Source organism: Lissotriton vulgaris, chromosome 3_1 (assembly GCF_964263255.1).
Source record: "Lissotriton vulgaris chromosome 3_1, aLisVul1.2, whole genome shotgun sequence".
Taxonomy (NCBI): domain Eukaryota; kingdom Metazoa; phylum Chordata; class Amphibia; order Caudata; family Salamandridae; genus Lissotriton; species Lissotriton vulgaris.
Genome location: NC_141689.1, coordinates 1,843,591,757 through 1,843,735,935, shown reverse-complemented (window position 1 = coordinate 1,843,735,935; position 144,179 = coordinate 1,843,591,757).

Sequence of the window (144,179 nt, the reverse complement as noted above, 5' to 3'; positions counted from 1 at the left end):
AACACAAAATCAATCTTTTTCTGGATGCCCTTCCAAAATCTTGGAACTATCTTACTGTTGATCTAAGATTAGTGCCATACTTTTTATATTTTAGGAAAGAACTCAAAGAACTTATGTTAGACCTGGCAGCCTTAGTGTGGTTTTCCCTGACTTTTTGGCTCTCTAACCTCCTGTTTTCCTGACTTCATTTTTACTGGCTTTTAGATTCTGGGCGTTTTATCACTGCCGACTGCTGACCACTGCTAAAGTGCAGGTGTTCTTTCCATAACACAAGGTAGCATTGGCTTATTCACAAATGTCATATTTAATTTACTTAAAAGTCCCTAGCAAAGTGCACTACATGTGCCCAAGGCCCGCGAATTAAATGATACTAGTGGGCCTGCAGCACTGATTGTGCCACGCACTTCAGAAGCCCTTTAAAACATGTCTCAGGCCTGCCATTGCATCACCTGTGGGTGCAGATCAGACTGCCATGTCAACCTGGCAAGGTAACCCATTTGCCATGCCCAATACTTACATATTTACATACTCGACCCATTCTAATCTTCTGAAATTAATCATTCTAGAAAGAGGGGTTTTACTTCAATCTGAACCAGACTTTAAATGAATGTTTGCAGACCCGCCATTGTTTGCCTACAAGAGATCATGTAATATAAAAGAGATTTTGAACAAATCCAAAAATAAGGTCACAGCATCGTTTAAAGGAATGTCCAAATGCATGAATTGCTCACATTGTAACAACGTCATCACAGGGAACAGTCTATCTCATGGTCAGGGAAAAAGATCTTCCTGAATTTAAATGCCAACTGTAATAGTCACCATGTGATTTATGCAATCAAATGTCCTTGTGACTTATATTATGTTGGAAAAACAGAGAGAAATCTCCGCACCCACGGAACTGAACACAAGAGTCGCATCAGGACAAGAATGCTCAGTTCCCCTCTAGCACAACATTGGCTTTCAGAAAAACACACTATACCACAGTTAAGATTTGGGGTTCTAGAGATGGTAGAAACTCTCCCAGACAGAGACATGCCCAAATTTTTATCACAGCGTGAATCTCACTGGATTTGGTTCATGCAAACACCGTCTCCAACTGGGTTGAATGATAAATTTGAATTGTCCTGTTTTTTGTAATGATTGAAATGCTTCTGTATATACCCTTTAAATACATTGTTTGACCTTGAATAGGCTGTACTGTTCATTTTTTATCATAATATTGTAATGATCTTTTCATATTCTGCTGCTTCAAATTAATATGTAACAACACACTTGCAATTGTCTCTGTGTTTGTTCTCTACACACATTTATCGATTTGTATTTGTTAGTACATATAGTTTGCATCATGATTCTGTAATTGAATGATTCTCATACACTATGCCTCATCATCTTTATATGGTTGGTTCTTCTATTCTACATGGAATTTTATTCTGGTCACCTTGGCAGCGCCTCGCTCTTTCTCGCGCATGAGCACCATCAGCATATTCTAATTTTTCATTCTTCGTGTAGTTTTTGTGCTCTTTCATAGTTACTTTTTTCATACACCTCACCACTTTCAAGTTTTTCTTTTTCATTCCTCCACTCTAAATAGTCACGATCTAACATACTAAGCCTTTAAACTGTCAATAATGGCCACCGTAGATTCCGCAGATGGTCCTATTTCTATATCAATGATTTTGCCCCTCGCTATGTAAATAACGCGAGACGACGTCCGGACTTCCATGCTGGAGCCGGCGTCTTCGTTACTGACTTCCATGGCTTAGCATCTGACATTCTGGGTGAGTTAACTCAATAGTTATCGATATTCGGTCTGAAATGTCCTCATACATGGACTTCGATGTTTAATACTAGCTTCTCTTCATAGGTTGTGTAACCGAGTTTTGATAATTCATGATAGGTTTGCAACTAACTGCAACACATTGAGGAAAGCGTTGAGGCATTCTCTCACGAGGTAATAGGTGGCGAGATTTCATTATTGGAATCACTTAGTTACGGTGTTTATCTTCCCATTTTATAAATTAATGACATATCGCCAGCTGGTCTCTACATTCAGAGGCGCTCCTCTAAAACTATTGAGGTACGACGAGACTTTAATTAATGGGCATGAATGGGTGATAGTCACGTGGTTCAGCACAAGACTATTAACAACACTCTCGAGCACTTTTCGGTTTCTCACTTTTTCACTTTCTTGATTAACATCACGCGTTGGCACTGCTACATCAATTTTTTTTAATAATGTTCTATTTTGCACCGCATATTGGCATGATGACACTGAATGTCGTTTAGTCCTTACTCTGGCATATGCCATTAACTTTGATTTCACTCTATAGCAATTTATGTCACTTACTGTATTTATCATCATCTTTCAGATTCCCCTGATGAAGGACTCTGTTTAATAGCCCGAAATGCATTGGGACTTTTAATCCACTGTTTATGCTGATTAAAAGCAATATCATTTGTTATTTTGTGAATATCATCTGCAATCATCAAGAATAAAAGCATATTAACAGCAAATTTATGATTTAAAGACTGGATAATCACTTTTTGACTCTTGGAAAATTTGACTGAGAACTGTTGTTATATAATTTGCAGTCATTACATGTTTTGTTAAAATTGCTTGTATATATTGTGTACACTATAACGTGATGCCCCTTGTAGTGCACTGGGCACTGCCAGATAGAGATCTGGGTATTTCTCTTCATCAACTTTTTAGAAAGTTGTCATGTTCTTACTTTAACTATTCTCTGCCTGTCTCTGAATACACATCTGGGGTGGGTGACAGCTGGGCTTGGTGAATTTCCTCAAGACAATCACACAAAGGGAGTTGAGATGTGTCTTTCAAATTCTGATGGCCCATCACCAGGCTTATGGTCCTTCCTGTGCTGGATGGGAGGAAGGAGCTGACACTTGTACCTATATAGGCATGTGCCTATCCCCACACAAAGAGCTGCATTACCACCACCCCCGTAGTGAGTCTTGAGCCAAGGTAGGAAGGACAGGGAACTTGTGTACTTCAAAGGCCTCTATTTGAAGTGCCCTCCAATTCAAAGGTACAACTGGACCCCTGAACCACCAACTCAGTACACTCTGGACCTGTGGAAACTCTGCCAGGAAGAAGGACTGCTATGCTGCTAAAAGACTGGCACTCTTCTGGAATGTGCTGAATTTGCTGGACTCCTGCTATACTGTGCCTTCCTTGCTGCCTGCTGCCCCTTGCCTGGTGGTGAGAAGCACTGGACCTGAATCTCTACATCCCCAGAACGAAGTGACTCCAAGGGCTTGACTCCTGTTCTGAAGTCTCAGGAACATCAAAGACTTCCTTCAACTATGCTTCAGGTGCTCAACTCAGCCAACTGTGAGTCCTGCCCTGACAATACAGTCCTGTGCTGTGAAAGGGGATTTTGCAGCAGTTTTCTTCAAAAACCCATGCATCACCTGCTTCACGCCAGTCGGAACCAACGCATTTGCTTTCAACGTCAAAACAGCACCGATTCGAGGACATACCTGAATGGCTCAATGATGACGCAGGACCCGACTGTGAGGTCCGACGCATTGCCTTCATCGTAAGGGGTTCGCCAATGACGCGGGACCTAACTGCAAGGCTCAACAATGACACATCAGTTACATCACAAAGGGGTTCAATGATAACGCAGGACCTGTCTGCAAGGCCCGACGAGAAAACATCTCCCGACTGTGTGACTCAGAATTGACGCATCTTGCTCTCACCGTCGACAAACCTTCTGAAATGTACTGTTTTCAGTGGGTCTGCCTGGCTCCTGTATCCGACCCGCGCTTCATCACGGTTAGCTTGACTTTTCAATTTCGAGCCGGTCTAGCGCGACCAGATATCCCCAGTTGGCACTTTATGAGTTTAAACACTTTATTTAAAGATATTCTTTAAAAATTCAGAACTTCAGTGCTACTTATTGGATTTTTGTCCTTTTGGTCTTGTTTTGTTCATTGAATTAAGCTCTATCTTTCTTAACTGCTGTTGATTATTTTTGTATGGTGTTTTTGACTGTTTACTGTGTTAAGTGTTGTACGAATACACATTGCCTTTTCAGTTAAGCCTGACTGCTCTATGCCAAGCTCACAGACTGTAAGCAGAGGTTAATTTAGGGTGTGTATCTGACTTACCCTGACTAGAGTGGTGGTCCCCACCTGGACAGAGTGTATACCTCTGCCAACTAGATACCCAATCTCTAATTGTGGCTGGGCACTGTCACAGGAAAAAGTAAAGTGGATCTGTGTCGTCATTGGCTCTGTTGTTTCCTTGTCTCAGTGAGTCCGTGGGGTCTGGTCGAGTGGACCTCACCACAATAACTGACGAAAATACGACAATGATGAACTTCTAGGGCCTCATTTACAAAGATTTGTCGTAGGGCAGCACTGCTAGTCTTTTGGCTGCGCTGCTGTATGCCACAGTAAAAGGATTATTTACAACAAGGGGTGGTGAGGGACAGAGTCTCTGAATTAAACAGAATACTCTCACCCAGTCAAGAGATCAGGGCTAGATCCAACACCGTTTTTTAGCTCATCCCAGTTTCAGAACCTGGCTGTATGCAAATTAGTCTGTTCCTGTCCCAGTGCATGATGGGAACAGGGCAAACCAAACTACAAAAGCCAATTCTTACACTGGGAAGGAAACAAGCTACCGGGGACCGGTTTCTGGCATTTCAGCCTCTTCGGCCCAGCTTGCTTGAATCCTGATGGTGCAATGAGCAAGGGACTCACATCTGAGTATACCCTTCCACGCTTAGGGTGGACAAAAATATTTACAACAAGGGGTGGTGAGGGACAGAGTCTCTGAATTAAACAGAATACTCTCACCCAGTCAAGAGATCAGGGCTAGATCCAACACCGTTTTTTAGCTCACTGCACCATCCCAGTTTCAGAACCTGGCTGTATGCAAATTAGTCTGTTCCTGTCCCAGTGCATGATGGGAACAGGGCAAACCAAACTACAAAAGCCAATTCTTACACTGGGAAGGAAACAAGCTACCGGGGACCGGTTTCTGGCATTTCAGCCTCTTCGGCCCAGCTTGCTTGAATCCTGATGGTGCAATGAGCAAGGGACTCACATCTGAGTATACCCTTCCACGCTTAGGGTGGACAAAAATATTTACAACAAGGGGTGGTGAGGGACAGAGTCTCTGAATTAAACAGAATACTCTCACCCAGTCAAGAGATCAGGGCTAGATCCAACACCGTTTTTTAGCTCACTGCACCATCCCAGTTTCAGAACCTGGCTGTATGCAAATTAGTCTGTTCCTGTCCCAGTGCATGATGGGAACAGGGCAAACCAAACTACAAAAGCCAATTCTTACACTGGGAAGGAAACAAGCTACCGGGGACCGGTTTCTGGCATTTCAGCCTCTTCGGCCCAGCTTGCTTGAATCCTGATGGTGCAATGAGCAAGGGACTCACATCTGAGTATACCCTTCCACGCTTAGGGTGGACAAAAATATTTACAACAAGGGGTGGTGAGGGACAGAGTCTCTGAATTAAACAGAATACTCTCACCCAGTCAAGAGATCAGGGCTAGATCCAACACCGTTTTTTAGCTCACTGCACCATCCCAGTTTCAGAACCTGGCTGTATGCAAATTAGTCTGTTCCTGTCCCAGTGCATGATGGGAACAGGGCAAACCAAACTACAAAAGCCAATTCTTACACTGGGAAGGAAACAAGCTACCGGGGACCGGTTTCTGGCATTTCAGCCTCTTCGGCCCAGCTTGCTTGAATCCTGATGGTGCAATGAGCAAGGGACTCACATCTGAGTATACCCTTCCACGCTTAGGGTGGACAAAAATATTTACAACAAGGGGTGGTGAGGGACAGAGTCTCTGAATTAAACAGAATACTCTCACCCAGTCAAGAGATCAGGGCTAGATCCAACACCGTTTTTTAGCTCACTGCACCATCCCAGTTTCAGAACCTGGCTGTATGCAAATTAGTCTGTTCCTGTCCCAGTGCATGATGGGAACAGGGCAAACCAAACTACAAAAGCCAATTCTTACACTGGGAAGGAAACAAGCTACCGGGGACCGGTTTCTGGCATTTCAGCCTCTTCGGCCCAGCTTGCTTGAATCCTGATGGTGCAATGAGCAAGGGACTCACATCTGAGTATACCCTTCCACGCTTAGGGTGGACAAAAATATTTACAACAAGGGGTGGTGAGGGACAGAGTCTCTGAATTAAACAGAATACTCTCACCCAGTCAAGAGATCAGGGCTAGATCCAACACCGTTTTTTAGCTCACTGCACCATCCCAGTTTCAGAACCTGTCTGTATGCAAATTAGTCTGTTCCTGTCCCAGTGCATGATGGGAACAGGGCAAACCAAACTACAAAAGCCAATTCTTACACTGGGAAGGAAACAAGCTACCGGGGACCGGTTTCTGGCATTTCAGCCTCTTCGGCCCAGCTTGCTTGAATCCTGATGGTGCAATGAGCAAGGGACTCACATCTGAGTATACCCTTCCACGCTTAGGGTGGACAAAAATATAGTAAAAGGGACGCCCATTCCCACACTTCTTTACGCCGATGACGCGGCAATTCTTTCCCAGACTAAGGTTGGCCTACAAAAAGTGGTGCAGAATTCTTGGAATTTATGACAAATAGGAGTCTCCACGTAAATGTATCAAAGAGGTATACTATGTCTTGCGGACCCAAGAAACGCAGAACACCCTGTTTGATCTCTTTGGATGGTGGGCGGTAGATTCTGTTATCTGGGTGTACACTTTGAGAGAAAGGGCTCATGGAAACCCGCGGCAACTGCCAGGGCTCTGGCGTTTACCAGACCTTTGGTGCCCTGGTAAATTTTGCCAAAAAACTAGGTGGCAGACCAGTAAGGGAGTTGCTGCAGATTTTTAAGGCCAAATGTGTCTCTACCGGGACATATGGGGCGGGTCTCTGGTGGATTGAGCCAGTAGATGTTATACAACGTATTGAGAATCGATTCTTACGGTACCTACTGGCCGCCCCAAAGAGCATGGCAACCTATGTGATTCACACGGAAGTGGCCCTCCGGTATGTTACGGACATCATTAAATCTGCCCTGGTCTTATTATGGCATAATGTGTGGGTTAATCCATGTACCAGTCTGAATAGAGAGAAAATAAAAGACTGTTTGGCATGTGATGGAGCTACTAACATCAAATGGTTCACTTATGTTAAAAATTTGTTGCATGAAATTGGACATCTGGAATATTTTTCCAACTCAGACAGTATGGAGAGTGTGTCTAGAACTGCCTTAAAAAAGTCCCTTCTACAACACCTTGAGAGTAAAAGATGGCGGGAAGTAAGATCTAAGAAGACGGTCATGGAGCATGACTCGATAACAGTTCATGAGGGCATACAGTTGTACCTTTTGGTTGAACAACCACCTTACCATCGTATGCTCCTGACCTATTTTCATTTGGATACTTTTTACAGACTTGTTACCTTCCCACAGTGCAATGACTGGTCAAGGGAAAAAAGAACTTGTCCTTGCGATGATGTGTCATTTCAGTCAAATATACATTGTATTCTTTTTTGCACTTTTTATAGACATCCAAGGAGGAAATTGCTGAAACCTCTGCTTGTTTCATGGGGCTCGAGGTCATGTAGAGCGGCATATGATATATTGAGAATTTTAGATAATAAGTACACCATTAGTACTGTATCCTCCTTCCTGAGAGCAGTCGTGAGGTATAGAAATATGATGTACATTGAATTCTGTTCTTTTATGTCCCCAGTAGTTGGAATGTTCGCAACTCAATATGAATTTCTATATTAGCTATGGGTATTCTATTATCCTTTTATCTTTTTAAAGCTCTTAACAGACTTTTTACTTTTTTTTTAAATGTGTATGTAATATGAAGTTATTTAAGCTTTATTAGACTTGTTGTTTTTAAATGTGATTTTTATCTGTATGCTTTTATGAATTTGTCTGTGCAATTCGAATAAAGCTTTTGAAATAAAAAAAAGTATGCCAAATTTAAATGTGTCATATTAATGAAGTACAGCACATTCCTGTCCTTTCTGCCTTCACAGGTGCACAAAATGGTGCCTAGCGCCAATGCAGGCACCCTTGCATTATGGTGCAAGGGTGTCTACGTTGTTGTCACGATTGTTTTTTGCAGGAAGGGGCACCTTCCTGCATAAAAACACTTGTTACTCCTCCTGAGGGATAAAAGGCTGATTTCCCTTATGTTAGTGGTATGGGTCGTACATATATATTGTGTTAGCATGATGTATCTATATATTCCTAGTATAGAGGTATGCATAGTGCTTAATCTATAACTTATTTTGCTAGTTAGTAAGGGTATATACTGTTTGTGTGTTCTGTTTGCATCGAGTAGGCCGAAACTGTACAGATGCCGTCTTTCTTGTCAGCGTTAGACACAAACAGTGATCATGTGTTACCTTCCAATGGTTGTCAGGCCTTAGCTTAGTTGATCTGCTGGAGACAGCTGAATACACGCTATTCTCTCCCTGTGCTTGGACTCAAGGTCGCATCTGGCTTTGGGTGCGATAAGTGCATTCCTGAAAGCGCCGTGCTTGCACTCCTAGGCACCGAGACGAAAGGGAGTCACCATCTTCCCAATAATAACTAAAGCAGAGCTTTGTACTAATCATGTGTGCCATATATGGTCCTTTCCGAGGACCAAGAGCCAAGTAGTGTTTTTCCATGTACAGTGACTTCATGTACCAGCCTAAAGTATATATGTATCGTTTTGAGTGTCAGCCAGCAGTCTTCTCCAGGCACTGTTCGGGGTGTGGATGGGAGAGGCTCCTCTATAGAGTATTTTTGTATAATAAACGATTGAACTTTCTACACTGCCAATTGACTGGTTATTCGGTAATTGGTATTAGGCTATTGGTAAGTATAGCCCTTATGTTATTTTATGGCACGACAGTTGGCGACTCTGGTGGGATTCCGCGTTGGGGTCGTCCTCCCGGAATCGGATGGAAAGGACAAAGAAAGGGGAGCTCTGGTCGAGTGGGTGGACTGACCAGAGAATCTGATTTACTCCGCTGTCGTGATCAGGGAGCCTCAGCTGCTAGTGACCTTTCGCCGGAGTCCTACGGGCCTAACCCTTGAGCTGACCGTGTTGGTCTTCAGGAGTTGGCAGTGGAGAATACGCAATCATACCTGTGTACACCAGCTCAGTGAATTGTTTTTGGTGTCTCTTAGAACGCGCTGTTGAGCAGTGCCTTTGGAAACAGTTAACTGGATTTGATTTGGTGGTCGGTGACCCACGGGGAACTTAGGGGTCTGACGGAGCAGCGTTGTGGCTGCACGGGTAGACGCTCCACAGACTTGTTTGGTGAATAGAGATACCGATCAGATGCCTTGGTATGACACGTGTGGTGTGCACCCGGCCGGACTGCTCTCGGAAAAGCCTGTGGTTGTACCTGGGGAGGGGCACAATCCCTGAATCCCAAGTATCCTTGGTGAAAAATATGTTCCCATCAGATACCCATCCTGTACCGCCCTACATCACTTGGGATCCTTCACCCGAAGGAAGTGGAAAGAACCACTTAGGATTAGGTAGAGTGTGGCCTAATCAAAGTGTGAAGGAATGTGAAGTGTGTGGGTTTAGACTTTATGAAGGTATCAGGGGGCACAAAGAGTTAACAAAAAGCAGTGCATGAAGTGCTCAATGTGGCAAGTGAAAGTGAAGGAATTAATATTGGGTTGTGGGAGTGGAAATAGAATTTAATGGGGTCCTACCCACACCCAAGGTTAAAAAACAGTGCAAGTAGTGGTAACAAATAACTACTCAGATTTTAACTAGGTCGACATGTTTCTGCAGTATAGGTTGGTTCAGAAGATACCAGTCTGCTTCATCAGGACCTTCTTATTACTAAAGTGCAACTGCTGTTATCAAAATGTGAAATGTGTGAAAAAAAGAATCATATCACCCAAGTTCTGGGGAATGCACTCTCCACCTCACCCGGCAACAGCTCAGGTACAAATGGAGCACCGCTCTGTCCGTCGGTACTCCTTGCCTTCCTCTAGGCTGACTCCCACTAGTCAGCAGAAACATGTCGACCTAGTTAAAATCTGAGTAGTTATTTGTTACCACTACTTGCACTGTTTTTTAACCTTGGGTGTGGGTAGGACCCCATTAAATTCTATTTCCACTCCCACAACCCAATATTAATTCCTTCACTTTCACTTGCCACATTGAGCACTTCATGCACTGCTTTTTGTTAACTCTTTGTGCCCCCTGATACCTTCATAAAGTCTAAACCCACACACTTCACATTCCTTCACACTTTGATTAGGCCACACTCTACCTAATTCTAAGTGGTTCTTTCCACTTCCTTCGGGTGAAGGATCCCAAGTGATGTAGGGCGGTACAGGACGGGTATCTGATGGGAACATATTTTTCACCAAGGATACTTGGGATTCAGGGATTGTGCCCCTCTCTTACACACAGTCACGTAGTTAGCTGCATTTTTCTGTTGACCCATTGTTGCACATTGTTTGTTATATTGTTATAGGGACTGTAACAATGCAAGGTCATTAAATATTTTCCCACCCATGCCCCCCTTAGTGTATTATTGTACCTGGGGAGCCATCTGGACACTTCTGGAGCGACGATAAGGCAGCGGGCTTAGTCAGAATAGTCCAGAGGGTAGTCCAGAGGGTAAATCGGGAAGATTGAAGAATGGTCTGTAGGTCGGTCTGTGGTTAATCCCTGTCTGACGGTCTCTTGGTAGTCTCCGGACTGCCTGATTTTGGTATTTGTTGGTCTGAAATCTGCATTGATTGGTTCTCCATGAACGGGAGTCGACGGGCTCCGTTCCTTTGGTACTGAAAAAGAGATGTCGCTTTGAAATTTTCCCTTTGAATATGTTTTTGTTTGTATTGTCTTGTTTGAGGTTTTATTGGGGAATGGGATGTGATAATATATGAACATGGCCATGTTTGAAAGATCGTTTCTTTAAATAGGATTGGATTGTTAGTGAATAAGTATGTTGTGTTTTAGTAAACTGTGTTTTGGATGCTGTTGTCTCCGAAAGAGCGCACGATTGGATCAAAGTCAACCTGCCCCGCCTGAGGGTAGCCCGAGTTATGATATGTATGTTAAACATGGTCTTTCGCCTATTTTGTTTAATACATTATGGCACAAGTATACTAAAGATAATGTAGAATTACAGTGGCCTTTAACCGGGTCTTTCGATGAGAAAAAAATAAATTAGCTGCAGAATCGATTATTTTCTAAACCTAGTCGACAAACGATGTTTGATTCTTTGAATATGTGGCAGAAGGAAGCAAAACGAAGGTGTATTAGGGAGGAGAAGTTATGCAAAATAAAAGGAGGTCAGACGATTACACAAAAAGCCATTACATATGATAAAGAACTGACTTAGAAACATATTGAGTGTGCCGATAGACAACACAGGTTGCAGGTGGATAAAAGTTATATAACTAGGGCCGGACCAAAGGATGAGATAGAGGATTCATTAGTCGCACGCCCACCTCCCTCTTATGCCCCACAACGCCCCACAACGCATATACCCTGCAGTCCCTTTAACTCCAGCTTCGGCTCCAGTGTCCTCAGCCTCCGTTGTGGCTCCCGTCTCTGCCCCTCTCAGAATTTCTGTTTTGTCCCCTCCGAGACTAGGATCAGCTACTCTATTACCGAACACCTCGTCTCCTCCTCCCATGCCTATCGTAGCTTTGGCTTCCCCTTCTCCAATTTGGACTTCCCACTCTTCGAGCATGACCCCCACCCTAGCCGATCAGACACCCTCTCGTGGTCAAGGGGGTCTTGATGTATGGCGATTGTATACGGCGATTGTATACTTGATCAGCGGTAGGATTAGAAGAGAAACAGATGATTGCGAATCAGGCATCCCAATGGATGCAGAACCCTGTGTATACTTTTCCCGATATATGGAGTACTCTTCGCGATTATGAGCCTGTTATGCAACAATTCGCTCTGGAGCATATGGCTACATGTCTTATTTCCTTGTGGGAACAGTGCTTACCGTATGGAAGAGCCCCACAAGTAATGTATGATATTTTGGATCGGACTCATAAATTTGAATTGGGTTTGAAAGATGTGTACAGGAATGTGGAGATTCTGGTAAAATATGGAGAGCGGTTACATCTGAAATGTCCTACTTTGGATTACCAGTAGACTATGAGGGAAATTCATCCTATTTATCATCCCGAAATACCAGAGTTACGGGATAATCAAAATCAGGTAACTAGAGCTCGTGTGGAGGCACGATTTCAGGAGCAATGGGTCTACACCCGGTGGAAAAGGAGTGAGGTCCTTTCCCTGAAAGCGCAACTCCCCGATCCTCGTAAAAACCCTACTGTGTACTGTAAGGAACTCACATAGGCTGCTTCTTCAGCTGTCATGACCTTAGCTGACATTGAGTTATTTTTTGGCCTACTGGTCCCCGTTGACGTATGGCATCAGGTGAACGACCAGGACCACTTGACAGAACTAGGAGGGACTTGGGACCAGTTTAAGGATTGGGGTAAGGAACGAAAACCTGGTGATAAACCTAGACCTGAAGTATTGGCTTTGCCAGGCCGAATTATTACTTATACGCACACCTTCATTCTGCCTCGTAAGGTAGATTTGGATAAATTGACAGCATGAAAAACGAAAAAGAAAGAGAGTGTTTTGGATTTCTTTACCAGATTTGAGGGGGTATTTATTGACTTTAGTGGACAGGATTTGTCTGTGGAAGGTGGTGTGCGATTATTTGTTAATTGTTTTGTGACCAATTTGCTACAAGAGATTTCTGCAGGGCTACAAGCCACTGAGAGTTCTTGGACCACTTCCACCCCCTCGATCATATTGATCATGGCTCAGTATTACGAGCATCCGGAAAATGAGAGCAAGGTTAAATTAGGTAAAGAAAGCAAAGGATCATAAGACACGTGTATTGCTACAACAAGTTATGAGAGGACGAGGCGGAGATCGGGCGGGAGAGGGTTTGATTTGAGGGGGCAGGATCTGGACGAGGAGAAGGTCCAGCTGTTGCTTTGGGAATAAAACAGTGCTCTTATTGTAAAAAGGAAGGGCATTGGCGAGCTCAGTGTCCATTGCTGTTGGCTCGAAATGGGGCAGTAAGAGGAAGAGGTCGAGGTGGTGTGAATCGAGGGGATATGCGAAGAGAAGAAGCATTGCATGGTGAGTCAGAAAAGAACTACTTTGATAACTCGAGAGGATGGCAGTACTATAACGAATACTGTGTGTTCGAGGGGGCTGATGGGTATGGTTATACATAGGAAACCCATGGACAGAGTAGGGGCCATGTGTCAGTACCCATCAATCAGCAAGAGCCCGATGTAAAAGGGCGGTTGATGGGGACTTCGGAAAGCTTCCTAGTTGATACGGGTGCAATGAATAGTTCGATTTCCCGTTCACTGGTCCCGGGGGCTGCTCTGTCTGGGCAAAACAACATTTCAGTGGGATTTTCTGCAATCCCGGTAGTAAGCCCCATCTCTAAACCTGTTCCGTTTACAATTGGCCCGGTCACTGTGTACTCTCCATTTTTGTTAACTTCACATTGTGGGGAAAATGTGTTGGGATTAGATTTGCTGAAGAAATTACATGCAAAAATTAATTGTTCCCCTGACGGTGTTTATTTGACTATACAATCACCGGGTAAACATACCCGACAATGTTTCACTAAGAATGAACTCCTTCCTCCAGAGTTCCCTGCTATACCATCGACTCTGTGGGCAACGGGGGATACTGATGTCGGTTTATTAAAAATTCCGCCTGTTTCTATCACATTAAATACACACACAAGAAATCCCTGTACCCGGGACCTTAGTTAGCAATCATCTAACAGGCATGAGAACATCCTATGTTAGAATCCTCTATCGTAAGATTCAAGATTAAACCCCCTTTCAATTCTATGGTTGGGTATATATTCTCTAATGCCCTACTATCCATGCCAAATCACTGTTTGTGACTACTAATAGGAAGTTCCAGTGTGTATTCAACTCGACATAACCTTTGATGTCTGCCCTACTGGGACAATACATCCATCCACACAAAAACAGTCAAACCAAACAAAAAAATGTGTGGCGGAGAGGAAGGCACCACACGGGCGAACACCCTCGGGGAAATTGGCAGATGTTACCAATACTTTGCCCCTTTCTCATCATTGGTTGCCATTCCTTTTCCAGAAGACAATGGTGTCACAACACAAAATAAATTGTGAAACAAATAATGTGAGACAAAAGGTGCTGAACATGGAGCTCAGAGCATAGCTCCCTGACGTGACAAACACTAAAGAGTGAGGGTAAAATCAACAGTCACACCAACCATACCACTTTATTAATGAATAAGGTATGCACTGCTGAGTTAAAAAGGCTGGTAGCTTATTGCCGCATACCACTACCTGTAACCAACATGTTTCACTGCCCACTAAATTTTATGGCAGATTCATCAGGGTTATCACTCTGTCACTGCACCAGCGTTGGACATCTTTTAATCAAGAAACTGTCGAGTTGAAAACACACATTTAAAACAAATTAGGACCAATTCTGAACCATGCATCTCTCCACATATTTTACATAAACTACGAAGGAAATTTAAGGGGAACATTATCCTCAACCAACCATGTCCACTCGTACCAGCTGGTCAGGCAATTCTCCACCCTACTGTAGATTGTGGTATCAATCTGCAAATAATTCAAATGTAGTTAGTGAGGGAATGCCCCACCCAGACACTACCACTATCATGATGTATATTTTACCCTCATAGATTTCATCCAGTTTATACCCCTGAGAAAAATGCAAATTCATTTCAAAGCGGGTTTTTTTACACACTTCAAGTTCTGTTAAAAGCTATGGATTTTGTACTGCTAGGCAAGAGAAACAGTTATGCTCACATCAAGTTCTGTTAAAAGCTATGGATTTTGTACTGCTGGGTAGGAAAAACAGTTATGCCAAGAGTATTCACAGAGCGATTTCCGACATACCCTTTCTCCGCCAGTGTTCGGTTACATACCATACCCCTTTGTATCACGTTGCATAGGGAGGTTAAGTAAACATAATTGAGTGCGCTTTTAATAAACACATCACTCGCCAAAGAAGTAAAAGCCAAAAGTCCTTCCCACTAAAGTAGAAATCTTTTTATATATTTTATCTCAGCACGTGGGGAGCCTAGCGCATCCATACTCTCACCCACTCCTTACCGTACAGATTTCGTAACGGAACCTTACATCATCCCAGGAACGCCTTCATACCACTATTCGCGCCTTTTAAAGTCTGCACGCAGTATACAGACTCACGGACCCGGCTGGGCACGTGATCGGGAGAGCGGTCACATGATCCTGTGCTAGGAAGGGCGCGTAACCATGGCGACGCGCCGATGCTGTTCTAATCCCGTATGAACTAGTGTGGGCGCCATATTAAAGTGGACGTGTATTAAGTGTCAACCTACTCCCTCGTAGTTCTAACTGCGGAGCCTCAAGATTTAATGGTAAAACCTTAAAAGACATCAAAGTCCGGGCATGACAATTAGTTCGAACATCACGCTCCGGGCACGCAACCAATATTCCCGTTCGCTGTAAGTTGGTGTCACAACATCCTACACGGCACAGCCAATATGGAAATGCCAAATACTATGCTATATTTGTCTCATAGTCCTGCAATAGGGCGGGCGCGTTACCATGGCGCCAAGCCGATTCAGTTCAACTCCAGTACGAACTCATGCGGGCGCCATATTAGAGTGGTCGTGCCTTAAGTGTCACGTAGTTAAATCTGGGATCCCCATGCTTGATTGGTAAGCCATCAGAATCCAAGTACGAAAATTAATTAGAACCATCACTCAGTGTCAATTTCTCATTGGGTACAAAACTATTGAACCACGCAGCAATTAATCTGGTTGAACAGTAAGCAAATTATTGAACCACGCATCAATTAATCTGGTTGGACAGTAAGAGCACCAGTCAGAGAAAGACTTGTTAACAAAGCAGGGCGGAACTACTTAACGTTGTTCCATTCAATAATTTCATTCAAGCCCCGCCTGTCACTACCCTCTCTGAAAATCCATCTCGCTTCCTTCGGGATCAGGACCGACTCGATGTTATTCGGATTGCCCTTCACTGTCTCCAAAACTGTCCATGTGAAATTATGTTTTTCTTGGTGGCAGTGTTGCACCAATTTGGTAGTCAGTTTCCCTGCCCTGACTGTACTGAGATGTTCCTGTATGCGGACCTTTATTTTCCTTGTGGTAAGTCCAATATATTGTAGACCGCAGCGACATAGTAACCTGTAAACCACATTAGTGGTGTTACAGTTACTGAATTGGTGCAGAAACCATTTCTTTCCTGTAGACAACATGACTTTAGTACATTTCTGGGTCAACGGACACACCGAGCACATTCCACATGGATAGTGTCCATTGGGTATGGTTGTAGATTCATTTCTTACTGGCACCCGGTCCCGGGTGTAGACAAGCCTATCCTTAAGATTGCCTGACCGTTTAAAGGCAAATCTAGGTGGGGGCATAGATAAATCTTTATTAATTAGTAAATTCCAATGCTTTCTGATTGACTGCCTGATCTTGGTGGCCATGGGCTCATAAGTCATCACTACTGGTAAGCAGTCCTTCTTTTCACATTAAAACCAAACACTTGTTTACCCCGCATACCACAGTACAAGATTTTACCGGCTGGTGAAAAGGCTCTGCTTGCTATCATTCAGGACCTGACTTTTCCCACAGCTAGTATTGTTAGGAGCCTAATGGGACACAGGTGTTCCTGTGTTTCCTTTGTTGTACCTGTGTGAAGATGTTTCCTAACCCTCAGCCAGATTCATGAAGCAAAATTGTGATCGCAATAGCTGTAGCTGTTGCTGTGGTGTCGCAGGGTTGAGGTATGGGGTGAGGAGGTATTCACGGAGGGCGTAGCCACTGTCACCTGAATGAGAGGAGCAGAGGGTCAGTGCCTGTGCAGCGCAGCTACTTCATCACAGTGTAACATTGTGGGCCAAGTGTACTTACCAAGTAGGTGTCCTTCACCAAAGTCTCCCCTGGCCAGTCGTGTGTAGAGGCCGCAGTGCCGGAATATGAAGGGGTCATGTGTGCTCCCCGGGTACTGTGCCACTATGTCCGTGATGTATGTCTTAGCATTGCACACCATCTGGATGTTGAGGAAGTGGTAGGACTTGCGGTTGCGGTACATGTACTCTGTTTCAGCTGGTGGGCAGATGTGGATGTGGGTACAGTCAATGCATCCTATCACATGTGGGAATAGCGCAACATTGTAGAATTGATGCTTGGTCTCATCCAAGTCCTGTTGGCTGGTGGGAAATTTGATGTGGTGGTGTAGCTGGGTCAGCATTGCATCTAGGAAACTCCTTAGGCAGCGGGACATGGCTGGCTGGGATATCCCCCCAGCAGCGGCAACTATCCCCTGGAAGCTCCCGGAGGCCAGAAGGTGCAGGCTGCACAATACCTGGACATGTGTGGGCACGGCATTGGTCCGCCTTGTTGGGTGCTGCATCAGGGGGTCAAGGTCCTGAATTAGCTTGATGATCATTGGCCCATTCAGGCGGTACTTTGCGCATATTTGCTCTCTGGTTTGGCCCAGCAGGGCGACCCGCTGGCGGAATATCCTCTCCTGGATCCTACGTCTGATCCGTGCTGCTCGCTGTAGCCTTCGCCGCCTGACCACCATGTAGAGTCCTGGCATTGTGAGACTCCTAATGCTGCTGCTGCATCTCCTTAAGTGTGTTTGGTCAGGCCAGCACCTGTTACTGATTGGGAAACGTTTTTTCGAATCTTTTTTTGCTTTGCTTTGATGGTTACCACCTGCTTTGGGTTGTCCTTAAATTGCGCCTCGCAAAAAGCGATTTTCGGGTTTTTCGCTAATTGCGATTTTTCTTGAATAGCGATTGCAATTGTATTGCGATTTCACAATTTTATTCGCAGAATCCGTGGTTTCTCGCAATTTCCGATTCGCTATTGGGCTACTGCCGGGATTCTGCGAATAATTTTGTGATTTCGCAATTCTGTGTTTTCAAATTCGCTTTTTTCATCAAGAATACCGTTTTTGACAATTGCGCTCGCAATAGCTTTTTCGCAGCTATTGCGATCGCAATTTTGCTTCATGAATCTGGCTGATTATGATGAATGCCGTTCTGCGAATTCTAAATTGCGATTCACTGTCAATCGCAATTTATAATTCACAGAATTCGGATTTCATGAATCAGGCTGATAGTTCTTTGTTTTAAAGTTTCAGTAGAGCTAAATAACAATGCCCGACAATGTTCCACTCAATTGATTTTATCGCATAATATGCAACACAACTTGCCTTTTGTTACTGCATAACTCAATCAACCTTGCCGCCCAAATTCCCATCCTTTGCCATACTCTTCCGTTGATTTTGCATACAATGCGCGATATGTCGCATACCTGCATTTTGTATAGGTGATTTTAACAATGGATTCCTCAATTTTTCATTACCATCAAAAGATACGTTTTAAAGGTAAAACTAAAAGCCTGTAAAATGTTAACCTGTGTTAAATTACCACGGAGATTTCTGTAACGCATCGTATGAGTATTTGAAAATAGGCATCTGATAGAATATACAGTGTTCACCGTACAGCTATCTGAAAATGGTTCTGAAATAATCAGGCAGACTCAACATTTCAAAAAAAAATGTAAATGAATATGGTGGTCATGCTCTTGAAGTAATCAGGCATCGTTCTTAAACCACTGAGAATAAATTAATCCTGTTAAATACATAAAGGGTGGTGCTTGAAAAGTAATCACATACTCATTTCCAAATCACCGGACACAATTTTTTAATATTGCTGATGACTATAAGAGCTTGATAATGTCTGATGAGTTGAAAATTACTTCAAAGGTAATTGGATAGTCGGATGTCTCTGTGAGAGCCTATAAAGTAAATCAGTATCAAATGGATAACTGCAGGTGGAAGGATGAGGTGAAAAAGTTGCACCTTTTTCCTGGATTGTGTAGTGAGACCCATTGGTTGTAGAAGATTCATGACATATATGGTTATTTACAACATGTGTTAACAGAGTTCTCTAGTGCAATAGTTTTGCCTAGTAGTGCTGCTTTTGTCAATTTCCGTGCCATTCTACACCGCTATTGTGCTATGAAACCCAAAACAAAGGCCTTTTCTGTGGGGGTAGGAGATGGTTTAAGATGAGAGACTGTTTAGGATTTAGTTAAAAATAATACCCAGACTGTACAAATGGCTATTATATATGGGTTCCTTGCTCCTTCAACTATCATGAGCAGACTTTTCTAAAGACTGCTATTTACTGCAATCATGTCACAGAAGTTCAAAAACAGAGCTTATTTCCTACTTCTGGGACTTGACAAGGTCACTATCTGTTCAATATCATTCTACAAATGTATTTCCATTGGATGGTTATGGGACCAATATACAGCACAAAATACTATAGCTTTAATTTGGTACAAAGGGAAAGTTCTTCCCCTTTGGGTTCTCCTTGATAGCATAAATAACACACGCTTTGCTCTCATTGTCTACTTATGTCACTGAGGACCCATCAGTGAAAAACTTCCCTGGTGATCACAGTTACCCATCTATAATTCTATATGTTATGTATGACTTTCTCTCATAGACAGTAGAATAAACATCAGATTCTAAAGCTGTTTGTTCACCGCTATGATGCAGAAACATAGAAAACAAAAGTTGATTCCCACTGTTACTACTTCATACAGGAATTCCAGGTTACTCTGGCAGGGTTCTCGGAGAGCATGACGGTATATAGCTGGCTCTCTCATCTGATGAAGAGCAGAGAGCACGGTATGGCAGCAGCGGGAGGTAAGGCACAAAGTGTGGTGTGGCCCGTGATAGGGGACCAGATATTACTGGGCAGGAAAGGAATGGATTGATGAGAGGGTTCTCAGACACCCTATCAGTGCTGTGGTGGCATACATCAGCTCTCTTTTAAATTTTTATGAGAAGTGGGAAAGGCAAAAAATGTTTGGGGTAAGGTAATGCTGAGGGTGATGATGAGCCTGGCATGATGACATCCATTTTTAGAGGAGGTAGGGTTATGATGAAGATGAGATTGTCTGTGGGAGTAACAGGACCAAAGATGTAATAAGGGTAAGGCGCTGAGGCAGATTAGGTCATGCTGTTTTATGGGTCCTCTTAGGCTCCTCTACCACTGATTAGAAGTTAAAAGCAGGGGCTAAATATGCAGCATAATCCATCATTTATGTGAATTTTCAAGGTATGAGACTTTGATGTTTGTAAAAAAACGTTTCCCAAACAATAGACTTAATACTGTACTAACCACTAATTCTACGTGCAGTATTTAAAGATTTACTACCTAGCATTGAAGATATACAATACAATGAGTGCTGTTCACACTTAGCAGCAATGCTGAGTAGTAACCTCAGCTTGGTCTGAGAAATAAACATATCAGAGAGTCACTAAGAATGAGAGTGTCAGGATCATTCAATCTGAAACACAGCCTGATATCATTGATAGCTAGTTGGGAGAGAGGGACGAATGATTATAGATGATGGCAATTATTTATCAGGTCACATCTCGGCCCAACATTTCTGATGTATATGTTACACTAATGGACTATAGTCAGGCAGAACACACAATTGGGTGAACATGAAGAAGTAAAGAGTATGAACTGCATAATTCTTATGTTACAGTGGCATGTGTTATTTGATTCTAAGTATTTTCCAGCATACTTCATCATTTATGTGACTTTTCTCACCCAGGAGTAGATTTTTATCCAGGCACCTAGCCATCGCCTTGGCCACCCTAAAACATGAAAGGTAATAGACTGTTGTTTTTTTTAAAGTCAGTAGGTTCTCCTTGTGAAGGACAGAAATATGTCAGGAGTCAAATATTTCAATCAATCAATCCATTTATACAGCGCGCTACTCACCTGAGAGGGTCTCAAGGCGCTGAGGGGGGGGAAATAGCCAGGTTTTGAGGTGTTTCCTGAAGGTGAGGTGGTCCTGGGTCAGTCGTAGGTGTGCAGGGAGGGAGTTCCATGTTGTGGCTGCCAGGTAAGAGAACGATCTTCCTCCGGTGGTAGTTCTGCGAATCCGTGGGACGGTGGCGAGGTCAAGGCTGGTGGAGCCGAGCTGGCGGGTGGGAGTGTAGAACGAGAGGCGGTTGTTGAGGTATTCGGGGCCCATGTCGTGGGGTGATTTATGTGCATGGGTGAGGAGCAGAACGTCTTCCTCTTGCTGACGGGGAGCCAGTGCAGGTTTCTCAGGTGGGCGGATATGTGGCTGTGGCGAGGGATGCCGAGGATGAGTCGTGCGGAGGCGTTCTGTCTGCGTTGTAGTCGTTTCTGGAGTTTGGCGGTGGTTCCTGCGTACAGTGCGTTTCCATAGACCAGTCGGCTGGTGACGAGGGCCTGGGTGACGGTCTTTCTGGTTTCGGTGGGGATCCACTTGAAGATTTTTCGGAGCATGCGCAGGGTGTTAAAGCAAGAGGACGATACGGCGTTGATTTGCTTGGTCATTGAGAGGGAGGAGTCCAGGATGAATCCCAGGTTGCGAGCGTGGTCCGAGGATGTCAGCACGGAGCCCAGCGCCTTGGGCCACCAGAAGTCGTCCCAGGTGGATGGGGATTGTCCGAGGATGAGGACTTCCGTCTTGTCTGAGTTCAGCGTCAGGCGGCTGACCTTCATCCATTCTGCAACGTCTTTCATTCCTTCCTGGAGGTTGTTTTTGGCGGTGGCTGGGTCTTTGGTGAGAGAGAGTATCAGCTGGGTGTCGTCGGCGTAGGAGATGATGTTGATGTTGTGTTTGCATGCGATGGCGGCGAGGGGGGTCATGTAGATATTGAAGAGGGTTGGGCTGAGCGAGGAGCCTTGGGGGATGCCGCAGATGATCTCGGTGGCCGCTGAGCGGAAGGGAGGGAGGCGGACTCTCTGGGTTCTGCCGGAGAGGAACGAGGTTATCCAGTCCAGGGCCTTTCCTTGGATCCCAGTGTTGAAGAGGCCAGTTATTAGGGTGCGGTGGCATACGGTATCAAAGGCTGCCGAGAGGTCCAGGAGGATGAGAGCAGTTGTTTCTCCGTTGTCCATCATGGTCCTGATGTCGTCGGTGGCTGCTATGAGGGCGGTCTCGGTGCTGTGGTTGGCTCGAAATCCGGACTGGGACGGGTCGAGCGAGTTGTTTGCCTCGAGGAATGCCGTCAGCTGTTTATTGACAGTCTTCTCGATGACTTTCGCCGAGAAGGGAAGAAGAGAAATGGGGCGGATGTTTTTGAGGTCTTTGGGGTCTGCTGTGGGTTTCTTCATAAGGGGGTTGATTTCTGAGTGCTTCCAGCTTTCAGGGAAGGTGGCTGACGTGAAGGAGATGTTAATGACGTTCCGGAGGTGGGGTGCGATAATGATGTCAGCTTTGTTGAAGATATGATGGGGGCATGGGTCCGAGGGGGAGCCGGAGTAGATGGTGTTCATGATGTGGGTGGTGTCTTCAGTGCTGATGGAGGTCCAGGTGCTGGACTGGAGGCGGAGTCTGGGGTCCGAAGCTGTCGTGTATATCTGTGTCTTGCGGTGGAAGAATGTGCAGAGGGAGTTGCAGAGGTCTTGTGATGTTGTGATGTCGCTGTTGCTGGCGCTGGGGTTGGAGAGCTCTTTGACGATGCTGAAGAGTTCCTTGCTGTTGTGGGTGTTGTTGTCTAGCCGCTCTTTGAACGATGCCCTTTTGGTTGTGCGGATCAGCTGGTGGTGTTCGCCAGTGGCGTTCTTGAGGGCTGTCAGGTTTTCTGTTGTCCGTTCGTGGCGCCAAGTTTTTTCGAGGGTTTGACAGGATTTCTTTTATTCTTTGAGGGCGTCTGTGAACCATGATGTTTTCCTGTTGCCGGTCTTGTTTGGGGGTTCTTCAGTGGGGCGAGGTTGTCGGCGCAGTAGGTGATCCACTGTGCGAGGTTGTGGGCTGCTTCGTTGGTGTTCGTGGTGTCGGCTGGCGGGTTCTGGTTTAGTGATGAGAGGAGCTAGTCTGTGGTGATTTTGCTCCAGCATTTGAGGGGGATTTGTCGTGTGCAGTGGTGCGATGTATTCTTTTCGAAGGTGAAGTGGATGCATCTGTGGTCGGTCCAGTGTAGTACGGTGGAGTGGCTGAAGGAGACGTGGTTGCTGGCGGAGAAGATGGGGTCGAGTGTGTGGCCGGCGAGGTGGGTGGGGGTGTTCACCAGTTGTTTGAGCCGAGGTTGGCGAGCACGGTGGAGGTGCTGTTGTCGTTGTTTTTCTCCAGGTGGAAGTTCAGGTCCCCTAGGAGGATGTACTCCTCCTTTGAACCACCACTTGAGTTTGCACAAGGCCTGGTGAGTAGAAGAATCATAATGGAATGATGGAATGGAAGGAATGAGAACTTGGAAGACAAAACAACTGTGTTTCTTTCTTAGCTATTTATTTTAAAGTGTCAACCCCACTTCACTAAAAACAAATATAACGCAAATGTCCATCACAGGTTATTCCATGAACATCAGGTACAGTATATACAATCTACAGATATGTGGCCCGTATTCTGAGAGATAATAATGCATTATGTGAATTTTGAACAAATGATTCTTCGCTGGCAGTAGATAGATGGTTGAGTCAGGAGCAATTTTATTACACCGCACCAATCTTAGGCTCCTCACAACTGCCACCAACCCTTGAATCCCAAAATTCTCTCCAGAATCATGCAGAGTGTTCTAATATAGAACCTTGCCATCCCACACTTCTCTCTTTACAAATAGTTAATCATCAAACCAGCAGCTAACAACTCTCCATTGGCATTGATGGTTTTAAATGAACTAGCTCTTTTTCTTACTTATGCTGCAACAAGATCATGGTCACCAAATATCACACAGTCCAGGACCAAAGTGTCGCAGGCAATTGGCTCACTATATAATCTACCCCAACCATCGGGTGAGGGAGACCATATCCCAGTGCTGCAAATTTTTTAAACACAATGTATTCCCATTGCAACATATTGGGCTGAGGTATGGGGGATCTCGAAATGCGAAGCCATTCAAACTGAAGAAAACAGGTTTTGCAGGAAGGCGCTTCCGGCCCCCATACGGATGTATGATGTTACAACGCATACATTAACATCGCGGTACATTACATCAGGGTTTTTCCAATGCAAGTCGTTACAACGACTTGTGTTGGAGGGCGCTGGACTTAGGAGTAGTATCATTTACAATTCCAACTCCAGTCTACGTACAGTAGGGAAGGTGTTTGGATAGTAAATTATCCTATTCCTTGCCCTAGAGCCCCATCCAGCACAAGTCGTTGTTACGACGAACAGGGATATCATCAAGGATTGCTCGAGTGAGAAAGGGAACTCTCAATTCCATGGCTAGCAATTGTGGAGTTAATCTTTCAAAAGATCAGTCTGTATTTTAGTGTTCAATCATATTCTTTTTTTTCCCTTTTTTTTAATATAAATGTGTTTATTGTTTCAAATTGCAGCCATACATACATAGTTAGACAACACTTTTCAAATTAAGCAAGACATTATCTGGATAAACATAAAAATAAATTGTACATCATACATTGTTAGTATTTTCTGTGCGTCTATTTATTTATTTATTTCACTTATAGAGCGCGCTATCACCTCGAGAGGCATCCTGGCGCTGGCAGACTCGAAAGAAAAAGGAGGGGCAACAAATCACAGGCTAAGGATTAGGGAAAGAGGGGAAAAAGCCAGGTTTTTAACTGCCTTCTAAAAGGAAGAAGGCTTGTGACCTGCCTAAGTTCAGTGGGCAGAGAGTTCCAGAGCTTGGCCACAGCCATACTGAACAATCTACCGCCTGCTCTGGATCTCCTAAACCTCGGTACGGTCACCAACCTGGCCAAGGAGGAGCGTAGATTGCGGGCCGGCACATGCCATGAAAACTTCTACGCATCTCCAGTTCCACCATAGGGGACACACAAAGAGCTCCACGATACTTATTCCACATTGACCACTTTCGATCCATTTTTTTGGGGCACCCCCCAGCTACAAAGACTTCGGTCTCTGCCACTATGCATCAATCTAGTTCTTTTGCCTACCCAGAAATGGGTGGTGGGTTTGTTCCCCCCCACCCTCTCGCCAGTTCCCGTTTCACTAATGTGTACCCCAGTGTGGCCCAGTATTGTGAATTGCTGTTTAACTTCAGTGAGGTCAGTTGCCTCCCATATATTCAGTAGTCCCAGTTGTGGCGTCAGCACTACTTCTTTCCTCAAGGCCGTTTGCATACGTTCTGTAGCTCCCTCCCAGAGGATACGTATCTTTGGGCAGCTCCACAAAATATGGTAAAAGGTGGCCTGTTGCCCGCATCCCTCAGACATAGATCGTCAGGTCTGGAACCTATTTTTGCCAAGGTCGTCCCTGACATGTATGATCGGTGAAGTTTCCTGAGCAGTATCAGTCTGAATCTAAGAGTAATGGCCGCCTCTCTAGGGGACATAAGAGCTGCTTGCCAGTCCTCGTCGCTTATCGGGCCTAAGTCATCCTGCCATCTCTCCCTAAGCTTCAGAAAGGTGACTGGTATGTTATTGCACAGCTCTTTATATGTGAGAGATATCGCTTTTGAACTTAAAGGCCCATCTAGCAGACGTTCCTCCAATGGTGACGATTCCGGTATGTCGTTAAGGGATGGAAACGCCGCCAGAATCGCATGTCTAATTTGCAAATATCTGTATATTTCTCCCTGGGCTAGGTGATATTGGCTCTGAAGCTCCCTGAATGTAAGTACAGCACCCTTCCTGACAAGGTCCTTTACTGCCGAGATACCTATGAGATCCCACTTGTCAAACCCAGGCTGATAGCACAGCCTATTTTCTGTGTATACCACAGCGACGCCACCTTCAGGAGAACGCCCGCCCAACCCAAATGCGAGTGCACCATACGCCTAATTTCTAGCATATGCTTGGTAGGTCCGAAGAATTTCTGTTACTTTTTCCTGTCACTAGTATACAGGGCCCCCAGGTATCCAGAGCGATCAGTTTGGTAACGGTTGAGAGAATATGGGGGGTTGTCAGGGGGTGATATTTCCAGTGGTTAACAGTCACCAGTTGCGCCGCCCAGTAGTAGAGTTGCAGGTCAGGCAACGCAATGCCACCATCGTTGGCCCTCCCATCCCACAGAAGTGTACGGATTTATCCTTCAAGCGCTCTAAAATATGAGCCTGGGACTCTGTGTGGGCAATTGTGAAGAATATACAGGAAGCGGGGTAGGGCCAACATCTTAATGAGTGCAGCGCGTCCCAACAGTGAGAGAGGCAGGGACCTCCAAGGTTTCACATCCGCGCATAGTCTAGCCAATGGGGGGGGGCTAAATTAGATCTATAAAAAAGAGCTGGATCTGAAGTGATAAAAATCCTCAAGTATCGAAACCCGTCCTCTGCCACCGTTATGGTGCAGCCAGCTGGAAGTTGGGGGACCTGGCCCCGCAACATAAACAATATGGACTTATGCCAGTTGATCCTGTAGCCGGAGTACTGCCGTCGCCCTTGAACCCGTGGTGTAGTCTGCAAGGACCAAATGTTTGCATCCCCACCTAGTTAGGGGCCTAGTCTTCTGTCCCACAAGGTGTGTTTCTTGCAGCAAAACCACATCAGGTGAGTGCCGCTTCAAATACTGTTGCACTATCCCTCTCTTGATCTTATCGCCCACCCCGTTGACATCCCAAGTTAGTACAGAAAGAATCCGATCTCTATCCCCCGCAAAGCTGTTACTGACACCCCCCTCAAGTATACGGATAAATGTCCCACTCATCTTTGTTCGTCTAAGCTTTGGTATGGCCACCTTGCGCATTAAAATCACCCAACCACAAATTATTCCAATAAAACATTGAACAATTCAACACCCCCCTCCTCCCAACTTCCCATCCCTGCCCCCCTGCCTGTAGATTTAGAACTACCCACTCCCGAACCTGGCAGAGTTTCTCTCTCCCCCCTGAAATGCTAAAGATGCACGGGGTTAGTCAACTCCCATCCCCGCGTGTACACATTACAAATGACCTTAATTGTGGCCCTCCACTATTCGCACTTTTCTAGTCCCGTTCAAATCACAACCGTTAATCCCATCAGTCCAGGTCCATTCACTAGGCCCCATTTTTTTACATACCTCAACATTTTGGGTATCACAAACCGTATCCCCCTCCATACTTGCGCGTTCAGCGGGGCATCATCCATCCACAGACTGTCCCCACGGGTCGTCACTCCCGCTCCTTCGACTGGCTGTCGTCCTGTGTTGAGCCAGTGTTTGTGCGTTCTGTACGGTTACCTCTGTGTTGGCTCATTCTACCAGAGCATTCTCTTCTGTGTCCTCCCACACTGCTCCAGCCTTCCATCCAGTCCCAGACCGCCACCAGTGACTCAAAAAAACACGATTTACCATCCAATTCCACTCTCAACTTTGCAGGAAAGAGCATTACGTACTTCACCTCCTGGTCCCTCAGTTCCCTCTTCACCACCTGAAATCTGCGATGCTGGGCCTGGACATTGGCCGTAAAGTCAGGAAAGAAGGCCACCTTGTAGTTATCTATTTTCAATGGGAATTAGATCTCACATTTTTCAGGATAATGTCTCTATCCCGATAATTGAACACTCTGACTATAAGGGTGTGCTCCTGGTTTGGGTCTTCCTCCTGGCACTCTGTGGGCCCTTTCAATGTAGAAATAATGGACAGGGTCTTAGGCTTGCGATGTTTGGTAATGAGGTCCTCTACATAAAGGTCCGCTGCCGGTCCCTCAGCCCGCTCCGGAACCCCTAAGATGCGGATATTGTTATGGCGTGCCCGTCCTTCTTAGTCGTTGAGCTGTTGTGACATCCGCTCCTGCTTCTTTTGCAATTCGAGCATTGGCGTTTGAAGTTCTGATGTATCCATCTGTAGGGCACTGGTGACTATCTTAAGCTCTTTGACTTTCTCATCCATCTTCCAGAAGTCCGTCCTGAAAAGAGAGACCTCCACGGTGACTGAATCCAGCGAAGCTCGCACCCCAATTAATAGCCACCATAACATCATGTAGGGTTGGCTCCGTTCCTTGCTTGGAAGCCGCAGCCCCTCCGTCTTTCTCCATCTGCAGCGCTTCGCTTTTATCTCCCGCGTTGGACCAGGCAAATTTGGCTAGCTGCTTTTGAGCATTGGCCTTAGGACCTCTACCACCCGTTGCCATGTATGCAGCCCGACAGATGTTCTGCCCGGCGAGGATACGGGGCACCACTGGGGGTTACCAGCTAATCGCTGATAGTAGTACAAGACTCCTACGTGTCCCCCCTTGAAATGTTCCTGTTTGCTACAGCCCTGGGCTCAGGTTCATCAGGCTTGGCTCCTCCACTAGTCGCACCTCTCGGCTGTGTTGGTGTGACTCCAATGTCAACCCCCTTCAGATGGTGCCCGCGCACTCCGTTTCTGCCACTAGGGCATATTACCTCCTCCTGGATTGGATTCCGCTGCCTCGCCGCCATCTCGGTGTAGCTCCTATATCAACCCCCTTCAGATGGTGCCTGCGCACTCCGTTTGTGCCACTAGGGTGTATTGCCTCCTCCTGGATTGGATTCTGCTGCACCTCCCTTGCACGGGTCAACCCAGGTCCGTGACGCTTTGCAGGCCCCGATTATAGCGCCCAGAGCATAGGCCAGATCGTGTCCTATAGTGAAGAGCACAAGACTCACGAAGCCCCAATCTGCACTCACTATGTAGATTCCAGGGAACCAGAGCTGCGACCATGTGAAATACAGTGGTGACCCGCCCAGCCACTCTCAGGCAGGTGTAGAATGCCTTTGGGGTGAGACAACTTGAGCCCAGATGTCCTTCGCTTCCCCGTTAGCTTTACTTCACTGGAGGGCCTGGTCGCAATGAACTCACCGGGCTAGCCCACTCACAGCACTTTCGGCCAGTTCTGGACCCCAAACCACCTCTGTGGGGCCACTCTAAAGATGCTTGTCAGTCCCAGAACAGCCGTGCAGGGCCCAGCCAGTCACTCAGTCCCTGAGCTCAATCATGGAGGCTTCTCTCAGAGGTTTATGGTCAGATCTTACCCAGAAAGTGATACCCCCAAATCAGATTCCAAACCTTCCCTATTACCCAACAAATCGCAAGAGCCTCCTTCTCAATAACTGAGTATTTCAACTCAGCGCCTTTCAAACACTGCGAGGCATATGCAATCAGTTGTTTAGTGCCATGTCTCATTTGAACATAGATATGGAGTAAGGCAAGGCAGTGCAAATCGCTGTGTTGCCTTACTCTGCGCCAGGGAGACAATCCATGGGCATTATGGTGGGTGTTCCCACGGAACACCCGTGAATTTTGATGCTTCCCCAGGTTTACAAGACCATATAAACCTGGGAATGTGTCATAACCTTACGGCTCTCAAGGTGAAATGTAACGAGGAGAAATAACTTTATTTCTTGTTGTTTATTCCTCTTTCTATGTCTGGTTAATTTTGCTGCACACATAAAAAGAGGAGCACACCTCAATTGCTTGTTTCTGTGCAGGAAGGTGCCCCTTCCTGCACTTAAACAATCCTGCCTACAACACAGGCACCCTTACACCATGGTGAAAGGGGGCCTACGTTAGCACTAAGCTGCTGAATCTGCGTAAGAGCAGGGGAGAAGGACAGCAATGCACCATATTGGAAAAATACAGGGCATTCCTGCCCTTTCACTTTGACGTAGGGCAGCACAGCAAGGTAACTTGCTGCTTGTGCTTTTTATTTTTGTTTTATTTTAAGAGAATCCACAAGGGCATAATATCCTCCAGCTGTCCTGTGTGGTGGCACCGACACCCTACTTCCTCCGGACCACAGGAGAGCCTAATAGCCTGAGCATTTAGGCTGACACAACACCCACTTGGCACACTCATTTGTCTTGCTGTCGGAAGAGCCATTTACTTTCACTTTCTCCTGCCTATCTTCTTCACTTCTTTTTGCCAGGGAAAGAAGCTCAGAGTCCTTGCTGCTTCCACTGTCCCATTTCAGCTCTCCTACCCGAGACATGGACAAAAGGTGTGGAGGCAAGAGCATGGTGGTGCTTGTGGATGCAGGGATGGAGCTGTGAGCTCAAGGGCACTCGGACTGAGGAACACCCCTTTCCTATACGGCCACCACATTCAGGCCCAAGGGGATCCCGGGGTCAATGAAGATTCCCCTGCAGTGCAACCCACCTCAGATGGAGTAGGGCACAACACTGCTTCCACTTGTGCTAGTCCCCCAGGGAGAAACAATGCCGCAATCTCCCCAGGAGCAGTTAAAAGATCCCATTTGGGATTTCCTTTAACGTGGCCGTGCCCTGGATATTCACAGCACTGCTGCAGAGAGGCACAGTGCTGTACGTGTGCAAGGACCAAAATTATATGTTTTCTGCCTGATGAGCTTTTTGCAAGTGGCTTTCTTTCGGTCACTTCTGGCAGTTTGCTCCAGCCACCAGGGTTGCCTTTGGGTGGCCTTTTGCCATCCCCTAATTTCATATACCTTTCTTGTTGTTTTTTAACAATGCTGTTTACAGTTCCCGGACAATGCTGCTTTCTTCTGCTCAGCAGCACTGCTGTTATGAGCCTGAAATGTCCTTCCATTCCTGCTCTTGGTTAGTCTCTTGGCCTAGGATCTTCCTACCGCATCACCTCACTACCCTCTGGTCAACCTCACCTTCTTGTCTGCTTTCCCCAGACCTCCTGGGCACTTGCAGGGAGCATGTGTGTCCAGTAGCTGAACTCTGGCATGCCCATTCCCAAGGCACAAGCAGGCAGATCTAATCCACAGAGTTCCAACGAGGCCCTCTTTCTTCAGGGTCTCCAAGTCCACCCTCTATTGTCTAACAAAGGTGGAGGAGACGTCAGTGCCACCAACTCTGGAGAAAGGGTTCACAAGTGTACAAGGATACAATTCAAGAGTGAGACCCTCCACTCCTGACATGGGTTCATCCACCTAGATGGTTGCATTACCTTCTTCTTCTGTGCTTCAACACTTCTTTTTAGCTCTTTCCTTGAGCAGGGGATTAAAATGGAGGTGGAGAGCATGGCTGTGTAAAATTCACATAATTTGCTTTGGTGTAATTATGTGAAATGTTGGTAAAATTTAGAGAAAGAACGCATAATAGGAACGAAATGTGCCCTTGCGGCAATTTTTTATGCTATCCCGCATTTCGCACTGAAAAATAGTGCAAAAAACTAAAGTACAGCATACAACAGCCACTCATGTTCTGTTGTTCCCGTGTGTTAGCAGTACATTTTTACAGCTAATGGACAGTACATTTTTACAGTGAATGCCACCTAATTAGATGAAGTGGCATAGTGATATCATTACGGAAATTTTGCATAACAAGTGCAATGTGAAATTCACTAAATTATGTTAATTACACCAGTATCGTTAGTATTTTGCCCCAGACCTAGGAGAGTGTTCTAGCAGATGGTGGGAATGCTTGCCCAATCCAGAGATACCACATCACCACTCCACTCTTAACATTTTTTGGGAGCAGACCATTGGCTTGTCATCCCACTGCACAACCTTCTGGGAGTTTCCAGAAAGGTGATTTCAAACAAGGTTCAGATAGAACCCACCTGTGAGTATAACTTCTCCCAGCACAACTAGTTGCAGCCTTAGAGACTTCAAGGTGAGCCCCTGGGGTGACTGGTATCAGATATTTAGCATGCCCTCTATGTCTATTTTCTGAGAAACATGTCCAGACTTGCTAAAGAAAAGTAGCTAATCACCTTATGCAGAGTTCTCCCACAAACCCTTCCTTTCAACAGAGAAGACTAATCCTTCTCAATGGACCTATTTTTTAGTGGGGGGCTTTGTATTGCCAGCTGGCCAGCAGAGTATTTACCTTGGCCTAGCAGCATAGTTCAATCACAACCACAAACGTATTGAGGCTGACTCAGGGAAGTATTTCAATTTTTTTAAATCCATGAAGGATCACATGTATGTCAATTCGGATACTGCATTTGCATTTCAGACCTCCAGTAAATATGGAAAAACTCATGTCCATGGCTTTCCTTTGTTGAGCCAATAGAAAGTTACAATTTAAACATTTTTACTGAAAGTATAACAAAACAGTTAAATGCCATATATAAACACATCAGCCAAATAGAAAGGGGGCCTTTCTTTGTGAATACCCAATTTAAGGCTAAAATCAATGTATTTGGGTTCATATCTTGGACAGGGCTACCAGTGTGGAGGGACCCGCCTGTCCGAAACGTCTTCCTCCCTCAGCCTGCACATGTGGGAACCCATATTCACAGGCACCTTTCTGCACCCCTGTTCAGGTGCAGTGCTTAATTAGAAAATATTTCAGTGCCAGGGCCTGAGGTATTTCTCAGTAGGCACTGTTGTTGGCACTACCCACTGTGCCTGCCAGCAGTTAGAAATACTAATCATCACACATTAAAAGTGTGACATACTGGACTATTTCAGGTCACTATTAGCTGTAATTGCCCGGATGCACTAATTTAAGTGTCTCCACCCAGTCCATCGTTAGCTACCAGTTGCGCACAGAGACCTTCAGAGAAGCTTGCAGCCTTGAGTTCAATTTTAAATAAGCATACGGTCACATTTTCCTTTTAAAGTGTATTGTGTATTTTACATTATTATCATCAGGATGCAAATAGCAGGGCCTGATAATGAGTAGTGCTGGAGTCAGATTTATGACCCATGGTCAGGGACAGAGGACTGAGGTATTTAACTCTTAAATAAAAGTCCTTATCTACTCAATATCGGAGTGCGAGAACAAAATTATGCTTTTGAATGCTTTTAAATGGGAGAAAATTAAAATGAAGTGTTAACTTAATGAAGTAGTTAACTCTTCATTTTAATATTCTCCCATTTCAAAGCGTTACATTTACAAATAGCAGGCCTCCTGCTCCCAGTGGCTAGTAGACACTGCACCATATTTATAACTGACCAATCCATTCTTTCACTCATCCATCCATCATTTTATTCATTCTTCCATCTACCCCCTTTTACTCATCCATCCATTCTTTCACTCATCCATCCTTTCTCTCATCCATACATCCTTTCACTCATCCAGCTTTTCTCTCATCCACACATCCTTTCACTTATCCATCAACGTATCCAGCCATCCCTCTTCTCGACCACCCTTTCTCTCATCCATCATCCTTTCACTCCTCCATCCATTCTTTCTCTCAACTACCCTTTCACTCTATTCATCCATCCATCCTCCCTTTCACTCATCCCCTACATCCTTCTACACACTCAAATCCATCCTTTCTCTCATCCATCCATCTACCCTCCCTTTCACTTATCCGTCCATTCTTTCTCATCCATTCATACGCCTTTCGATCCATCAATCCATCCACCCTACCTTTTACTCATCCATCCAATCTTTTTCTCTCATCCATCCACCCTTACACACATCTATCCATTCTTTCACTCATCCATCCTTACATCCATCCTTTCACCCAATAATCCATCTATCTATCCATCCTTTCACTTACCCATCCATTCACCTCTCACTCACATCCACCAATCTTATGACTCACTCACTCCCCTTTGTCTACCAGGTTGCAGAGAGAAGAGGACCATCAAGAACTTCACTCCCACTGTAGCTACTAAAGTTGGTGGTTCATGACACCCCAGCATCCATTATTTTACTCATCCATCCAGCTATCCATCCTTTCGCTCATCCATCTAGCCACCTTGTTATTCCCTTCATCCATTCATCCACCCTTTCACTCAGCCTTCTATGATTTCACTCATCCATACTTTCTCTCATCATCCATTCATCCATTCACTCACCCGTCCACCCTTTCATCCATCCATCCACACTCTCTTAACTTTCATCCATCCATTCTTTCACGTATCCATCCATCCATCTAACCATTCATCGACCCTCTCTTTAACTCATCCATCCATTCTTTCACTCATCCATCCTTCCTTTCACTCATTCATCCATCCATCTACCCTTCTACCCTTTTACTCACCCATCATCCACCCTTTCACTCACACCACCATCCATCGATCCATACTGTCACTCACTCTCGCAACCATTCACCCTTTCACGTTATTTATGAGCCTTCGTTTGGCATTTGCAGACAAAAGGGGCCCATCAAGAAGTCCAACCCCGCTGTAGCTGCTAAAGCCTTAGTTTCACTATGCCCCTGGTGGCAATATGGTGATTGCAGAAAAGTGGTACAAAGAGAAAACTAATCAGTGGAAGGAGGTGGCAACAGCTTTAAAACTCCAAAGTTAGAAACCAATCAGTAGGAGAAAGAGGTATACTTCTCAGCCAGGCAGCTGAAATTAGAAGTGCCCCCTTCACTAAAAGGTGATTTCTCAGAGGATGTGAATAAACCAGCAGAGTTTCTGGTGGTCAATAAAGACGAGCTCATTGAAACTTTCTATTAGTTTGGAAGTGTACTCAAGAAATGCCCTTCCAGGATGGGCCAGGGTACAAAGAGATTGGGACTCCCTCTTTTTACATTGGGGGTGCAGTACAGCAGCCACAGAATGGTTTCAGAAGAAATGGGGTGGCAGAAGTCCAAATGCTATAGTTAAATACATTTACCCAGTCTCATGAAGTACTACTAAGGCTATAGTGAGAACATTCCTGTGATACATCTTTTGAGCCTTGGGGAGATGATCACCTTCAGGAGACACTAAAGAAGCTCCCACTATGCTTTTACCTGGCAAGAGGCTATGAGTAGGGCACTTTGCCCCAGCAGTGCTACATTATAGATGCAGTGTAACACCACCAGATGCAGGAAGGGCCTAAATATAACATTACAATCACTTGCTATTTGCAGTAGGATGTTTACACTTAATAATACAAAATAGTTGTGGAGCTTGGTCTCATTTGCTCCACAATATGAAAGAATGAGTTTAAAGAGTAGTCCGAAGGAAGTGAAGCAGCTAGTAAAGCTCCTTATCAACGGTGTGGATTTATAGAAGTGTGGACTGCAGGGGAACGCTTGTGTATGGTAGGAAATTGTTGGCTAAGCAGGGATGGTAGAGAGGGCAAGGTACAAGCATAAAGACAAAATCTAATATAGGACCAGATGATTTACCAGGTTATGCCTGCTTAAGCATGTTAATATGGAGCTTGTCATAGGCTATTCCGCAGAGAAACAGGCAGCACAATAAACTTATAAGTACTTGGGGATTAGTGTGGTTTTACCACATTCAGAGTGTCAGGTTAGCTGAAAGTTGTGGCTGTGGGTAGATACCAGCTGGGGTGGCAGTGCCTTTGGGTCATAATCATTTGTCAATTGCAGTGCCCTTTTACAGCCACAGAATGATTGTGCCCATTGGTGGCCCTGACAGGTTACCACCTACAGTCAGAGGATAGAGTGGCTCCAAGCCCTTCACCCTTCCACAGAGGAGTGGTGAGGCTAGACTATAGACCCAGTGTATTTCCTTTCAGTAGTTCAGGACATGGTATAGTTCTGATCAGTTCGACCAAAGGGCAGCTAAATGTATAAGAGAAAAGAGGAGAAAGACCAATGCATGGCGAATCTTACTGGAAATCAGCTCTCTTTCCGAGTTCACTTCTCACATTTTAAAAAGTTGACTGCACAGTTTTTATTTTGTGAACCTAATCTTACAAAAATCCCAACTATTTTGCCTATTTCATAACATTTCTGGGGCTTATTTACAAGCCCCTTGCGCTGCCGGTGCCTCACTTTCCCTATGTTAAAAGTGATTCACTGGCGGTGCATGTGGCTTGTAAATAAGCGTGGCTTGTAAGTAAACCCCTCAGTTTTTCTTACGATAGCACAGTTTTCATAATTTTCGTTCGCTGAAAACTTGGTTCAATCCGAAATTGTCTCACAATTTGGGGCTTATTTACAAATCCCTTGCACCGCGGGTGTGTCACTTTTAATATGGGAACATTTTACATACGGGCGGGGCTTGTAAATAAGCCACAAGAAACTGGAAGTGTGATCTATGCCGCAGCACCAGTGTTGTGTTCTTCACTTTAGTTATGTTCTTTATTTTGTATATGTTCTACAGAGCGTGCCTTTCAGTGATGTAACACTGATGACACTTGGAACCTCCAAGTGTCAACGGTGATCAGTTGGCCTGCTCTTTCGTACTGTGAAGTTGTGCGGAGCTCTGTTGGCCTTATTACTGGAAACCTGAATAAAGACCTGCATAGTTTCCAAGACCCCTGGATTATTTAGATGCAACAATGTTGGCGACGAGGATGGGATTTAGTACGTGTTAAATTACCATTCAAAGTGAGAAAAGGTCAAAGCTAATTTTCTAATCTGCATAGAGTTGTTGAAATTTATAAAAATTCTGTCAGGTTGTCTGATGCTAAAGCTTGGCACCTTGGTAGAATTGTTAAATTCAATGGAAAATTGAACAAGCAGGTAAATAAATAAATAAATAAATAAATAGAAGAGGTAAGGAATTTTCATTGGCTGGATTCTGAATGTGCGCAAGCTAGAAATTCTCATTCTTCTGGTTTTGTACAAGTTGAGAGTTTTCCAAATTCTTTGCAAATTGAGAATGAGAATTCTTCAGATTCTGTGCAAGTTGAGAATTCATCTGATTCTGTTCAGGAGGATACTTCTGAGAAATTACCTGATTCTGTTCATGAGTATGTTTCTGCTTTTGTTTCTTTAGACCATGTTGCGCAAGAAACAGATGCTGCATCTAGTTCTGCACCAACAGGTAAAGAGATTTTAGTCAAAAAGTTTGGTAGAATTATAAAACCACTTAGTGATTATGTTACTGAACATTAGTTTTTTTCTTTTGTGTCATTCATAACATTGTTAAGGGAGATGTTGTTCATATTTGCTTATTGTTTTTTTGCTTTTATTAGTTGTATTGTTAAAGGGAGAAGATGTGTTGTGTTCTTTACTTTAGTTATGTTCTTTATTTTGTATATGTTCTATAGAGCGTGCCTTTCAGTGATGTAACACTGATATAGGTGATCAGTTCTCCTGCTCTTTCGTACTGTGAAGTTGTGCAGAGCTGTGTTGGCCTTATTACTGGAAACTTGAGTAAAGACCTGCATACTTTCCAAGACTCCTGGATTATTTAGATGCAACAACCAGTTACTGCATGCCTTTTTAAGCTGTACGGTACAAAAGGGGGTGGTGATGGACGGAGCATCTGAATCAATCAAACACTCACACCCAGTCAAAAGATCTGGGTTTAATCCATCACCGTTCTTTAGCCCACTCTGCCACCCAGTTCAGACTTGGCTATATGCAAATCAGTCTGACCCTGTGCCTCATGGGAACAGTCCAGCCCGAACTGCCAAGCCATGCCTTCCCTGGACCGGAAACAAGCTTCCGAGGACCGGTTTCTGGCATTCCAGCCGTCTTCAGCCCGGCTTGCTTGAATCCAGTGGCAAAGTGAGCAAGGGACTCACGTCTGAGCATACCCTGCCACACTTATGGTGGCCAAAAGCGGTACAAAAGGGGGTGGTGATGGACGGAGCATCTGAATCAATCAAACACTCACACCCAGTCAAAAGATCTGGGTTTAATCCATCACCGTTCTTTAGCCCACTCTGCCACCCAGTTCAGACATGGCTATATGCAAATCAGTCTGACCCTGTGCCTCATGGGAACAGTCCAGCCCGAACTGCCAAGCCATGTCTTCCCTGGACCGGAAACAAGCTTCCGAGGACCAGTTTCTGGCATTCCAGCCGTCTTCAGCCCGGCTTGCTTGAATCCAGTGGCAGTTCGGGCTGGACTGTTCCCATGAGGCACAGGGTCAGACTGATTTGCATATAGCCATGTCTGAACTGGGTTGGCAGAGTGGGCTAAAGAACGGTGATGGATTAAACCCAGATCCTTTGACTGGGTGTGAGTGTTTGATTGATTCAGATGCTCCGTCCATCACCACCCCCTTTTGTACCGCTTTTGGCTGCCATAAGTGTGGCAGGGTATGCTCAGACGTGAGTCCCTTGCTCACTTTGCCACTGGATTCAAGCAAGCCGGGCTGAAGACGGCTGGAATGCCAGAAACCGGTCCTCGGAAGCTTGTTTCCGGTCCAGGGAAGACATGACTTGGCAGTTTGGGCTGGACTGTTTCCATGAGGCACAGGGTCAGACTGATTTGCATATAGCCATGTCTGAACTGGGGTGGCAGAGTGGGCTAAAGAACGGGGATGGATTAAACCCAGATCCTTTGACTGGGTGTGAGTGTTTGATTGATTCAAATACTCCGTCCATCACCACCCCCTTTTGTACCGCTTTTGGCCGCCATAAGTGTGGCAGGGTATGCTCAGACGAGGGTCCCTTCCTCACTTTGCCACTGGATTCAAGCAAGCCGGGCTGAAGACGGCTGGAATGCCAGAAACCGGTCCTCGGAAGCTTGTTTCCGGTCCAGGGAAGACATGGCTTGGCAGTTCGGGCTGGACTGTTCCCATGAGGCACAGGGTCAGACTGATTTGCATATAGCCATGTCTGAACTGGGGTGGCAGAGTGGGCTAAAGAACGGTGATGGATTAAACCCAGATCCTTTGACTGGGTCTGAGTGTTTGATTGATTCAGATGCTCCATCCATCACCACCCCCTTTTGTACCGCTTTTGGCCGCCATAAGTGTGGCAGGGTATGCTCAGACGTGAGTCCATTGCTCACTTTGCCACTGGATTCAAGCAAGCCGGGCTGAAGACGGCTGGAATGCCAGAAACCGGTCCTCGAAGCTTGTTTCCGGTCCAGGGAAGACATGGCTTGGCAGTTCGGGCTGGACTGTTCCCATGAGGCACAGGGTCAGACTGATTTGCATATAGCCATGTCTGAACTAGGGAGGCAGAGTGGGCTAAAGAACGGTGATGGATTAAACCCAGATCCTTTGACTGGGTGTGAGTGTTTGATTGATTCAGACGCTCCGTCCATCACCACCCCCTCTTGTACTGCTTTTGGCCGCCATAAGTGTGGCAGGGTATGCTCAGACATGAGTCTCTTGCTCACTTTGCCACTGGATTCAAGCAAGCCGGGCTGAAGACGGCTGTAATGCCAGAAACTGGTCCTCGGAAGCTTGTTTCCGGTCCAGGGAAGACATGGCTTGGCAGTTCAGGCTGGACTGTTCCCAGGAGGCACAGGGTCAGACTGATTTGCTTATAGCCATGTCTGAACTGGGGTGGTAGAGTGGGCTAAAGAACGGGGATGGATTAAACCCAGATCCTTTGACTGGGTGTGAGTGTTTGATTGATTCAGATGCTCCGTCCATCACCACCCCCTTTTGTACCGCTTTTGGCCTCCATAAGTGTGGCAGGGCATGCTCCGACGTGAGTCCCTTGCTCACTTTGCCACTGGATTCAAGCAAGCCGGGCTGAAGACGGCTAGAATGCCAGAAACCGGTCCTCGGAAGCTTGTTTCCGGTCCAGGGAAGACATGGCTTGGCAGTTCGGGCTGGACTGTTCCCATGAGGCACAGGGTCAGACTGATTTGCATATAGCCATGTCTGAACTGGGGTGGCAGAGTGGGCTAAAGAACGGTGATGGATTAAACCCAGATCCTTTGACTGGGTCTGAGTGTTTGATTGATTCAGATGCTCCGTCCATCACCACCCCCTTTTGTACCGCTTTGGCCGCCATAAGAGTGGCAGGGTATGCTCAGACGTGAGTCCCTTGCTCACTTTGCCACTGGATTCAAGCAAGCCGGGCTGAAGATGGCTGGAATGCCAGAAAACGGTCCTCGGAAGCTTGTTTCCGGTCCAGGGAAGACATGGCTTGGCAGTTCGGGCTGGACTGTTCCCATGAGGCCCAGGGTCAGAATGATTTGCATATAGCCATGTCTGAACTGGGGTGGCAGAGTGGGCTAAAGAACGGTGATGGATTAAACCCAGATCCTTTGACTGGGTGTGAGTGTTTGATTGATTCAGATGCTCCGTCCATCACCACCCCCTTTTGTACCGCTTTTGGCCGCCATAAGTGTGGCAGGGTATGCTCAGACGTGAGTCTCTTGCTCACTTTGCCACTGGATTCAAGCAAGCCGGGCTGAAGACGGCTGGAATGCCAGAAACTGGTCCTCGGAAGCTTGTTTTCGGTCCAGGGAAGACAGGGCTTGGCAGTTCGGGCTGGACTGTTCCCATGAGGCACAGGGTCAGACTGACTTGCATATAGCCATGTCTGAACTGGGGTGGCAGAGTGGGCTAAAGAACGGTGATGGATTAAACCCAGATCCTTTGACTGGGTGTGAGTGTTTGATTGATTCAGATGCTCCGTCCATCACCACCCCCTTTTGTACCGTTTTTAAGCTGTACGAACATTACATTCAGCTGGTATCTAGTCTTGCACGCTTTTCTGCTCGAGAGGAGTGCTCATGTCCAATTCATGCAGATGTCAGCCCACCCCAGTGACTAACACTACCCCTATTCGAGACTGCAGGCAGTCAGGCAGAATACCGTGGTCTACAGCATGGGTGCTGATGCTCACTGAAAATTCTCGAGAACCGTGGCAAGTCAGGTTTATGGAACCATCAGCAACAAATATGCAAATGCCCCAATTCAGATTCATTATATGCATATATACTTCATAAATATTCTTAGGGAACAGCCTGAGTACCAGACTAGATTCGGCCCTCCAGGACTGTCAGAGAATTTCTGGTGGCTAAAGTTGCATATGCTGCAGAGAAACCCAAAACCAGCAAAAGCATCGGGGGTGCGTCAGAGTAAATCAAAGTCCCAGAGGTTATTGTGTAACAAGGAGGAAATCTTTGTTGCATTATGAAACTTTGCATACAATTTGCTCAAAGATATTTCACTAGGGGCTGTTGTTGCTCCCTCGATGATATGTATGCTTCTGCTAGCTCACGGAGCGGCGCATCCATGGCAAACAACCGTCTCTAGAAAAGTTTGGAGGGCTCTTCCAAAATAAAAAAAATTGTAGGTCTCAGCTATAGACAACCCTGGCAGACCTATTGTGTCCAATAGATAACATATACTTAGAAAGGAATTTAGGCTCAGCCCTAGCTCACGCTATGATGGTGTTTTTTTGTCTCAGGTGTCTGCTTTAATTTCAATGTGTTTTATCCTATTCTTGTGCTTGTCCCACTTATATGACTGGATGAGTTGTAGCATTTTAATTTGACTTAATGGTACTCCTTTTTAGGTCGAAGCCTTTCAGACAGCGTTGATGTCTGGTTTGTTAAAGACATCTTGGGGGCATTTAAAAAGCTCCCTGGGAATGCATTCATTCCACTACTTACCAATGGCTTTGTGGTTCATAATTCACATTTGCTTACTTTCTATTTGCTGGCCCACTTGTTTCGACTGGCCAGCTTGAGATCAACTCTTTAATGGAGCAAAGCCGCTTTACAAGGGTCCCTACTATTCCAAAACCAGTGCTCCTTTCTGTAAACAGGCTTCTAAATGTTCTTCTTATCTTGTCACGTTTGCTGCGCATTCAGAGACATAGGTCAAATGTAAGTCTGTGTTTCCCAGGGAGCTTTGCGTCTACTTTTCTTTCCCTGATTTCAAACTGAGAGGATTTATGTGACAATCATGTTGGGTACAGAGGTGTGCGAGAAAAAGATTGTACATTGTTATTTGTTTTTTTTTAGCACACCTCAAAAATGTTTGTAAATGAACTGTGCAGAAATTCCAGAATATATTAGAATTGGGAAAGCACAAATAAAGCACATTTTTGGGTAATTCTGAAGTGCAGTGGAAAAAAATATTTTAATAAAATCAAAGCAAATCAATACACATTGTTGTTTGTGCACCACTCCACTCTACATCATTCCATCCCACTGCACTCTACTCTGCACAACTCCACTCTATGCGACTATACTCTATGCCAATTCAGTCCATGCCACTCTACTCTCCTCTGCACCCCTCCACTCTAAGCCACTCCACTCTAAGCCACTCTACTCTGCAACTCTAAGCCAATGTACTTTACTCTGTACCACTCTACTCTACGCCACTCTAATCTACTTTGGAGCACTGCACTCTATACCACTTCACTCTATGCCACTTCACTTCACTTCACTCTATGCAACTTGCTCTATGCCACTCCAGTCTGCCCTGCACCATTCCACTCTTCCCTGCACCATTCCACTCCAGGCCACTTCACTCTTCACTCTACTCCACTGCACTCTACGCCACTGCACTCTAAGCCACTCTACTGCCCTCTGCAGCACTCCACTCTACGTCACTATAATCTACAAAACTGAGCTTTGTGCCGCTGCAATCTACGGTGCACCACTCTAATCTATGCCACTCTACTCTACTGTGCACCACTCTACATCACTGCGCTCTATGCCGCTGTACAGTAACCACTGTGCTCTATGCCGTTGCACTCTACACAAATGTACTCATCCCCACTTTATAGAAAATCAATGCACTGTCTGCCACTGAACACTACGCCAAACTATCCTGGACCACTGCACTCTACGCCACTATACTGTACTCTGAAACACTCTAATTTATGTCACTGCACTCTACGCTACTCTGTTCTACTCTGTAAATGTAAGGTGGATTTGTAGAGCGCTGCTTGTCACCCATGAGGGTATCCAGGCACTGAGTAGGCGAAAGTAGGCGTGTAGTGTGACTAGGCTAAGAAACGCACTGAACAACGATTATTGCCAAATTTTACTACTAAACAAGCAGTCACAGGGGCAGTTACCTTGCAGGCCCTAGGGTGATGATTTTAATGGTGCAGGAGTGCAGTGCCTTACGGGCCAAATGGTCAAGGAAACCCATTGAACACTGATTATTGCTACATTTTACTACTAAACAAGCAGTCACAAGTGCAGTTACTTTGCAGGCATTAGGGCCATGATTTAATTGACGCAGCAGATGCAGTGGTACAGGGGCCAAACGCTCTAGGAAACCCGCTGAACACTGATTATTGTTATATTTCACTACTAAATAAGCAGTCATAGGTGCAGTTACCTTGCATGCCCTAGTTTGGTGATTTCAATGGAGTAGCAGGTGCAGTGGCCAAAAGGTCTAGGACACCCACTGAACACGTGATTATTGCTATATTTTACAACTACATAAGCAGTCACGCACAATTACATTGCAGGTAGTAGGGTAATGATTTGAATGGTGCAGCAGGTGCAGTGGCACAGGGGTCAAACGGTCTAGGAAACCTACTGAACACCGACTATTGCTATATTTTACTACTAAACAAGTAGTCACAAGAGAAACTGACTCTCAGGCACTAGGGTGATGATTTGGATGGTGCAGCAGGTACAGTGGGCTTTTAAACCCACTGAACCCCTTTTATTGGTATTTACTGCTAAACAAGCAGTGAAGTGCAATTAACTTGCAGATACTAGGGTCATGATGTGAATGGTGCAGCAGATGCAGTGGCACAGGGGCCAAAATGTCTAGGATACAGAACACCGGCTATTGCTATATTTTTTTTTTTCAAAACCGTGTTTATTAAGAGTTCAATCAAGATTCAGGACAGCCCTCCACAGTCAGGAGGAGACTGTCAACAACACAGACAGAGAAAGGCATGGTAGTGAACTCAGAGTTTTATGGAAACAAAAGGGGCACGCCCCTAAACCCCCCAGCCCACCCATCCCCAACAGCATCCCCCAACACCCCTTCCGACTACCCACCCCTTATCCCACCCTAACCCAGTGCACGTGATCGCTAGTCAGCAACAGGAGACGGAAGCAATGTCAGAGTTGGCTAATAGCCTAGGGCCCGGGGTCCACATCAAGGGCCAGCACATCATCAATGTCAGCTGGGGGATCGAGGTCCAGACCCCTGTAGTCTGCCCACCGCTTCCAGATCTTATAGTGTTTCCGGGGGCACCCCCTGGCCTCAAACACGGGTAATTCTAAACCCATCAGATAGTCTAAACCTGCCTTCCACGCACTCAGGGGGGGGGCACGTTCGCACTTCCATGCTTGGGCCAGGTCACGCTTAGCCACCACTAGTCCCAACAGCAGTAGGTGGCGCTTGTAAATGTTACCCCCAACATTTTCCAGAATATGAAGGAGACCCAGCCTAGGGGTACGGGGAACATCCCACCCCAGCACTTCCGACAGGCAGTCCCACACACCCGCCCAGAATCGGGTCAGCCTCTCACAGGACCACACGGTATGGAAAAGTGTCCCCCTCTCAGCACCACACCTCAGACATTCAGGGGCAGCTATGAGGCCCGCACGCCACAGCCGCTCCCTAGTATAATAGGCCCTATGGAGGTATTTAAATTGAATGAACCGAAGACGGACGGCTATAGCTGCATTCCGAGGGGATTCGAGGGCCTCCCGCCAATCGTCATCATCCAAGGGGCCAACATCACTCTCCCAGGAGGCCTTCAAAGTCGAAAGGGAGGGGGAGCAGTTGACGACCAGGGAGCGGTATATCTGAGAGACTTTCTTGTCGCCCAGGTCGCCCATAAACAATTTAGCCTCAATAGGACTAAAGTCGGGGAGCTGTTCCAACCCCACTAGGCTGGGGCCAAGGGCATGTCGGAACTGAAGATAGCGATAGAATTGGGACCTGGACAAATTATACTCGGAGCTAAGGTCCTGAAAGGACTTAAGCGTGGTTCCGTTGAGAACATTACCGAGGGACGAAATCCCGATCGCGTCCCAGCCGCCGAACCCGGACAAGGAGGCCAGCTCTGGTAGTAGACCGTTATGCCACAGCGGCGTCTCGGCCGTCAGCCTGCCCCACCACCCCATGCGGCGCAGAGCCTGCCGCCAGATCGCGAAGACCACCTGGGTGACCCTTGGCAAGGCCCTCCTCCGCCTGGCCGAGTACAGCAGAGTGTGGAGAGTGGCACCGCCCATCAAGGAGTGTTCCAGTGCATAGGCTGGATCGCTACGATCCCCATACCACCACTCGTTGAGCACTAGAAGGTGGGAGGCCTGGTAATACGATAGCAGGTCCGCGGACGCCAAGCCGCCACAGTAGGCAGAGAGGAAGCAGGTACGCAGCGCCACCCTAGAGGCACCCCCGGCCCACAGAAATCTGCCCAGCACCGAGTTGACACCACGGAACCACTGCGGGTCTATTTTATACGGGTGATTCTGTAGTTGGTAGAGGAGCCGAGGCAGGGCCACCATTTTGAAAATAGCCGACCGGCCATAGATATTGAGGGGCATACGCGTCCAGGTCTTAACGTCAACCTGGACCCTGTCCCACACCGGCTGGATGTTACGATCCCATGCCACAGCAGGCGAGGCCGAGAGGTGAACGCCCAGGTACTTCATGCCGTCGACCGCCACCTGAAGAGACGCAGCCCACTGGCAACTCACCGAGGCACCCCCCAGAATCCACAGGGTTGACTTGCGAGTGTTAAGAAAGAGCCCCGACGTCTGGCCGAACTCCCGCATTATGTCGAGAACACGAGGTCCAGTACGGTGTAAATCGGTCATGAAGAAGAGCACGTCGTCCGCATATAGGGCAATGCGGTCCGAGTGGCCCGACCCCCACACAAAGCCCCGATAGAGCGCGTCCTGGCGCACTCGGGCGGCCATAGGTTCCATGGCCAGCGCGAAGAGGTACGGGGAGAGGGGGCACCCCTGACGAGTGCCCCTGGCCACGGGGAATCGCGCGGAAATCGCCCCAGAGACGCGCACAGAAGCGGTGATATCGGTATAGAGCAGCTTTACATAGGAGACAAAAACCGGACCCAGGTTCAGTAGTGGCAGGAGGGTAAGGAGGTAGGCCCAGCTGACCGAGTCAAAGGCACTATCTATGTCAGCCAACAACAGCGCCGCCTGGTCTCCAGTCGTCCCGATCGCGTCAATCGCCGCCTGCGCCCGCCGAATGTTGTGTCGCGTCGCCCGGTGCGGCATGAATCCCGCCTGATCCGGGTGGACAAGGGCCGATATGTGGGGAAGCAGGCGATTCGCAAGCGCCTTGGCCAGGAGTTTGGCTTCAAAATTAATAAGGGAGATGGGTCGGTAGGACTCGTGGCGCTCGGGGGGTCTGCCCGGCTTTTGAAACACCACAATCTCGGCGTGACGCCAGTCCGGGGGGAGGCTACCCCGCTCCCGAGCCAGTTCCAGTGCCCGCCTGTAATGCGGCCCAAGCTGCAGGTGGAATTTCCGGTAAAATTCACTGGGGAACCCACTAGGCCCAGGTGCTTTACCCGTATTGAGTTGACCCAGCGCGTCACCCAATTCCTCAGCTGTCAGGGGGAGATCCAGGGCATCGCGGACCTCGTCAGGTACCGCTTGCGGGCGAACCGCCGCGAGGTAAGCCTCAATGCCATCGGGGGAGAGGCTCTCACGAGGGGCATACTGACGCTCGTAGTAGCGCGCGAAGCTCGCAGCAAGGATCGAAGGGTCTGTTATTGCCACCCCCGCGCCGTCGACCAGCCCCGGTAAAGTGATCGGCTGAAAAGTCTGCTGACACAGCCGGTGGAGCATGGTGCAGGACTTGTCGCCCCACTGGTACACCCTACTACGCGTAGCCAGCCACGCCTGGCGGGCCTCATCCAACAAGACCGAGGAGTAAGACTGTTGTGCTTGTAACAGCAGCCGCAACGTCATATCATCGGCCGCCTCCCTGTGTCGTGCCTCCCGCCTTTCCACACTCTCCGCCGCAGCGGCAATACTTTCTTGTCGGGTCCGGCGAGCAGAAGCGCACCAGGCAATATCGACAGCCCTCATGGCGGGTTTCATGGCTTCCCACACTGTCACTGCATCGACCTCATCCGTCAGGTTGTCCCGCCAATAGTGGGCGATCGCACTGCGCAGATGCCGAGAATAGCCCGGTTGCTGCAGGTGCCATGTAGACATCCGCCACCTGAATGGTTGGCGCGCCTTGCAAAGGTCAATTTGAACCGCCACAGGGGAGTGGTCGGACAGCCCGCGAGGCCGGATCGCCGCCCCCTTTACTCTATCAAGGAAAGTCCCCGGTACAAATACACAGTCTAAGCGTGAAAGGGAGCCATGCACAGCAGACACATAGGTGTATTCTCGTCTCTCTGCATGAAGGTGTCTCCACACATCCACCCATCCAAGGCCATCAATCATTGCACTCAGCTTCGTAGGCGAGGCCGCAGCCGCGACCCCCTGCCTCCTCTGCCTGTCCAGAGCCACATCCAACACATCGTTCCAGTCGCCACCAATTACCGCCAGAGAACGGGGAAGTTCGGCCCACAGGGTAAACAGTCGCTCCGCAAGGGCCCACTGCAGCGGGGGAGGGGCATACACACTACCAAGGATTACGGGCTCCACACCAATCTTCCCTTGCACAAACACAAACCGGCCCTGCGGATCGAGCCACTGACGCTCATGGGTATAAGCTAGTCGTTTATGAACCAGGATGGCCACCCCCCTCGAGCCCCTGGCAAACCCTGCATGAAACACCTGGTGGAAGCCAAACCTCTGTAGGCTCAGAGCCTTCGTACCCAGCATGTGCGTTTCCTGGAGGAGGAGCACGTCAGCCAGGTCCCTTTTTGCCCAGCGGAGCACAGCCCCCCGTTTGATCTTGTCCAGGAGCCCCCGGACATTCCAACTCAGTACACGCATGAGAGCAGTAGATGGCACAAGTCGTGGGGCGTCTGCCATTGTCCCAATGGGTCCGTGTCCACAATCCCCGCAACCCAACCCAAACTCCCAGCCCACCAGCCGCCGACAGCATACGAAACACGTGCATCCCACAGAACACATTCCCAACCCCCGCTACCCCACTAGTCCCAACCCGACCCCCCAACGACCAAACACCCCAGAACCCCCCTCCCCCACCCCAATACCTCAATAAACAATGAAGCATCTGTCGCGGTATACGGTACTTCAGACCCAAAACACAGCGTCTAAAGCCAGTCATACCAATGGATCCCAACTAGACCCCCCTTAAAACCAACCAGGCACACTCCCAGAACCACCCCCCAACCCCATCCGGAGGAGGCAGCCCATAAAGTGCACCCCGAACCCACTCCAGGGAAACAGCAACATCAGTAGTAAGGCACCACAAACCAAGGGGTGTCGGACCGCAAGCGTCCACACCCCCACCAGGAAAGGAGTCAATACTGCACCAGTCAACGGCTGCTCCATCGGCCAGAGTTCAGCAGCCACGGGGTAGGGACATCGACGAGAGGCCGCCAGTAGGTAGCCCCGGCCTGCGACAATCCTGAGTCTTCGCCAGGCTATTCTGTGTCAGGTTGTGTGTCCCCCAGCAAGGGATCCCGGGACAGGGACCTCCGTCGGGAGCGGGATTTGCGATGGCGTTTCCCCTTGGCAGGCGGGTCGCTCCGGTCCGGCGAGGAGCCACGTGGCGACCCGGAGTGCAACCCCGGCTGGACGTGCGGGCGAATCCTGACAGTTTCATCAGTCCAATTGAAGACGGCCTCTGGTGTATCGAAGAAGAGAGTCTTTGAGTTGAAGACCACCCGGAGGCGAGCCGGGTATAGCAGCGAATACTGGATCTTGAGACCTCGCAACTTGGCCTTTGCCTCCAGAAAGGAATGCCTCTGCTGGTGAACCAGTTTGGTGTAATCAGGGAATATCATAATCTTGTGGTTGTCATAGAGCAGCGTGTCCTTGAGCCGCGCTTCCCGGAGAATAACATCCCTGTCGTGAAAGTTAAGGAGCCTTGCGATGATCGGGCGAGGTCGCTCCCCAACCGGCGGTTTCTGCGTCAAGGTGCGATGCGCGCGCTCCACCACAAAGCAGCTCGACAGGGCGTCCGGGGGCAGCCAGCTCACCAGCCACCGAGACAGGAAGACATCCATGGGCCCTTTCTCACAGTCCTCCGGAAAGCCAACAAAGCGCAGGTTGTTCCGTCGCGCCCGCCCCTCGGCATCTTCCACCCGCAGTGCCAGGCCTCGTTGAGTCTGTTCCATGTCGGCAATCTTCTTCTTAAGGACGCCAACATCACCCTCTACTGTCGTGACCCTGGTCTCCGTCTCCGTTATGCGAGCGACTGCGTTGCGGAGGTCCTGGCGCAGAAGCATCACATCGGCTCCCACCGCTCCAATTTTCGCATCTAACATATCACGGGACTGGTTGATGGCCGTCAGCAGCGCCGCGTTGTCCGGTCCAGCACTCTGGCCCCCACCAGCCGCTCCAGCACTTCCACCGGGGCCAGTAAATTTGTCGATTGGCCCAGTCTTTGTGGCGGCCGTGCCCCTAGTCATGGCGGCGGCGGCAAAGGCGATCCACCAGTAGCACGCACCAGTAGGGGGGTCGCACCGCTCGAGGGTCCCCCACTCAGGCCCCAGCCGGGGCGGCCGAAGCACACCAGTCCACTCAGGATCTCGCCGTCGCCGAGCCGTCGGTCACAGGGAGAGACTCAGGTCGTGCAGCCCCGCCAGATCCCAGCGCATGGAAGCCTCTCCCCAGGTGTCCGACTCCTTCGATCTATGCCAGTGGAACCAGCGAGCCCCAATGTACGCAGGGGCACAATGTCCTGCACCTGCTCCTGCGCAGTTCGGCGGTCCCCACAGCGGGCCGGCGCCCGGGCCACACCGGTCTCACCGGCCCCCCCGGCTCGTCACGGGCACTGGCCGCCCCCGCCCGACTCGCCTCGGTCCACGAGGGCGGAGGGTGCAGCGCGCACCGACGGCCTGGCACCGCGGGTGGCCGCAGTGAAGAGCGCCGTGCCCGCCGGCAGCAGAATGCGCCAAAGGATGCAGGGCGCTGCAGGCGCCAACAGCGGAGGGTCCCAGGATCAAAGGGTCCACGATGTGCGGGGGCCGCCAAACTCGAGGCCCCGGCTCCGCCGAGGTCAGGAAGGCCGCAGCTCCACCAAGGCTCCCACAGAGGCACGGGCCCCCACCGCTGGCAATGTGGGGAGAGATAAGGCACTCCTCGATGGGCCGCTGGTAGTGGGTAGCCCTGGAGCGCCGTCCGGGAGCGGCGCCGTCTGCCCTGGGTCCGGCCCGGCACGCCAAAATTGAGGCCCCGGCCTGTCCGACGGGCACCAGGCCGCTCGCTTCACTCACTCGCCTCTTCGCGCCAGATGGTCTCCGCGCTCCGTGTCGGGCACCGGACGGCTCCCAGCGACGTCCGCTCGGGTCTCCCCGGTCGTGGTACACTCCGTAGGGTTCAGGGACCAGGATAATGCCAGGATAAGTGTCGGGCCGGCGGGAGCTCTAGCAAGCCACGTCCGCCATGATCGCCCGCTAAGCCACGCCCCGGCTATTGCTATATTTTAGTACTAAACAAACATTCACAAGTGCAGTTAGCTTGCAGACACCAGGGTAATGATTTGAATGGTGCAGCAGGTTATTGCTATACCTTTACTACTAAACAAGGAGTCACAAGTGCTTTTTGAGTTCTTCTGTAACCATTGCACCCAAGAAAGACATAGTATAAAGTATCACAGTAATAAAAGCCCTAATATTTTGGACTTTTCTGTCTACCTACAACTTATGTTAAATTCAGCGCATTTATATGGCATATTTTCAACGTTTTTATGTGGGCCTATTCGAGGTCTAGGGGCTTTGTTAATGTTTTTTTGCCATACTATACAGCATTGTTAGCTTCAGTGCAGCAGAACTGAAAATAAAAACAATCATTTACAATGCAGTGTGTCTCGCATTTTTAGAGTTAGAGCTATTGGCGTTGCAATGTAAATTTTTTGTACTTAAGTGTTTTGGAGTGAAGTGGATGTATCTGATGGCTATTGTGTGTGTTACAATGCATCTAAAATACAGAATTCTGGGAAATTGAATAGGTGAGATGTGCCAGGATCAGATTGCTGCTCTCAGAGGCACAGTTGATAAACATCTTTTGTCTTTTAGAGGACCTTTCCGGGGGAAACAAAAAATGAATTCCAAAAGGGATGTCAGCTGTAAAAGACTGGTTTACAGTACCACTTTCATTTTATTATTTAAGACGACAGAGCTATGGGTTTTACAGTGCAGTAATATACAGATCCGTGCACCAAAATATAAGTTGATCACATCTAAAGATGGAACAGTGATAGCTTTTAAAATGCATTAGCATGACTTAAACAGTACCAAAATACTACACAGTTCAATGTGACTTTTAAGAAGAACCTGTGTATTTGTAAAAAAAAAACATGTTCACCCAATGGGGCCTCTTAGCACAATATAACAGCTGGTGGTAGTTATCTAATTCAATGGTACCCATTTTACTGAAAGGTGAAGGGACACGCCAAGATTTAAACTCGTGCCCTCAGGGTAAAACACAGATGACGGATGCAGATGCATTCATCTGATTCAGCGGCTAAGCCCAACAAAAGTGCAATTTCATGTAGATAAAAAACACAAATAAAGTGAAACACGTATGCATATGCACACAGACGCCGGCATGTATGTACAAATAGGAAGTAAGAAACACACAAAGCTCCATTTCCCTTTTCTTCATAGACCATTTTGTGAACAATATGAGTGAGGAGGGTGGTAAAACCATCAGATGGTGGTGGGGGTGTACAGTTAACTTACGAGGAATGGGAGGAGAATGCAACCGGTGCTAAGAAAAGTTAGTTCTGAAATTCCAAGGATTCAGGGGTATATTCACAAGAACGTGCGATAACTATCGCCAAAGTAATTTATCGGCAGAAAAGTTAGCACTGCCTAACCCCGATTTTTTTGCCGTGATAGCATGGTATTCACAAGTTTGAGCTACAGGGGATAATTACAGTGAACGGCGGAGAAAACAGGCGACAACAACATCGCAATGGCTATAGTTATTTCTGCGTTAGCAGGCGATAGCTGTGGATTGGCACATCAGCGCAAGATAACTCACCTTTCTCCACCCAGGCGATATCGAATTGCGAACATGGCCCTACAAATATTAGGATGTGAGAGTTAAGATGTCAAGTGAATATCAAATGCAGGAGACATTGTCTGGTCCCCCAGCCGGGGGGGGGGGGGGGGATCTAAATCTTTTGTGGCCAATATATCAGCAATCAAGCCATTGAGGAAGAGAGAAAAAAGTGTGGGGGTCAGAACACAGCCCTGCCTGACCCCCTTTTCCACCGTGAAGGTGCTGTTAGTTCCACCTTTTTTCCCAAAGCGTACCCTTGCGTATGTTTCCTTGTGCAGGCGTTCGATCTGGTCACATAAATATGGTGGCACACCCATGGCTCTCATTATGGCCCAGAGCTTTTCACGCCGGACCATGTCGAACGCCGATCTTAGATCAACAAAAGTAAGGTACAAACTACCCCCTTCCAAAATAACAGTCTCCAGTGTATCATTTGCAGTCTGAATACCTGGTCAATGGTAGAAACCTTTGACCGGAATCCAGCTTGTAGTGGTGTAAGGATCTGATGTTTCTCCATCCAAAACTGCAATCTCGCTAATAAAAAGCATGCATACAGTTTCTGGGGGATGTCTATTAGGCTGATTGGGCGATAATTCGCTGGATCTAAGGGAGAACCCTTTTTAAATATAGGCGCAATTTCCGCTGCCAGCCAGGTAGGAGGTAACTTCATGCCTTGAAGAAGGGCATTGAAGAAAACACATAGATAGGCAGCCCAAACCTGACGTTCGCTACGATACAGGTCACCAGGGATTTTATTGAGACCCGGGGCCTTCGCTGGCAGTAAAGAGTCCAGAGCCACCCCCACTTCTTGCATAGTGCAAGAAGGGATACTATTGTTAGTACTGCTAGGAGCGGATGGAGCACTGGGGTTCGCAGAAGCGACTAGAGAGTCTGAAGACGCGTCTTCGATGCCTATGGAATATAGTTTTTTTTAATGGAGGCTCCAGACAACATCGCTAACATTAGGTTCGATTGCTGGTGCTCCATCAGTGTTGCCAGATTTGACAAGGTTCCAAAAGGTCCTTAAGTCGCGATTGTCAAGGGCAGATTTAATGTTCTCCCATCTGTCCGCCTCCCATTCCTGCTACGCCTCAGCAGTAATGGTCTTATAGTGAGCCGTAGCAGCTCTTATACTTGGGGGTGTTCCCTTTTTAATTTCCGCGAGTAGGGCACGTTTGGCTAATCCCCATGATTTATTATGCCATGGATTATTACTGTGAGTTTGGACCTTGAGATCAGCGATAGTGTAAAAGAAACCCGCTAATTTACCACATAATTCTTGGTGGATGTTGTGAAAGAAGGAAAGTAGACCTGGCTAAGACAGTCATTTGGTAGGCTAAAAGCATTCTCTAAAAAAGGAATAGCAAGGTGGTATAGTGCAGCAACCTTAGCCTGTACAAATTTAGTCCATCTTACTCTTCTCCCGCCATCAACAGCTGTTAAGTTAGAGAGGGGGGCAGGCTCCTCAGAAAGATGTTTTTTACTGTGTCCCATGAGAGATATCAATTCCAAGACCAGTGAATTATGATCACTGTCGGGTCTAAAGCTTACCCTGAAGTTTTTTATGCAGCTCCAGAATTCAACACTAACCATAATGTAATCTATGGTGGAGCTGCTTCCCGTCTTGTTGTAAGTGAAATTACCAGGAATATCCAGTGGAAATCTGCCATTGCATGCTCTAAGTGAATGGGAGACTGTAAGCTTATAGAGCTGCACCCCTATGGGGGTCCAGCCATGAACAGGATACATGTTGCATTCTGGGATGGACCATACCGAAACTTCATCGTGGGTAATAGAGTCAATGCCAGACATAATGGCAATTGAAGTCTCCCCCTATAACTTTATATACAGAGTTAGGAAGGGAAGAGAGCAGGGTATCAAGCAGAGTCAGAGTATGTGATGTCTGCGTGTTTGATGTAGGGCGAGAGTAAACGTTGATAAGGGCTACCTTGGGACCATCGACAAAGGATAAAAGAATACACAAAATATCTGGAGATTGGGTGTCAATCAGTTTTGCAAAACAGCCTAAATGGGTGCCCACCCAAATGCAGAGACCTCCATACAGTCTCCCCCTGGCGCCCTAGAAAGTGGGGTTTGCAAATGTAGCGAATCCCACTCTGTGGGGGGCTGTCAAGACCCAAGTTTCCTGGAATAGGCATAGGTCAAACGTGTCTATATAGTCCCCCTAATCAGGAATATCCAAGTTTGAATGAATTCCTGCAATGTTCCAGGATATAATCCTGATGTTGGGACACTCGACTACTGAGGTGTCAAGGGCAGTGGTGGGGCTGCTTACTAGCTCAGCTTGATTAGAGAAATAGCCCGCAATTTCTATATTTTCAGGGAGTAATTGCAGAGCAGTAGGAGCACTCAGTACCTCCCTCCCATTGTGTCTATCATCATTATTGGTCGCCTCCGGGCGGGTACCATCAGAGTGTGATTGCGTCTTTGTTTGAATTAGTGGCGCAATTTCCAGTCAATCCACTAGTTCAAGGCAACTAAATCTATTATTGACAGGGACATTGAAATTCCCAACATTCGCTCCAGATAGAAATTGGTGGTCCCTGTGGCCCCTGGACGTACAAGTTTCCCTTGTTGTGTATTCAAGTCTTCCCATAAAGGTCGTCACATCAGGTTGGTAAAAATAGCCTAGTGGGAGCGACTGTATAGTAGCCGCTGTGTTCCCACACCCCCACTGAAGTATATGGGAGACCACCCCTCGATCCCTAAAGTTAATCACTATACAATCCCCCGAGATACCTTTGCACCTCGACCCGACCCAGCTAACCCTGCAAGCAAACAGTATTTCTCCCTGGTCTGGGCCATTAAGTGGTCTGTTCTTATTCAGCCAGAAAGTTATCTTGTTTTTTAGTTCACAGTAGGATTCTGGCTGGTCTGGTTTTAATGTCGGGACCCCGGCTAGAACAACTAAATAGGGGGTTGCCGCTGGTGGCAAATTCAAACAGGGTAGATGGCTGTTGGTATCGTTAAGGTGTGATTTTGTTTTAGCACCAGTAGGTGCTAATGTTGGTTGTTCATGCCTTTGTCTTACACCCTGGATGTTAGTTGGTGGGGTTAGGGTATTAGCCTCATTTGTGCATTCATTATGGATACTAGCCGTTGTTTTGGGCTTTGAGGTAAAGGGCAATTCAAGGGGAAACCTCACTGCAGAAAAGCTTTTAGAAGGTGCGTGGGCTACTGGGGGTAAACTGTTCTCTTGGTTAGCAGTGTCTGTGGTAGTGATATTCTTCTCCATTACAGCTTCACAGATATTCCTGCCCACACAACGTCCCTTAGTGTTTAACAGGGTGACAACTTTGTCAATCCGATTTAGCACAGTTTTTAGCTGGGATTTAATACATTTCTCTAGGTTCGTTTGTAGATCCGCCAACAGGTGACACGCCCATTCAGGAGGGGTTTGTGAGTGCTGAACTATGTCAGTACCCTCCTGGGCTCCCACACTTTCCTCATTTGCAACTTTTTGCGGTTTCTTAATTATCTTACCTCTCCTCACTTTCACTTGTCTCAAACTAATTTTTTGGTGTTTTTGGGGCCCTTGGCGTGTGCAGGCGTGGGGTTTCCAAGAGTAGAGGTTGTGCACATGATATTTCTGCGATAGAAATTTCGATCGCAGCAATACGGGTATTAGAACTGTGAGAAACCTCTAGTTCTTGGTCCACTGAATCAGATACAATCAAGGGGTAAGCGAGAGGCGCCTCTCTGTGCTTTCGATGGTGCTGGATACGGCACCGATGGCTTGTTGGAGCATTTTATCAAACGCAGTGGGATGGGTAACCAGGCCGGGTAATTTAGATTTCTGCCTTGTCATGGGTCGAATGTTTGAGGGTGAGGTATTAGGGGGGTGGGAGCGCGCCAGACGCGCCCCAACGTAATTACCTCTTGCATGATGGTTCATGTAGTTCATGTTTCTCGCTCAATACTCAAGTCAAAGTATTCATAGCCAGTGCTGTATTATTTAGTTCCAATTCGAATCCCTAGACACGTGTTTCATGATTCCTCAATCGTCAGTAGGGGAAAAAAAGGCAAAGTTCATAGGTTGTAGGGCGTGCTACCTCATCTCTCAGGACCAGTTCCACTCACAGCATGAAGGCGCAATCCCCCTGAGCTCGTCAGCTCGGCGGCTCGTGGGAGCCATTTTTAAACTATTAGGGGGGTGGGAGCGCGCCACACACGCACCAACGTAATTACTTCTTGCATGATGGTTTACATAGTTCATGTTTCTCGCTCAATACTCAAGTCAAAGTGTTCATAGCCAGTATTTATTTCCAATTCGTATCCCTAGACACGTGTTTCATGATTCCTCAATCGTCAGTAGGGAAAAAAAGGCAAAGTTCATAGGTTGCAGGGCGTGCTGCCTCATCTCTCAGGACCAGTTCCACTCACAGTATGAAGGCGTAAGCCCCCTGAGCTCGTCAGCTTGGCAGCTCGTGGGAGCCATTTTTAAACTATTAGGGGGGTGGGAGCGCGACAGACACGCCCCAACGTAATTACCTCTTGCATGATGGTTCACGTAGTTCATGTTTCTCGCTCAATACTCAAGTCAAAGTGTTCATAGCCAGTGCTGTATTATTTATTTCCAATTCGTATCCCTAGACACGTGTTTCATGATTCCTCAATCGTCAGTAGGGGAAAAAAGGCAAAGTTCATAGGTTGAAGGGCGTGCTGCCTCATCTCTCAGGACCAGTTCCACTCACAGCATGAAGGCGCACGCCCCCTGAGCTCCTCAGCTCGGCGGCTCGTGGGAGCCATTTTTAAACTATTAGGGGGGTGGGAGCGCGCCAGACACGCCCCAACGGAATTACTTCTTGCATGATGGTTCACATAGTTCATGTTTCTCGCTCAATACTCAAGTCAAAGTGTTCATAGCCAGTGCTGTATTATTTATTTCCAATTCGTATCCCTAGACACGTGTTTCATGATTCCTCAATCGTCAGTAGAGAAAAAAAGGCAAAGTTTATAGGTTGCAGGGCGTGCTGCCTCATCTCTCAGGACCAGTTCCACTCACAGTATGAAGGCGCAAGCCCCCTGAGCTCGTCAGCTTGGAGGCTCGTGGGAGCCATTTTTAAACTATTAAGGGGGTTGGAGCGCGCCAGACACGCCCCAACGTAATTACCTCTTGCATGATGGTTCACGTAGTTCATGTTTCTCGCTCAATACTCAAGTCAAAGTGTTCATAGCCAGTTCTGTATTATTTATTTCCAAAGCGTATCCCTAGACACGTGTTTCATGATTCCTCAATCGTCAGTAGGGGAAAAAAAGGCAAAGTTCATAGGTTGTAGGGCGTGCTACCTCATCTCTCAGGACCAGTTCCACTCACAGCATGAAGGCGCAATCCCCCTGAGCTCGTCAGCTCGGCGGCTCGTGGGAGCCATTTTTAAACTATTAGGGGGGTGGGAGCGCGCCACACACGCCCCAACGTAATTACTTCTTGCATGATGGTTTACATAGTTCATGTTTCTCGCTCAATACTCAAGTCAAAGTGTTCATAGCCAGTATTTATTTCCAATTCGTATCCCTAGACACGTGTTTCATGATTCCTCAATCGTCAGTAGAGAAAAAAAGGCAAAGTTTATAGGTTGCAGGGCGTGCTGCCTCATCTCTCAGGACCAGTTCCACTCACAGTATGAAGGCGCAAGCCCCCTGAGCTCGTCAGCTTGGCGGCTCGTGGGAGCCATTTTTAAACTATTAAGGGGGTTGGAGCGCGCCAGACACGCCCCAACGTAATTACCTCTTGCATGATGGTTCACGTAGTTCATGTTTCTCGCTCAATACTCAAGTCAAAGTGTTCATAGCCAGTTCTGTATTATTTATTTCCAAAGCGTATCCCTAGACACGTGTTTCATGATTCCTCAATCGTCAGTAGGGGAAAAAAAGGCAAAGTTCATAGGTTGTAGGGCGTGCTACCTCATCTCTCAGGACCAGTTCCACTCACAGCATGAAGGCGCAATCCCCCTGAGCTCGTCAGCTCGGCGGCTCGTGGGAGCCATTTTTAAACTATTAGGGGGGTGGGAGCGCGCCAGACACACCCCAACGTAATTACCTCTTGCATGATGGTTCACGTAGTTCATGTTTCTCGCTCAATACTCAAGTCAAAGTGTTCATAGCCAGTGCTGTATTATTTATTTCCAAAGCGTATCCCTAGACACGTGTTTCATGATTCCTCAATCGTCAGTAGGGAGAACAAAAGGCAAAGTTCATAGGTTGCAGGGCGTGCTGCCTCATCTCTCAGGACCAGTTCCACTCACAGCATGAAGGCGCAAGCCCCCTGAGCTCCTCAGCTCGGCGGCTCGTGGGAGCCATTTTTAAACTATTAGGGGGGTGGGAGCGCGCCAGACACGCCCCAACATAATTACCTCTTGCATGATGGTTCACGTAGTTCATGTTTCTCACTCAATACTCAAGTCAAAGTGTTCATAGCCAGTGCTGTATTATTTATTTCCAATTCGTATCCCTAGACACGTGTTTCATGATTCCTCAATCGTCAGTAGGGGAAAAAAGGCAAAGTTCATAGGTTGAAGGGCGTGCTGCCTCATCTCTCAGGACCAGTTCCACTCACAGCATGAAGGCGCACGCCCCCTGAGCTCGTCAGCTCGGCGGCTCGTGGGAGCCATTTTTAAACTATTAGGGGGGTGGGAGCGCGCCAGACACGCCCCAACGTAATTACTTCTTGCATGATGGTTCACATAGTTCATGTTTCTCGCTCAATACTCAAGTCAAAGTGTTCATAGCCAGTGCTGTATTATTTATTTCCAATTCGTATCCCTAGACACGTGTTTCATGATTCCTCAATCGTCAGTAGGGAGAAAAAAAAGGCAAAGTTCATAGGTTGCAGGGCGTGCTGCCTCATCTCTCAGGACCAGTTCCACTCACAGCTTGAAGGCGCAAGCCCCCTGAGCTCGTCAGCTCGGCGGCTCGTGGGAGCCATTTTTAAACTATTAGGGGGGTGGGAGCGCGCCAGACACGCCCCAACATAATTACCTCTTGCATGAGGGTTCACGTAGTTCATGTTTCTCGCTCAATACTCAAGTCAAAGTGTTCATAGCCAGTGCTGTATTATTTATTTCCAATTCGTATCCCTAGACACGTGTTTCATGATTCCTCAATCGTCAGTAGGGGAAAAAAGGCAAAGTTCATAGGTTGAAGGGCGTGCTGCCTCATCTCTCAGGACCAGTTCCACTCACAGCATGAAGGCGCAAGCCCCCTGAGCTCGTCAGCTCGGCGGCTCGTGGGAGCCATTTTTAAACTATTAGGGGGGTGGGAGCGCGCCAGACACGCCCCAACGTAATTACTTCTTGCATGATGGTCTACATAGTTCATGTTTCTCACTCAATACTCAAGTCAAAGTGTTCATAGACAGTATTTATTTCCAATTCGTATCCCTAGACACGTGTTTCATGATTCCTCAATCGTCAGTAGGGAAAAAAAGGCAAAGTTCATAGGTTGCAGGGCGTGCTGCCTCATCTCTCAGGACCAGTTCCACTCACAGTATGAAGGCGCAAGCCCCCTGAGCTCGTCAGCTTGGCGGCTCGTGGGAGCCATTTTTAAACTATTAGGGGGGTGGGAGCGCGCCAGACACGCCCCAACGTAATTACCTCTTGCATGATGGTTCACGTAGTTCATGTTTCTCGCTCAATACTCAAGTCAAAGTGTTCATAGCCAGTGCTGTATTATTTATTTCCAAAGCGTATCGCTAGACACGTGTTTCATGATTCCTCAATCGTCAGTAGGGAGAACAAAAGGCAAAGTTCATAGGTTGCAGGGCGTGCTGCCTCATCTCTCCGGACCAGTTCCACTCACAGCATGAAGGCGCAAGCCCCCTGAGCTCCTCAGCTCGGCGGCTCGTGGGAGCCATTTTTAAATTATTAGGGGGGTGGGAGCGCGCCAGACACGCCCCAACATAATTACCTCTTGCATGATGGTTCACGTAGTTCATGTTTCTTGCTCAATACTCAAGTCAAAGTGTTCATAGCCAGTGCTGTATTATTTATTTCCAATTCGTATCCCTAGACACGTGTTTCATGATTCCTCAATCGTCAGTAGGGGAAAAAAGGCAAAGTTCATAGGTTGAAGGGCGTGCTGCCTCATCTCTCAGGACCAGTTCCACTCACAGCATGAAGGCGCAAGCCCCCTGAGCTCGTCAGCTCGGCGGCTCGTGGGAGCCATTTTTAAACTATTAGGGGGGTGGGAGCGCGCCAGACATGCCCCAACGTAATTACTTCTTGCATGATGATTCACATAGTTCATGTTTCTCGCTCAATACTCAAGTCAAAATGTTCATAGCCAGTGCTGTATTATTTATTTCCAATTCGTATCCCTAGACACGTGTTTCATGATTCCTCAATCGTCAGTAGGGAAAAAAAGGCAAAGTTTATAGGTTGCAGGGCGTGCTGCCTCATCTCTCAGGACCAGTTCTACTCACAGTATGAAGGCGCAAGCCCCCTGAGCTCGTCAGCTTGGCGGCTCGTGGGAGCCATTTTTAAACTATTAGGGGGGTGGGAGCGCGCCAGACACGCCCCAACGCAATTACCTCTTGCATGATGGTTCACGTAGTTCATGTTTCTCGCTCAATACTCAAGTCAAAGAGTTCATAGCCAGTGCTGTATTATTTATTTCCAATTCGTATCCCTAGACACGTGTTTCATGATTCCTCAATCGTCAGTAGGGAGAAAAAAAGGCAAAGTTCATAGGTTGCAGGGCGTGCTGCCTCATCTCTCACGACCAGTTCTACTCACAGCATGAAGGAGCTCGTCAGTTCGGCGGCTCGTGGGAGCCATTTTTAAACTATTAGGGGGGTGGGAGCGCGCCAGACACACCCCAACGTAATTACCTCTTGCATTGCTGTGAGTGGAACTGGTCCTGAGAGATGAGGCAGCACGCCCTGCAACCTATGAACTTTGCCTTTTTTTCCCTACTGACGATTGAGGAATGATGAAACATGTGTCTAGGGATACGAATTGGAAATAAATAATACAGCACTGGCTATGAACACTTTGACTTGAGTATTGAGCGAGAAACATGAACTACGTGAACTAACATGCAGGAGGTAATTACGTTGGGGCGTGTCTGGGCCGCTCCCACCCCCCTAATTATTTGAGGGTGAGGATTTGCCCATTGTTAACTAGAGACTGTGCTACTGTTATTTATTTATTTATTTGAAAGTTTTATATAGCGCGAACAAGATCTTTGCAGATATCAGAGCGCTTTACAGAGGAGGGGAGCATATATAAACAGATACATCAATAGTGTTGAAAGTACAGTTAAGTAATATCATAAACAGCCAAGTAATTCAATTTCAAAGTCAAACAAAAATTGTAAAGGGTTCGAACAAGTAGTACAGATCAGTATCGAGACTTTGAGTTAATCCCCAGTAGTAGATCAAGTGTACTTAGCCATGAGGATCGCTTTTACTTCTTTCTTAAAAAGTATGGTAGAAGGGATGAGCCTAGTTTCAGGGGGGAGTGAGTTCCAAATCCTGGGAGCCATTCCTGAGAAAGAGCGTTTATACGTTTTTTCCTTGCGGAATCTTTTAGGCTTTAGCAAAAGATTGTTTGTGCCTCTAGTGTTTCTGGATCCTCCAGATATCGTCAGGTTCTGAGCGAGGTATCTAGGTGAGCTCAGGTGGACAGCCTTGTGCGTCAAGCAAGCGATTTTCAGGTGTATTCTGGCTTCAAAAGGCAGCCGGTTCAGGGATTTGAAGTCAGGGGAGATGTGAGAGTGCTTTTTTGATCCAGTGATGAGTCTCGCTGCGGCGTTTAAAGAGGCTCTTATAGGTGCCGTAGTAGCTAGGGGGAGCCCGCAGAGGGCGGTGCTGCTGTATTCTATTCGAGGTATGACTAGTGATTGTACCGCAGTTTGGAAGTCTTTGGCTGGAAGGAAGGGTTTAAGTTTCCTAAGGGTGTTGATTTTGCTCCCTTAGTTGCTTTGTTGATGTGTTCCTGCATGCTGAGATTGGTGTCAAGTGTTATGCCTAAAGATTTTGCTGAGTCACGATGGTGGGTTGAACATTGAGTGCCGTAAGGTGTTTAAGCCACAGTTGTGCGGTAGTGCTCTTCGCAAGAGGTGAGATCAGAAGGAACTCTGTTTTAAGGGCATTGAGTTTGAGATGATTAGCGGCCAGCCAGGATTGGGTGCTTCTGATCGTTGAATTCAAGAGCGTGATGTCTTTGGGTGATTGTAGTTTGAGATAAAGTTGGGTGTCATCGGCATACATGTGGAAGTGTACATTGGATTCTTGTAGCAAGGTCGTGAGAGGTTCCATAACTAGGTTGAACAAAGTTGGGGATAGGGAGGATCCTTGTGGTACGCCTAGCATTACAGGTCTTGGCGAGGACATCAAGTTGTTGCTCTTGAATTTCTGCGACCTGTTATGCAGAAAGGACGTAAACCATTTGAGCACAGTTCCAGATAGACCCATTCTTGTGTTTAATAGTTCAAGTAAATTCTCATGTTTGACAGTGTCAAATGCCGAGGAGAGATCAAGGAGGATGAGGAGGCAGGTATCGTTATTTATTTATTTATTTATTTATGATATTTGTAGAGCGCAAACAATGGCCCAAGGGCGTCTCGGCGCTAAGTGTCTGAGTGTTTACCCTAGGAAATGATGGATGGTTTACTGATTAAAGAGCCAGGTCTTAAGTTGTTATGATCTAGGATTTGAAGGGCGTCGTCAATTATGTGAGTCATAGCAGTTTCAGTACTGTGATTTGCTCGGAAGCCTGATTGATGAGAGTTGAGGAGATCAAACTGAGTAATGTGTTTAGTCAATTGTATTTGTGCGCATTTTTCCAACAGTTTGGCAAGAGTCGGAATATTGGTAATGGGACGGTAGTTGTTTAGGTCAGAGGGGTCTGCTGTAGGTTTCTTTAGCAAAGGAGTGACTTGTCCAACTTTGAGGGAGTCGGGAATGGTCCCTTGTTGAAGTGAGCTGTTAATGATTTTAGTCCAGAGTGGAAGGAGCAACGGGGTAAGGACTTTGACAGCGTTAGCAGGAAGGGGGTCCGTGAGGTGATTGGATGGTTTCAGAGTGCTGAGCAGTCTGCCAATTTCTTCTTCCGTGTAGGTGACAAAGGATGACCAAGTGGCATCGTTTTTTGGTTTAGTGGGTGCTATGCAGTGGGGTATGGAATAGAGGCTTGCGTCAATGAGGAGGTCATTCTTTATGTTGTCAGTTTTTTGGATAAAGAAAGAGGCGAAGTCTTTGCAGGAGGGAGCTTCGCAGATAGTGCTGAGAGGTTGGAGTTGTTCTTTGGATTGTGTTCCGATAAGCTCAAACAGCTTTCTCGGACGATTTTTGGCTTGGTCGAGCTGACGGCTGAAGAAGTCTGATTTTGAGCGTTTCATTTTCCTGAAGTAGGCATTTCTCTTTTTCTTCAGGGTTGTTAGGTTCAATGCAGAGGGCGCTGATCTCCAGGTGCGCTCTGCCAATCGCATGGAGCGCCTATCGTCATTGAGACTCCCGTCGTACCAGGGCTTGGAAATTTTTGCAGAGGCTTTTTTTAGCTGCAAGGGTGCGACTTCATTAATTATTGAGGTCATAGTGTTGAGATAGTGATCAGTCAAGGTTTGGACGTCCTTAACTCCAGTAGGAGGAAGTAGTAAGTTGCAGCTGTTGGGGGGCAGAGAGTTTGAGTTTAGTTTGTTCATGTCTCTTTTCCAGACTCTTGGCCTGGAAGATTGAACAGGGTTGAATTTAAATTTTTCATTAATGAAGAATGTGATAATATGATGGTCTGACCAGTCACAGGGTTGGATAGATTCGAGTTGGGTAGAGGCCTCTTTGGAGATGATAACATCGAGGATAGAGCCTTTCTCGTGAGTCGGACTGTTGCAAATTTGAGTGAGGTCTAGCTAGTGTACTCTAGCGTATGTAATGAACAGCCTTGAAGGAGGTACCACTTAGCTGAAATGTTGCAAACCCCACCACTGTGTCCCACAGCAAATGGCAATACATGCAGAAGTATAATCTGTTACCAAAGTCAAATGAGGGGGCCCAGTCCAGTCTCTCCCAGTCACTGACAGGCACAGACAGGCCGGCCCTTTGTCCGGGCTTTGTCCTGGTCGTCGTCCCGTGCCGCATCCCGCTCCGCGGAGGCGGAGGCAGCGCTTTTGAGCGCGATGGCAACGCCTCCCCCACAATCGCGGCAGGTGAGTTGGTCTGGGTGCAGCCTGGATACTGAAGTCCTTCGGCCTGTCTTCTTGTTCAATGGGACCCGCGTTTTCACTCTACAAACAGGAAAGACACCCGCAGCACGGGAACAGTAGCAGCGCTTTTGAGTGAAATGTTGACGCCTCCCCCACACTCGCGGCAGGTGAGTTGGTCCCGATGCAGCCTGAATACTGGAGTCCTTCGGCCGATCTTCTTGCTCAATGGGACCCGCGTTTCCTCTCGTTAATGTGCAGGGTCCCTGGCGTCGTCAAGGCGTGGACGGGCTTAACTTTGGTGCTCTGGATGCGTGCGTCCACGCTGGGAGGCATTTTAAGTAGCCTTCAGGCTGCCAATTCAGGAGTCAATAAATAACTTCCTGGAACGCGCTTCCAGGACTCAATAAGTAGCACTCCAAAAGAAAGCGGTTTTCAGGCCACTGCCCATATATTACATATATTAAGAATCGCTTTCATCATAGTCCATCAATGAAGGCTGCAGCGCCCAATTTATAATCCCCCCCCTCCCAAGAGTATGAGATTGAGACAAACTATATAGTGTGACACCATGTTTTCGGGATATTTATTAGCATATTTAGTGGCATGCCCGTCATACAGCGCTTCAATGCCTTGTCAAGGGTGGTAAGCGCTATATAAACATAATTAAAATTATAGTTCTGTAAAAAAAACTGAATTTACACATATTCCTTACAACTGCCTAATACAAAGAAGGCTTGCAGGGAACACTTAATCAAATAATTAGTTTTTGATTGGTTTTGGAACGAAACAGTGTCAAATCTTCTCCATAGTAAAACGAGAGGAAAGTCCTTTGTGCTGACATCTACGTTAGCCTTCACACACAACACACAGAGGAGGTGGATCTTGCAAGCGCAACATACATAGCTACCGACTTTAGAAAATGGAGACGCGGTTTCAAAGCTCAGCATCAGCCCTCCCTGATCATACCAAATTAAATACCAATTAAAATTAAACAATATCACAACAACATAGGAAATAAATGCCAGAGTAAATGATTGCACTTGCTGTAGCATACTGAACAAGTTGAGGATCATGGCGTGTAATGTGGAAGTGTTGCATTTGATGGGATGGCCAGCCAAAGGATAGGCTGCATGCCCAGAGGATAGGAGGGGCCATTGCGCACCTGAAGGAGCATGACCACATTGAAATGACCTGCAGACGACCAAAATAAACAATTTGTGAACAGACACAGAAAGGAGGGACAAACGCCAATTAAAAGCCAGCATTTCAGAATACCACAGGTAACAACCAATGGCAAATGATGGGCAGACCAAAAGCCCACAGAATAGAAACGACATGTCTTGCAGACAGCGCAAGCGATGTAAGCTCGCCCTAAAACCTATCTGATTTGGAGTCTGTGGTTGCGCTGGGACGCCTCGTCGCTGGGGCAGCTTTGCGCATTACAAATTTGACAAATAAATAAACAAATAAATAAAAAGTATTGTAACGCGGAAAAAGCTGGCTGTCATACAGTTTTTTTTTACATTACTTTGAACCATTTGCAACACAGCTAAAAAACATTATCAAAGCCAATAATTTTCACATATGAAAGACCCATTGGGTTTGCCAATGCTTGTTGTATTAGCTGTCATCTTTGAATGGGTTTTCTTTACTAGAACACCACTACAAACGTGCTGTATATGCCAGTGGATGCATCTTGATGCATGTCTTCGCATGTGGCCAATAAAAAAAAACATTGGCAAAGCTAATAGTTCAACCTTTCAGAGTTGAGACCTGGTGACTTTGCCAGTGATTGTTAAAAAATTGTGCTAAATATTTTGTTTTGCAGCACAATTTTAAAAAAATTGCGAACATCCAGTGCATAATTTAGGCCTGTGGTTACTGGTGGGGACCACCGGCACTTATTTGTGGGGATTGACACTTATTTCCTGCATCAACATAGTGCAAGACACACAGATCAGAAAGGCGGAGGACGAGAAAAACAGCAAAACCATCGCAAAAGGAGAAAAGGGGCAGGGAGTGTCTCGTAATGAATTAAAAGACTACCAACCTTGGTATTTGGATCACCAGTTGTCAGTTTCTGAGCAGAGCTTCGGGCAACGTCTCTCTCACAAATTAAGCACTGCGAACACTAGAAAGTCAAATACATGCCAGTAGAAAAGTTTGATACTGATATCTTATGGCTCCTTTCAATATCATACCCTGAGCCCAGTCTTCTATACTAATATAATAAAGAGAGCCCAAACCTTTGAGGCGGGTAATCTCAGGAACCACAGCACCAATCACAACACCCAATACAGCGCTGGAAAAGGCAGTTGCAGCAGAAGGACATAGGCTATGCAGACGCCCACCATATACATTTAAAAGGTAAAAGAACCATGCCAGCAAAGTAGTCCCTTGTGGGTGTTTCTGCGTTGTGCTGTGGGCATGTGCTGGGGGCGTGACAAACGCTGGGGGTGTGTGGTACGTTCCGCCCTTCATGCCATGTTTCATATCGTGTGCTGTGGGCGTGTGCTGGGGGCGTGTGCAGCGCGCGAGATTACGGAAAAAAAAGGTGAGCGTTGTGCCCAATATTTCATTGTTTTTTCTTCCCAGGTTCTGTACTTTCCAGCTCCGGGTGTCCACCCTGCTCCCTTTAAATACCCCTGCACCCCATAATCATAACCCACCCTTACTCCTTAAAATACCCCAACACCCTTAAACACTAACCCATCTTAACCCTGTAAATATACCCTGTACCCCAAAACCCAAACCTATCCCTAAACCCTAAAAATGCCCCTGTACCCCAAAACCCAAACCTAGCCCTGAACCCTATAAATACCCCTGTACCTCAAAACCCAAACCTACCCCTGAACTCTAAAAATACCCCAGTACCCCAAAACCCCAAACTAGCCCTGAATCCTAAAAATACCCATGTACCCCACAACCCAAACCTACCCCTGAACCCTAAAATACCCCTGTACCCCAAAACCCAAACCGAGTCCTGAGCCGTTAAAATACCCCTGTACCCCAAAACCCAAACCTACCCTGAACCCTAAAAATACCCCTGCACCCCAAAACCCAAACCTACCCACTGAACCCTAAAATAACCATGTACCCCGAAACCCAAACCTAGCCCTGAACCCTAAAAATAGCCCTGTACCCCAAAACCCAAAACTACCCCTGAACCCTTAAAATACCCCTGTACCCCAAAACCCAAACCTACCCCATAACCCTAAAAATACCCCTATACCCCAAAACCCAAGCCTAGCCCTGAACCCTAAAAATACCCCTGTACCGCAAAACCCATACCTATCCCTAAACCCTAAAACTACCCCTGTGCCCCATGACCCAAAACTATATCTGAACCCTTAAAATACCCAAACACCCCATAACATATACCTCAGTACCCCAAAACATATACCCCAATACAAATACTTACCTTATCCAAACATTAAAAAAAACCTGCTTTTACCATTCATGCATTTACAACGAATTTCGTTGTAAATGTATACGTTGTAAAAGCATACAAAATGTAATGCCATGCGTTATAATGGCATTGCGGAGTCATGGTACTTTCGTAATGAAAGTATGCAGAGTGATGGTATGCGGAAAGAATGTTGCGGAATAATGGGTGTTTACCCTCCCCCAGTAAGTACATTGGTGGCACAGCGGCTCACATCTTCAGCAACATACTCATATTTTTTCACCACCGATTTGAAATATGCACAGGTCTCTCTCATTGATGGCCAGCACCGACATACACTTTTGAACACACCTCCCGCCACAAGTTCTAGAATTGCGAACTTTAGAGCTGGGGAGCTACGTTTTAATCTCGGCATCAGCTCAACATCCTGTGATTCCAGGCAAATCGCTTTGTTTCCCCGTGCCTTCCACAAATGAATGCGTTCTTCTGTAATGTAAATTGTACTCATGCCATGTTGTCGAGTTCGCGCTACATAATATTGCAAGGAAAGATAAAGTAGGGAAACTCGAGTTCACACACTACTGAGCGTGCACTCTTAAGTGCATCAGCAGTGCACTGTGAATCGGAGCATTTCACAGGGCTGTCACAGATAAGAAATGCTATCAAAACGAAATCCTACAAAACAATATACTACTGGCTGGCAGCAATTCATACCCGGACAACGTCGGGACGGGCTGCTAGTGATAAAGCATTGACTAGCATAGATTTTCATTAGCCTGGTCTAGATCTGGTCAGGATAATGCATTAGTTTGACAGAAAGCCTAGGTTTAGGATTTTAATTATGTTGTTCATTACTCTTTCTATTATTCAACATTAGGGTCTTTTCATTAAGGCGTGTTGTCGCACATTACAGGAGACAACTGTGCACCAGCTTCTAGCCAATTGCACTTCCTAATGCACATACATTACCTTTGAATTTTCTCTGAGTACGTTCATGTGCAGCTGACAGCGCAGAACAGAAACAGTAAAGCAGTGATTGATTCTCTCTGTTCAAAGTTGTGTTGTCTCAACGCATACATTAACTCAGAGAAATGCTGGTGGCCACATAGTTGTGCCCTGTATATACGCACACTGCCATGACATGGTGCTATTTTTGACATAAGAGGTGTGTATTAATAAATATAATTCAGCACAGAAATTATTAAGAAAAAACTGAAATAAATACAGTCTTTTCCCAGCAGTAATTCCCAAAATGATTAGCAGTTTATATCTAAATAACACCAGTGAGGATGCAAAGTCAGGTTACCTCCAAGAATGTATATTATACAGATTGTATCTTACTCTCCCGCTCCAGGAGGTCGCTTATTGAAAATGTTCAAATATTTTGCATGAGTTCATGAAGGGGCAAGGACAGGTTACTTTTAACACTGCTCTTTTGCACATGATACTTGCACTTTACGATACCCTTTTAAGAGGCAGAATTTCGAAATATCATATAAATCCAGGCTTAAGGTGTATATCTGTCTTTTGTAATCCCGCTTTATGAACCTGTTTAAAGAGGTTGACTCTTTTTGCCTGGACCTTTTGCTGGAATATGATGGTGGAAGGACAGGTTAACTTAAATTGAGCTTCTTTGCACATTATATTTGTACTTCATAACCTGGTTAAAGGAGTCCTCATCTGCACTAACAATTAGCACTTTACTGGTTGGAAACAAGGGGCACACATAAAGATAAAGGGGCATATTACCACGCAATAGCGATAATTATCGCTATTGCTTGGTTAGAGACAAAAATTTACCGCTGAGCTGCGGCGATTTGTATCGCAGATAAACCTTGGTATTACCAAGGTTTATCGCAAATGCGATAAAAAACGGCCGCAATGCATGAATATCGCTGAAAAGTCCGCTATATTCATGCATTACCGAGCTAATGCTCTTAGCCATGTTATCCAACTCCCATTGGATAACATGGCTAAGAACTGCTCAGGGCAGGTGTTAGCTTTTGGAGATATTCGCGCTTAGCGCGAATATCTCCAAAAGTTGGTAATAGGAGATAGCGATGTTAGCGACTGTTTCCAGTCGCTAACATCTTGGCACGCCCACTTTGCATCTCATTAGTGATAAATATCACTGACATGCAAAGTGGGGCCCAAGATGGTCGCTATCTCCTACTAGCTGTTGCTAACTGGTGTTAGCGACAGCTAGGTTATAGGGAGATAATTTTATCTCCGCTTTCTTGGCTTTTAAAGCCAAAAAAGCGGGGATAAACCCCCTTGATAATATGCCCCAAAGTTTCCCTAGTAAAACACAGGGAAAAAACGCATAAAGAGCCAATAGAGCTATTTTAGAAACAACAAGCCCAACCTGCAGGATTTATCAGCCACTGCTTTTATTATCTGAAAACGATGTCAACGTGTTTTGTTTCATACTCTAGGCGAGTGTGTAAGAAAGGTTTTTAACATCGACTAAGTTATGGGGATTTTCGAACTGATGTCTCCTTGTTTTAATGAATTTAGCATGTAGTTTTTATGGTTCTTTTAGAACTGTAATGCAATGGTTTTTATTAACTATGCAAATAAACCTGACTTGACTAGTACTTCGAATAACATCTGTTCTTTATTTTTTTAATAGTTGTCGAATATACATTTATGTTTGCCATGGGATAGACATTGCACAGAGGGTCTGCGTCAAAACATGAGAATCCCGTGGTTTCCATATGCTTCCTTTCTTGCGACTATGGCTAGCAAATAGATACTGTGGCCCTTATTTATGAACAGCTTGCGCCGAAGATGCGTCAAAAATAATGACGCATCTTCGGCGCACCGCATGCGCCATATTAATGAAATGACGCATCTCCAGCGATGCGTCACTTTTACCTCACTGCGCCACAAACCCCACTGCGTCACAATGCCCTGCGACGCGCAAAAAATAATGTATGCAATGTGGGCGTAACCGCGGAAAAGCTTGCGCAAAAGTGACGCATCCGCATTTACTAACTTTCCCGCTTATGGCGCATCCGCGACGGAAATGGCGCAGCGTTGCGGGTGCGTCGGAATTGGTGCGCCTACAAAACGGACGCGCAGGAAATGACGCAACGGCACATAGCGAGAGGAGAGGAGAGAGGAGAGGAGGCCATTGAACTTTGCTGCAACCATACCCACACCATGGAGGTCGTTATGCTGAGAGTAGCTGCCAGACGGAGACAACTAGCTGCAGGAATACCACCACAACCCCCTGCACCACAAAATCCACCCCCAAGGCAACGCCGCAGAAAGGAGCGGTTATTCCGTCCAAGGAGCGTCCTGAGAGGCATCAGGGATGAGGAGGTCATTACTCTATTCCGCCTGAAGAAGGAGACCATTGAGCATCTACTGGGACTCATTGGACCAAGGCTAGAGGTAGGAAGCAACAGGCCTACAAACATACCGCCACAGGCAAAGCTCCTGGCTGTGTTGCACATGCTGGCGTCGGGCTCCTTTCAGACAACAGTCGCCAAACTGGCAGGAATATCCCAGCCAGCTTTTTCATCATTCCTACCAACTGTCCTGGATGCCATCATCCATCTCACACCCCGCTACCTCCATTTTCCCAACAATGCACAAGAGCAGATGGAGATAAAACAAGGATTTTATGCCATAGCAGGCTTACCCCATGTGCTGGGTGCCATGGACTGTACGCATGTGCAATTTGTTCCCCCAGCAGCAACTGCACATTTGTACATCAATCGGAAACACACCTATTCAATTAATGTACAGGCCATCGTGGATCACCGTGGACTATTTACGAATGTGCTGGCAAAATACCCTGGCAGTGTCCATGATGCGTTCATCTTCAGGAACTGCATCATAAATGATCGTTTCAAGAATGGCCAGTATGGAAATGGACTACTTGTAGGTAAGCAAAAGACTATGATACAATGCACCATCCATGCTACCATGCTGCTAATATTGCTGTAATGATGCATAAATGAGGTTCAGGATGTAAAAATGTTGTACTAGCACACAGGTACCCATAGTACGGCCGGTGGGCCGTCAGCAGCCCAGCAAGCCTTTCACTGCGGTCCGGCAAGCCTTCCTGTGCGGCCCGCGGACCTTGCAGACATGTACCTCTGTTAAATTTAAATTCATTCAAAAGTGTCTGCAAACACCACCGGTTGTTGATTTATGGGGGCCGGGTGATTTCAGGCATAGGGTGGAGATGCAGGGGCGCTAAGAAGAGATCAAAATCAACAAGGCCTCATTAACAATTAAATGGTCTTGCAAAGAGCCCTGAAATACTCCGCTGACTGGCGCCAAGGGGGCGTTGGCCTCACTGCTGGGGGTGCCATGATGTGACAAGTGGTGGGACACAGACCCTACAAAGCAGCAAATTCTGAAAGAAAACTAGCTGGCTTGTACATTACAGGGGGGGAGGCTGTCTCTGGGCTGGTGACGGGGACGTGTACACACAGTATGTGTGCACTACCCGAGAGACAGAAGGGGCAGAGACAGACAGGGGCAGAGGCAGACAGGGGCAGGGGCAGACAGGGGCAGGGGCAGACAGGGGCAGATAGGGGCAGAGTGTCAGAGACAGATAGAGGCAGAGGCAGATAGAGGGAGGGGCAGATAGGGGCAGAGTGTCAGAGACAGATAGTGTGAGAGACAGATAAGGGCAGGGCTAGAGAAAGGCAGAGACAGGGACAGACTGACAGAGGCAGAGACAGATAGGGGCAGAGACAGATAGGGGCAGAGACACATGGGGGCAGATACATGGGTGCAGAGACATATTGGGGCAGAGACAGAAGGGGGCAGAGACAGAAGGGGGCAGAGACAGAAGGGGGCAGAGACAGATGGGGCAGAGACAGATGGGGGAAGAAACAGACATACATAGACAGATAGCGGCAGAGACAGACAGAGATAGACACAAGGACAGAGAGACAGAGGGAGGGGGAGGAGGGCCAGACAGAGACAGGCCCAGACACAGACAGGGACAGACAGAGAGAAGGAGACAGAGAGGATGAGACAGAGAGAGACATAGAGGGAGGGAGACAGAAAGGGAAGGAGACAGAGAGAGACAGAGAGGGAGAGTGACAGAGAGGGAGGCAGACAGAGGGAGAGACACAGAGGTCGAGAGAGGGAGGGAGAGAGACAGACAGTGAGACAGATGGAGAGAGAGGAGGGAGGGAGACAGACAGACAGACAGACAGAGTGGGAGAGAGTGAGTGTGACAGATGTGTATGCCAGGTCTGGTCACTCAGTAGACAAAGGCGTCTGTCGCTGCGGCCTGTGTCCAACCTCATGGTCAGTTTGTATTTGTGGCTCTAGCCCCGGCCACTCCCCCACTGACCCCGGCCCCACCACTGCGGCCCTCGGCCACAAGCCACACTGTAAATTTGGCCCCGATATAAAGTTTGTGAGTACCCATGTAATAGCATATACATAGACATTAATAGAAGGGCCATAATTAATGACGGTCATGCACTGCTGGTGCCTCAAAACCAAAATGGCAAAAGATCACGCACCAGTGGTGCAAGTCCCTCATAAATGAGGCCCACGGTCATGTAGAGGCAAATAGGGAGTCAATGCATGTCCTTCCAAATTTGAGAAAATACAAAAGGATGTGGGTGGTGCACAGCGGTAGTAAAAGAAGTATGTAGAATCTTGTTCAGCTGAGGGTGCTCCCAAGGGTGGTGCTTCCGTCAAAGCAACAAAAGTGCAAGACAGGCAGTGTACACAAACCACTGCAAATACATTCCCTTGGCGAGGCACTCCGTACATGATCATGAAAAAGAATCAAAGAAGTTGTAATACAAGTTCTGTTTTAATTCACAAGTATTCAAGTGAGTGGGTTATCGATGATATCAACAGCATATCAATCCATAGCAAAAATACTTTTCTACAAGCCCCTTTGTCAAGGAGCGTTCATAGCAACGCGTAGCAAGGACTGCTACTTGGCTGTTCCAAGACCAGCATAACAGAACACCGGTCTCAGAACAGCCGCGTAACGGTCCTTGCAATGCGTGGATATGAACGCTCCATGACAAAGGGCCTCCTGGCCAAAATGCATAGGAGGACTACATACTCATCTACTTCAATAAATAAATATATGTTATGGAATGATATGCAGTTAAAATCAGTGGTTTGCCTACACTACCTGTCAATTCCAAATACGTGTCCATTGCACAGCAGAACTATGTTGCAAAGGTGTCTTGCATGTGAGTCCCTGGGTGTGTTATCTGCAACATCCATGCCCAATGGACACTGACAAATGAAATATTACCCACAACATATGGCCTCTACTTTACCCCAACCATATCAAACTTTTCATTGTACCTTCTCATTTATTCTATTACAGCTGACCAGGGGTATGGCATTCAGCCGTGGGTGATGACACCGTATGGAAATCCGCAGACACCACAGGAAGTTGCATACAATCAAGCACATAGCCGGACCAGGAACATTGTGGAAAGAACATTTGGCCTGCTCAAGGCCAGGTTTCGGCGCCTGGACAAGTCTGGTGGACGCATGCTCTATTCACCAGAGACAGTGTGCAAAATTATTTTGGCCTGTGCAATACTGCACAATATTTGTGTACTCACACGTGTTCCCTGGGACGATGATCCAGATTTGAATGCAGAAATGCCACAGGGTGACCAGGAGGATGGCCATGCTCCTGTAAATACAAGCACAGCAGCAGGCATCCGGAGACGTGCTCAGATAGTGCGCAATTTTTTCTAAGAATGTCACTAATAACATCCGCATCATGCATCTACATTTGTGTTTGCACAAATAAAAATACTTCACACAACCTTATGTACCTTGTGCATGATTAATTGACAATAATTCACACTGCAATTTGCATGACAATCTCATATGTGGAGTTCATACATTACACTAACTCTCATGTCTGGAGGCTGACATCAGACATACATCAGCCCACACATCCATTTACATTGTACTGGCTTGCAATTTCACCTGCAATGCGGACACTCACCAGTGTCTGGCTCACACAGGTACCCTGGCACCATAGTGCATGTGTCTCGGTGTGCAGGGTATGAATGCACATGTGTATGAAGGTGACCCTTCCTGTACAAAAGTATTCCTCCATGCAACACAGCAAACATACTGCAGGTATGCAGGCCGCCCATTGCGCGTCAGCACACATCAAAAGCACATGAATCTCCCATATATCATAGACACACCACCTTCACACCCTATTTGCTTGCTGTAGGGAAGTGCCGCAGGAATGCATGCAGTAATATTATACGCTAATACGTCATAAATTAGGTTGTACATTCACAATTGTCAAAAAGCAACATTTAGCATCCATATGTTGTGGTGCAGACATTTAATAAAGCACTGGTGAAGAGGAGTCCACATAATGAAATCACACAGCAGGAAAAATAACAACAAAGTACTTGTATGTTGCAAAGTCATGATGAAAGTAAATAAGTAATATGTTAAAAATTTCTATCAACATGTTACACAGTGGGTGTGCGTCACAATCTGACCATCCATCAAAAAGTAGCCTTCAGTGCTCACACCAGTTTGCACAAATAAACAAATGTGGTAGGCACATAAATGAAGTTAGTGTATCATACTTCAGAACCTCATTCATGATTCAACACACAAAAGTGACGTTGGGTCTGCCTACCTCAGTATCTGACCCATGCATTCCTGACTCCACGCACATAAGTGACGATAGGTCTGACAACGTCAGAATCTGAGACATGCATTCCTGACTCAAAGCAGAAAAGCAACGTTATGTGATGTAACCTTCTCATAGGTGAAATTCATAGAGTGCACAGAGACCATAGGCTTGCTGCCGCCATAAGACAGAGTGAGTGAGGAAGGAAGCGTGAGTGGCCGAGAGTTAGCACATGGAAGGGAAAATGTGTGTTGGAAGCGATTACCACAAGTCCAGAAGGGAAGGGGAGGATTTGAAGGAGAGAGAAAGGAGATCCCAAAGCCCAGGAGGCAGATGACAAAATGTGCAACCACCAAAATTCTGGGTTTTGGTATTGGGCGTGACTACCAGATGACGGTGAGCTGATATGAGTGTTTGTGTTGTGCGGTGAGGGCAGATAAGATAATTGAGAAACGTGGAGCGGGACCACTGGAGGGCTTAGAATGTGAGACACGTCACCTTAAAAGATGCCCTCTGATCTATTGTGAGCCAGTGAAGACTGGAGTAGAGGTTTGGCTGATTGCCATCTGGGTGTAATGTGAATTAGACGGCCTGCTTGAATCTGGACAACTTGGAGGCGGTGTGGCAGGGATCGTGGGAGACCGTACATGATGGACTCACAGAAGTCCAGGCGTGAGAGCACGAGTGAGAACACCACTTGGGTAAGTGCGGTGGGAGGGAGTAAGTGACTGACTGTAACGATCTGCCGGACCTGGTACATAGAGGAAGAAAGTAGAGCACCCACTTGTGGCCTGAGGGAGAGTTCAGCCTCAATGATGACTCCCAGACCCTTGACTGATTTTACCAGGGCTGGGGGGGAACCTAGCTCTGAGGTCAGAACTGAGGGCCACAGTGGCCCTGACTGAGTCCACGGAGGAGGAGCTCTGTCTTAACGGGGTCAAGCTGCAATAGGTACTGGTACATCCATAATTGGATGTGGATCATGACAGCGTGGAACGTCTTGATGGCAGGAGGTGAATTGAGCGGGAGGATGATCTGTAAGTCGTCAGCGTAGTAATACACAATAAGGTCCCATTTCTGTACAGAATGGATCAGCGCCCAAAGGTATAGATTGAACTGGAGTGTTGAATGGGAGGAGCCCTGTGGGACTCCACAGGACGTGGGGGTATTTGTTACACTATAGGGTCCCAGGCGGACCATTTCAGTCCTTCCAGTTAGGAAGGACTCGACACACTCAAGAGTGGGTCCCTGGATGCCTGCATGTCTTCCAAGGTGGAGAAGGATGTAATGGTCCACCGTGTTGAATGCGGACGACAGGTCCAGGAGTAAGAGGGCTTGGGGGGACCCTGCGTCTGCGTTGCCCCTGAGTGTGTACAAGAGTGGCAAGATAACTGCTTCTGTTGAGTGGGCAGGTCTGAAGCCGCATTGATTGGGCTCCATGTGACAGGAGGATTCGATGTAGTGTGATAGACATCCGGTAACATGATCCTACATTAATGTTGAGAAAGGAGGGAGATGGGAGACGTTAGGTCTGCATAAGTCTGAAACTGACCCATGCTTTGCTGACTCTAGGCACAAAAGTGACATAACACAAGGCCCAAAAGTGACTATGGTCAACATATGTCTTAGTCTGACTCAGCTGAATATTGAAACACACATTTTCTGCAGGCTAACATGGTTTGTCCCTGTTGAGACACTTCCATGCTAAGCGTAAACATGCATCTTTTGCACAACATCAAAAAAACAGCAGCTAATATATGCAACAACATTGACAGATTAAAAAATTCAATGCCCCATTACTGAAGATTGTGACACATTACAATAATGTTGCATCTAGTCAAAGTGGTCACACCTTGAGGAGAAAATATATCATCACTCAGCCATGCTTCAAATTTACAATGCCACGTAATAATGATTTGGTCTCATGACAATAATGCGGCTTTGACGATAACAGGTCGCACCGTAATGGAAAATATGTCATCAGTGTACCCGGCGTCTAATCAGCGATGCGACATAAATAGGTTTCAGTCGCATGCCAATAGTGACGCTTCTACTGCAACTGGTCGCACCTTCATGGAAAAATATGGCATCAGTCACCCATGCTTCAAATACCGATGCGACACAATAATGATTTGGTCGCATCACAATAATGACGCTCCCACGATAACAGGTCGCACCGTAAGGGAAATATATGGCATCAGTCACCCATGCTTCAAATAACGATGCGACACAATAATGATTTGGTCGCATCACAATAATGACGCTCCCACGATAACAGGTCGCACCGTAATGGAAAATATGTCATCAGTGTACCCGGCATCTAATCAGCGATGCGACATAAATAGGTTTCAGTCGCATGCCAATAGTGACGCTTCTACTGCAACTGGTCGCACCTTCATGGAAATATATGGCATCAGTCACCCATGCTTCAAATACCGATGCGACACAATAATGATGTGGTCGCATCACAATAATGACGCTCCCACGATAACAGGTCGCACCTTCATGGAAATATATGGCATCAGTCACCCATGCTTCAAATAACGATGCGACACAATAATGATTTGGTCGCATCACAATAATGACGCTCCCACGATAACAGGTCGCACCGTAATGGAAAATATGTCATCAGTGTACCCGGCGTCTAATCAGCGATGCGACATAAATAGGTTTCAGTCGCATGCCAATAGTGACGCTTCTACTGCAACTGGTCGCACCTTCATGGAAAAATATGGCATCAGTCACCCATGCTTCAAATACCGATGCGACACAATAATGATTTGGTCGCATCACAATAATGACGCTCCCACGATAACAGGTCGCACCGTAAGGGAAATATATGGCATCAGTCACCCATGCTTCAAATAACGATGCGACACAATAATGATTTGGTCGCATCACAATAATGACGCTCCCACGATAACAGGTCGCACCGTAATGGAAAATATGTCATCAGTGTACCCGGCGTCTAATCAGCGATGCGACATAAATAGGTTTCAGTCGCATGCCAAAATAGTGACGCTTCTACTGCAACTGGTCGCACCTTCATGGAAATATATGGCATCAGTCACCCATGCTTCAAATACCGATGCGACACAATAATGATTTGGTCGCATCACAATAATGACGCTCCCACGATAACAGGTCGCACCGTAATGGAAAATGTATTATCAGTGTACCATGCTTAAAATAACGATGCGACAGAAATCGGTAATGTTCGCATGTCAAAAAATGTCGCATTTGCGGAAACGAGTCGCATCGCAACAGGAAATGATGTACCTAGCCTCCCAGCCTGCCCTGCTCACAAACAGGAAGTTATATGATACTTTCACTTTCTATTTCACTCCTTTGTAGTCTCTGAGAGGTGTAGGAGTGTGTTTGGAAAGTGCTTGAGAGTTTTGTCCTGTCCTGCAGTTGTTTTACAGTGTGTGTCTTGGTAAGTGTGTCCAAATAGTGGCTGTAGTGTTGTGTATTGTCTAACTGTGTCTTGTGTGTCAAGGGGTGTCTGTCTGTTTAGGGGTTTTTAAAACTTTTTTCATAGGGGGATTACTGTTCTGTTTAGGGGTTGTTACATAGTTAGGAATAGGGGGAGTAGTGTACTGTTAAGTGGAGAAATTGTGTACTTTTTGTATTTCTGTGCCAGCAAAATTTTATTTGTGGCATTTACACAGCGTGGCTTGTGCTTTGTCACAATGCCACCCAGGTCTCGGAACCTCAGTGAGAAGGAGTATGGGGGGCTACTGTGGCTGATACTCCACTACCTCCCAAATATGATTGGGAGTGGAGGCAGGGTAGTGCAGGGTTACCCAACCCAAGAAAGGAAGCTCAGGTGGGAGAGGGTCCGGTACCAGATGTTGCGAATGTTTGGAGTGGACCGGACTCTCAGACAGTACAAACACCGGTGGGCAGACCTCATTAACCGTGAGCAGGATCTCCTGGACCACCTTGGCATTGAGGTTGATGGAACAATTGGTAAGTCAATATTTATTTATTTTATGTATTCACAACGGTATCCTAAGGTAAAGCAAACCAAATGTCAAACCACAGGGGCCTCACTGATGATCCCCTTGTGCCCCTGTAAAGTCAGACATAGGGCCATATCTATCAACAAACCCTTTCTAAACAAATAAATGTAGGTTCTAATGTAATTGCTTTTTTTTCTTAGCAAAATGGTATGTATAAAGAAAAATCACTACTTTGTAGGAATACGATAATCTCCCATAGTTGCTACTTTGCATTTTCTAATATGTAAGTAAGGGATCAATCAAAATTCATTCCCATGGCCCAGGAGGGACATAGGAATCACTTTTCAATAAATACTGTAATAGCAAATCAGCCATTGTGATTTCTCCAAAGGGTGCAGGTGTTTCTCAAAAAAACCCTGCTGGACCCATCATAATGATGTGTGTGCATATGGTGCACATACATGCACTATGGCCATGTGTGTGCATCACCTGGCACCTTCAAAAATGTGCAATGGAGCATATTTACCTAAAATAGCTACTTACCATCAAATACAGGTTGTTGTCAATTAGCGACATCTGAAACATGATTTGATACACAAAAATAACACATACATAGGCCATCATTAACGCGGCCCCTTGCGCCATCGAAAAATCACTTTTCATGATGTTCTGTGGCGCAGAAGCCTGCGTGGTATATATCAGGCAGCAGTACGCCAGTCTTGGTGGCGTACTGCTGCCTGATAAATATCAGTCCCTGTAACGCAGTGTTCTGCGTTAAAGGGGCGTGCAATGGGTGTTGCTGGGGGCGTTCCCAGCAACAACCATGCCCTTTTGACACTGCCCCACATGTACCAGAAATCGTACCTCTGAAGCAGTGCCAAAAGCTTGCGCCTCCCCAGGGGAGGCGTAAGGGATGCGCAACTGGGAGAAATGTCATTATTTCTCCTCGTATTTCCTTTTTCCATGTGTGCTGCATTCTGCAGCACACATAGAAAGAGGAAAAGGCTCTTGTGCTTATTTTTGTACTGAAAGGTTTACCTTCCTGTACAAAAATGATCTTCCCTGCAACGCAGCCACCCTTGCACCATTGTGCAAGGGTGCCTGTGCTGGCGCAGGCAGCACATTGTGCACCAGCGCAGGGGAAAAGGACAGGAATGCGCCGTATCTAATAGATATGGCGCATTTCTGCCCTTTTCTTTTGCCATAGGGAAGCGCAGCTGGAAGGCCTGCTACGCTTCCCTACGGCAAAAAGTCATAAATGAGGCCCATAGCACTTAACTAATAGCAAATTTGCAAGTACCAACATGCTATGGCAAATTGTTGTTCACAAAAATGTTCAAATTCCGTAAATGCAAAATGTGTCATACATCCTAAGCCATGGACGTAGTCAGTTTGAAATGCTCCAACGGCAAAATCCTGCAATTGTCAGACTTAGCAATTCACAAAAGGCATGATACACATGGCCTCTACTGACGTAGTGGTAACGCACAAGCAAAATTGATCTTCACCATGCTGGACTATGCCGCTCATTGAGGCATAATGATGCATGATAAAGGTCAGCACTTTCAATGCATTGTTATGTGTCAAAAGGGCGTGCAATGTGTGTTCTTTGCCATCTTCACACCAACATCCATGGACCTTAGTCAATGCACCAGGGCCCTCTGTAATGAAGGCCTTCTGGCGCCGCAGCAACACTCATTAACATGTGTCAAAGTAACGCTCTGGCGGCGCAAGACCTATGAAGATAAGGCCAGAGATGTACGAGTGTGAGGCAGCGCAAAAAGCACATGCCTGCCCTGGGGAGGTGTAAGTGAGGCGCCACAGGGAGTGAAGTATAAATGTATCCATGTATGTCATATTTACCTGTGTGCAGCTGCATTGTGCAGCACACAACAACACATGTGTATGCAGTTTGACCATTGATGTACAGGAAGGTATCCCATACGGTTTAAATACATTCTTCAAAGCACAATCACATACATCGACATGACAATGACATATTTTCTCAATGGACCTAGTGTGCAGATTTTTAGCAAATGCCATCTCAATGTGACAACACAAACAAGGGATCACATGTGTGTAATACATGCAGTGCAAGAGTGTGCTTCACATGTGAAGCAGTTAGCCATAGACTTTTGTCTGATGTACGTTGACTCATGGGACGCACGTAAACCAATCTTGAGGATACAACTGACTCTCATGTAATGTCTGTACTGTGTGGAAATATGCTGCATATGCTGACATTCTGGTATATTGTCTTTCACTTGTAGGTGGGCCACCACCATACACAAGGGAAGAGGTGGAGTCCTTCAAGGATCCTAAGGCCACTGGTGAGTGTGAAATCATTACTATCTTTGTCTGTATGCTTACAATGTCTCCTCATGCATGACATGTATGCAGACAGTCGAAATGCATCATTCTTGCATGCATCCTGTTTACACATCACATGTGCATGGAAGTGTCAATGACTCAATGGCACCATGTGGAAATGCATGAACACAAATATTAGGGTCACATGTATGAGGTGTTACAGTGTGCATGGTACACAGTAACACTAATTGTGCTGCTGTAAGTATACATCACACAAAAATATACCACATTCAAAAAATACATCTAGCCCTCCATAGAGCACCATACTCAGGTGTGAGGGTCTCAAGTCACTGAAGGGAGGGGGTGTGCTGCTACTCATGAAATAGTTAGGTCTTCAGTTATTAAATGAAGGTAAGATGGTCCTGGTCTGTCGTAGTTGTGCCCCAAGGGTGTTTCATGTCTTTGTGGCCAGGTAGGAGGGTGATCTACCTCCAGTGGTGGAGCAGTCAATCCTTGGTATGGTGGCTAGTGGGAGGCTGGTGGAGCAGAGGTGGCCGGTAGGATCAGAGAACAAGAGCCCCTTGAGGAGTCATTCTGGGCCCATGTCATGTGTGTGTGCGTGTGTGTGTGTGTGAGGAGCCTCAACGTGATCCTTGTGTTGACGGTGATCCAGTGTTGGTCATTTTGGCCTGTAGAAATGCTGCAGTGATGAAGGATGTCGTAGAAGAGTTGTGCCGATGCTTTCACTATGGGTAGTAGTTCTAAGTGAAGTCTGGCATTGATTCCTGTGTATGGGGCATTCCCCTTGTACAGTTGGGTGTCGATGATGGCCTGGCTGACCGTCTCACACGTTCCCATGGTGATCCACCTGAATATCTATTGGACCATGCGCAGGGTGAAAATTCAGAAGGATGACATGATGTCCACTTGTTTGTTAGTTGTGAGTGAATAGACCTGGAAAAATCCCAAGTGGGGTGTATGGTCCGTGGGTGTTGTTGCAGTCACCATTGTTGTTGACCAATAGGCGGCGTCCCTGGCGCTAGTTGATTAGCCAAGGCTGAGAACCTCTGTATTGTGTGTCTACAGTATCTGCTGACTGACCTTCTTCCATTCTGCAGTGGCTATCTTTCCTTCATGTTGGTTGTGTTTGGTTGTGGCTGGGTCTTGGGTGAGGCACAGTACCAGATGGGTGTTATTGGCATTGGATATTATGTTGTGGTGGTGTGTGTATGCAATGGTGGCAAGTGTGCTCATGGAGATGTCGAAGACTGTTGTGCTGAGCAAGGACCCTTGGGGTACGTGACAGTCAGTGTATTCATACCATGGCTACATGAGACATGCTCATTGTAGTAGTACATAGATATTCCTCCTACAAGTTCAACTTGCTTGTGCCCCACGTGTGTCAGTACTTGCCATTGTAATAGGGATGGAACAGTGCTGCAAGTCCATCATTAATTAGCACAACAGTCATGCACTTACCTATGCTACTGAAAGGGTCACCGGCACAATTCCCTATTGACATCAGTAGTTGATATGGTATGATGTACATGTGCTTAAATGTGCATTGCATCAATGATCATGCATAGTCAATCCACATACCAGCCCTTGATGCTGTCTATATGTTGTCCCCTGTCAAGAAGCGTCTACCATGGAAGTGTTGTGCAGTGTGTGTTGCCTTGTGTGAAAACACACCACATATTTACTACCAAGCAGCACCCCATGTAGAAGAGTCACATGATAGGAGTCAGTCCCCAAATCTATTGCAGTGCACACCTGTGTTTCTCCTTCCAATACAATGCTAATGTGCCCATGTTTTGTTTACATGGTGCTTTTCACATGTGTGTTGCCTTGTGCAGCATACAGTGCTGATGGTCCCTATACCTTGCTTTGTATCTGCGTATGAAGTGTCAAATTACAATGCCGAGAGATAACTTGCCTGCACACAGATGCTCTTGTATCATGTTGAGAAGGAGCTTGCATATGTGAATGGGGGGCATTGGGTTCATGCCCAGGACAAATGTATTTGAATGTACCATCTCATATGTATTGATGCCTTACATGTCATCTACAGTGATTATCATCTTAGGTATTACGCAACATCACTTAGCATCCCTGTGTATGACAATCGATGATGATGACCCCATGCTTTGAAATAGATGCCCTGTTAACGATAGGCCCTTGCCAAAATGTTCTGAAGATCGCATAATGTGCATGTGTACAGGTGTCAATGTGTAAGTGCAGACTGATGTGGATGTCATTGCTCCATTACAGACAACATGTCACAAGATGAGGAGAGGCAGTATCGCATCCGTCTGGAAAGATACAGACACATTCGCAATGTTGGTCGTGCATTCCGACAGATGGGACGCCGACATGATGCTTCACGTGCTGAAGGGGCCTGGAGATCACCAACTCCCACTTCCCCATGCAAAATGCGGAGCAGGAATCTAAAGGGGAAAAGGTCACACATTGAGTCTGGACCAGCAACTGGCTCACATGCAGATGTAGACCCCCAAATGGATAGTCAATCTGCAGGTTGTTCCACATCTGGACATGCCTCTAATCTGAGCCCAGTGACAAGCACTCATCCTAAATCAGGAACCAACATTGCACAGGCCCTTGGGACAATGACAGGTGGAGCTGCAGTAGCCCCACCTAAACAGGCTTGTGCGCAGGCTGATATTGACGGTGTGCTCCTGATGGCCAAGATAGACAAAATAGAGGCCAAGATGGACACTTTTGAAAAGGGCCAAAAGGAGTTGACTTTGCAGGTTGCGGGCATGCAGCTGCAGCTGGCCACCCTGTTGTCCATGGTTGCTGACCTGAAGGCCACCATTGCTGCAATGGACGAGCAGGAATAACGACATTGCAGAACTGTGGTTGTTGATGACATGGTGTACCACCTGTCAAGTTACGGACCTTGTTCTTGTTTAAATGTTAAAGTAGTCAGATATTTATTAGGATAGTTTTAGTACTTAGGAATAGTGTTAGGATAACTGTTAAGTTATTAGGAGTGGGTGGGGGGTTGATGTATAGTGTATGTTAAATGTTTAAAAAAAATTAAAAAATCACAAAAAATATATACTTGTTTAGTTAGGTTAATTAGTATGTGTTTAGATTAAGTGTATGTGTGCCTGATGTGTGATTGTTGAATAGGGGGTGGGGGGTCATCTGTGTGCTGTGTAGTATGTGTGAGGTAGGTATAGGATAAGTTAGACAAGATAAGTGTAGATGTTAGCGCCTTAGATTAGCTTAGTTTAGGATGTGATTTATAGTTTTGATAAGTGTAGTGTAGTTTAGCATAGATTTTATTTAGTGTGAACTATTTTTGCAAATAAATCATATTTATCTTTCACAATGACTCTGACTTGTAGGCATATGAAGTTGTGAAATAAGTTCTGGGTGAGCGTTATCCTTGCTGGACAAGGAATGTCAACAATGATCTCATATCTGAGATTACCATTACGTGTTGGCTATTCTAAGCCAGTTGTTCTTACACTATCACTAATTCATACAGGCCAATACTCACCCTTGAGGGACTTTAGCTAATGCGTCTCAGGTGAGCCCATGTGAACAACAATCATGTGTAAAGATTGTGGGACGTCTTTCATTACGTTTCTCCATAGTGGAGCACAGCAGCCCTTCCAGTTGCGCTACCCTTTTGCAGGAGGGAGGGCAGGACTGTGCCATGTCTGCAAGATACAGCGCAGTCCTGTTGTTCTCACCATCACTGTTGTACAATGTCCTGTTCTTCGCTAACACAGTCACCTTTGCACAATGGGGCAAGTGTGTCTGCCTTGCGGGGACCATCAGACTTGTACATGAACGGACACCTCTCAGTTAATCAATCATCACAACGGGCTCCTCCTCTTACAATATGTACTGCATTGTGTGATAAAGGTGAGACAAGTAGACTTCTTCATAATTCTCAACATTGAGCCTTCGTCAAGCCTGCCTTGGGTCAGTGTATTTCTGGACAAAGCTTACCATTTCATGTTCCTATTACATCTGGGCCAGTGTGAACAGCAAATGGATGTTGTTGGCAAGGCACCCAGCAACACCCATTGCACGTGCCTGTAACGCAGAACAAGGCGTGTAAGGGTCAGATTTGATGCATGCTGCATTATCGCATGACCATGTGCCTTGGTGATGGATGATGACTATTAGGCAGGGTTAGGCGTCACACAACGTCACAACAAGTGAGGGTCAGATGGCACAATGGCCGTCATTAATTGGGCCACCTGGTATTGAGACTGTAGCTCAATGTTTGCAGTGTTTCACAATGCTGAGGGCCAGTATGACCCACGTCTTTCCTGCAAGTGGAAAAGAAAGCTGGTTAACAAGCTGGCTATGTAAATGCAGGGAAATGTGACCATGGCTAGGTCTGTATTGCAGACGTATGTCTTGTGGGCCTAGAAGCAGATTCATTGGTAGAGGTTTGCTTGCCCAGGGTTGTGGCTGACTGTGTAGGCGTGTGTGAACTCCTTTAGTGTCAGTATATCTGTATGGGTGTGGATGCAGTAGTGCTCCTGTATGTGCTGGCGGTAGTGGTATAATCATGTGAGCCACTGGGAACGTCTACCTACGGTTGTCTGGACGTTAATCAATTTTGTCCGGAGGGTATTTTTGATACTGATATTGAGGCCATTAACATAGAACCGGATGATGAAGATGGATGTGTGGCAGGTCTAATCAATGCATCAGTTGACAATAATTTTGATGCTCTTGCACAGTTTGCAGAGGGTGAAGTACTATGGTGAGGATACTACTAGTATCCATACTGACAGGGTGAGGGATGTGTTCTGTACAATGTATAGTTTGTGTTAGACATATGAGTGGTGAACTGTTTATCCAGCCCAGGGTACCCCCAGGTATAGTCCCATGTGGTAGTGGTTGTTGTGAGGGTGATGTCCTCTTTTGACAACAAATGGAGATTTGTCCAGCTGAGGCACATACTTGTTGGCACATCTTGCATCCATTGTGGTTGTGTCCTGTGATGTTGTGTACCTTGGTGAGGGAGAGGCAGAGCTGGGTGTATTAGGCGTAGGGTAATATGCAGAGTCCATGTCCACTGATGTTATCAGCAAGTGGGGCCATGTACACATAGTAGACAAAGGTACTGATGGACAGTCACTGAGGGACTCAGCATCAGTACTCTGTGTGTTGTACAGTGAAATGTGTTATGCAGAATCATCTGCTCTGCAAGGGAGGAGACAATCCAGTGTGGTGTATTACCTTGCCGCATGCCATAGTGGAGTGTGGCAGCTAGTGTGTTGTGGAACATTGTTTCTGGAAATGAAGCAATGTATATTGTCTATGGATTGGCAGTGTGACCGACTTTGAGGATTGTGTGGATTTTGCTGTGGCGTCTAGGAGGGACCTCTTGATGCTGTTTGTCATGGAGCAGGAGAGAGGACCAAGACAAGGAAACACAAGGAACACGCACTCCCAAGGATGAACCTCCTACTCCACCTACGGGTCAGGTACAAAATTAATCCTACGTCTTTCTCCGTAGGTTCCACCCTTATGTACTCCACCCAGATCACAGGGTTTGTGGAACATGTAGTTTGTGATGACAACAATTGCTCGTGAAGGAAAATCCGACTCCTGACTGTAATGACTTGAAGTACAGTGGATTGTAGAAGAAAATGTAGTTTATTCAAAGTAACAACCACAGGGAGATCCAAGGACCAACTCTCACAGTAACTGTTTATCTGTGTACTGCCCCCTGGATTCCACACTCTGGAATCCTGTGAGCACAGAGACCATAGAACATTACATCATTACAAAGATATAACACTGACAATATGTGCTTCTAACGCATTGTTCTGCGGAGGACTGGGAAATCTTCTGATTCATCTTCATCAGATGGGTTTGTCACAGCTGATGGTGTGACCAGTGGGGCAGTCGACACAGTAGGCATAGCCACTTCATGGACTGCAGATGTCGATGGTGTTTGACCTGGAACATGTTCAATGCCCATCAGGTACCGCATAAATGCATTCAGCATTATTTGCTGGCTCTCAAGCACAGCTGTCACATCTCGTTGATAGTCAGCCAATTTAGTGAGGTATTCATCCTGTTTGGCTGTCATTTGCTTGAGGGTGTCCTGTATTTCTTTCAGAGTGTTGGCCACCTCAGAGCTGGCACTTGTGGTGGGCATTAGTCTGTGTCTCTGCTGCATGACTTCTGAAATTTCTGTCATGGCGTCAAACAAAGTGCGTGGTGGTGCTTCAGTGGTGCTACCAGTTTCTGCACTGGCAGGATTTGAGGTTAGGCACCGGAGCACTCCCTCTAGGGTCCCTGCCATGCTCTCAATGCCCTTACGCACCTCCTGTGCCAACTGACTCTGCACATCCACTACACGCTGTTCAAATGTATTTAGTGTGTTTGGCGACTGGTGAGGCACAGATGTTGTGGGAGATGGCATAGGAGTGCTTCCCTGTTGGCCAACCGGAGATCCCACTGGGCTGCTTTGCCTTCTTGTGGGTGGAGGGGGAGTTTGTAGTGATTGGATTATGTCCTGGATGATTTCTGGGCCCATACTGGTTACACTTTCACCACCCTCATTGTCCGTTTCAAACATGGCTTCCAGCTCCAGATTAGGTGTACCATGGCCTGAAATCAAAAATAGATGTAGGTTTATGATCATGTCTGACATGTGGTGTACAAATGCACAATTTAGAGTCATCTACCATTTTTGACTTTGCTGTGTTTCAACATGTCAAAGCTCAAGCGACACATCATCACTCATGTGTACAAAAAGTGACATGGCATTAATCATTTGATGGATACAAACTTTACAAAAAAACATGGCACATGGGCAGACAGTGCTTGCACACTTGCAACATTCTACTTGAGTGCATGTCCTGATGTCTGTTTAGTTGGTGTGTATTGGGGACACATTCCAGCACAGTAGGAAGTGCATGTGGCATTTTGCACTCCATCACCAGGGACCCACACACACCATGAACAAACCTCCACGTGGAAATGAAGTCCCTCACCAACTGGATGAGGAGCAGCAGTGTGAAACTGTACTTGGAGATGACACAGGTCATCATCCTCGGACCCACACCCTGAGCCTGGGACTACTCCTGTCGCGCAACCACACTGGGAACAGCAACAACACTCACTGACCATACACGCAACTTACAATACTTCCAGTACTCCTCCCTCTCCATGTCTGAGCAGGTCAACGCCATCTTCCCCTCATGCTACAACTGCCTCCACATGCTATGCAGGATCCACAAGTGGATCCCCACCCCAGACAAAAATAACTGTGACACAGGCCCTGAGCACCAGCAGACTGGACTACTGCAATGCACTGTAGGCAGGATTCCCTGAAATAGACCTACTACTACTGCAACACATCCAATGCACTTACGGCTCATTGATTGTCAACGTCCCCCACCGCAGCAACATCATCCCCCAAATGTGAGACCTACACTGGTTCCCCATCAGCAAGTGGATCAGCTTGAAGCTCCACAACCAGACACACAATGCACTCCATTAGGCCGGGCAACCCTACATGTGCAGCAGACTCACCTTCTACACCCCCACACGCCACGTCCACTCCACCAGCCTACCCCTCACCGCTGTCCACCGCATCTGATGACCAACCTCCAGCAGCAGTTCCCTGTCCTACCTCACCGCCAAGACCTTGCACTCCCAGGCCATCTACGGCACACCCAGGACCTACTCCCATTCAGAGGACTCATCAAGACGTATCTCTTTGAGCGTTAGTGGCAGCCCCTTCCCATCAGAGTGGTAGATGCAACATGTGTTTTCACATGCTGAAGGAGTTGTTCCAAGGACACAGAATTCGGTATTCTCTGATTTTGATTACATGCAGCTGTGGTTGATGCAGACTGGGACGTACTGCATTCCTCACTGTTTTTCATGTGTTTAGTTGGTGTAGTCTTAGGTGTGAGAGAGTATGAGTAGTCTGTCATCAGCAATGGATACAATGTTGAGGCTGTGTTTGGTTTCATATGGTGCTGAGGCAGCCCTGTTGATGTTGACAGGGGCAGACACATAGATGGTCCCTCTTGCATTCAGCATTGGAATTAAGTGCATTTGAAGGCGAAGGTTGTCAGTCTGATCCTTGAACCTCTTGGTGGGGTGAGTGACCCAGTTGAGCAATGTTCCTTAGAATCCTGCATCATGTAGTGTGGCAAATCTGTGTGCTGTTAGTCTGTGTTGGAGCACACTCACAGCTCCTGGTCCCGGAGGGTGGAGATGTCACCTGTGGCTGTGAATATGGTGATCTTGGTGCTGTTGTTGATATAATGAGGACAGGGCTGTACTGATCCCACAGGTGGCTGTATCTCATGTTTGAGGGTGTGCATTGAGCTGTGACTGGTGTCCCGGTGGGTATGGTAGTATGGCTGTTGTGTTGTGAGAGGTGTGGGTGGTGCTGCCTGTGGCATCTCATGTGTACGGGAAAGTTATTGTAGTGAAATTGTTGTTGTTTATGGTGAACTTTGTTGGACACTTATCACAGGTCTGTAGTGCCAGGGTGATGTCTGTGGCTTTGCAGCATAGGTTCTTGTATAAATGCAGGACCTTGCCTAGTTGGCAGGAATTTCCATTATGTAGGATTGTTTTTTTGTGGTTCTCCCTCATTGGGGCCATGTATGTGTTTTACATTTCAGGGGCCTTATTCATGAAGGACTTGCGGCGCCGATGCGTCACTTTTTCCCATGTAAAAAGTGACGCACCGGCGGCGCAAGTCCTTCATAAATAAGGCCCCAGGTGTCTTGGTGTTTATACATTTCTTCTAAAGGTATCTGCTGGTGCCTCTTGCTTCTTAGAGATCAGTGCTCTATCATGCCGTGTCCCTGTAGTGCTGTTTGTTAGGCTTGCACAGTGTGGAGGTGTGGTATGCACAGTTGTGTATCCAGGTGTGACTTTCACTTGCAGTAACGTTGGTGTAGGCTGTGTTTGACACCAGGGTGGTGTTAGAGGTTTGTCAGCAGTGTAGGCATGTGCAATGTCTGTGGGTCATGTTTGGAAAGGCCTGTTGTCATTCTCAAATGTTTTCCATGTATAAGTGCATGGAGGCTGGCTGAGCTGCATCAGTGAATGACTGTATATCAGTTGCTGCTGGAAATGATTGGATTTGAGACCCAGATGGGCACATTTGGACTTCCCATAGGCGTGGCTTCAGCACACCATGTACATCCGTCTGCTGTGGGCTTGCACAGCGGCTGACATGGAGTAGGCTAATTGCGACTTACAATATTCAGTGATGAGGGAACACATGAACACAGGGGTGGTGGCCTTAGTGGTAGTTCATAGACCATATGTGGATTGTGGGCTCAGATGAGAGAACTGAAATGACTTATTATGGAGACCGAAGGGATGAGTGACTGATGTGATAATGCTATGTGTCATCATGGCATGGGAGGGTGGGTAGGGGCCATATTACATAATGTGGCTCATGTGCATATTGCCAAGGTGACTCAGGTACCACTTATGATGACCAGAGCAGTAATACCCACTTCCATGTTAGGTATACAGGCTGGATTTCTGGATCCATGGCAAACATGGCCAACATTCCAGCATGTATTGTCCCACTTACTATTACAAGTGACACCAACACTTCACAGCATTGTGATTGACTCAGAGTAGTGAGCCTGGCTGGCGGATTCCTTTCACGTGACACAAAGGCAGGGTTGCATAGGCTGCAGAGAACTGGGACACATCTTTGAGGTGTGACTTCCCTCAATGTGTTCCGGATTTGCAAAACAAACTTGAAACTCAATAGTAAACTTGATACTTTTTTGGTGTTGATAGCATACACTTAGGGCCTTATTTATGAAGGCCTTGCGCCGCCGGTGCGTCACTTTTTACATGGGAAAAAGTGACGCACCGGCGGCGCAAGGCCTTCATAAATAAGGCCCTTAGTACTTTGGGCATTCACATAATGAACTTAGTACTTTTGGTATTCACAGGAGTTAGGATTTTGCCTGTACTCTATCTTAAGTCTGTCTTCAGAGACACTTTAGGCAAAATCGTTACTTCTGTGAATGCCAATAGTATTAAGTTCATTGTGTGAATGTGAAAAAGTAGTAAGTGCATGCTGTGAATTACTATATAGTAGTAAGATTAGAATTGAGTCTTGAGTTCATTCTGTGAATGGGCCTCTATATGTTTTGCTGCACACACTCACACACACATCCCTGCAACCATGAGACATTGATTGTTCTGTCCTGCATTTGTTAACTCACAGCTCTCCCTCCACAATTGCCAATGTTTGACATTGTGCCCCCATGGACAACAGGTGTGACACTCTTGTACAAAAAGGCACATACATTATACCAAAACATGCCGTGTCATGACATTCCATTTCATTCATTGTTCATACTTGGCATGTTGCAACTGTAGAGTAGGTGTTTCACAGCGGAGACTTTAAATACACTGTTCAAAGTTCAGTGAGTACATGGATTGAGTTTCCTTGTCACCACACACCCAGACCTGAAGCATTCAATACCTTTATGAACAACCACAACACACACAATGGAGTCAGATTTGTGAGTGCTGCACACACCATTTATCATAGCCAAAAATTAAGTACACAGCATTGGTTCATAATCTGTGATGTTACCCCATATTTCTCATGATGTACACCTATCCAAATAATAGTTCAGACATTTATCCCCCATGACACTACCAATTGTTAGTGTTTGACACATAAATGCACAACATTTTTATTACTCTTTCACATTTGTAAATATTTATTTTTTTCACATAGTGACACACATTACCACATGTATGACTTCAATCACAACATAATTGTGTCACAAAGAAGTAGAATTTGTATATATTATTTTGGAACACATGCATTGCATAGTTGACATTGTGCAGCATACATTGAAATGGTCATCGCATGACACAACGGCTACCATACTGTACGCTGTTTGCATTTGACTGCCTCAGGTACACACTGTGAACAAAGGTTTATTCCTCTTGAACACTGCAAGTATACAATGTCAGGTACCTCCTCACCTTCAACCCTGTATGCCACCTCACCTGCCAGGACATAACTCTGCTACAGACATCACCATCACTGTCACTGACAACTTCTGTGTCACCTGCATGTGGCAGCACGACAATCATCAAAGAGGCATTGTTAACCCATACACTGGTACACTCAGAATGAGCAGGCACTCTAATGTGCCAAGGTTGACCATGTACTACGACAACTACATTATCGTGACCAGGCCCATGGCCATACTCAGCAGCACACCTGTCCTTCGCAACAACACAGGTACACAATGCTTGCCATGCGCCAACCCAGGCAGACTTGCACCATGTTGCAGGGGGTCCAGCTGTGCAGGGGATCAGTGTTTGTGTGCATGGAAAGGACACTTTCGTGCATGATGCAGTCATGAACAGATTTTTAACCTTTCTATGTGTCCACTTGAATGCAAAAGAGATATGTTGTTTTTATCATGGAGGGGAGATTACGTTTTAATTCAGGTTTGCATGCCTTACACAGACTCTGTGTATGCATATCTTTGTTGCGCAGCATGATAGTTACATTTTGATGTTCCTATTGTACATTGTCAATTGGACATAGATGTTTCTGGGTATACCCTTAGCAACAGCCCTGGAAGTGCGCTTTCTGACACTTTAATGTGGTAATGATGCAATGACATGATATGTTGTACTATGTTAGATGGCTGTCTGTGGCCTATTATTGTGGGTGTGGCACATTGTGGCACCACTACATGAACAAAATTACATCCTGCCAGCACAGTGGTAGCAGTCCAAGTCATACAAGTGTGACACTCGGTCTGTTGCAGGATGTTGTGTGATTTTCTTTTCAGGAGGGTAGTTATATCTTTGCACCTGCGTGTGGCACTTGTCAGGTGCAGCAGTAGGCTGGGACTTCACTTTGGACATATAGGTTTACTTGCACAGGGGTAGCTGTTTCCCAAATGTAACATGTGCATGTCCGTGGTACAATACATTTTGTAGACCCTGCTTTCCACAACACGTCAGTAATTGAACCACCCACCTTACTTTCTGCACAGCACAACATTACCTTATTTGCACATTTCCCCTTGTAGGGACTTACCCTGTGTGTCTTCCTGTGTCTCTTCCAGTTCCTCATGCAGTGCACTGTCCTGCCCTGAGATTCCAACGACCAACTCCTCTGGGATGACCGCTGCAACCCGCTCCTCAAGGTCATCCAGCTCTTCTTGTTGTGATGGGCTGCCTCCTCCTGTAAGCCCAGAGTCTTTCCGGTTTTTGGCCATTTTTTTCTTTAGTGCGGCGCTTGATATCATTCCACCGTTTTTTTAGGTCAATGACTGTCCGCCTAGATTGTCCCACACTGTTCACCTTGGTCAATATGTCCAGCCAAATGGCCTCTTTTTTGGCTAGTGGCAATTTGGAACTGGCAAACAGCTGGTGCTGGTGGTCTGTTACCTCACTTATCAGTGTATCATTCTCCTCAGCACTGAAATTTGTTTTGCGCTTCCTCTTTCCAAGAGTTTCTCCCTGTGTTGCAGGCTGGGCATCCTGGCTGCCATGTGGCAGGTTTCCTTGGCTGCTGCTCTGTCCTTCAGGCTCCATGGTGGCAATTTTTTCCATTTGCGGGAGAATTAGGTGATAGATGCGCGTGTTTTTGGCGTTTTCCGGATTCTGACGCAACGTAATAGTGACGCAGCGATGCGTACACGTGCGCCGTTCCGCAAATGCGACTTACGGCATTTTTACCGCACTTGCGTGTCTTTTCGCTACGTCAGGACGGCCGCGTCTGCGTGACTTTTCCCCGCCTTGCGCCTCCGCTTGCGGCACGGTGCGTCATTCCGTAGATATGACGCATCCGCGCCGCAAGTTTCTGGCGCAGCGTGTCGTACGGAAAAGTGACGCACCCCTGCTTTTTCGCAAGGATGCGTCACTTTTCATAAATGAGGCCCTGTGTTTGTAAACGCCATCACCACATTCATCTGAGTTCAGTTTCTTGCAAGTAAATATGTACTTTGGAGTCTTATGTCTCCGAGCGTAGGACAAATGCAGCTTCATACACGCATGTCTAGCAAAGGCTGCCTTTACCCTTTGCTTATCATAAGCTTCGCTGCACCACCCAGTTCAAGAATGTATCGCCCAGAGGCTAGAGCACAGACCACTGTGTTCAAGATGCCTACAAGTCAGCAAAGCCAGCTATTGAATTGCATACCAAACACTTAAAGCAGCATTTGAATTAATTTGCAGTTTTTTTAAATGCTCTATTCTTAGGCAATAGAAGGGCACATGCTTCAGTAAATTAAAAAAATATATAGGCCGATTTCAACATGTCCTATGTAAGGATTAGCAGTCCTTCCTTAAACCAAAGTAAATAAAATAGAGCAAGTATGATGTATATTTTATTACTTATGTATATGTGTGTATATAAGTGTACATAGTAGACATACAGATGTGCCATTTATTGCCATTGCTCATTGTAAGGGCCATGCTCATAAGAGGCAAAGACTTCAATGGGTCATGAGACCCCCTCTCCTTTCAATAAATGGCATGTTTCCTTTGCACAGCTGTTGTTTTACTCTGCAGGGTCATTGTAACATGTATTTAGTGAGTCAGTGAGCAGCATTTCCTCACTTCCATTACATTGCACTGTGGCGAGGCGCACTCTAGACTCCATCCCTACACATCACAGAAATGTAATAATATATATGCATTTGACTGTATATGCACTGGGTGCCTTAACTTCATTAACATGTGTGAAGCATTCAAACATAATAATGAAATGTATTCACTATAGAGATTTATACACATGTGTACTCATGATCAATTTAAACATAAAGCATGTATTCTTTATCCACGTTTTACACTTACTCTACAAGTTATATTTGTATATTTAAACATGTACTCTTTTACTGATGTTTTACATTTAATTTTCAAGTGTGCATGTATAATCATGTATTGGAAGTGCACATTAAGGAGCCGATTCCAATGTCGGACGGACCTAATTCCGTCCGACATCGGTCAGGAGCAGTAACCCACCAACCTGCTGTTGTGGGTTACGGCCCTGCTAAAGCGATGCGACCGAACCCTACTTCACAATGCAGGCATGCATTCCAAGCGGAATGCATGCCTGCATTGAAAAAGAAGGGGGGCAGTTCATCCCTGCACCCTATGGCCGGCACCCCAAGGTGCCTGCCACCGGGTGCAGGGATCCATAGAGGGGTACCATAGGTGCCCCCAGGCTGCCATTCGGCAGCCTTGCACCCATGGGCCTCCCAAAGGCAGTTTTCGATTGCCTTTTTATGCCGGACAGACCGGCACGAAAAGGCAGTGAAAAACTGCCATTGTACTCCCTCGGTCGTAAAGAGAGTGACCGGGGGAGTACTGGAGGATTTCCGGATGGCAGACGGGCTCTCCAAGCCCGTCGTAGGCGATCCGGAAATCTGAGTCGGATTCCATTCCCACCGAGCCCATGGTAATGGCTCGTTTGGAATGGAACTGACCGATTTGGTCGGAAGGGCTCCGAACATGGTTCGGAGCCCTTCCGACTGAATCAGAATCGGCCCCTAAATGTTTACTTAAAGTTAGCCTTATTACATGCCTCGGTTGAAATGCATTTTGCTTGCTGCCATGTTTTCCTTTTCTTGTAGGTTTATTATTTTGTTAGTTAGAGAAAGGTTTATTGTCTGTATTAGATTGCTGATAGAGAGGTCCAGAAGAAAACTTGGAATTGAATGTGTAGAAACAATGGTCGAAAGAAGCTTTCTGTTCATTGTTCATCGTGTACCAGGATAGCTGTTCAAGGCTGAGAGCTGCAGTCTCAGTTCAATGAGTTGGGAATTCAAAGTAATGTTGCAGATGCACTCAAGTAATGTGCTGATTGGTCCCTGGTGGAGTGAAAGGTAATAAGGTAGTGGAGTGAAAGGAGCTATGGAAGTTTCTGCATCTCCTGTTACTTTTAAGTTGGTTTTCACACAGTTAAAGTCAGCAGATTTCCTTGTACTCCTGCGGTCCTAATACTTGGACGTGTGAAGCTTTATGCCAAACACTTATTTATTTTTCTCTAGGCTTCTGCTTTAGTCTCCTCATGTTCGCACCTCCTTCTATGGTCCAGAATAAGAGACCCTTGATAGTTGAGCATATATTTAATTTATGTTTAGAAGAGAGAAGAGAAGTTTCTTTATGGAACACCTGTTCACCTTTATTTCTTATTGTATTATTGTGGCTATTACAATTCTGTATCTAATTCTATTGCATCACAATTAATTTAAATATTTTACTTTGCCCATCGTACTCATGTACTTATTGAATTCACACTTGGCTTGCTTAATAACTGGATTAATTGGAAAGCAAATAAAACTCTTTAATCATATTCAGTGATTCCTGCTTCTTATTGTGGACTCCACAATAAGAAGCTGGAATCACTGAACATGAGCTTTGTAAGTTAAAAATTGATTATTGATGTTTTCCCTCTTTCAATGCTTCATGCCAGCTATCAAACGTACATACGACCAATGGGGAGAGATCCTTAATGACTTGACTACGAGATTACTTTGTAAAGTCCAGCGCTCCAGCAACTGCAATGATGAATGTGTGGATATGATTTTATTATCACACATCTGTAATTAGGCCACACTTAATTGCACCAGGGTGACATAATTATATTTATTTATGTTTATGCCATGCTAATGAAAACAATTATGTTGACGTTCCTAAATGCGGTAAACTTTACAGCTGGTAAAATTTAGGCACAACCATGATGATAAGGCATCTGAGAACCCTCCATTACATGAGTAATATTTGCAAAAGACATCTGTAACTAACTCCATGACTCAGAGAGCACCACACTGAGAATATTGAAACAGGTAATCCACCTCTACAACACCATGTGCTGGGCGAGAAAAAAAGTGATCAATGTTTGACCTCAAGCGAATCTACTTTAGAAACACCATCAGCAGCACAATCCTAAGATGCAGGTTCTTTCACTTCAATGGCAGTACAAATTGGTGCATGCACTATTGGCACTCTTGTTGTTGTTGTTGTGTACACTGCAGCAGGCACATTTGCTCTGTTTGACAAAGATTTTCTTCATATAGCGAGACTATGTCAAGGTCAGTATTTAGTGGAATTCCCCAATCCTGCCCTTCTTGCTGAAGTCACTGAGTGAGAGGCACCATCGCCAGAACGAATAGCAGAGGAGACACGGGCAGCCCTGCCATGTTCCTCTGCTTACCTTGAATGTGGGGGAGATTCGTTGACCAATCCGCATCCTAGTCATGGGCTCCACGTATAGGAGGCGGATACATTTAAGTAGCCTACCTGTTATGCCCATAGTGGTTAGGGTTGAGAATAAGTAATTGCAGTCCACTGTCTCAAATGCTTTCTTCAGATCCAGAACCATGCCTGTAGCATAAGGTCACTGGATCAGAGAGAGCTTCTTCACCCTGTGTTAGAGAGGGGTGTTAAGGGTGGTAGACCTGCTGTGCACATAACCAATCTGCTCTGACTGGACCGGGCGGGGCATGTGTTTGTATGGTCTGCTTGCTAAAATCTTGCTCAAGATCTTGTAGTCCAACCCAAGCATGGACAATGGTTGATACAAGGAGAGTTCCAAGGTATTCTTCCCTGGCTTCTGGAGTGACACCAGTAATGACTCCCAGAGTGATAGCGGGAGTTGACCTACTTACAGGGTGGTTTGGTATGGTTCTAACCACTTGGGAGCCAATTGGTGCTCATATGCCTTGAAAGATTAGATGGGGAACACATCTAACTTGGGGGTTTTATTAGTAGCTGCACTCCGTAGTGCCCCTCTCTCTTTTTGTAGTGTAATGGGAGCATTAAGCTCTTCCCCATCCAAGGCGACGATAGTGGTAAATGTAACAAAGGTAAGAAGTAATTGTATGTCAGCCCGGCGGTCGATGACAGGGGGACCATAGAAGGCTTGATAGTGAGTGGTAAATGCGGACTGTATGTTTACTTGGTTGGCAGCCATGAGTGTAGAGGTAATTTTGATCATAGTGATAGATGTAGATGGTGTTGTTTCTGCTTAGGAGCCAAGCTAATAAGTGGTCAGAATTGTCACCTTCAACATGCATTTTGGATTGGTATGCCCCAAAGTCTTAGCAGCGTCGTTGTTCTATAATGTTGAGCATGTAGCTCTAGCAACTCTTTTAATTCTCCCTATTCCGCATGGTCAACTTGAACCGCTGCTTCAAGTGCACCCAACATAATTTTCAATAATTATCAAATCTTTCTGCAGGACTGCCCTAAGCCCCACCACTGCACTGATACAATGTCCTCTAATTAAAAGCTTAGAGGCCTCCCAGTCTATCAGTTTGGAGGAGACAGTGCCCCAGTTCTCAGTCAGACACAGGAGCAGCGCCTCACTAGTAGCATTCCTGACCTGGTCTTCTAGCATGGATGGCTGAAAGCGCCAGGTAGGAACCGATGCTCATTGCGCACCCCACTTCAACTGTATCTGCAATGGGTTGTGGCCAGAGAATGTCTTTCCTAGATATTCCACTCCCAGGGCCTGCAGCCCAGTGGCCAGGTCACAGAGTATGCGGTCCAGTCTCACAGGAAAATCATGTGCGGACGAATAAAAGGATAACTCCTTCTTGTCAGCATGCAGCAAGAGCCAGCAGTCTAGTAAAGACCAATATGCAAGCCATTGGGATTGGTAAGTAGCGGCTGTCACCACCAGCAAGTAAGGGTGCAGTGGGTGGGAGAGGTTCACCAGAGTGTCTATGATACAATTTAAAGTCTCCACCCAATATCCATGACATGTGGGCCCAAAGTGTAAGTATAGTAGAGAAAAAGGCTGTTTGTGCTACATTCAGAGCATATATACTCCTTAGCAGGACAGGTCTACCATCTAATTGATCTTCTTCTAGTATATAACAGTTTTCTGGGTCCAACCCTAGTGCCGTACTATGGAAGGGAACTAACTCCATGACGGACCCAGAGCAGAACTCTCCAGGCAAACTCTGCGTACATAGTGCAGTAACATTGCCCTTGCCAGTGCTTTAATAGTAGAATGTCCTCCCCCCTGCAATGTGTGTCTCTTGCAGCAGTGCAATCTGGGCATTACATCTTTGAATATACTGCTTACTGCATGTCTTTTATGGGACGTGCCCTTACCATAAACATTCCATGTCAAGATACTTAAGTACTATAGTAAGTGGGCGTACATACTGATGGGTACATACCAGGTGGTCGTCCACCTGTAGTCCAATATAGAGCACTAGCAGCCCGTCCCGACCTTGTCCGGGAGCAATCATGCTTAAGGCCCCCCGCCCGCCCCGGCCCCCGCCCGCCCTGACATTGTCCGTGGGTCTCCAGGAGTAGCAGCCCGTCCCACCTTGTCTTCAGGGCCCCCGCCCGCACCGACATTGTCCGTGGGTCCCCCGGAGCCTTACCTCATCCGCCGCACCTCCCCGCGCTCCTGAGTTCACCGGTCTGCCGCTCCTCGCCGCTCCTCGCCGCTCCTCCCCTCTCCTCCCCACCTACCCGCGCTCCTCTCTGCTCCTCCCAGCCTGTCCACCGCTCCGCCCAGCCTGTCCGCCGCTCCTCCCCACGCTCATGTCCGCACCTCCTCCTCGTGCTCCTGGACGTCGCTCCTCCCCGCGCTCCTGATGTCAGCACGCACGTCGCGGCCGGCGCTACTTCCATGGAACTACTTTTTTTTTCTCGTAAATTTTTTAAATAACGTATATTTTTTTAATTTATATGGCCTATGCCCATCTGCACACCCTGACAATTTCAACGATGTATCGGGTGTGTGGATTGGCGCTGTGGTTCCCGAATTTACCCGCCTCAAAAGTTCAAAGTTCTTCCTTCATAATAGTAGTATAGATATATTCTGGTTGGGATAACACAGCATTTCACTACATGCAAATCCAGAACCCACAACTCCCCTCCCAGGGAGGTCACTAAATACATGATCTCCCAAACATTGAATACAGTATCCCATAGTGGGAGACTCCTAACTGTGCAATGGCTTGCACCATCGTCACCCAGGAGAAAGGCAGTGGGTTGACCAGTTTGTAAAAAGCCATCTCCACTACTGTATAGGCAGTAAGTATCTCTAGGGACCCTTTCGCTCTGGAAACTCAGTTCTGTCTCAGTAAATATCAGAATTTACAATATGCTTGAGGGCGGGATTATTCCCCCGCCCCCGTACATTTTCAGCCTCTGTTGTGTGGTCGCCGTACCTGGAAAAAATCATGATTTAGTCTTCTGTGATGCATCATAAAAATATCGTCTGCTGTTTGTGTCGTTCCTGTTGGGAGCAGTACTGAGTACACACTATTTGTGGAATGACTAAAATCATTGTTTCATGGTTCTCCATTCCAGGATTCTGGAAATGGCACAGCGTGATTGCAGCCATTAGAGCTTGAGCCTGCTCCTCTCTTGCCTGTTCTGGGGTCGGGCTCCTTGGATCCCAGCGCTGCCAATGTTCGGAGCCCTGAATCCCCCATGATGGTGAGCCCGTGCTGTATGTGATCTAGGTACTGGTGATGTTGGGACAGATGAGCCATACCTTCTTTGTTCCACCCAGTTCCAGGCATTTGCTGGTTCGGTTAAGAAATAACCCTTATTTCTGAGCATCACTTTCAGATTAGCTGGAAAGAGAAGTGAAAAACGCAGTCCCGCCAGCTGCAGTAAGCTCTTAACTCCTGAGGATCTGTGTGGATTACAGAGGGGTACATTTTGTGACTAAGACTGATGCCCACCCCATCCCCCAGACTGATGAGCTGATTGATTCATTAGGAGCTGCCCGGTATCTCAGTACCTTTAGGATCTTCCATGAGGGTACTAGAAGATAGCACTAACAGAGGGAGCCAAGGAAAGGCAAGCCTTCTCCATTCCAAAGGGCCACTACCAGTTCACAGTGATGCTCTTTGTATTTGGACTTCAGGGTGGAACAGAGAACTGTGGTAGGCTACACCAATGCTGATGGTCTATCTAGGCTATTCCTCCTTATTGATGAGAACTCCCTAGAGGTTGGGTAGATCTCCTCACTTTCAGCTGGGGGACACATGTTGGACCTGTCTTCCTCAGTGTGGTCTTTTGCCCACTTTTTGCCTTTTGTCTCTCGTTTTTTTCTGATTCTTTGTGTTGGCCTTAGGACTCTGAGCAGTTTACCACTGCTAACCAGTCTTACAGTACATGTGTTTTTCCCCTACACATGATGGACATGGTGTATAGCTGATTGGCATAATTGTAGTACTGGTAAGTCCCCTCTAAAGTGCTATACCATATACCCAGGGCCTGTACTTCAAATGCTACTAGTGGGCTGCAGCACTGATTGTGCCACTCATAGAAGTAGCCTTTCAAACCTGTCTCAGGGCTGCCACTCCTTGCACAATTCCCACGTGTGCTGGGTGCAATTGTTTGCACCGATATGGCCCTTCAGCCCCTTCACATTGCACACATCTCCTGCAACATACACAGATGGTATTACATCAATGTGCAAGCTGTCTGTGATGCCAGTGGGAGGTTCACCAATGTGCATGCAGTGTTCCCAGGCAGTACCCATGACAGCTTCATATTCAGCATGTCACCTCTTTCCCGGAAGATGGCTGCTGGAGAATTTGCTAACATGTGGCTACTGGGTAAGTGCTAAGCACAAACAATGAGTGATATGTGTCATTGAAATGTCTGAATGCCCCCAATATTAACCATTGTATAATAAGAATCATGACCCAACAGACACTACATGTACTAACGTATAGATCATGGTCTGTGCAAGTCAAAGAGGGAAATGTAAACAACTGCCCTTTCTTCCCTCCTCAGGCGATGCTGGGTATGCACTCTCCTCACATCTCCTCACCCCTTACAGGCATGCAAACACTGTACCTCAGCGTAGGTACAATAGGGCACACATATGGACTCGAGCCATCACAGAGTACACTTTTGGTCTGTTGAAGTCGCGATTCAGATGTCTCGACCGTACAGGGGGTGTGCTGCTGTACTCCCCAGAAGTCATGTGCAAGATCATATTAGACTGTTGTGTTTTGCACAACATTACTTTAATGCATGGCTTACATATATCTCTGGATCCTCGGCTAGCTCAGGGCATGCAAGCCCGTGATCAGCTCGTTGCCACGTTTTTCACATGAACAACTTGTAGTATCATGGACAAAATGTGGTTTGCTGTCTGTTGTCAATGATGAAACTTGGATGGACAAGACTGTGTCAATAAATCCCAACCTGAGACGACTTAGCAAGCCACACTGACTGCATGTAAATCACAGCTGACAGTAGTCAAAAGGTGGAGTGTGCCTCAGGTCATGTGCCCATGTCAGCGGTCAGTGTAGGGAACGTCCCTAAAACAACTATTCACGCTGATGACAAACAATACATGTCCTGAGAGACATACTTGGACCTCATGAGGATGGGTCACTTAATCACAAAAGGTCATAACCCTTGCATACTCAGGCCTGTTACCTCAACAGATTTGTCTCCCCCACAAATGATGGGCCCTAAATGTGAGTAATGATGTCATGGGTGAATCAGGCACCATGGGGCAGATTTGCAATAACTGATGCATCCCTGCATATCAGCATGGATGCGCCAGTTAATATGCATCACGGCAGACACCTCTTGCGCCATTTACAATGCGGCGCAACATGGCGCAAAAATAGACAGATGCATGATGCATCTGCTGCCCTAAAGGTGACGCACTGCTGGAGTCGCAACGCAAGCGCAGCGCAGCTCCAACAAGGCTCGCAGTGACCCTATGCCTAACATGCTGCGTCAATCCTTACGCCTGCTTCAAGCAGGCGCAGGGTTTTGACGCAGCATGGCCATAAAAGTGACTAAATGAAATCTTGTAGATTTCACTCAGCCACTTTTAGGAGGCATTCCTGTACTGGAACGCACCCCCCCCCCCGCTGCGCCAGAACACCCAACTGAGGCGCAGGGCTTTACAACGTGACACATCTCCCAGATGCTTCACGTTGAAAATACCCCGCAGCATGGTGCTGGCTTTGCGCAGCCGCTGCGTCACAAAAGTGACGCAACTGTGGCTCAAATGTGGCATACAGGGCTCGTAAATATGCCCCTAAGTGCCTGTGATATATCCGTACTGCCCCACACCAATGTTACGTAACACATCACAGAACTCTGATAATGAGCACTCAATATGGACTACATGTACCATAATGCAAAGTATACAGGCAATGTTGTACAGGAAGTGGGAGACAGGAAATACATCACAGGAAGTAGTTGGCAGCCATTTTGTGTTCATCCTCCATCACTTCTCAGATCCACAGACATCCTGCTGCTCTCATAACACTTATTTCTCCCAAAATGGCTAAGGAGTATGAAGAGAGAGCACCCCCTTTCTCAGAAAAGGAATTGGACATCTTGGTAGAGGAGGTGCTGGACATATTTCCTCAGCTACATGGGGACCCTGAGTACAAGCTGAGCACTGCACCCCGGGCCAGGCTATGGGCCAACATTGGCAAGCGCTGCAGTACAGTGGGAGTGTACACCAGGAGTGTTAGGGCATGCCGCAAGTGCTGGGAGGACCTAAAGAGCTGGTCCCGCCACAAGGCTACGGAGCTGGAGGGCCTGTCTTCCCAGCACCATGTGCATCGTCCTTGCCTCTCCCCACTGTACAGGAGGGTCCTGCAAACAGCTTGGCCAGCCCTCCATGCTCAGCTGGAGGAGCATGAGCAGCAGGGACCTAGTAAGTGCATCATATGCAATATGTGTCTGGGAGTAGGATGTGAGTGAAACAGTGCTGTATCATTGTGTGTCCCATGCCTCCATTCACCAATTCCGTGTCCATGCAGCAGTCACCAAGAATAAAAAGGCACACTGTGGCATATGGACTGTACAGGGCAGAGTGCATTTTGGGAGTTGTAGTTTATTCATGACAACTGGGTAAATGAGCCACACTTGTTCATTCATATTGAATTCTGCTCTGCCAGCACCACTACCATTGAACCAAGGAAATCATAACTGATGCGTGCATTGGATGAGCAATGGTACAGACACTGTCCAGTGTGTGCATGGCAGGCCAAAGGGTATTGGATGCTGTGACTAGCATTGCATTTGTAGTGTCTGGGTTCCAATTGAGACAGATCATCATGTGCCATGGAGCCAAGACAGACTTTGAGATCCTTGCATCACTCTTAGGTTTTCCTAAATTTGCAAGGTGTCTCCACTGGCAAATGTCTCACCCTCAGTGGCCTGTATGAAATTTTACATGTACAGGTAGCTGTCACAACCACCCACCACTGTTCACCGGTGTACTGAACTACCTTTTAAGTCAAAAAAGCCAATATGTGGCACTGGATTCTCCGATGATGTGTGGGGAGGGCAAAAGGCTAGACTCACAAAGTAGCTAGAGAAGTAGCCCAGACCCTAGGTGGATGTGTGACTCACATTCGGCATTCGGCTTGTGCCATACAATGCTACAAAGCAGATGACACTGACACTTGTCCAGGCGTTAAATAGCTGCAACTCCATATCAATGGCCAAATTCAATTAAATCTGGACTCTTCATGTTCTCCTTGGTGGACTGGTTTTGGAACTGGCACACGTAGCAGTGACAGGACACACAGATCACAAGAATGCCATGGTTGAGGTTTGGCCAATACAGTTGCCTAAGCCACAATAATACATATGAGATGTCCATGTCGAACTCAATTCAGTAAATGACAGTGAACATACATGTAATGTAAGCTTCTAAACACTGAGGGGCAGATTTACAAGGCCCTTGCGCCTCTTTTACACCACTGTTGGCTCACTTTTGTGATGCAGTGGCGGCGCAAACCAAGCGCCATGCTGCTGGCTAATTACAGCCCTGCACCACATGTAGGCGTTCTGGATCTGGGGTTGGGGGGGCGTTCCGGTGCAGGAATGCCTCCTAAAAGTGGCTGAGTGAAATCTACAAGATTTTACTCAGTCACTTTTAGGGCCATGCTGCGTCAAAACCCTGCGCCTGCTTGAAGCAGGTGTAAGGATTGACGCATGTTAGAGACAGGGCACCCCGGAGCCTTGCTGGAGCGGCGTCGCGCTTCCGATGCCACTCCAGCAAAGCGCCGCTTTTCCGCCAGGGATGCGTCACGCATCTGCCCACCCAAGCACCACGGTGTGCCGCATTGTAAATGCGGCGCATCAGTGGTGGCGCACGGTTGGCAGATTTGTCACAACTCTTCTGGAACAGTGTCAGAAGTCGTAAATCGGCCCCTGACAACTGTAGAGTGTGATCAGAGGAGAACAAATTCTGACCTTGGCTCATCTATGTATGTGTCTCTTCCTGCATGAAACAACCACCACATCAGAATTTTGCTTACATTTCAGCAGGCACGGCTGGTGAGACAGAAGAACTGCAGGAACAGGTCCGGAGCAGGAAGACATCAGTTCGCCAGTGGCTACACCCTCTTTCCACCAACGAGGAAGAAGAGGAGGAGGAGGGGACCTCAACATCAGGAGGCAAGGGGATTGCGCCCACCCGGGATGAGGAAGAACACGACTCTGGTGCTACATTCCGGGTGGAGGCTGAGAACATTGAAGGTGAGGGGGAAGGACCAGACACCTCTGATCATGATGTGGTAGAGAGCGACTCTCCCCCACACTCTTCACCAGTGGCTCTTGAAGAGGTGTCCCCGGGGCAGGCCAACATTCAATCTGGGCCTGTCATCAGCCCCTCCCTACCTCTAGAATCCCCCATGCCATTGGGGGCTCCAGCTCCATCCCCTGCTACCTTCCCCCTCCTCGTAGCCACCAAGCCGAACACATCTGCATGGAATTGAGGCATCACATCCCTCCTGCCCCCCCAGGCCCCTCCCAGTGTTGGTCCTCCTGTGGCTGTGCCAGGGGACTTGAGTGGGATGGTTGAGGGTCAAACAGACGAGTCAGATCGCATCATGCTATAAGTGTGTCTAGAGATACGCACGATGCGAGCGGACCTTGTCCAATCTCTGGACAACCTCGTCACCAACGTCCATTCCCTTACCACAGCCATGTCGTTTGTTATCTCCCAAATCCCTTCCCAAACCACTGTAAATGTTTCCCCCTGTCTGTTGCCCCACACTGTTTCTCCCCATACTCCTCGTGTGTCACAATCACATGTGGTGCCTGTTCCTGCACCAGCCAACCATGTACCTGCATCGAACACTGAGGATCTGGAGGATGACCAAAAGGACACTTGACTTTTTGACTGAGACGTTGTTGTGAACAATGATTTAATTTTCCCCTTGTAAATAGACCGGTTTCCCTGACGCTCCCTGATGTATTATATTTTTTTTGCCCCACACCAATCCAGGTTCCCTGCTCCTTCTACATTAAGATCATCATTTGTTTTCCTTTCTCCCTTCCAAACGGACTGTTATTTTCTGTTCCTACATCTATATCTTTGAGGAATTCTACTTAGTTAAACTTGTTTGACTTAATTTTGAATGTCTGTTTCCAAATATGGACACCTATTTTGTGAGTCATATGCTATGCACATAATAGCGTGTTGCAATGATGGGTTACACTTGTAACTGTGTCTCACACACACATGCCTACATCATTAGACAGGCCATGATACACAACAGAATATTACTTTTGTAGATCTTTATGTTCACTATACACCTAAGGACTCCACGAAAAATTGAACATGTGAATGTCACTGGCGATCGTTTTTGCGACTCCGCACTTTTGGGGGTAATGATCGTTGTGAGGGGTCAGGTTGAGCTTGTCGCCTATGTGTATGTGGGTGTTGTACAGGGTGATCTACAAGTGCAGGTGCAGATGGTGTCTGCACATTTGGTGTCTGTGCCTGGACAAGGGCTGGTTGTGCAGTTGGTGGGAGTGACTGTTCAGGGGTTGGTGGTGGTTGTGCAGGTGGTGGGAGTGACTGTAAAGGGGTTGGTGGTGGTTGTGCAGGTGATGGGGTGGTGGGAGTGACAGTACAGGGGTTGGTGGTGGATGTGCAGGTGGTGGAGGGAGTGACTGTACAGGGGTAGGTGGTGGTTATTCATGTGGTGGGGGTGCCTGTTTCAGGGTGCCGGTGTGTTTGTGTACCTTTGCTGTGGTGCTGTGCAGTTGGTGGTACAGTTGTGTGGATGTGCTGTCCTGCAGGCAGATATGATTGTTCCCCTCCCTGCATTGGTCGTGAAGGGAGTATTTGGATCACTCTCACCATGCCCTCCATTATACTTATGGCCAAGGCATGGTGTCTTGCACTCTCTTCCCTTTGGATGGATATCAGGTCTGTCATATTCCTTGACATGTCCTGCCAAGTTCTATCCATCTATCCAAAGCTTGGCTCACCCTGTCCATCACCTGAGGGAATTGGACCATGTCATGCAGGGACCCAGACATGTCTGACAGGGTAACCCCTATGGCACAAATGTCCTACCTCACATCTGTCTGTTGTTGGAAGAAGTCCTTCTCCCACTGGCTACCATCTATCCAAAGCTTGGCTCACCCTGTCCATCACCTGAGGGAATTGGACCATGTCATGCAGGGACCCAGACATGTCTGACAGGGTAACCCCTATGGCACAAATGTCCTGCCTCACATCTATCTGCTGTTGGAAGAAGTTGTTCTCCCACGTGCTACCATCGCCAGCTGCAGGCCCGCTCTGCAGGTGTCTGCCAGGGATGAGATGAGCAGGTCCAACACCAGGGGGGTGGCAGGTGGAAGACTGTGGGCAGGAGAATGGTGCCCAGGGGATACCTGCACCACAACAGGGCTGGTACTTTCCACAGTTGATGCAGAGAATGGCAGGGATACACTGCGTAGGGAAGATCGGGTAGGGAAACCACCATGTCGGTCCAGGATGTGAGGGCTGTGAGGGAGTGATGTCTGTGATTGGATGTGTGGGAGCGGTGGCTGGTTTGATCTATGCTGAGGACATGGTATTGTTTGTTTGGGAGGAGGCTGACGAACGTTGCTTGGTGGAGGATGTGATGCCATGACATCAGAATCGTCATCCACGGAGTGGATGGGTATGTGGCCATCATCATCCTCAAAGTCATGATCTTCCTCCTCCTCTTAAGCATAACTTGCTGCCGACATTACTGCCTGGAGGATCAGGGGATTCTCCCCTCTGATTACCCATCAGCCAGCACTGGTCAGCGGTCTGTCATCCTCTCCCTCAGCATCATCTGAAACAAAGGTTGCAACCGTATTAGTGATTGACCTGGTATTACATGTGGTGCAACACCAGGGTTGTATTAACTGTACTTTGCATCAGCAAATGAGGATCATGTGACCTGGTTAGGGTACCAAATTCTAACAGGAGGGGGGAGAGAGAGAGTCAGTGGATTCGGTCTCCCAAGTCATATAAATAAACAAAGTGGAATCCACTCAAGTGATAGTGATCCCTAGAGTGATGGGGAACACACAGTGTTGTTTAAATGCCCCTCACACACCAACAGGCCCCTTGGTGTCATGCTTCATCATCGGGGCCTTCGCACCCCTCTACGGGATGCGGCGTGCTACGACTCGCGAATACGCAGGAGCACTTGAAGTGAACTATGTGTGGGGGTGTGTGTTTAATACCAAGATGTGAGTGAGGTGAGTCCGGTCAGCAACCAAGTGACGAAATTGGTCCACAAGCATTGGCGCACTTTAATAAGTGGTGGCTTAACTTTGGAGAAACCTCTCTTTGCTCACAGAAGGGGTAGGGATTTGAGGGATATGCTCGTTCACACTCGACCACCTCCTCCTGTCAAAGATCAGACAAGGTTGCAAGGCATACATGGGCATTACCCATGTGGTAACTGCAACAACTGCCACCTCACAAAAAAGACCCAGAACCTCACTTTTACCAATGGGACTACATGGGAACAGCGTGCTTTTACTAACTGCAATAGTAAAAATGTAGTTTATTTAATCACCTGCCCATGTGGAAAGGAATATGTGGGAATGACCACCAGACCTGTTAGGGTCAGGTTGAACGAACATAAGAGTAACATCAGGTGCAGGAAACTAACTACCAAAATGTCAACCCATTATATTGAAAGTCAACACTGTGTGAATGAGCTACAGTGGACAATAATTGAACAACTACCCTCAGAGATAGGTCTCCATGAAAAAGAACAACGGTGGGTGTTTCGGTTGGGAACCGACACCACTGGACTGAATGATTCCATTCCATGGAACCTTCTCAGGTAAAAGGGTCTCTGTTTGATGTACATGCATGGACACATACAACAAATGCGTGTTGCTGGACTTATATGGTTCTATACATCAGCATAATGTGGTACCATCGAATTTGTTGATGTATGTTGTACACCTACGGGAGCAGGTCTTGTGCTCTCTCTGAATTATTATATGTTCCACACATCTGTGAGAGTAGCTCTTCATACTATAGGTACACCTTTATAATTAACCTTATTTACCCCTACTGTTAAGGGTGCCTATTTTATTTGTACATGGACCAATATTGCCTCCTTGCCTTATTAGTGTTTCCTTGGTTCATGTATTCGCGTCCCGGGACATTTTCCCGATCGCCATCCATTCCCAGGCGTTTAAAATTACACCGATAGCTTCGTGTTTCTTACGAAGCGTCTCCGTTGACGCATGCGCGTTTGCTGGATCTGCCGCGCATGCGTCGACCGGGCACTGTTATGCGCATGCGCGGGGGATCAGCGTATGGCGCTAGCGCATTACCGGACACGAGGAGATTTCTCTCCGTATTTGGGCATATACCGGCTTGCATTATTCAATCAATCTCCACTAATTACCCACAGGCAAGCATATAAAAAGGCCCCAGTCCCTTTGCAGCTCACTTCATCGGAGCCGTGTTGAGGGAAGGCAGGCGATTAGCTGTTGCTGTAACCGTGAGTTATAAGACCACCATGAGAAGCAGTTCCATATTATAGTTTTGGCATTCTGGTGATTAAGTTCCTCTACTAAATCCCTGATATTGATCTCCTAGGTTTCTGATTAGAAAGGAAGGATTCCCCAATATACGTTAAAGGCTCATGAAGTCCTGTATTTGGGAACTTTAAGTAAGATCTTTCTGTCCTCACTGTTCTGCTCTCATTCCATCTGAGCAGAGAGTTGTGTTGGTTTGCGTGTGTGTATGTTTGTAGTGTCCTTTTTCCTTTTTCTTTAATTTTGTTCCAGGTTCCAATTATTTTTTGGATGCTACCTGATGTTTTTTCAGAGAAGCATTATTCTTCTCCTCTAAAACTGTGATACTTAGATCTGTATGTTTATCTATGATTTTGTTTTCACAGGTTCTTACGCCAACTGGGCACAACTACACTCACTTACATATATAACATTGTGAGGAACATTACACATTGTGGTAATTTTTATTTTTCACTTTTACATCTTACATGTGAGTAAGGGGAGGGTAAGTGCATTCACCCTTGTCCTGAAGAAGGGGGCTTTGACCTCCGAAACATGTTGACTTTTAACACAGTGGTTTGATACCCTAACACGTATCTTTCAAAAAACCACGCCTTGCACTTTAATTTTAATAATACCAGCCGGGGATTTAATAAAGTTTTTTTCTTCCCACGTGCCAGGTATTTTTTAAACCACTCACTTTTTTCACCTCACCTCACTCACATCTTGGTATTAAACACACACCCCCACACATAGTTCACTTCAAGTGCTCCTGCGTATTCGCGAGCCGTAGCACGCCGCATCCCGTAGAGGGGTGCAAAGGCCCCGATGATGAAGCATGACACCAAGGGGCCTGTTGGTGTGTGAGGGGCATTTAAACAACACTGTGTGTTCCCCATCACTCTAGGGATCACTATCACTTGAGTGGATTCCACTTTGTTTATTTATATGACTTGGGAGACCGAATCCACTGACTCTCTCTCTCCCCCCTCCTGTTAGAATTTGTTTATAGACAGCGTACAGCTGTGGGAGTCCCCTTCCCTTTGGACCTACACGCATAGTTCTCACACGCAACCACTTTACCTTTGAAATACCTTCCTGCCCTCCTCATCTGTCAACATGGAGGATGAACACGGATTGACTTTTACTGAGGATGATATCGACCGCATTCTCGCAGATGATAAACCTTTTGAAGGCCTTAGTAGTAGCGACCCAGGGCCCACAGTAGCGGATTGGGATGAACTAATGAACACCCGCAAGATTCAAATCAGGACAGCCCTTCACGGCTTACTGATGAGGGAGTACCTGAGAAATAAGATGGCCCCACAAGGTCTATTGGTTAAGATTGAACCGTTTATCTTCCAAGATGACCTTGTTTTTAAGAAGGCATGGTCACTTATCTCTTGGCACTGCACCAGGGATTGGCTAGTACTCATAGTCCAGACTGCAGCCAGGAAGTCAGTTGAACTGAAAGTTGAGATCCAAAGACTTGAAGTACAGCTTAAGGCCTTTATTTCACCAGCGGATCTTAAAAAGGGCTTAGAGGAACTGAACCAACAGATGAAAGAATTTGAGGCGGGCTTAAAACAAAGCAAATTCAACAAACTGAAAAAAGACAAAGACCGCTTTACCCCTGAGAGAGCCTACCCGTATACTCGTGCTGATTATGTCATGAAGGACAATATGAGTGATACAGACAGTGTCAACTCGGATGGCAGTAACTCTAGCAACAAATCGGGAGGTTTTCAACAGAAAAAGCAAAGAGGCGGTTTTCGTCAACAAAGAGCCCAATTCCCACGTCAGAGAGGTTGGCGTGGTTTCCAAGGCCCGCAATATAACCCTTATCAACCTCCTTTTCAATACCCGCAGTATCAGTTTGTCCCACCGCAAATGGGACCAATGTACCCCCAGTGGGTCCCAGAGCAAACCAATGCACCCCAAAATCAACAACCTTTTTTATCTTGGGGCCAGGGATCCCGCAGAGGGCGGAACAAGAAGGGCAACAATGTGAATTGGCAGCCCACAGAGGAGGCAGACCCGCGGGTCGTAACCAGAAGCATGGCAGCCAACCAGGCGTCAACAAGCCACAGGGGGACTTAGTCATCAATATAACCCCGTGGCCCCTGACAGATTTGCAGAAAGAGGTACTGAATAAAGGCCTGGGTTATGTCCCCACCAATAGACCAGACATTTTCCTACTGCATAAGGAAATGCAAGAGTTTATAAGAACTATAAAATTGCGGGCATTCTTCAAAGATAAGGATCTACCAACAGAGACTTCTGATACTGGTTTAAAACCCAAATCAACATTCACTCCACTTGACAATCAACTTCCTGTGGAAGTATTGGCTTTCGAAAAAGCAATGATGCAGGAATTGAAAGGACTAGAAACCAGACAGAAGGTCTTTCAAAATACAAGCAGAACAGAAAATGAGGCCATTAAAGAACTGAGGATGAACAAAAACCTGATCATAAAACCAGCAGATAAGGGGGGTGCAGTGGTCATCCAAACAACCATAGCCTATGACCAAGAATGTAGGCGGCTTCTTTCTGACAACAGGAACTACCAGATCCTTACGGAGGATCCCACTGAATCTCTAAGAGTTCAAATAGGTGGTATGGTGGAAGAGGCACTTACACATGACTGGATTACGAAAAAGGAGTCCGAATTCCTGACCCAGAGGAACCCTCGCACCCCTTACTTTTATACCATCCCTAAGGTGCACAAGAACCTGACGAACCCACCCGGTCGCCCCATTGTTTCGGGAATTTCTTCTATCCTGGAACCTTTATCCAAGTTTGCGGATGCTTTCTTGAGACCCCTTGTACAGGCAACTGACACCTATTTACGAGACACAAAAGCAGTATTACAACTGCTGAATGATCAGCCTTTTGACCCAACTTCTCAGATGTTGCTAAGCCTGGATGTGGAGAGCCTCTATACGAGTCTCCCCCATGATGAAACCATCCAAATCATTGAAGAGGTACTGCACTCTACGAACTGGGAATACCACACCCCACGGAGTGTAGTGATGGAGTGCATCTCTCTGGCACTCACCAAGAATTTTTTCGAATATGAGGGCACTCTTTTCTGGCAGAAGCATGGGACCAGTATGGGCAGTACTTTTGCCCCGAGCCTGGCTGGACTGTATGTCCACCATTTGGAATCCACGAAAATCTTGCACCCCAACAATCCGCACAGGGCGAGGATTCGCATCTGGCGAAGGTATATAGATGATATCCTGGTTATCTGGGATGGAGATGCAACCATGATAACTGATTTCATTGACTGGCTCAACAATCAGAATGCCTTTTTGAAATTCACTTTCCAGGCATCCAATACCAACATGGTATTTTTAGATCTCAATATCTACCATGAAGCCGGCATGCTAAAAACGGAAACACACTTCAAACCCACGGCTAAGAATTGTCTCCTCAGATTTGACAGTTTTCACCCTCGCCATCTGAGAGAGAACCTTCCTTATGGGCAGTTCCTACGCCTACGGCGGAACTGTACCGATGTGGCCAGATACAAGACCCAAGCCAAGGATCTGAGTGAAAAACTTAGACAGAGAAAATACCCGGAAACTGTGATCCGTAAAGCCTTTACCAGAGCAAGAAACAATAACCGAGATGCCCTTTTGGAGGACAATCCACGTAGGGAGGATGCCGCAAACAGGACCGTTTGTGTCACCACATACAGTCCGGTCAGCAACCAAGTGACGAAATTGGTCCACAAGCATTGGCGCACTTTAATAAGTGGTGGCTTAACTTTGGAGAAACCTCTCTTTGCTCACAGAAGGGGTAGGAATTTGAGGGATATGCTCGTTCACACTCGACCACCTCCTCCTGTCAAAGATCAGACAAGGTTGCAAGGCATACATGGGCATTACCCATGTGGTAACTGCAACAACTGCCACCTCACAAAAAAGACCCAGAACCTCACTTTTACCAATGGGACTACATGGGAACAGCGTGCTTTTACTAACTGCAATAGTAAAAATGTAGTTTATTTAATCACCTGCCCATGTGGAAAGGAATATGTGGGAATGACCACCAGACCTGTTAGGGTCAGGTTGAACGAACATAAGAGTAACATCAGGTGCAGGAAACTAACTACCAAAATGTCAACCCATTATATTGAAAGTCAACACTGTGTGAATGAGCTACAGTGGACAATAATTGAACAACTACCCTCAGAGATAGGTCTCCATGAAAAAGAACAACGGTGGGTGTTTCGGTTGGGAACCGACACCACTGGACTGAATGATTCCATTCCATGGAACCTTCTCAGGTAAAAGGGTCTCTGTTTGATGTACATGCATGGACACATACAACAAATGCGTGTTGCTGGACTTATATGGTTCTATACATCAGCATAATGTGGTACCATCGAATTTGTTGATGTATGTTGTACACCTACGGGAGCAGGTCTTGTGCTCTCTCTGAATTATTATATGTTCCACACATCTGTGAGAGTAGCTCTTCATACTATAGGTACACCTTTATAATTAACCTTATTTACCCCTACTGTTAAGGGTGCCTATTTTATTTGTACATGGACCAATATTGCCTCCTTGCCGTGTTAGTGTTTCCTTGGTTCATGTATTCGCGTCCCGGGACATTTTCCCGATCGCCATCCATTCCCAGGCGTTTAAAATTACACCGATAGCTTCGTGTTTCTTACGAAGCGTCTCCGTTGACGCATGCGCGTTTGCTGGATCTGCCGCGCATGCGTCGACCGGGCACTGTTATGCGCATGCGCGGGGGATCAGCGTATGGCGCTAGCGCATTACCGGACACGAGGAGATTTCTCTCCGTATTTGGGCATATACCGGCTTGCATTATTCAATCAATCTCCACTAATTACCCACAGGCAAGCATATAAAAAGGCCCCAGTCCCTTTGCAGCTCACTTCATCGGAGCCGCGTTGAGGGAAGGCAGGCGATTAGCTGTTGCTGTAACCGTGAGTTATAAGACCACCATGAGAAGCAGTTCCATATTATAGTTTTGGCATTCTGGTGATTAAGTTCCTCTACTAAATCCCTGATATTGATCTCCTAGGTTTCTGATTAGAAAGGAAGGATTCCCCAATATACGTTAAAGGCTCATGAAGTCCTGTATTTGGGAACTTTAAGTAAGATCTTTCTGTCCTCACTGTTCTGCTCTCATTCCATCTGAGCAGAGAGTTGTGTTGGTTTGCGTGTGTGTATGTTTGTAGTGTCCTTTTTCCTTTTTCTTTAATTTTGTTCCAGGTTCCAATTATTTTTTGGATGCTACCTGATGTTTTTTCAGAGAAGCATTATTCTTCTCCTCTAAAACTGTGATACTTAGATCTGTATGTTTATCTATGATTTTGTTTTCACAGGTTCTTACGCCAACTGGGCGCAACTACACTCACTTACATATATAACATTGTGAGGAACATTACACATTGTGGTAATTTTTATTTTTCACTTTTACATCTTACATGTGAGTAAGGGGAGGGTAAGTGCATTCACCCTTGTCCTGAAGAAGGGGGCTTTGACCTCCGAAACATGTTGACTTTTAACACAGTGGTTTGATACCCTAACACGTATCTTTCAAAAAACCACGCCTTGCACTTTAATTTTAATAATACCAGCCGGGGATTTAATAAAGTTTTTTTCTTCCCACGTGCCAGGTATTTTTTAAACCACTCACTTTTTTCACCTCACCTCACTCACATCTTGGTATTAAACACACACCCCCACACATAGTTCACTTCAAGTGCTCCTGCGTATTCGCGAGTCGTAGCACGCCGCATCCCGTAGAGGGGTGCGAAGGCCCCGATGATGAAGCATGACACCAAGGGGCCTGTTGACCTGGTTAGGGTACCACCACAAATGACCGCTCACACCATAGCATTGAGGTGTTACACGGAGATGTACAAAATACTAGCAAACTCACCAGCTCCAGCCACAACTTTCTGTCCCTTCGCATTCACCCCTGGTGTATCCTGCTGAACCTGTCTCCTCATAGATGTTGTAGACATAGCTGTAGAGGGTAGAGACAACATTTTCAATGATCTGCATCACCAATTGACAGACAGGCACATGTGACACTCCTGATTTGTATTTCACTTTGTAAACAACAACTGTTGATTCCATACAGAAGGGATCTTGATCTCTGTCATGGCCTAGTAATCTAAGCTAGTGACACACCTCATGCCAGATTTCCTGAAGGACAGGCCCGCAAGAGTTTTACTGGTGCAGCCAGGATGTCATGCATCCCCCGGGATGATGTCCACTGCAATGGTATCATCCTGTCAGCACCTGTGATGAGACAGACATGTCCATATTTTAGTATAACAGATTGTAGCTATGAGCCAACATGCCATTCTCAATAATCATTTGCGGATAATCAAGGACAATGTACAGCATGTTTACCTCATGGACTTTACATATGGGCACCTGCTCACATGCAGCATTTGCCAGCTGTTACATCCATGCAGCACTGACATCAATAAGATGACAGATTGACTAACAAACTTGTATGAGAAGGTTACTGATATTTCAAGGAAGGGTATAAATGATCCGGACTCATCCGCATCACACTGATTTCACCTTTACCATTGAGAATAACATTTTTCATGAGTGTAATATTGTCTGTTAACACGTCAGAAAGAAGTTCATGTGTGAGATGTGCAGTAGTCAGGGACATGATGTTGCTCATTTGTGCTTCCCTACCCATGAGGTCACACAGCTAATTTTTGAATGAGAGAACACAGATTTCTAATGTCCATCTTTTGAGTGTCCTCTGTTCCCATACTCTATTTCCAACATCATGGTACTTCTCAGCTGACATCGGGTGGTGTCTTGTGCAGCATACACCCAAATCTCATATGTCAAACACTCACCTATACATGTGAATACGATAGAAGGGAGGCAAGCAGAAAACAACATTTGGTTATGATCACACATTGCAGATGATGTGAGAAGCTTTGAGGCTTCCCGCCTGCACTGGATTATCGTTTTGCTCTTCAGCCAATTCATTTTGCAGGTGTAACTGCATTAAGAGTCACCTTAGCAGCCCCTACACCCATCTCAAACGTACATACCAATTCCATTTTGATTTAACTATGTATATTTTGCCAGGAATTTATCCTATCATTGAATTGCAAGCCTGTTGTGTTTTGGTCAGTTCATATGACACATTGTTCTACTGTATGCCCATTTTGCACTCACTTGGCATACATTTTGAGTCAGCCTCTCATTTGCCACCAGGATCTGATCTGCCATGTGTTCAAATGCCATATGCGAGCATATTGTGATGCAGGACAACAGTGTTGTACAACACATACAACATACGGTGGAGGTGAAAGGCCCAATTAATGAGCATTCAGCCAGGTTGACTTACCTTGGCCCAGCACTGGAGCAGTGGGCTGTCCCTGAACAGATGTCACGTCCAACCTTGTAGCAGAAGTCAGTGTGTGTCTTTGATTCTGGGAGGACCGCATTGTACCTACAATGATAAGTGTGTTTTGCAACTTTACATTCCTGCTGCCACATGTGATGGCACAAAGGATGAGCACAAGCAGTTGTGGGCACCACCATTGCAGAAGTGTGTCATACAGAATGTCATGAGTGATCCCACATATAACTTAGAATGGGCCCACTACCTTGATGCTACTTATATCACAATTACATGCCTACGAATCCAGAGGTAAGGTCCACTATCGTGTTTTGTTGATGCCCAACAAATAGTCCATCCAATGTAAGCAGTACATCACCAGCTGTGTGGACTGTGCAATTTAATGTATATTGGAAAGTTTTGAAGTTGGACAGTGGATGCATTGTCAATACTACTGAGACTCGTATCTCAATGCTTGTTCATCATTACCATATCTGTGCACATAGGATTTTTTGATTAAGTCTACAGACACGATTACAATGTAGTGGGCACACCCTTTTGACTAGTTGTGGCACTCAATTACAGGCTTGGATTCCTCGGTCTGGGACTGTTGGTGAAATACATGTTGTGTACCACAATTACAAAGGTATGATGAGCCAAGAAATTTCATATTTTGTATTTTGCTGTTCACAAATGTAATATGGTAAAGGTGAATGTCCATTGACAACTCCAATTGTAAGGAAGCAATTTTTGCATCTCTGGTTGACTTTCATAGGTGGGCAACGTTTGTCCCTCTGTCGTCTCCTGACGATGTATGCATTTTGACCATCTCCAGGCCAATTTGACTTACTAGTTAGTGAGGTGGTCATGCCTTCCTCTGTACGTTGTCAATTCCTCCCAGTAGATGTGGTGACCTCTGCCACTGCAGTTGTCTGTGCTCTGGCTGGATGTGTCAATGGGTTAGAAGAGAGAAAAGTAACCAAATGGGAAATGTGCTTGTGGAACTTTTCAGGGATTTCCCCATATCTTCTGCGTGCTAACAGTGTTGTGAAGTACTTCCGCAGAAGGGGCAGGTAGGAGCAGTGGTGTGTTGGGGATGTAATGGTGTGGCAGAGTGGGAAATGACATATTTTGATCTGATGATTCTCTCACCTTCTGCTTTGTGATTTAGGCTGGCACAGGGTGATGTACTTCTTTGAGAATTTGTGGCAGGTTTAAACGCCCCTGGAATAAGATTTACACTGCTGTTCCATCACTTCTGTGACACAGCGGTGGTGTACAACAGACAGCACATTTAGAATTATTCGCAACGTGACGCATCTATGGTGAAGAGTCACGTTGTGAGACACTGTGCAACATTGAACCTACATCAGATTTGATGTAGGCAGGGTGGGCATTCCTTTGGGATATACCGCGTAAAAGTAATTCAGTGAAATCTACAAGATTTCACAGAGTCACTTTTCAGAGGCCGCTGTGACGCACCCTTACGCCTGATTGAAGCAGACGTAAGGAGTGTCGCAGCACGTTAGGTATTGGCAGTCCATGGACAATATTGGAGTTGCAGAGCTCTTGCGACATGACTCCAGCAAAGCCCCCCTAAACAGCATCAGATTCAACACACATCTGTCTATCCCCGAGCCACAGTGCACTGCAATGTAAATGCGACACATCCGTGGTTGCGCAAGGGTTGAATTGCATGTCACATTGGTACTGGTACTTCCCTGCTAATATTTGTCAATTGCTACTTAGCAGGGTTGTGTATGTACAGTAGCAGTACTGTGCCCATGTTGTCAAAAGGAGGTAGGGATTAGCCTTTTCCAATGCAAAGGATTCTGGGAATTGTGGTGCTACATAGAGCGTGACACATGAGTCTCTGACTGACTATATTTATATATACACTTTGGACAAGTTCCTTACTCACAATGACAGTGTAACACAGATAATCTTTACATGCACTTTTGTTTTTTCATTCCATTTACCTGGTACCACGTAGCGGACGTCACTGACAGGCAGCCCATGGACCAAGTGGGGGTGTAGTGTTGTGAGGATATCCTCCTCCAGTGGGGTGAGATGGATGTGGGGTCCAGGGTATGCAGCAGTGAGGATCCTGCTTATTTCGATCATGGGGTATTTCTCATTCACCCTCTGCCCTTTATCCTGCCACTTTTTCTTAATGTCCTGTACTGTGTGCCTCTCCTCCCCCAATGCTGAGACAGTAGTGGCTAACTGCTGCCATAGGGCTGCCTTCTCTGTCCCACTGGTGCAGTAGGGTGAGAGTCCATATAGGCATTTGTGGTGCCAGACTATGAACTCCACAAGCATGGTGGTCTCTTCTGCAGTAAAGTTCCTCTTTCTCCTCATTTCCATTTTCTCAGGTAATGTGAGCATTGTGGACACGAAATCTCTGTGGCCAAACCTGTTCCTTCAATGTGTGCTGCTTTTATGTGTTTCGTTGTGCTGGTCAATTAGTGTTAATTGGCTTCAGCTGGAGTGTGGTGGGGGATGGTAGGCACTGGCAACAGTCATCGTGGTAAAATGGAGCTATTGGCTGCGATTGGCTGCAGTGTGTCAGCTGATTTATGGTGGGGAATGGTAGACTCTTGGACAGGTGTTTACCCTTGGCTAACATGACCAACTGCCAAACTTTGTATCTTCCGGGCCGAAATCAGAAATTCCGGCCCGGAATCAGAAATTAGGACGCAATGCCGGAAATTGCAGGCCGGAATCTTAAATCCCACCGCAGAGCCGTAAATTCCGGCCCAGAGGCGGAAATTATGGCCCGGGTGCGGACATAAAGTTAGTAGTCGTAAGTCTATTCTGTGAATACCGAAAGTAGTAAGTTCATTCTATGGATACTGAAAGTAGTAAGTTCATTCTTTGAATGGCAAAAGTAGTAAGTGCATTCTGTGAATACCAAAATGGTAACTTTAGGATTTAGTCTTAAGTTCATCCTGTCAATCGGGCCCAACGAGTTGGACAGACCGTTGGGGACAGTCAACGAGACTGTCTCATGTTGCCCTCACACACCCAGAAGGATGTCATGCTTCATCAAGGGGCAGTTGCTCCTTGTCGGGCCAGCGATGCAATGCCCTACGGGTCCCCCCAAGGGGCACTTTAGCAGAGATCTTTAGTTGTTTTGCCATTTGATGAAGGCAAGTGGTGTCTAAGTGGGTAAACAGTCTAAATATCTACTTTTTTATTTCGACAGGCAATAATATCGAGTTCAAAATTTTGGAGGGACAGAATATTGAAATCAAGAACATCGACGACCAGAATATCGACCAGAGGTAAGAAATATAGTTTTTGTTAATATCGATAGCAAAAATATTGATGTTACTAATATCAATATTAATATTAGTGTTATATATTTTATATGTCTATTTTTAGAATTTTTGTGAAGTATTGAACTCGTTTTAAAATATATGTATTACATTTTTGAAGTTAGTAATAATTTATTTAAGTAAATTATGGGTTTTAGTACCGTAGCAGCGGGTTGTAGGTTTATAGGGGAATAGGGTGGGAAGTAAGTTAATTATAGTAAATTAATTAAATATTTTTTAGTATACTAATCAAGCACTTGCCAATACCTGTCCCTGTTCCCGAGGTTAAATGAACTCTTTTTGTGGACTGAATATGCTAATCCGGCACTTGCCGACACGTTTTTTCCTGGTTTCCGCCATGGGTCCGTGGCACTGTAAGCCTTTTATTCACGGTCAATGGTTTTCCTCACGCATTTAGCGTGAGTATGGGTGGAGTCACGTCATACTCCGAGGCACAAAACTCTCATTGGTGTCCACATATTTTGAACAACATCTTATTGATATTTGAGAGGGTACCTGACACTTATTGCAGTAACCCACACCTGAGAGCACGAGGTGCATAATATATGCAAAACTTCTACTGACAATTTCATTTTACCTCATAATTCCATTAAGAACGCGGAATTAAAGCTGTGTCTTAGAACATCATATTGTAATACATGTCATGAAGTATTGTGTATAGTACATGTAAATATCATGATGCTTTAATACTAGACTGTCGTTATGATGCAAGTCCTCTGTCTGTGGCCATGGAGATTTCCTGTTATATACCAATGGTTTCTCAGCAATATTTCACGTGATCAAGCCGTTTGTCGGCGAAACGCGTTGTGAAATAAACAGCACTATTTGATACTGGTGACTTCCTCGTTGTGTCCTGAGAGCGTGATTTATGGTTTTTCTGGTTGCATGAGAGCATATTATATTTTATATGTATATTTTTTTTTACATATGTATTACTTATAATTTTAAATATATTTTTAACTATGTTTATTTTAATTATATGTATTATTTATTTATTTTATATTATTTCTATATATTTAAAAAAAAATCTTTTTTACAACGATATTTTTTCCGATATTTTGTACTTACCTTAATGTAGATATGACTTCGATATTTTAGATGTCGATATTCCACCTCCGATATGTTTGACGTTCATATTTTTGATGTTGATATTCTGTCAGTGATTCATCTAAGTGGGGTGGTGTGATGTGAGTTAAGACTGATTGGGGATATCCCCTAAACCTTTATGCTAGATTTTCATGCTAGATCTTTCTGCAGCATTTGACACGGTCCATCACGATTGCTGATGGACCGGCTGCAGGGGATCGGTGTACAGGACTCCGCCTGGAGACTTCTGAGATCTTTTCTGTCAAACCGGAGTCAGTACGTGTCACGGGGGAATTCTCATCCGAGCCTTTTTCATTGGACTGCAGGGGTCCTCACTAAGTCCGAAACTACTGGAGTTCTGGACTTTTAATTACGGTCCAGAGGTGTCAGGGACAACACCCGAAGACCCCTGAGTTCTACCTGTCTCGGTGCACAAATGAACAGAAACACGGGCTTCTCGATGGTGGCGTCAAAGACCAAAGGTTTATTACTGCAGGGACACAGAAGTCACAGAAACTACACACGGGCAGATTCTAGGAGCCTGTTCGATTTGCACTAAGTTGGTTGCTTCTTAAATACAAAATATTTAGCTGGGGGCAACATTCTCCACATACTAGTGTGTTTCTCAAACTTTATGTCCTAAACAATAAATATTTGGTGTTACACAGGATTCGTCAACAATATCTGATGTCAAATCATTTACGAATGAGAGGTTCCCACTGTTCCATCATAATCCCATGTCATCTTTCCATTCAAGAGCCGGACCGCCTCATCGTAAATTTCGTTACCTCCCCCTAATAAAGGCCCAGAAGGAAAGGAGCAGAGCCAGGTGCAGAAGATAGAAAAACAGGATAAGAGATGTTTGTGGGTCGTAAATGGGCAAGGCTACCAGCTTCGGCCGCCTAATCATGATCAGGCCAACGAACACGAGAACCAGTATAGCAGGACTGGCCTCGGGCAGAGGAGGCAGCTTTTGCCGAGTCATGCGGCCACAGCGTTTCTGTCCTAAGGTGCACGTGTCACTAGCAAGGTGAATCGCCGGCCAAAGCCTACGTGTCCTTAAGTGAAAATGAGGTGATCAGGGGTAACTGCGTGTCCATTGACTATGTGAGGGCAAGAATACAAGATGGATGCCATGATCTAAAATGGATGCCATCGGTGTATAAAAAATGTGTTTATAACAGGAGTGCTCTTGCTCGTAGCATAGCGAAAACACCAGGATATACTAAATGGATCATTTGCGGTTCATCGGTATCAAAATTATGAGTTTACGACAATGTTGAAAACACGGGTTCAAATCGTCACGGAACCTCAGACCCTCCTTTTGCCCTTACATAGGCAATTACTCAGTCTATGTCAGAATCTATCTCGATGTTCATTAGGTCAGTGATATGTTGTTGCATCATCATCCTTTCTCGCACCTTGTCTCTAAATACAGGCGGTTTTCTAAGACAGGTTGCAGCACAGAGGCTACACAAAGCGGGACCACATTGGATAATAAGGCAGCACGAGAATAGGAATACTAAGAAAATACCAACGACCATCAGAACCTTCCATCCCCACGCTGACAGTAGAGTCCAAAGCCATTCCATTAAGGACCAATTTCCCTTGTCTACGTGGATAGAGTCGGAAATCTTGTGAAGCTTAGAGATCGCTTCATACACTGTCGGAGCATTATTGGGGATAAAAACACAGCAGCTCGATTGGATCATTCTACATACCCCACCTCGATCTGCAAGTATTACGTCAAGAACCATACGATTCTGTAACGTCATGAGACGATCCGCCTGGAGCTCAGCTGTTAAATTACTAAGGGCACCCGCAGTTTCTGTAATAGTAGATTCAACTACCCGTGTTAGTTGACGTAGGTTTCTACTATTGGCCATAGGCCCCCAGAACGGAAGGAAACCTTTGAAAAAGTCTCCGGCTTCCTGACCAGCGGTATCTTCTTTGCTGAAAACACCTCTTGCTACTCTGGTCTTGTGATAATCTGGGGAAGCAGTGTATGTCGGAGGCAATAGTCGAGCAATATAGCATGAACCTGAAAAGTCAGCAGGCAACCATGTATATGCACTATCCTGACAAATGAAGTAGGTACCCTTAGCAGTTAGAAAGGCAGGGGAAGAGTTAGACGGATACACATAAGTCTCAACACAGTCACTCTTCCCTAGCCGAGCTCTTGGATTTCTCCCATTACCTTGCAAACAGACTTGACCTCGGTGAGGCACGACCCAAACTGGAGTGGAGCTCTTACGCTTGCTTTCACCCAAACTAATGCGATACTCCATAGAATTCCAACTCAGATAAACTCGTAGTTCATCCCTAGGATAAGATGGGGTGTTATTGACGTCTTTAATCATGTCAATGATTCCCTTGACTAAAGCTTTATTAGCGGAACGTGGTGGACGCGGGGGATAGGTCTCGAGGGCATAAACAAATATAGTCTGAAAGGCCTGAAATGATCCATTATAGCTAAAAGGCAAAACCAGATAGGGAATGCCTTTATCCATAGTGTGTGGTATCAGACCACATACCCAGCAGTCTGTTGTGTTAACTACCAGTTGGTGTTGATGCAAGAGCTGTACAAAAGTGTTATTTATGAATTCTGAGCGTCGAGCTTGCTCGTGTTCGGGGAACGGATGAAAGGAATGAATAGAAGCAACAGTAGAAGAAACAGGATCAAGGGGAGGTACTGTAGTTGTTATCGGTGCAAAAATCAAATGAATACCAAATATGATTCCACCCACCAACATTATTAAAACAATTAAAAACGTAATCGCACATTGCATCATAAAACATTTGTTATGAAGAATCTTGTACAGTCTATTTCTGCGAACATAAATTACATTCTCTCGGTGCAGCCCAGGAAGCTCCATCTTCTACAACCGCTCGCGACCACTGATGGTATGTACTTAGTTGAAAATGCCTCTACCAGCCCTGGGAGTTCCCAGAACTAACAGAAAGACCGACCTTGTGTCTGGCCCCCGCAGATTCAACTAGGCACAAAGCCACGACCCTACGGCTACCCAGACGGCAAGGTAATAAGCACAATAGAAATATACAAAGAAATGCAAAATATTTAGCAAACTTCCTGGCTGGAGGCAATGTTTTTAGAGCAAAATGATCAGAAAATGGGCAGTTTCCTGCTTTATTAGTCTTTAGAATAAGATCGGAGGTTGTATCTCAGTTTTCCTGGAGTAGTTTGATCGGAAATAGACTGTTTTCAGCAGGAGTGACAGTGTTCGAGTTCGCAGAGGGCAAGTTTTCGATTGATGCAGTGTTCTGGTCAGTGTTCAAAGGAGCAGCTTCAGAAAAAGAGTCAGAGTTCGGTGGATCAGTTATCCGTTCTGCATCACTGAAAGGAACGTATTTTGGAACCGGTTCTGTTTCTGAGGCACCAATTCCTTTTCTAATCCAATTATCATAAGGGAGTGGTAGGGGTACACGCTTAGTATGTGTCGCGTGGACCCAATTTTTTCTTCCAGCCACTCGTACAGCAGTCCTTGTTGCCAACAGCACCTGGAACGGTCCAACGAATTTGGGTTGAAGATTTCTGGTCCGTCCAAAGTTCTTTATGACAACAAAGTCTCCGGGTTTCAGCTGATGACCTGGACTTTCCGGAGGCTTTGGCAATGCATCGAAAACCTGTTGGTGAATGAGACTCAATTTAGCAGTCAAGTCAAAAAGGTAATCAATTAGCATTGGGTATTCCAGCTGCCTAAACTCCCTAGGTCTTGGTACCCCCCAAATATTAGCAGGGCGACCGAACACAATCTCATAGGGACTAAGCCCTACTCGGGAATGCACAGTCGCTCTTGTGGATAACAGGGCCAAAGGTAAGGCATCTGGTCAGGACAAGCCCGTGGAGGCTTGTATCTTAGCCAATTTCAGCTTGAGGGTGCCATTGTAGCCTTCAACTAAACCTGCTGACTGGGGGTGATTCGCACTGTGGAATTTTTGCTTGATGCTCAAGCCTGCACACACACTCTGCATAACTTTCCCTACGAATTCACTTCCATTATCTGACCATACAATCCGTGGCATGCCATATCTAGGGAAGTATTCCTTTAGGAGGATTTTGGCAGTGGACAAGGCAGTATTATCTTTGAGTGGATATGCTTCGATCCACCTAGAAAAAGCACAGACTACCACTAAAACATATTTAAGGTTATTACATCGATCCATGTGAATGAAGTCTAATTGAATCACTTCGAAGGGGCAGGAAGGAGGAGCGAAGTGACCAGCAGGCGTGGGGGTTCCCTTGCCAGGATTATGCATCAGGCATATCATGCAGTTTCTCACCACTCTTTCTGCACACTTACTAATTCCATCATTCTTCCAGACTGGAGCCAACATCTTACAAATCCCTTTAGAACTGATGTGCGCTGCTCCATGCGCCATCGTTACCACTGCAAGCACATACGCATCAGGCAACATCCAACGCTGTTGTTCCGTCAAATCAATCCAACATCCATTCGAGTCCAATTTACCCGTTTTCTCTTTCCATGCAAGTTTTTCCTCTTCAGTCGCTTCTTCCTGAATCGTTCTCACACTTTCCATTGTGTCCTCACACATTCCCGAATCAGTAACCCATCTTGCAGATGTTGCAACATACATCCCACTCATCAGATTCCTAGCTGTCTGTTTTGCTGTCTCATCAGCAAAGGCATTTCCTCGACCAACATCATCCGTGATTGCTCGATGAGCACTTCACTTTACAATCACAACTTCCATTGGTAAGGTTAGAGATTCCAACAAGTCATTAACTAGCTGACCATGCTGGATCTTAGTCCCATGGGACGTAATAAAACCTCTTTCCTTCCACAATCGGCCAAAACTATGGGCTACGCCGAACGCGTACTGACTATCTGTGAACACATTCACTCTCTTTCCCTTAGCTAAAACACACGCTCTAGTCAATGCAATTAATTCTGCAGCTTGGGCAGAATTCTGACTCACTCTTGCAGTCTCCACAATCGTACTCAAAGTCGTTACTGCATAGGCAGCTGTTACATCACCATTCTCCAATTTAAAACAAGACCCGTCAACATATAACGTGCCATCTGGGTCTGATAACTGAGTGTCTTTTAGATCAATTCGTCCTTTTGTCTCTTCCTCAGTTCTAAAACAACAGTCATGTGGCTCAGAATCACTCGACTCCTGACTAGTCGGCAACAATGTTGCTGGATTCAATACATTGCATCTCTTAATCTGAATATGACTTGCTAACAGTGTCAGCTCATAGCCTGATAATCTAGCACTGGTAAGGTGCTGCGTCTTTGTTCGGTTCATGAGTGTATCCACGGCATGTGGAACCATGACCACTAGCATGTTGTTCATGACCAAACCAGCAGATTGTCGAATGGACGCTGCAGCTGCCGCTGTAGCTCTCAAGCAACTAGGCAACACTCTGGCTACCAGGTCTAATGTTGATGAAAAATACGCACAAGGGCGTTGTTTATCACCAAATTGTTGCGTCAAGACACTCAACGCGCAACCTTCTCTTTCGTGGACATAGAGTGTAAATGGTTTACTGTAGTCAGGTGTACCCAACACAGGAGCTGAACATAGTGCGTTTCGTAACTCAGAAAAGCTTTGCTGACATTCGTCAGACCATGGCACTGGATTCGGAACACCTTTCCCAGTCAAAGCCACCAACGGTTTTGCCAAGAGAGAAAAATGTGGGATCCATTGCCTGCAGTATGAAGTAATACCTAAGAACGCACGCACTTCTCTCTGTGTGCTAGGAACATTCATCTGCGTAATTGCTTTTATTCTCTCTGGGGTCAACCTTCTTCCCTCCTTTGACAAGAGATGACCTAGGTAGGTCACTTCTTGGCAACAGTATTGCATTTTGGAAGGTGACACCTTGTGATTTAAATCAGACAAATGATGCAATAAGGAAATTGTAGCTGCTTTGCAAGTTTCCTTGTCATCGGCAGCCACTAGAAGATCATCGACATATTGCACTAAGGCAGAACCAGGAGGAAGTACAAAAGAATCCAACTGACTTTTTAATGCCTGACTGTAAATGGACGGGCTTTCACAATAGCCTTGTGGAGCACGTTTAAACCTGAAGCTTCGTCCTCCTAGAGAGAAGCCGAAAATATCTCTGCTTTCTTCGGCTATCGGAATGCTGAAAAAGGCATTCTTCAAGTCGATCACTGAGAACCACGTGGCTGTAGCAGGAATCAACGTTAACAATGCTGTAATGTCTGGAACAACAGGAAACTGTGGAATCACAATTTTGTTAACCTCTCTAAGGTCAATTACAAATCTATAGACTGGAGGTTTTGAGGGATCAGTGCGTTTTAGAATAGGCAGTACAGGGCTATTACAGACATTTCCTCTAGTTTCCTCTATCACGTCTTTCTTGATCAAATCTTGTACTATCAGTAGGAGCGCACGCTCACCTTCACTAGAGATTTTGTATTGTGGGATTCGTGGAAATCTGACATTTGCTTTCAAAGTTACTACATATGGTGGAATTTCCAAAAGACCTACATCGTTAGGACCAGTCGCCCAAAGAGTATCAGGGAGAGAACGCAGCTCCAGTGGGAGCGCATCCATTAACAAATACATCGGGGAGATGATTCTTCTACCTAATGTAAGCTGTACTCCTGAAGGAGAACAGTACAGTGTCGCATATAGGCGTTTTAATAAGTCTAAACCAAGCAGATTTTCATTACAACCAGTCATCAAAATCAAGGGTGCTTTCAATTGACGAGGCCCAACAGATATGGACAAAGGACCAGAAACAGGGTTGTGAACAGGGGCGCCTGAAAAACCTACAGAAACATTTGTTAAGCCGGACAAAGGTGCGCCAGGGAGTTTTGCATGTATGATAGAACTTTTTGCTGCGCCAGTATCCAACAGAAACGGTTCGACTACACCTGATGTGGCTACTGCGACATAAGGCCCACTCTGGTCTACTGGAACTGATACTACTCCCTCTCTTTGCCCAAGGCTGTCCTAGTACTAGTTTTGCTGAAATTCCTCACCAACTTCACAGTAATCTTCAACATGATACTGTTGAGATCTAGCTGGCTGTGTAGACTGACCATTTCATTGATCAAAATAATTAGAAGGGCGATCATTCGTTTGTGGAGGCATAGCACCTCGTCCTCGACCTCTAGAATTTTGCATAGAACCACCACGACCTCTCTGAGCTGCAGCAGCATTATTTTGTGCCAGTACCGGACACTCATTCTTATAATGACCTTCCTTTTTGCAATAGACACACTGATTCCATTAGTACTGCGGTCTCTGTGAACCATAGTCGGTCCTCTGATATGGCCCTTGCTGTGTATTTGTTTGATTAGTGCGAGGCGGATATGCTTGTTGCAAAAGGACTTTGGTTTCTAAATCTTTCGTTTTCTTATCTGATTTTTCCTTCTCTTCTTTATCCCTATTTTCATAGTACTGGGCAGTTGCAAGTATCTGTGCAGTCGTAGAGACAGCCCACGCACTTTCAGAATTCTTTAATTTATTACTGAGCTCTGGTAACAGATTGTGCACAAATTTATAAAACAAATAATCTCTGGCCTCCTTCCGTGCTCATATCCTGACCACTGTGATCTACGAAAGTTTCCTCAAATCTAGTGAAAAAGTCGGAGACGCTTTCGTCTTTCTTCTGCCTGCATGCGGACAACTTGTCCCAGTTAACGCGCAATGCTGGCATCAGGGTTTTCATTAAATCGATTATTCTACCGGGCAAATTAGCAATTAAAGGTTCATGTTTAGAACCCCCAATTTGTTGACCATCTGCCGCAATAATAGCTGCCCAATCACCACCTAGGGCAACTGGATGATTTTCTCTACGAATTTTAGCCCAGATTGGTTGCGGTACTTCATTACCAAATAGCATATCAATGTCCGCTAAATTCATTACGCAAGCTTCAACCGTCTGAGCCAACTCTTTGTAATATCCGGCGGGATTTTTACGTGGATCTGGCAAGGCCTGTTTTACTGCAAACACTTCAGCTCGCTTCCACGGAATGTGTATCCACACTCTCTGGAATTGGGCCGGAGCGGCCGCAATACCATTCACTGCATCAGCTTGCACAGCCATATTGGCGGAACCTCCCTCATAGGGTATTGGCGACCTTTATTTGCGCTACCTTTCTCTGAATCTCTTGGTGAACGAAGGGAAGGATCAACCCTAAAACCTAGAATCAGTTCCATTGCTTCTTTTATCTCCTGACCAACTATCATACCTGCAGCAAATTTTTGTTGAATATGAATTAATTTGTCTGGAATTTGTTCAGAATCATTCTCATCCCATTCCTCACGTAAAAGGGAACACATAACATCAAACACATAGCGTTGTGTCGGTTCATTCCATTGCATAAATGTATCTAATACATCTCGTACATTATACCTTCCAACTTTCGAAATCCACCTGAGAGCAGTGGAATCTAATATTCCTCGTTCCTCAACACTAGGAAGCTGACTACGTCTCTGAACAGATTCAGAGGCAGGACTTTTAATCAAAGTTTTGTAAAAGGGGGAGAGAATATTAGAGACAGATTCAGTAATTCTCCGACGAACAGAAAGCGGAGTCATATAGCTAGAGGAAGTTTGAAGTAGAGTGGTAGTTGGGACAGAAGAAACAGCACCAGTAGGTGTAGGAGGCAAAGTAGCTTGCGAAACAACAGGTATCAGCGGTACAGGCATAGGCAAAGGAGCTGGCAACCCTGGAAGAGGGGGTGCCGGAGGAATATTGTTAACCACAGGGAATGCAGGAGCTTGATTCAGGGGAGCAGGAGCAGGTATACCAGGCTGTCCAGCAGCCGGTAACACAACATTCGGCAGAGGTGGAGCTGTAGCACCCTGTGCATACGGTGGAGGTGACCTCAACAAGTAAGACAACAGAGGATCGTTTTCGGAGTCCTCCACTATCTTAGCTGTACTTGATGGCAAAGCAGGATAGCACTTGTCTATCGCTAAATTACGCTCTCTATCGGCTACCTCTATCGCTTTCTCAGATTCATTGAGTTGCAGCTGCTTAGCAGACTGTTCTAAAGTCAATTCTTGTTCTTTCTGCTCTTTCTTCAACTTTTTAGTCTCTCTCTGTTTGGATTCTTTTCGCCAACAACGGAAAGAATCAAACATTGCCGGCCTGGCTTTCTTTTTAAACAACTTTCTTTCTAGATTATCGAGAATTTCAGGTTCGAAACTACCATGTAGTGGCCAACTAAGGACACCATCTTTCTTCGTGTAGCGGATCCATACCTCGTTATAAGAGATAGGGCCCACACCGAACTTGCAATAAAGATCATAAAGAGGAGTTCCAATCCGAGGAACCGAACACGAGTCCTCCAACCAGGAATCCCTGTTGCAACCAAAACATGAAAACATAGAACTTTTCTGACTTACCATGTTATAAACCGGAACACAGAACAAACACAAACAAAGGTGAGCACTCGAACTAAGAACTTAGGCCTACCAAAGTGAACAAATGTATCGATACCCAAACCAAACCAAAAGATTATCGTAACTAGAACAACCAGTGATAATCTTACAAAACCAAACCAAACCAAGGAACTAAAAGGATTATCCAAACCCTTACGAAGTAACCAAACAACTAGCAACCACTTAATACTTAACTGAGGCACTGAAGACGTCACCAAGGAGAAACCCGTCACGTCTCGCTGTACTAAGGTCTGCACCTCGGGTCCAAGACAGGGCGACGGTCAAGGCAACGGACCACTGCAGCCGTCCGAACGGGAACCCTCGTGGAAGAGAACGTCAGGCCACTTTTGCGATATGCCGGGATCGATGAAGTGGGGCGCCTCCCTCCGGAATCTTCACACGAAGCTTCTCGAACTCTTCAGGCTTTTGGACCGGTACCGAATGACGTCGCCCTACGTTGGGCGCCAACTGGAGTTCTGGACTTTTAATTACGGTCCAGAGGTGTCAGGGACAACACCCGAAGACCCCTGAGTTCTACCTGTCTCGGTGCACAAATGAACAGAAACACGGGCTTCTCGATGGTGGCGTCAAAGACCAAAGGTTTATTACTGCAGGGACACAGAAGTCACAGAAACTACACACGGGCAGATTCTAGGAGCCTGTTCGATTTGCACTAAGTTGGTTGCTTCTTAAATACAAAATATTTAGCTGGGGGCAACATTCTCCACATACTAGTGTGTTTCTCAAACTTTATGTCCTAAACAATAAATATTTGGCGTTACACAGGATTCGTCAACAATATCTGATGTCAAAACATTTACGAATGAGAGCTTCCCACTGTTCCATCATAATCCCATGTCATCTTTCCATTCAAGAGCCGGACCGCCTCATCCTAAATTTCGTTACCTCCCGCTAATAAAGGCCCAGAAGGAAAGGAGCAGAGCCAGGTGCAGAAGATAGAAAAACAGGATAAGAGATGTTTGTGGGTCGTAAATGGGCAAGGCTATCAGCTTCGGCCGCCTAATCATGATCAGGCCAACGAACACGAGAACCAGTATAGCAGGACTGGCCTCGGGCCTCGGAGGCAGCTTTTGCCGAGTCATGCGGCCACAGCGTTTCTGTCCTAAGGTGCACGTGTCACTAGCAAGGTGAATCGCCGGCCAAAGCCTACGTGTCCTTAAGTGAAAATGAGGTGATCAGGGGTCACTGCGTGTCCATTGACTATGTGAGGGCAAGAATACAAGATGGATGCCATGATCTAAAATGGATGCCATCGGTGTATCAGAAATGTGTTTATAACAGGAGTGCTCTTGCTCGTAGCATAGCGAAAACACCAGGATATACTAAATGGATCATTTGCGGTTCATCGGTATCAAAATTATGAGTTTACGACAATGTTGAAAACACGGGTTCAAATCGTCACGGAACCTCAGACCCTCCTTTTGCCCTTACATAGGCAATTACTCAGTCTATGTCAGAATCTATCTCGATGTTCATTAGGTCAGTGATATGTTGTTGCATCATCATCCTTTCTCGCACCTTGTCTCTAAATACAGGCGGTTTTCTAAGACAGGTTGCAGCACAGAGGCTACACAAAGCGGGACCACATTGGATAATAAGGCAGCACGAGAATAGGAATACTAAGAAAATACCAACGACCATCAGAACCTTCCATCCCCACGCTGACAGTAGAGTCCAAAGCCATTCCATTAAGGACCAATTTCCCTTGTCTACGTGGATAGAGTCGGAAATCTTGTGAAGCTTAGAGATCGCTTCATACACTGTCGGAGCATTATTGGGGATAAAAACACAGCAGCTCGATTGGATCATTCTACATACCCCACCTCGATCTGCAAGTATTACGTCAAGAACCATACGATTCTGTAACATCATGAGACGATCCGCCTGGAGCTCAGCTGTTAAATTACTAAGGGCACCCGCAGTTTCTGTAATAGTAGATTCAACTACCCGTGTTAGTTGACGTAGGTTTCTACTATTGGCCATAGGCCCCCAGAACGGAAGGAAACCTTTGAAAAAGTCTCCGGCTTCCTGACCAGCGGTATCTTCTTTGCTGAAAACACCTCTTGCTACTCTGGTCTTGTGATAATCTGGGGAAGCAGTGTATGTCGGAGGCAATAGTCGAGCAATATAGCATGAACCTGAAAAGTCAGCAGGCAACCATGTATATGCCCTATCCTGACAAATGAAGTAGGTACCCTTAGCAGTTAGAAAGGCAGGGGAAGAGTTAGACGGATACACATAAGTCTCAACACAGTCACTCTTCCCTAGCCGAGCTCTTGGATTTCTCCCATTACCTTGCAAACAGACTTGACCTCGGTGAGGCACGACCCAAACTGGAGTGGAGCTCTTACGCTTGCTTTCACCCAAACTAATGCGATACTCTGTAGAATTCCAACTCAGATAAACTCGTAGTTCATCCCTAGGATAAGATGGGGTGTTATTGACGTCTTTAATCATGTCAATGATTCCCTTGACTAAAGCTTTATTAGCGGAACGTGGTGGACGCGGGGGATAGGTCTCGAGGGCATAAACAAATATAGTCTGAAAGGCCTGAAATGATCCATTATAGCTAAAAGGCAAAACCAGATAGGGAATGCCTTTATCCATAGTGTGTGGTATCAGACCACATACCCAGCAGTCTTTTGTGTTAACTACCAGTTGGTGTTGATGCAAGAGCTGTACAAAAGTGTTATTTATGAATTCTGAGCGTCGAGCTTGCTCGTGTTCGGGGAACGGATGAAAGGAATGAATAGAAGCAACAGTAGAAGAAACAGGATCAAGGGGAGGTACTGTAGTTGTTATCGGTGCAAAAATCAAATGAATACCAAATATGATTCCACCCACCAACATTATTAAAACAATTAAAAACGTAATCGCACATTGCATCATAAAACATTTGTTATGAAGAATCTTGTACAGTCTATTTCTGCGAACATAAATTACATTCTCTCGGTGCAGCCCAGGAAGCTCCATCTTCTACAACCGCTCGCGACCACTGATGGTATGTACGTAGTTGAAAATGCCTCTACCAGCCCTGGGAGTTCCCAGAACTAACAGAAAGACCGACCTTGTGTCTGGCCCCCGCAGATTCAACTAGGCACAAAGCCACGACCCTACGGCTACCCAGACGGCAAGGTAATAAGCACAATAGAAATATACAAAGAAATGCAAAATATTTAGCAAACTTCCTGGCTGGAAGCAATGTTTTTAGAGCAAAATGATCAGAAAATGGGCAGTTTCCTGCTTTATTAGTCTTTAGAATAAGATCGGAGGTTGTATCTCAGTTTTCCTGGAGTAGTTTGATCGGAAATAGACTGTTTTCAGCAGGAGTGACAGTGTTCGAGTTCGCAGAGGGCAAGTTTTCGATTGATGCAGTGTTCTGGTCAGTGTTCAAAGGAGCAGCTTCAGAAAAAGAGTCAGAGTTCGGTGGATCAGTTATCCGTTCTGCATCACTGAAAGGAACGTATTTTGGAACCGGTTCTGTTTCTGAGGCACCAATTCCTTTTCTAATCCAATTATCATAAGGGAGTGGTAGGGGTACACGCTTAGTATGTGTCGCGTGGACCCAATTTTTTCTTCCAGCCACTCGTACAGCAGTCCTTGTTGCCAACAGCACCTGGAACGGTCCAACGAATTTGGGTTGAAGATTTCTGGTCCGTCCAAAGTTCTTTATGACAACAAAGTCTCCGGGTTTCAGCTGATGACCTGGACTTTCCGGAGGCTTTGGCAATGCATCGAAAACCTGTTGGTGAATGAGACTCAATTTAGCAGTCAAGCCAAAAAGGTAATCAATTAGCATTGGGTATTCCAGCTGCCTAAACTCCCTAGGTCTTGGTACCCCCCAAATATTAGCAGGGCGACCGAACACAATCTCATAGGGACTAAGCCCTACTCGGGAATGCACAGTCGCTCTTGTGGATAACAGGGCCAAAGGTAAGGCATCTGGTCAGGACAAGCCCGTGGAGGCTTGTATCTTAGCCAATTTCAGCTTGAGGGTGCCATTGTAGCCTTCAACTAAACCTGCTGACTGGGGGTGATTCGCACTGTGGAATTTTTGCTTGATGCTCAAGCCTGCACACACACTCTGCATAACTTTCCCTACGAATTCACTTCCATTATCTGACCATACAATCCGTGGCATGCCATATCTAGGGAAGTATTCCTTTAGGAGGATTTTGGCAGTGGACAAGGCAGTATTATCTTTGAGTGGATATGCTTCGATCCACCTAGAAAAAGCACAGACTACCACTAAAACATATTTAAGGTTATTACATCGATCCATGTGAATGAAGTCTAATTGAATCACTTCGAAGGGGCAGGAAGGAGGAGCGAAGTGACCAGCAGGCGTGGGGGTTCCCTTGCCAGGATTATGCATCAGGCATATCATGCAGTTTCTCACCACTCTTTCTGCACACTTACTAATTCCATCATTCTTCCAGACTGGAGCCAACATCTTACAAATCCCTTTAGAACTGATGTGCGCTGCTCCATGCGCCATCGTTACCACTGCAAGCACATACGCATCAGGCAACATCCAACGCTGTTGTTCCGTCAAATCAATCCAACATCCATTCGAGTCCAATTTACCCGTTTTCTCTTTCCATGCAAGTTTTTCCTCTTCAGTCGCTTCTTCCTGAATCGTTCTCACACTTTCCATTGTGTCCTCACACATTCCCGAATCAGTAACCCATCTTGCAGATGTTGCAACATACATCCCACTCATCAGATTCCTAGCTGTCTGTTTTGCTGTCTCATCAGCAAAGGCATTTCCTCGACCAACATCATCCGTGATTGCTCAATGAGCACTTCACTTTACAATCACAACTTCCATTGGTAAGGTTAGAGATTCCAACAAGTCATTAACTAGCTGACCATGCTGGATCTTAGTCCCATGGGACGTAATAAAACCTCTTTCCTTCCACAATCGGCCAAAACTATGGGCTACGCCGAACGCGTACTGACTATCTGTGAACACATTCACTCTCTTTCCCTTAGCTAAAACACACGCTCTAGTCAATGCAATTAATTCTGCAGCTTGGGCAGAATTCTGACTCACTCTTGCAGTCTCCACAATCGTACTCAAAGTCGTTACTGCATAGGCAGCTGTTACATCACCATTCTCCAATTTAAAACAAGACCCGTCAACATATAACGTGCCATCTGGGTCTGATAACTGAGTGTCTTTTAGATCAATTCGTCCTTTTGTCTCTTCCTCAGTTCTAAATCAACAGTCATGTGGCTCAGAATCACTCGACTCCTGACTAGTCGGCAACAATGTTGCTGGATTCAATACATTGCATCTCTTAATCTGAATATGACTTGCTAACAGTGTCAGCTCATAGCCTGATAATCTAGCACTGGTTAGGTGCTGCGTCTTTGTTCGGTTCATGAGTGTATCCACGGCATGTGGAACCATGACCACTAGCATGTTGTTCATGACCAAACCAGCAGATTGTCGAATGGACGCTGCAGCTGCCGCTGTAGCTCTCAAGCAACTAGGCAACACTCTGGCTACCAGGTCTAATGTTGATGAAAAATACGCACAAGGGCGTTGTTTATCACCAAATTGTTGCGTCAAGACACTCAACGCGCAACCTTCTCTTTCGTGGACATAGAGTGTAAATGGTTTACTGTAGTCAGGTGTACCCAACACAGGAGCTGAACATAGTGCGTTTCGTAACTCAGAAAAGCTTTGCTGACATTCGTCAGACCATGGCACTGGATTCGGAACACCTTTCCCAGTCAAAGCCACCAACGGTTTTGCCAAGAGAGAAAAATGTGGGATCCATTGCCTGCAGTATGAAGTAATACCTAAGAACGCACGCACTTCTCTCTGTGTGCTAGGAACATTCATCTGCGTAATTGCTTTTATTCTCTCTGGGGTCAACCTTCTTCCCTCCTTTGACAAGAGATGACCTAGGTAGGTCACTTCTTGGCAACAGTATTGCATTTTGGAAGGTGACACCTTGTGATTTAAATCAGACAAATGATGCAATAAGGAAATTGTAGCTGCTTTGCAAGTTTCCTTGTCATCGGCAGCCACTAGAAGATCATCGACATATTGCACTAAGGCAGAACCAGGAGGAAGTACAAAAGAATCCAACTGACTTTTTAATGCCTGACTGTAAATGGACGGGCTTTCACAATAGCCTTGTGGAGCACGTTTAAACCTGAAGCTTCGTCCTCCTAGAGAGAAGCCGAAAATATCTCTGCTTTCTTCGGCTATCGGAATGCTGAAAAAGGCATTCTTCAAGTCGATCACTGAGAACCACGTGGCTGTAGCAGGAATCAACGTTAACAATGCTGTAATGTCTGGAACCACAGGAAACTGTGGAATCACAATTTTGTTAACCTCTCTAAGGTCAATTACAAATCTATAGACTGGAGGTTTTGAGGGATCAGTGCGTTTTAGAATAGGCAGTACAGGGCTATTACAGACATTTCCTCTAGTTTCCTCTATCACGTCTTTCTTGATCAAATCTTGTACTATCAGTAGGAGCGCACGCTCACCTTTACTAGAGATTTTGTATTGTGGGATTCGTGGAAATCTGACATTTGCTTTCAAAGTTACTACATATGGTGGAATTTCCAAAAGACCTACATCGTTAGGACCAGTCGCCCAAAGAGTATCAGGGAGAGAACGCAGCTCCAGTGGGAGCGCATCCATTAACAAATACATCGGGGAGATGATTCTTCTACCTAATGTAAGCTGTACTCCTGAAGGAGAACAGTACAGTGTCGCATATAGGCGTTTTAATAAGTCTAAACCAAGCAGATTTTCATTACAACCAGTCGTCAAAATCAAGGGTGCTTTCAATTGACGAGGCCCAACAGATATAGACAAAGGACCAGAAACAGGGTTGTGAACAGGGGCGCCTGAAAAACCTACAGAAACATTTGTTAAGCCGGACAAAGGTGCGCCAGGGAGTTTTGCATGTATGATAGAACTTTTTGCTGCGCCAGTATCCAACAGAAACGGTTCGACTACACCTGATGTGGCTACTGCGACATAAGGCCCACTCTGGTCTACTGGAACTGATACTACTCCCTCTCTTTGCCCAAGGCTGTCCTAGTACTAGTTTTGCTGAAATTCCTCACCAACTTCACAGTAATCTTCAACATGATACTGTTGAGATCTAGCTGGCTGTGTAGACTGACCATTTCATTGATCAAAATAATTAGAAGGGCGATCATTCGTTTGTGGAGGCATAGCACCTTGTCCTCGACCTCTAGAATTTTGCATAGAACCACCACGACCTCTCTGAGCTGCAGCAGCATTATTTTGTGCCAGTACCGGACACTCATTCTTATAATGACCTTCCTTTTTGCAATAGACACACTGATTCCATTGGTACTGCGGTCTCTGTGAACCATAGTCGGTCCTCTGATATGGCCCTTGCTGTGTATTCGTTTGATTAGTGCGAGGCGGATATGCTTGTTGCAAAAGGACTTTGGTTTCTAAATCTTTCGTTTTCTTATCTGATTTTTCCTTCTCTTCTTTATCCCTATTTTCATAGTACTGGGCAGTTGCAAGTATCTGTGCAGTCGTAGAGACAGCCCACGCACTTTCAGAATTCTTTAATTTATTACTGAGCTCTGGTAACAGATTGTGCACAAATTTATCAACAAATAATCTCTGGCCTCCTTCCGTGCTCATATCCTGACCACTGTGATCTACGAAAGTTTCCTCAAATCTAGTGAAAAAGTCGTAGACGCTTTCGTCTTTCTTCTGCCTGCATGCGGACAACTTGTCCCAGTTAACGCGCAATGCTGGCATCAGGGTTTTCATTAAATCGATTATTCTACCGGGCAAATTAGCAATTAAAGGTTCATGTTTAGAACCCCCAATTTGTTGACCATCTGCCGCAATAATAGCTGCCCAATCACCACCTAGGGCAACTGGATGATTTTCTCTACGAATTTTAGCCCAGATTGGTTGCGGTACTACATTACCAAATAGCATATCAATGTCCGCTAAATTCATTACGCAAGCTTCAACCGTCTGAGCCAACTCTTTGTAATATCCGGCGGGATTTTTACGTGGATCTGGCAAGGCCTGTTTTACTGCAAACACTTCAGCTCGCTTCCACGGAATGTGTATCCACACTCTCTGGAATTGGGCCGGAGCGGCCGCAATACCATTCACTGCATCAGCTTGCACAGCGTCGCGCCATATTGGCGGAACCTCCCTCATAGGGTATTGGCGACCTTTATTTGCGCTACCTTTCTCTGAATCTCTTGGTGAACGAAGGGAAGGATCAACCCTAAAACCTAGAATCAGTTCCATTGCTTCTTTTATCTCCTGACCAACTATCATACCTGCAGCAAATTTTTGTTGAATATGAATTAATTCGTCTGGAATTTGTTCAGAATCATTCTCATCCCATTCCTCACGTAAAAAGGAACACATAACATCAAACACATAGCGTTGTGTCGGTTCATTCCATTGCATAATTGTATCTAATACATCTCGTACATTATACCTTCCAACTTTCGAAATCCACCTGAGAGCAGTGGAATCTAATATTCCTCGTTCCTCAACACTAGGAAGCTGACTACGTCTCTGAACAGATTCAGAGGCAGGACTTTTAATCAAAGTTTTGTAAAAGGGGGAGAGAATATTAGAGACAGATTCAGTAATTCTCCGACGAACAGAAAGCGGAGTCATATAGCTAGAGGAAGTTTGAAGTAGAGTGGTAGTTGGGACAGAAGAAACAGCACCAGTAGGTGTAGGAGGCAAAGTAGCTTGCGAAACAACAGGTATCAGCGGTACAGGCATAGGCAAAGGAGCTGGCAACCCTGGAAGAGGGGGTGCCGGAGGAATATTGTTAACCACAGGGAATGCAGGAGCTTGATTCAGGGGAGCAGGAGCAGGTATACCAGGCTGTCCAGCAGCCGGTAACACAACATTCGGCAGAGGTGGAGCTGTAGCACCCTGTGCATACGGTGGAGGTGACCTCAACAAGTAAGACAACAGAGGATCGTTTTCGGAGTCCTCCACTATCTTAGCTGTACTTGATGGCAAAGCAGGATAGCACTTGTCTATCGCTAAATTACGCTCTCTATCGGCTACCTCTATCGCTTTCTCAGATTCATTGAGTTGCAGCTGCTTAGCAGACTGTTCTAAAGTCAATTCTTGTTCTTTCTGCTCTTTCTTCAACTTTTTAGTCTCTCTCTGTTTGGATTCTTTTCGCCAACAACGGAAAGAATCAAACATTGCCGGCCGGGCTTTCTTTTTAAACAACTTTCTTTCTAGATTATCGAGAATTTCAGGTTCGAAACTACCATGTAGTGGCCAACTAAGGACACCATCTTTCTGCGTGTAGCGGATCCATACCTCGTTATAAGAGATAGGGCCCACACCGAACTTGCAATAAAGATCATAAAGAGGAGTTCCAATCCGAGGAACCGAACACGAGTCCTCCAACCGGGAATCCCTGTTGCAACCAAAACATGAAAACATAGAACTTTTCTGACTTACCATGTTATAAACCGGAACACAGAACAAACACAAACAAAGGTGAGCACTCGAACTAAGAACTTAGGCCTACCAAAGTGAACAAATGTATCGATACCCAAACCAAACCAAAAGATTATCGTAACTAGAACAACCAGTGATAATCTTACAAAACCAAACCAAACCAAGGAACTAAAAGGATTATCCAAACCCTTACGAAGTAACCAAACAACTAGCAACCACTTAATACTTAACTGAGGCACTGAAGACGTCACCAAGGAGAAACCCGTCACGTCTCGCTGTACTAAGGTCTGCACCTCGGGTCCAAGACAGGGCGACGGTCAAGGCAACGGACCACTGCAGCCGTCCGAACGGGAACCCTCGTGGAAGAGAACGTCAGGCCACTTTTGCGATATGCCGGGATCGATGAAGTGGGGCGCCTCCCTCCGGAATCTTCACACGAAGCTTCTCGAACTCTTCAGGCTTTTGGACCGGTACCAAATGACGTCGCCCTACGTTGGGCGCCAACTGGAGTTCTGGACTTTTAATTACGGTCCAGAGGTGTCAGGGACAACACCCGAAGACCCCTGAGTTCTACCTGTCTCGGTGCACAAATGAACAGAAACACGGGCTTCTCGATGGTGGCGTCAAAGACCAAAGGTTTATTACTGCAGGGACACAGAAGTCACAGAAACTACACACGGGCAGATTCTAGGAGCCTGTTCGATTTGCACTAAGTTGGTTGCTTCTTAAATACAAAATATTTAGCTGGGGGCAACATTCTCCACATACTAGTGTGTTTCTCAAACTTTATGTCCTAAACAATAAATATTTGGCGTTACACAGGATTCGTCAACAATATCTGATGTCAAAACATTTACGAATGAGAGCTTCCCACTGTTCCATCATAATCCCATGTCATCTTTCCATTCAAGAGCCGGACCGCCTCATCGTAAATTTCGTTACCTCCCGCTAATAAAGGCCCAGAAGGAAAGGAGCAGAGCCAGGTGCAGAAGATAGAAAAACAGGATAAGAGATGTTTGTGGGTCGTAAATGGGCAAGGCTATCAGCTTCGGCCGCCTAATCATGATCAGGCCAACGAACACGAGAACCAGTATAGCAGGACTGGCCTCGGGCCTCGGAGGCAGCTTTTGCCGAGTCATGCGGCCACAGCGTTTCTGTCCTAAGGTGCACGTGTCACTAGCAAGGTGAATCGCCGGCCAAAGCCTACGTGTCCTTAAGTGAAAATGAGGTGATCAGGGGTCACTGCGTGTCCATTGACTATGTGAGGGCAAGAATACAAGATGGATGCCATGATCTAAAATGGATGCCATCGGTGTATCAGAAATGTGTTTATAACAGGAGTGCTCTTGCTCGTAGCATAGCGAAAACACCAGGATATACTAAATGGATCATTTGCGGTTCATCGGTATCAAAATTATGAGTTTACGACAATGTTGAAAACACGGGTTCAAATCGTCACGGAACCTCAGACCCTCCTTTTGCCCTTACATAGGCAATTACTCAGTCTATGTCAGAATCTATCTCGATGTTCATTAGGTCAGTGATATGTTGTTGCATCATCATCCTTTCTCGCACCTTGTCTCTAAATACAGGCGGTTTTCTAAGACAGGTTGCAGCACAGAGGCTACACAAAGCGGGACCACATTGGATAATAAGGCAGCACGAGAATAGGAATACTAAGAAAATACCAACGACCATCAGAACCTTCCATCCCCACGCTGACAGTAGAGTCCAAAGCCATTCCATTAAGGACCAATTTCCCTTGTCTACGTGGATAGAGTGGGAAATCTTGTGAAGCTTAGAGATCGCTTCATACACTGTCGGAGCATTATTGGGGATAAAAACACAGCAGCTCGATTGGATCATTCTACATACCCCACCTCGATCTGCAAGTATTACGTCAAGAACCATACGATTCTGTAACGTCATGAGACGATCCGCCTGGAGCTCAGCTGTTAAATTACTAAGGGCACCCGCAGTTTCTGTAATAGTAGATTCAACTACCCGTGTTAGTTGACGTAGGTTTCTACTATTGGCCATAGGCACCCAGAACGGAAGGAAACCTTTGAAAAAGTCTCCGGCTTCCTGACCAGCGGTATCTTCTTTGCTGAAAACACCTCTTGCTACTCTGGTCTTGTGATAATCTGGGGAAGCAGTGTATGTCGGAGGCAATAGTCGAGCAATATAGCATGAACCTGAAAAGTCAGCAGGCAACCATGTATATGCCCTATCCTGACAAATGAAGTAGGTACCCTTAGCAGTTAGAAAGGCAGGGGAAGAGTTAGACGGATACACATAAGTCTCAACACAGTCACTCTTCCCTAGCCGAGCTCTTGGATTTCTCCCATTACCTTGCAAACAGACTTGACCTCGGTGAGGCACGACCCAAACTGGAGTGGAGCTCTTACGCTTGCTTTCACCCAAACTAATGCGATACTCCGTAGAATTCCAACTCAGATAAACTCGTAGTTCATCCCTAGGATAAGATGGGGTGTTATTGACGTCTTTAATCATGTCAATGATTCCCTTGACTAAAGCTTTATTAGCGGAACGTGGTGGACGCGGGGGATAGGTCTCGAGGGCATAAACAAATATAGTCTGAAAGGCCTGAAATGATCCATTATAGCTAAAAGGCAAAACCACATAGGGAATGCCTTTATCCATAGTGTGTGGTATCAGACCACATACCCAGCAGTCTTTTGTGTTAACTACCAGTTGGTGTTGATGCAAGAGCTGTACAAAAGTGTTATTTATGAATTCTGAGCGTCGAGCTTGCTCGTGTTCGGGGAACGGATGAAAGGAATGAATAGAAGCAACAGTAGAAGAAACAGGATCAAGGGGAGGTACTGTAGTTGTTATCGGTGCAAAAATCAAATGAATACCAAATATGATTCCACCCACCAACATTAGTAAAACAATTAAAAACGTAATCGCACATTGCATCATAAAACATTTGTTATGAAGAATCTTGTACAGTCTATTTCTGCGAACATAAATTACATTCTCTCGGTGCAGCCCAGGAAGCTCCATCTTCTACAACCGCTCGCGACCACTGATGGTATGTACGTAGTTGAAAATGCCTCTACCAGCCCTGGGAGTTCCCAGAACTAACAGAAAGACCGACCTTGTGTCTGGCCCCCGCAGATTCAACTAGGCACAAAGCCACGACCCTACGGCTACCCAGACGGCAAGGTAATAAGCACAATAGAAATATACAAAGAAATGCAAAATATTTAGCAAACTTCCTGGCTGGAGGCAATGTTTTTAGAGCAAAATGATCAGAAAATGGGCAGTTTCCTGCTTTATTAGTCTTTAGAATAAGATCGGAGGTTGTATCTCAGTTTTCCTGGAGTAGTTTGATCGGAAATAGACTGTTTTCAGCAGGAGTGACAGTGTTCGAGTTCGCAGAGGGCAAGTTTTCGATTGATGCAGTGTTCTGGTCAGTGTTCAAAGGAGCAGCTTCAGAAAAAGAGTCAGAGTTCGGTGGATCAGTTATCCGTTCTGCATCACTGAAAGGAACGTATTTTGGAACCGGTTCTGTTTCTGAGGCACCAATTCCTTTTCTAATCCAATTATCATAAGGGAGTGGTAGGGGTACACGCTTAGTATGTGTCGCGTGGACCCAATTTTTTCTTCCAGCCACTCGTACAGCAGTCCTTGTTGCCAACAGCACCTGGAACGGTCCAACGAATT